At 38.0% G+C, this 144,179-nt stretch overlaps 2 protein-coding genes across 9 annotated transcripts; both read right to left on the bottom strand.

Moving 5' to 3' along the window:
- Window positions 1-739: 739 nt before the first annotated feature.
- On the bottom strand, window positions 740-1,690 carry LOC137009633 (G-protein coupled receptor 183-like). The gene has a single exon (XM_067371993.1). The coding sequence runs from the start codon at window positions 1,688-1,690 to the stop codon at window positions 740-742; it is 951 nt and encodes a 316-aa protein (XP_067228094.1).
- Window positions 1,691-62,649: 60,959 nt separating this feature from the next.
- Window positions 62,650-143,841, bottom strand: gcgra (glucagon receptor a). Of its 8 annotated transcripts, XM_067381397.1 has the most exons (16): window positions 143,574-143,841; window positions 94,930-95,078; window positions 93,510-93,606; window positions 93,216-93,323; window positions 90,968-91,071; window positions 88,139-88,245; window positions 87,815-87,983; window positions 86,289-86,448; window positions 86,090-86,150; window positions 82,384-82,453; window positions 80,730-80,818; window positions 79,494-79,641; window positions 78,169-78,205; window positions 74,938-74,983; window positions 67,463-67,504; window positions 67,191-67,355 (listed from the first exon to the last, which is right to left on the bottom strand). In XM_067381397.1, exons 2-16 carry the CDS (start codon window positions 94,981-94,983, stop codon window positions 67,337-67,339), a joined length of 1,311 nt encoding a protein of 436 aa, XP_067237498.1. In that variant the 5' UTR covers window positions 94,984-95,078; window positions 143,574-143,841; the 3' UTR covers window positions 67,191-67,336. The 8 variants fall into 8 exon arrangements, 7 of the variants coding, with proteins under 7 accessions (XP_067237494.1, XP_067237495.1, XP_067237493.1 ...); XM_067381393.1 differs by lacking the exons at window positions 74,938-74,983; window positions 78,169-78,205 and adding an exon at window positions 118,279-118,425 and having other exon boundaries at window positions 62,650-67,355; XM_067381394.1 differs by lacking the exons at window positions 74,938-74,983; window positions 78,169-78,205 and adding an exon at window positions 118,279-118,414 and having other exon boundaries at window positions 62,650-67,355.
- Between the last annotated feature and the right edge of the window lie 338 nt (window positions 143,842-144,179).

Below are 144,179 nucleotides of genomic sequence, written 5' to 3'. Positions count from 1 at the left end.
TTACAAAATAGTATTTATGATGCATCTCCATAAGTAAAAGAACAACTGAACTAAAGGAAGCTCAGTGGCATTTTTTAAATGTACAGAGCTGATTTTCTACTACATCATGCCTCTTTTAAGCAAAAGTGTAATAATCAGATAATCTGTTGATTCAGACAGCAATGCCATTCTCTCTTCCTTCTGACTGCTGTTGTCTTCTTCCAGCTGGATAATCTGTGAGGAAACCTTGTCTGTTGACCACCTTTCACTCTTTCTCTGCAAACTGTTTTTTCACCCATAGAACCCACTGGCAGTTTAGGCCTGATAACTACTGACACACAACTGAGACAGAAAAGATAGCCATTGGATGCCTCATGTGTCACGGTTACCCAATGGGATCACAGTACTTTAAATTAAGAATAACAGATTTAATAAATAGATTTATTTCAGAGATCTATCACAAACAACTTCTCTGTTTTCTTGTCTGTAACACATGGTGGCGCCACAACTCTTTAAATGAATCTTTGCATGTTTTATTTGTCTCAGGATTTACAACAGATACATTTATGCTTTAACATTTCTAACAAAGCATATATTAAAAATTCATCAACAACATAGCTAGAAAGAGTCTGAAAACATCTAGTAAAATAATGAGATATTTTGAGATATGAATAACTATGGAAATTAAGCTACTAATTTACATTTACTAATCAGTTCCAGTGTATCAGTATAGAACATTTATTTCAGACCATGACAGAAGTCATTCCTTTGGGGACTTGTCTTTTTCCTTGCAGCTTAACTTCTTCACACAAGATTCAGGCAAGAATGGTACTTTCTCTAGGCGGGACAAGTAAGTTAAGGGCTGGATAGTGCTGCTGATGTTTACAAAGGCAAAACATACTGGCTGCACATAGCAAGTGAAGATCTTATGTGGATAATGGTCTTCAAAGGGGAACATGGCAACTGGTGGGAGATAGTTGCTCACGATGATGATCAAGATAGACAGCACCATCTTAAATGCCTTTCTTTTCATTGGATTCATCTCATCTTTACCAGAGCCTCGTGAGCGTTTCAGTGCCCAGAGGATGGCCACGTTACACACAACCATCCAGGTGAAAGCAAACAAGACCTCACCAGTGAAAACCTTCTCAAAGTTGTGAATGCCACCAACGGTTTTGGCTGAAGCATAAGCAAAAGTGAGCAACAGTACCACAATGGTCAGGCCGATCCTGTATTTGATGTCCTTCAGCTGTCCGAATGCGATGGGGAAAAGAACGGCTATAAAGCGATCCAGACAGACGCATGAGAGGAAGAGTGGCCCACTGGTGTCCTTCACGCCATAAGAGAATTTCATAGCCCTATAACCCATAGCACTCCTCCAGTGGTAGAAATTGAGGAAAGCTATGATCGTCATGAATCCAAAGTAGGCATCCATGAAAGCCAGGCAGCCCAGGAAGATGTCAGAAGTTGAAGGCTCCTTACGGGTGTTTATTAGGTTTGCTATGACCAGGATGTTGGCAGGTATTCCTATGATCACGTTGAAGCACTGTATAGCTAGGTCAAAAACGACACCGGCCACCATATCTTCACACCCATCGAACACACTGAAGACGTGTGTCGCATTGACTGAATTGGTCGTCAGGTTAGAGGAGGGCAGGCTGCTTCTGAAGATGTAGCTGAATCTTGTGTCGTGACGTAGTTGACCCTCCATGACTTCTGAGGATCTGAAATGAGACTCTAGAAAGAACAGTAAAAATTATATGTTAATTGAACTTGAAATGGCAAGCTCACAAATTCAGTTTTGAATATAATATCAGACTGACTGAAACTAGAAGGACAGTGTCATTTTTCTGTCAGTGATTTCGATTTTGTGCTATGATACTGCATACAGTGAACTGCACAAACCAAAGCAATTCATGCTCTAATGTTTTTAGCAGGAAAACCCACAATTTCAACCCGCAATTCTTTGCAATTGCAAAGGTAAATAATCAGTGAGCAAGTCACCTGCTGACTTTGCTGGATGGCAAAATAAATATTTTACGATTCCCCAATTTTATTTAAAACTCCAAAATCGTGGCCAAAATCACATTTTTTTTAAATTTGTATTTATTTTTTTTTTTTTAAATCCAGCAACCTTTAGATTCTTCAGCATTAGTAGGATCGTTGTAGAGTGAAAGCTTTTTTGGAAAGCAAAGCATGCATGGGTTAAGTGCAAACTCCAGATCTTGAATAAATTCTTTTTCCAGGACGCTTGGGTGTATTTTCAGCAGGATTCTTTTTTGAGAATGTGCTGTTTGGAGGTGTAGTCAGCAAATCAGACTAAGGCAATGATACATTTTATATGCATTCAGTATGGTATTTTAAAGGCAATCAGTAGACAGTCCTTAGGCCTGGTTTCACAGAGATTAAAGGGGTCATATAATGCCACTTTTACAAGATGTAAAATAAGTCTCTGATGTCCCCAGAGTGTGTATGTGAAGTTTTAGCTCAAAATACCCCACAGATAATTTTTTTTTTTATAGCATGTTAAATTTGTCAATTTTTGAGGGTGAGCAAAAACACTCTGTTTTTGTGTGTCCCTTTAAATGCAAATGAGCTGCTGCTCTCAAGAAGAGGGTGGAGTTTCAAGAGCTCATGTTAGCAGCTCAGATTACCTCACGCAGACTCACATTCCCCCAGTTTCACAGACAAGGCTTAAGCTAGTCCTAGACTGAAATGCATGTTTGAACTGTTTTAATTGAAAGAAACTTGCACTGATATATCTTAAAGGGATAGTTCACCCAAAAATGAAAATTTGATGTTTATCTGCTTACCCCCAGGGCATCCAAGATGTAGGTGACTGTTTCTTCAGTAGAACACAAATGATGATTTTTAACGCTAGCTGTTGCCGTCTGTCAGTCTTACAATGCGAGTGAATGGTAACACAATTGTGGCGACCAGGGCGGGCGAGAGCCGTGAGGGAATGGCGCGAGGCCGGTGGCGCGAGTGTTAATGAGCATTACCTGGGAGGCGCACCGGCCTTGAGTCCCTCAAGGAGTAGCTCGGGGAGCATAAAAGGAGGAACGACTACAGTGAAGGACGAGAGAGGACCAGGCCTGGACTTTACTTTGTTTTATTATGTTTGTGTGGCCGGCAGACGTCCGCGAGGGTCTGTCGGCATTACTTTCGTTTTGTTCTTTGTTTGTTTTGTATTAAAGTTTTGTTGAATGTTCGCCGGTTCCCGCCTCCTTCTTCCCGTATCTACTAACCGTGTTACAACAATTTATAAGAGTTAAAAAAAAACATGCACAGACAAATCCAAATTAAACCCTGCGGCTCATGACAGCACATTGATGTCCTAAGACATGAAATGTTTTTTCTCGTCTGTGCGAGAAAACGAACATTATTTATATAATTTTTTTTACCTCTTAATACACCATTATGTCCAACTGCGATCAGCATTCGCTTAGTAAGGTCTGATCACTCATTGAAGTATATGCGTGAGACATCACTGCCGTTGTCAGAGCACGATCAGACATCACTAACCGAGTGCTGAACGCAGAGTCACCTACATCTTGGATGCGCTGGGGGTAAGCAGATAAGCATCAAATTTTCATTTTTGGGTGAACTATCCCTTTAAAATATGTCAGTGCCATTGTTTTTCCTCAAGATGCACACCAGTAATGTTTTTTCTAGGGTATGTTTATAAAAGCTACTTAAATATCCTAATTGAAATAAGGCTTAATCCTGGCTAAGCCTAAGCCCCGTCTGTGATTCCAGGGCTTAAAATGTCAGAAACTGTTCATCCGTTTATGTTAAAACCGGAGTCAGACAATGATGGAGAGACTCAAGAAGAAGTGACAACATGTAGAATGCAACAGGATGTTTCTGAATGGTTAGTGGACAAATTTATGAGTCCCTTTGCTTTGAACTTTGAGTGTCGTAACTTTGCAGATGTTGTTTATGCTCGAACAGCAACATTACACACTAACTTAAGTTAAAAAAGTGAAATCATAATCTGCCACCCCTTTAAGCCTGGATTATGCCTTAGTTCAATTGGGGCATTTAATATGCCAGTGTAAGATGATTTCATTTAAACAGCTCAAACTTGCATTTTAGTCTGGAACTAGACATAAGCCTTGTCTGTGAAACCAGGAGTTAAAGTTGATTTCACAGTTTTTTTTTTTTTTTCTTTTCACTTCCGCTAATAGTTATAGGACTTATGAAAACATTCCTCTGGTGTGAAAGCCCTATAGTTTGACTCTCAGTAGAAAGATAAGGGCCTTTCACACCGAATAGTTCTAGAAACTCAGTTCTAGAAACTCAGTTCTAGAAACTCTGAACTAGCCACTAGGATAGTTCCCTGAAAACTAATTTATTCCCGGGGCCATGTTCCTGGTTGCATTCACACCGGGAATAGGAACTGTTCTTAACTGTTCCACCGACAGTGGCATCTTTAAGTGTGGTATTTACAGAAACGAAAAAACGGTGGATGAAGGATGCCGTGATCGGAGCTGTGTTTGTTGTGTTGTGGGTTTCGTAATAATGCAGATGGAATATAAATGCATAATTTACACAACTGAAAGAGCAAAAAGTGGGGGTAAGAGACAAAATCTCCATGCCAATTTTCAGTATTACATATCATTGAGGCAGAGAAAAGAACACAACCCTGCAGACAGCAGGTAAATGCTGTTATCAGTGTTTTCCAAGTTCGTGAAGTAAATATGTTTACACAGCTTTTTAAAAATGCCAGTGTTGACCAATCAAGGTATATCTATGACACTGATAGTTCCTATAGTGCTGGTTTAGACCATAGACTGTAAAAAAAATATGGACGTAGCATCCGTGACGTCACCCATAGAGTTCTGAACAGCAGTTTTGAAGCGAAAATGAGGCCGCTGCCATCTTAGCTGCGCGTCACCGCACGTCACTCCCGGATAACTGAAAATGGGCGGGGAGGTGGTTTGAGCTGATGTGATTGGTTGCTGAAACCACGCCCGCCTAGCTCGACGTGACCACGTTAGCAAGCAAAGGAGCTATCTATCTAGATACTATCTAAATTATTAATAAAGATAAGTTTTAACATCAGAAAGTTCTAAAGGTTTACTGTCAATTTACGGTGTTTTTTTAAGATATAGATGCTCCAACACCAGTAATTTGTGTTGGGTGTGCAAATAACAATATGGAACATCAAATGGGACTTCATACCTTTATAATAGAGATCGCGAGATGAATCCAATCTGTGGCACTTGGGTAAAATATAAATGTCCATTGCAAAATAAAAAAAAAAACATTTCACATTTCTTCTGAATGATCTGCTCTCTGTCATCGTTCTTCAAGAAAGGATGCAATCTGAGCAGCGATCGTATCTAACAAACAAATGAGCCTGTGTCCAAAGTATATAGTATATATAAAGTATATTTTTTTCAAAATAGTGCAGCAGTTTTAGTTATAATATCCAAGCAGCGCTTTCAGAGTTGTATATCCTCCTGGTATTGTCATTGTAGTAAATCTCGCAATCAAAACTTTCAGCCAATGCCACGATCCAACAACGTGTGTTCTGTTTCTTCCCCGTGCATGCACACAGACACACATCAGTCTCGAATATTATGCAGCAAGCCATATTTTATATAATTGTATAAAATAATCGAGAAAAAAAGCACAAAAACGGCTGAGATGCCAAATTCAGCGGCAGCTGAGGTAAAGTGACAGCTCACAGACAGCAGTGCAATCTACCTGTCACTCAAGTGGCCACTCCCTTAATTATGCAGAACTTTAAGGTTTAATATAATTGAAAAATATAAATAAAAAAATTCACCCCCCTCAGAGTTGTCATGAAGGGCAAAAATAGCAGTATAGACCAAAACCACAATTTGAACCAACTTGTAAACATGTTTTTTTCTGCTATAAACAGATATATAACATTTTCTGCTATAACATGGGACTCTATGAGATTCTGCTCTCTTTTGGAGCCTGTCCCTAGCGGCCAGTCGATGAATCGCAGTTTAAGTTACTTCCGTATTGGCTTCACAAGAGAAAGGGGGAGGTTGCTGCTTGGTTTAGACCCTACTCTGAAGGAGGAGCTAATGTAGTTCCCCCAAAAGGAGTTCCTAGAACTAAAATCGTTCCTAGTTCCTGTGGTGTGGACACGGCAAAATCCGTGTACTTAAACCAATAGTTTTAGGAACTATGAAAAGGTTCCTCTGGTGCAAAAGCCCCTATAGTTCTTCCTCACTGGAAACTAAATCTTATCAGTAAACTGATGCCATCACTTTCCCCTTGAATGCCCAATACAATAGTTTCTGGTTCTATGTCATGTGATGGAAATAGCAGATATTAAAGGGATACTCCACCGTTTTTTTCATATTAAACTATGTTATTCCCTTAACTAAGACGAGTTGATACATATCTCTCTTGTCTCAGTGCGTGCACTAAATCGCTCTGTCTTGCGGCGAAACTTTGTTAGCACTTAGCTTAGCCCAGTTCATTTAATAGGGGCCAAGCAGAGAAGCTACCAAACACCTCCACGTTTTCCCTATTTAAATACAGTTACTCGAGTAGTGTAACTCGACCTATAGGACGATGACACAAAACAAAACGTTGTGCTTTTCTAAGCGTGTAAAATGGATAACTATATTGTATGGTGGAATACCATAGCAAGTGTTCGGGAGCACTTTGACTTGGCGCAGTAATATCTTCACTCGTGAAAAGTCCCCCGCTCCCTCTCCTCCTATCTCTCATTTCCGTCAATAGAACCAATGTGACTTTTACAGGAGAGGGAGCGGGGGCCGGTGAGAGGACTTTTCACGAGTGAAGATATTAATGAACTGGGCTAAGCTAAGTGCTAACAATGTTTCGCCGCAAGACAGAGCGATTTAGTGCACGCATTGAGATGAGAGAGGTATGTATCAACTCGTCTTAGTTAAGGGAATAACATAGTTTAAAATGAAGAAAAACTGTGGAGTATCCCTTTAAATTTGTAATCCCACAATACCAAAGTCTGCAATTGAAGTCAGAGATTTCAATATACCTTTTCAAATTTTACCAACACTCTTAAATGTCGCCAATGTTCTCATTTGTGTTCCATTTTTGTTTCTCCTAAGGAATTTTAGAGAAACTTTTGAGACCCAAGTAACATATGAGCAATAACTTTATCTTTTTAGTAGCTTCAAGCTACCAAAGTAAGACAGTTTGTGGATCATGTCACATTTTGTGATCTAACAATGCATCAGCTACCACAAACAAGCAGGATAATCTACCCCTGAGGATGTTTTCCTGCTATCCGGCTGCATATCCCCACAGGAGTGCAATCGCTGCACAAACACGAGTGCACAGGAACACATCTGTGTAGAAGCACCTGTCGAGAGGGACTTCCATCAGGGTCTGTACAACACATGAGTCCCGCCCTGTTTCCACAGCATATATAAGGGCACACTTCGCTATGTGCGAGGCACTTGCAATTGTAGCAACATATTCACAATGTCCAACTTATTAAATTATCATATTTTGCACAACAAATGACATTAAAGGAACTTTTAGGACTGATAAACAACATATAAACTTGGGGAGGTCATAAGTGCGGTAACATGCAGTAATATCAGTGTAAACATAGACCAGTTACAAAAGTAAAATCCCTATCATACATGACTACCCCCTCCCAAATCAAAGGAAACTGAGTAAAAAAAAAATCTAAAGTAAGAAAGTAAACATTAAATATCATGTTTTCTATTAGTTTTACAACTCACACCTGTGGGTAGGTTGTGGCAACAGCGCTCTTTGTATTTAACATTAATTTACACAGATTAGGGTAAACTGTAGATGTGTGCTCTGTTTTATAAAAGTATGAAAATCACAGTTGTATGGCACTGAATCGGCACTGTAGTACTTCTTGCATGGCTCGTCTAATCAGAGTTTAGAGTCAGAACTATTCATCTATGAAATTTTATTTGTTAGCTACTACAAAACATGTCAAACATATAACATACAAAAGACTGATGAAGGTCTGTGGTTCATCTGTCCCCTTTATAGTAGAGCTTATGTGAAGCACCTCCCTGTTAGATCTGAAGCTTCATGTGTTCTTGTCATGCTTTTCTCTGTACCAATGCTCCACAGGGGCCTCAAAGGCCCTCGTGGCCCTGAGCATGTCCCTGACCTACTCTCTCTCTCTGCCTTTAGGATAAACTCTCTCCAGTGGGAGCATGTGTGCTGAGAAGGATTAGGAGGATTCCTTGAATTGACTGTTAATCAATTGACTTTTTTTTTTTTTTTTTTTTTTTTTTTTTTTTTTTATAATAATGGGCACTTGATTTGATAAAGTGTGTCCATTTATATATTCAAGTTGGTCAGGTCTGTTTTTGCTTTATTGAGCACAAATGGAAATCTATATCAGTAGTCATCAGTTTTTATGAATCTGATCTACTCATCATAAGATGACAAGTTGATTATTCTGTGTGATTTCAATAAAATTTTAGTTTAATTCTGTGAATTTTGTATTTCACAACTTTGTCTACATAAAGAATAGAAAAATAGGTTGTGGTTTTAACTCTCTACCTTCCTTTAACTTTTTAACAGTAATAGTTTAAAAAAACATTTTTTTCAAACTAGTACAATTTATGCTTTATTAATAATAATAATAATAATAATAATAATAATAATAATAATAATAATAATAATAGTAATAATAGTTAAAAATAAAAGTTGTGTTAAATCAAAATCAATTTCTATCATATTAACACTTTAAATCTTTAAAAAAAAGTACAAAACTTGATTTGGAAAGTACCCAAAACAACAAATGTAAACTAATAATTTAAAGTTTGTTTATAAAATTAGAAGATATTCTAAAGACCTGTTCCTGGAGGGCCACTGTCCATTAGAGTTCAGATCCAACCCCAATTAAACACACTTGAACCACCTAATCAAGATCTTACTAGGCATAATAGAAACTTTCCAGGCAGGTTTGTTGATGCAAGTTAGAGCTAAACTCTGTACAGGAGGTTTGGACACCCTTGTTTTAAAGCAACCAATACAATGGCAAGATCATCCTTTTTTATGTAAAAGGTTAGTGGAATACCAACATTATAAAAAGCATGCAGCAGTACTTATGGCTTTTAATATTTAAAAAAATCATAATTAAAGACAGATAAGACAAGAAATGGCATTCTTCTTACCGGATAGATGATTTTTTTCGTAAAGATGTGGGTCAGATTGTGGAGTCCCCTTTATAAACATCACGAGGCCTTTAGGAATTACAATTGTTGGTAGGAGGGAGGATCTTTTTTGAGATGCTTTCTGGACTCGGTCCCTGATGGTGAATTAGACTGTGTTTTCTAGATTCTTCTGTCCTCACAGGATCAGAGCTGTTTTGGTGGGTGTTTTTTCTTGATAAAAGCTCATAATGAGTTTTATATAATGTTGTGCTTTTGATTATTTTAAATAAGTCAAATGCATTTATTTTTTTATAAAACGAGGCGTTTTGAAAAGATAATTGAGAATGAAGGAAGAATGTATTTCAAATTTAGATTTCGCTTTTACTGTCTATTCTTGAATCATAAAAATAACATCTGCCTGCAAGTGAATCAGCCATTTTTTGCTTCATTCTAAATTGACAAAATGTTTTATTTAACATACACCAACAAACTGAAGATATCTGCAATGATTTCGACATTATAAGTAGCCTACGGTACTTTATCATTTACATTAAACTTACATTAATCTTTAGATTACTATGCTTAGATGTGTCTTTTAATCAAGACAGTGAAAAGACTGCATAAAGTCGGTCAGATCAGAGAGAATAAATGGGTTTGGTGAGGCATGAGACCTTCATCGACTGAGATCCAGCCTGTCGCACAACACCTCTCCCCTGACTCCGACTTACATGCTCCAAAACCCGGTCTGGGGGCGGATTTGCATCTTGGGACTGGTCCTGGTTTTATACCACCGACCCAGAGGCCCTCATGTCAGTCTTTCATTGCAAACAGAGAGCACAGGTGCAGGACTCTGCTGCCGATATGTGCGCTTGCATGACTGCTGTGTGTTATGCACCTATAATCTTATGTATTAATGCAGCGATGCATTTCTCTTTATTTCTCTTATGAAATACAGATGAGTTGGAATTACCCTGGATTCATTTATTAACTGAACATGGTAAGGCAATATTCAGTAGCATTTTTTTGTGGGTAATGGTTGTTAATTAGTGCAGTTTAACAGATGCATTGTAGCATATCCTTTCTCATTTTCTTTTCAATTTCTAAATTCATTTATTTTGGGGAAATGGGAACTTTATCTATTTTCATTAAGTTTTTTTTTTTAATCAAAAATTAGCTTATCCTGTGATATTCCTTATTTTACATCAATGACGTATTATTTGTTCTCAAATTACAGGGATGGAGTTTAGCACACTAAATGATTGGAAAAGTCCTGCATACGTCACCGGAGAGATGAGAGTTGTTTCATTTTATTTAAACATTACAAGGTCAAAAACTTTTTAACGAAGGAAACATACGGGAGGCATATGGATGAGTTGTTTACAATGAGATCCATTACATGCATTTTAAAAAATAAAATTGTGTGAATTTTCTTTTCATTCCAACTTTAACAACCAATAGATAAAATCAAGTCCAGTCTCATATTTATTCTTGTTTGATAAGCTGTTTCACTCACAAAGTATGTTATACTATGCATGTAAAAATGGATGTAACTTCTATTTTATGACACTTCAAACTCAGTGTTAGTTGTAATAAAATGCATTAAAAATCACTGAAATAGGTTTAAAACTTGCCTAAGAAAATAAATTCTTTGACAGATCTCCATTGATTTTTATATAAGATCTACAGTGATTTTATACACAACTGCTGCGTCACCTGATTTCTTTTGGATCAGTGAGGAAAAGTTCTTTGGATGCTGCATTTTGCATATTAATTGCATCTTAATCTCAGTTAACTTCTAGAACAGAAGTGCCATCCAGCAAAGCTTTGCCACAGTTCTATCTCACTAATTGTAATAGAGCTGGACAGGATGGGAGGATTCTTGTCTTTAATGGCAAGAGAGGGCAGTAGTGATCTGTGCTGAGTGATCTGCTAGAGACTGGTCTCCTTTACATGATTAAGTTACACAATTTAAATTTGCAAGCAATATTCATCAACAAACATGACATTCTAATAATAGCTGGTGAGACATAATCAAATAATTGCAAAAGGAAACTATTAGCCATTTTTTCTGATATGTGACAGCTTAAAAGGTTTGGTCAGATCAGATTGTGTTATCAGCTGTTATTTGCACAAGATTTTACTGTGTGTCCGGCCATTTCATCGGAGAGCATCCTTCTTAAAACCATTGTTACGTAAATTGTTGTATTACATTCAGTGCAAGGATGGTTTTTGCGAAAGATTGTGTGAACTCTTGGTTCTATACACCACACTGTCAATATCACAAATGAATGCTCCTTTTTACTTGCGTACATAGGTAAGTGCTATGTGAAAGTGGATAAAGACCTTGGCTTGCTATGTCAGCCAGTAATGGATTGACTCTGTTAGTGGATGATGCTTCAGATGTCTTATTAATCTCTAGCGTCTGAGCTCAGTAAGCCAGAATCCATTAGGGCTTGGAAAACAGGGCATCTATCCATGATTTAACAGTCATGGCCATCACACACTTTCTCACAACACATCTGTATATGTCTAGTTAAGAAAGCCTGCAACCACAGCTTGTTTGACGAAGTGGAAATTTAGTTGCACACAGTCATTGTGCAGTTATGTATTGTGAAATAGCCAACATACAAAACACATTTTCTTAATTATTATTTTATCTGCTTTCCAAGAAAAAAGAAAAATCTGAAAATCACACACCTCAAGTCATGAAACGGAAGTTGTGATCATTTTTTCTTCCCTGTTGTGACACAACTAAGTAAAACGACTCTTCGAACAAGAAAAAAATGCAGGGTGGGACTTGTTGTCCATAGGGCAATTGATTGGATGGTTGTGGTTTGCTATTGGTTGAATTCATGTGAGTGACAGGTTGCCCCGCCCTCGCATTAGTAAACACATCATCAGAGAAGAGATGTCGCTGTAAGAGGGAGGGGAAGTTATTTTGATTAAAGATTATGAGTCACATGATTTTTTAAAAACATGAATTGTTAATTTTGATTTTATGGTGACTTAAGATTTTTCTCTATAAAACAAGGCATACATATTGATTTACTTCTAAAGTCATTTTGAAGTGTGTGCTTGTAGTTCTTGTCAATGCATTTTTAAATACTTTAATAAATTAAAAAATGATCTTTAATGTCAATTTAATTTTAAATATAATTGGTAACACTCAATAATAAGGTCCTATTAGTTAGCATGCTTAAGGCATTAACAAACATTAACAATTATCAGTATTTTTTTCTCAGTATTTAGTAATCTTTGTTAATTTTAGTTAATAAAAATATAACTGTTCATTGTTAATTCATGTTACACTTAAAAGGTATATGTACACTTAAAGGGTTCTCTCAGGCACTTCATAACATTTTAAGGATTCCTATCATGGAATAATTTTATGGATTTATTTTTAATGAATTTAGTTTTAATACATTTTTAATTGTAATTCAGTTTTATGAATTAAACAGCTTGTAACTTAAACCCAGAGTTTCTTTCGGTCTCCTCCCCCCTTTTAAAGTGCAAGTGATGTTTAAATAGTTCATTCATTCATTCACACTGCAAAAATGCTTTTCTTACGGAGGATTTTTTTTGTCCTATTTCAAGTACAAATATCTAAAAATTCTTAAATCAAGATGAAAATTATATATGATATTTAGTCTTGTTTCCTAGGGGGATCTAAATTAAGTGCATTTTTATTTACTTAAAATTATCAATATCTGCCAGTGTGGTAATAAAAATTTTAATTATTTTGTTTCTCAAACATAAATCAAGATTATTTGGAATTTACAGTAGCCCCGTCCACCAATATCACACAAGGTTAAAAAAAACATATTTCATTAATGGTTTCAGTGGTGTAAGCAGTAGCGCGGTGAGCGCACAGAACCAACTTGTGACGCGAATGATTGGGTTCTAATCTGTCCTTCGCCGAGCTCACTCTTTTCCCTTTTCCCATATCATATCGTATATCATATCATATCAGAAAAGAATTTATTTTCAATAAAAATTAAGAAAATATTCTAAAATTGCCTAATGAATGTTTAATAATGATAAAATAATTTACACTCTGTTATTATTGCATCCTGTTAATTTACAAAACATAGGTGCAAATAGTACCTATGTATCTGCCAGTATAAAATATAAATAGCATCTAAGTACCATTTACACTTATTTCATAGAACTGCTACTTTTAGCTTTCATGATAAATAGAACATAATTTGCAAAATAATAAAAAAAAAAAAATGCATTTTTCTTTTTTTTGCAAGTGGGATACATGAAAATGAATATTAGTTCAGTAACTTACTGCTCTGCCAGTTTTCACCTTTGATATTATAGCGGTGATAAGAATTAAACTTGCATTGACTCAGAAGTATGCAGACGTCATTTTGTCACGTGCTGTTGCCACGATAAATCGTAATATCGGAGCTCCATTGATAATGGCTTTTCATAGTCGTGGTGCACGTGCTTAACTCCGAGTCAACCTACTCAGAGTGGATTGAACTAACTCAATTCAACAGTTCTGAAACAGAAAACTCAGAGTTTCCCATTTCAGGGTAAGTCAACTCAGAGTTCAAGTTTCAACCCGGAGTTGGTTGAACGTCCTTATTGAAACGGGCCCCTGGTTAAGTAGCAGAGGGGGTTGTTAATCAGTTTCAGCTGTTTTGGTGATAATGAAATTAACAACAGGTGCACTAGATGGGCAACAATGAGACAACCCCTAAAACAGTAATGGTTTTACAGGTAGAGGCCACTGACATTTTTCTTTTCTGACTGTTTTTCACTAGTTTTGCATTTGGCTAGGGTCAGTGTCACTACTGGTAGCATGAGGCGTTACCTGGACCCTACAGAGGTTGCACAGGCAGTCCAACTCCCCCAGGATGGCACATCAATACGTACCATTGCCAGAAGGTTTGCTGTGTCTCCCAGCACAAGAGCATGGAGGAGATTCCAGGAGACAGGCAGTTACTCTAGGGGAGCTGGACAAGGCCGTAGAAGGTCCTTAATCCATCAGCAGGACCGGTATCTGCTCTTTTGTACAAGGACGTTATGCTGCCTGTAACATCGTTCAGCATGACAGGTTTGGTGGTGGGTCAGTGATGGTCTAGGGAGGCATATCCATGGAGGGATGCACAGACCTCTACAGGCTAGACAATGGCACCCTGACTGCCATTAGGTATCAGGATGAAATCATTGGACCCATTGTCAGACCCTACGCTGGTGCAGTGGGTCCTGGGTTCCTCCTGGTGCACGACAATGCCGGGTCTCATGTGATGAGAGTATGCCAGTGATGTCCTTTTCCAGATCTGGGAGGAAATACCCCAGGACATCATCCGTCATCTCATTAGAAGTCTCATACAAGCATGTGTGGGCGATACAAGCTACTGAGTACCATTTTGAGTTGCTGCAATGAAATTTCAGCAAAATGGACTAGCCTGCTGCATTTTTTTCACTTTGATTTTCGGGGTGTCTTTTGAATTCAGTCCCCTGTAGGTTGATAATTTTCATTTCCATCAAACGATGTGGCATCCTTTCGTTCCTTTCCATCCTTTGTCACCTTGACACAGGCTACTAGCAGAAACATTGATGAATAAACAAGCCTATATGGTTCAGTGAGTATGCATTTGTTTTCCTTTTACTATCCTTTCGTTCCTTACATATTACCCAGTCCATATCAGTATAGATATCCAGCATGAAAATGTTCCCCATTGAGATCTGATGTGTTTTCAAAGTGTTACTTTAATCTATTTGAGCAGTGTACATACGTTTATTATTATTATAAATAACACAAAATCAAACAAAATATTAATAGGTCCGGAGCACTACACGCCTGTCACAATGTGGAAAAAAATCTGATTCATAGCGATTTGCAGAGAGACTGTGGGAAGTTACACGATGAGAGGTACTGTACGCTGTGATGGCTCCGACAGCAGAGACAGCATGGGGAGCTGTAATGATAATCACTTCTCTTTAGTTTCCACAGTAGGCAGTCTCCATATAAACACCATCTTTAAAAACTAGATGGAACCATAACCATGCTGATGATACCACCTCTCAAGAGTGTGAACATTTTATCAGATAATTTAAGTGTGATCATTTAATTTATAATGGTGTTCAATTCTCAGGATAGATAAGGGATGGATAAGCCTTGTTTCCCCATTGTTTATTTATTTATTGTGGAAAGAAATGGTTCAATGAACGAAAAAAACTCAAAGGAGTGGATTGGGGCAGATGTGCGAATGCCCGACCCACCAATACCAGGGGTCATTTATTTTAGGTTTGTTTTGTCAGACCAGGTTGCTTATGAAACCTGGCAACACTGGGCACAGCTCAGGATAGTCACTGGTGAATGGCTTGGGACCCGGCACATTCTTGTGGTGCTAATCAGCGTTGTCAGCACATCCTTTTCCTCCATCTCTAGTGTGATTAAGCCATTTGACCTTTAAAGCTCAGGTGATGTGTGCCCAGAACTGAGTATTCAGATAGCTGTATGCGGATCCAGTACCTCCATGGGGTTACCAGCCAAATGAGATACAGTGATCGAGAAGCTCACGAATAGTTTTCTCTGTAAACCTTTATGGTTTAGGTAAGAAGCTCTCTAGGTTTTAAAACAGACGTCTCAGCTTACGTATGTAACCATGGTTCCCTGAGAACAGGGAACGAGACTCTGCGCTGACTGCACTATGGAGAACGTCCTCCGTGACCCGTGCTCGAAATGCCAAAAATCACCACACTCCAATCCTATTGGCCGGGGACAGCCTATCACGTCAAACGGCGCGAACCGTGACGTATAAAGGGAGCGCCTGGGGAAACAGCCGACATCATCTTGTCTTTGAGCGACTGTAGCAGGCATCCCGCCGCATGGCATGAAAGCGCAGAGTCTCGTTCCCTGTTCTCAGGAAACCATGGTTACATATGTAAACTGAGACGTTCCCTTTCGAAAGGGAACTTTACTCTGCGCTGACTGCGCTATGGGGAACGATATACACATGCCGCCATGCTAGAGGAGAATGCCAGTCCAAATGTCTGGACACACATCCGGCAGTTCCAGGGAAAAACCAGGGGCAGAAATCCAAGGCTGTCAGTGACAGTATTCCCTACGGCCAACAGCCCAGGCTGAGCCTAAAAGAGGCCTTCCGAAAAAAGCCTACCAAGGCTGCTCGAGCATCTGGAACCAACAGCCCGAGAGGGGGTGGTCCCTTTAAGGGAATGTGGCCGAGGAACCAAAGGAACCTCGGCCAGTCACTCGGGGGGAAAAATCCATCCCGCTGCCACCAAGGAGGCCTAGCCAGATCTAGTGAAGCTAAATCTGGCCTAGCCAACCTTGTCTGATATACAGAATCTCCAAGCGCAAACTCCAGAGAGGAGAGCAGGAAAGAGTGACTGCGAAAGGGCAAAACATTTTGTTTCTCCATTGTTTTTAGATCAGTTATGCTGTTCGCAATGCTAGTTCTTTCCTTCACTAAGGGTGCGTTCACACTTGTCATGTTTGGTTCGATTAAAACGAACCCTGGTGCGATTGCTCGGTTAGTGCGGTTCATTTGAACATATGTGAACGCTGCCATCCGAACCCTGGTGTGCACCAAACAAGCGGACCGAGACCGCTGAAAAGATGGGTCTCGGTCCACTTCCAAATGAACTCTGGTGCGGTTCGAAAGATATATGAACGCAACACGGACCAAAGACATGTAACCGAACCAAAAACAGGAAGACGAGACCCTAAAAAGGACAGAATCCTCACGCATGTCGGTTTTTCTTGTCATAGTCGCGGGTTTGCCCATCACAGGCATCCGACACGCGTCTCCATGCAGCAGATCATTTGTGTGTGTGTGACTGATGGATTCCCGCCGCTGTTTTGACTACTTTACACATTTTATAAGCTCTTCACGAGTTCACAGCTGGCCAAAATACCATCACATGCAGGCTACGCAATAAATTAATTATAATTAATTATACTTTTTAAACACAGAGACATATTTGTTCAGAAAAACACAGTTTAATAATAAAAAAAGCAATTTTAAATTTAGTTTTCTCCCCCTGCTGTACCAAACCCGTACCGAACCATGACAAAAATGAGGTACATACCGAAAGCATCATGTTTGTGTACCGTTACACCCCTACTATTCACGCACTTACACTCCATGATGTTTTATCTTCTGCAGAACTGCTGGCTTAGATGAAGAATAAACTAGTCAAGGCCTCAAATGAATTATGCTTCCACACTGCCAGAGAACTGAGTTATCGATCACACAGATGTCCCGATAAATGAGCTAATCATCAAACAATTACTTTAGCAGACACATGGGGTGAGGTAATTAGGTGATTGGAAAAACACTGATTGTGCTCTTAGTATAATTTCAGACATTTAGTGAGATTTACTGAGTGTAATATACAGAGTTTACACTTTTAACCTCTCTGTTTGTTGTCCTTTATCTACAAGAAATAAATAGCACAATGCGGTACACCAGCTTCCAGCAGTGTTGTTTAGGGCTTTTCTCATGATAAAATGTGTTATCAGTGGTGGGGAAAACACATCACAGTCATAATGGAGACCACAAATGGAGTCTTTATCAGTTGAGTTCATCTGACAGCTAATATTCATGGTGCTGGCATCTACTAACAGTCAGTAAATGAAAACAATAGATTGTAAGGAAATAAAGAAGGCTGCGTATAGTGAGTCACAGTATTTTGTTTGTGCACCCTTTCCTACTGTTTTGTTAGTGAAGATACTTACAAAAGATTTCGCAACAAATGCAAATGAAGCTCAGTCAGGAACACACAAACAAAAGATAAATGCTTCAATAGTGTTCTGACAGAAAAATGAATACTAATCATTATCATATACATTCAAATATTTACAGTCTTATTAGTTTTGTTCTATTCTACATAATATGTAGACGCAATTGCTCTTTATAATGAATAAATTACATTTAGGCTTTTATTCATGTCAGTATCAATCAGTGGACATACATATGTAACGGCATACAATAGGGGCAGTAGGCCGCTCAAGTTATCCAACGAAATGACTATAAAGGCACTGGTGCATTACACAGTCTCTATATTTCTTTGAAAGGAGAACAACTCTTAAAGCTATACAACCAATGGACAAACAACAAAATCAAAATATCAACAAGATACAAAAACATACACAGAATACAAACAAAAAATGCAACAATGAGGCGACCATATTGATTAACTTAGGCTGAAAATCTTAGACTGGAAGTAACAGCCTCAGTTAGTTCTAGTACAACCATTCAAACTTGTCACACATCCACACATGCAATGTAATATACAACCATCAAACAAATTAACTGATGGTGTTACCACTGCATCACACCACCATCTTATAACTGAGATACTGTCTCATCTAGAACAAGGCCCACTGAAGCAGCCAAAAACAGACAAATACACTATGCCATACTCAGTAACACTTTATAATGCTATTATAAAAGGTTCAAACATTCACAATAAGCTATACCGTATATGCTCATTTACCTTTTTAGTGTTTAAAAAAACAAACAAATTAAATGAATAAAGCTCTCTACGAACTTGATGTGCAATACAGAGCAATATTGTGAGTTGTATTACTGCATAATACATTTTTAACAAGCAGAATTACACAGTCAAAATACACATAAGTCTCACTTTTAGTTATGTTTTTTAATTATTATAGTATTATAGTATTTTGAAGGACAAAACCATAAACTTTAACTACTGGCTTTACATCATCAAGCCAGCTGTCACTTTACTTTGGTGTGAGGGCCTGTGCGGTTGCATGCTTGACACAGCCCTTATATGACGTAGCCCTGTTACTGATGTGCAATTATTTGACAAATGATTCAGTGGGTAAATGCCGTGCAGTTTTACGTGTTTAAAACAATTGTACTAAAAGTAAATTTGAACGAGCCCACAGTATTTTCAAGTAATGGCTAAATATTTTTATGCAACACATACTGTATTTAATCTCACTGCCATAGACTTGGTCAACAGACTTGATAAAAAGCGTTAATGAAGTACAAAGTTAAAGTAAGTATATGAGTCTCTAGTAAGATATAAGTCTACATTTAAACTGATTTAAAGTATTTTTTTTTATTTTTACATTTGTATTATTAAATATTTGAGAATGCTGAAACCCAATACTTATGTTTAAAGGTGGTCTTGTTAGAAAAATGTACCTGTGGGAACGTTTTCGCGAGTCGCATAATATGTATCAATACGTACATATCACTGCAGTCTCAATGTGAAATGTTCACTGGGTGGCACTAAAAGCATGTTAACTTTTTTGCCGGACCAGATAAATGTGAATATGGTCCAATATGTTTTTATATGAATATCTGCAGTTCTGATTTGAAATTTTGTCCAGTGAGCGGCGCTGAAAGTGTAATGCTCCAATATTTTTTTAAATAACGTACCACCAACACTATACCTAAACCTACCCTAGAGTAAGCAAATGTGACATAAAAAGCATCTGTAATCGTGCCGTTTTACCTTGTTTTGATCGCTCATTCTTGAGGTCTTTTACCATGACTCGTTTTTCTCCAGATTCGTACCCAAGACTTCCTCGTCCTAAGTCAAACTCCATATCAGCTGAGCTACTGAGCAAACTTGTTATCAGAAAAGCAAAACATATGGAGCTGGTTAACCAACGCAGAATCCAAAATATATTCGTTTACAAACCGTGCACTTTGGTAAAACACGTTTTGAAGCAATAACATAATATTTTGCAAGGAGAAGTAAAAACAAGACTTTATTAATCCATAATCTGACCCGTGTGTATGAAAGTGATTAAAAGTGTTTGCTGTTTTACTGCCTCTAGTGTTCATTTCTGTTGGAAACTGCAGTGATATGTACGTATTGGTATGTATTTTTGCGACTTGCTAGTGTTTAGTAGAGCACTAGTGTTCATATAAGGGGTCAAACATTGCAGGTGTCGAAGAGGAGAAGCCTATGTGTTATAGACACCCTGTTTAACATAAGTCAGGTGTGTGTAGGGGAAATCTACCACAACACCTGCTATGCTGCTTGTATGAATAGTGTAAATACTGTATCATGTTAACATAGGTGCTGAAATAAACCATGACTGTTCTTGAATGGCCCAGCCAGAGCCCTGACTTAAACCCAATTGAGCATCTCTGGAGAGACCTAAAAATGGCTGTCCACCAACGTTTACCATCCAACCTGACAGAACTGGAGAGGATCTGCAAGGAGGAATGGCAGAGGATCCCCAAATCCAGGTGTGAAAAACTTGTTGCATCTTTCCCAAAAAGACTCATGGCTGTATTAGATCAAAAGGGTGCTTCTACTAAATACTGAGCAAAGGGTCTGAATACTTAGGACCATGTGATATTTCAGTTTTTCTTTTTTAATAAATCTGCAAAAATGTCAACAATTCTGTGTTTTTCTGTCAATATGGGGTGCTGTGTGTACATTAATGAGGAAAAAAATGAACTTAAATGATTTTAGCAAATGGCTGCAATATAACAAAGAGTGAAAAATTTAAGGGGGTCTGAATACTTTCCGTACCCACTGTACTTACACTACCATACAAAACGTTTACTTAATTAAGATAGAATTTAAAATAATAGTATTATTGTGAAATACTGACCCTCACTTGCACTCACTTGGCCATCACCTGCACATATTTTCCATCAGCACTACAATCTGCAACAGGATAAGGGCATACACCTCACAGTCACTCTTTTCTCTTTTGCTTTGTCCAAAATTGCATCATTAACTGGTTGGATGGTACAGTGGTCACGTGGTATAAGTAGTAGCTCTCTGAAATTAGGTGTGTTCGACTTGAAGCGGTGCTGCGATGGGTGCATGACATCAAAGTACTGCAAAAGCGTTTTGAAATCATACGGATCTGTCTGCTCTCTAATTGCTCTCACAGTACTTTGCAAATGTATTTTTTTTTTTTTTGGAAAGTATAATCGGTAACACTTTACAATAGGGTTTATTAGTTAATTTATTAACTAACATGAACTAACCATGAGCATTACATTTGTTACTGTATTTACTAATCTTCGATGACGTTAGATAATGAAAATACAGTTGTTCATTGTTTGTTCATGTTAGTTCACAGTGCATTAACTAATGTTAACAAGATTTTAATAATGTATTAGCAAATGTTGAAATTAACATTAACAAAGATAAAGAGTAAATGCTGTATAAGTGCGGTTAATGTTAACTAAAGTTAACTAATGAACCTTATTGTAAAGTGTTATTGTATAATCTATCAAATGCACTTACATGTACATCTTCAAAGCTGAAACAACACTAAGTGTTGAAAATGTCCTGCTACAGCTAAAACATACCTATTTCTATTACCCAAATGTTTATGATCTACATACATAATGTAAATAGCCTGTGGGGAAATGATAAGGATGATAATTTTGTAGAAAATGTATTGCGCCAGACCTAAACAATACATAGTAGAGCAAGAGCACATATGTATCAGTCTGCATGTTTAGTCAACCATTATAATATATTTTTATGGCTGAGCATATATTATAATATTCAATAAAAGACCTATCATGTCTATTATGAAAAGAAGAGAGAGCATGACTGAATGGATCATTGTAAAATATTTTTGTTTTCAGGCCTATAGTGTAATTTAATCATTTTCCATGGCAATGGTTAATTTTCTTGGCCTCTAGGTAAAACATCTCACATAAGACAAGAGAAGATTAATTGCATCTGAGTGGCGTTTTTGCCTGCTCGCATGACCGGCTCAGCCTCAGGAGATGGAAGAAAAACAGTGTGAATGTGTGCACGTCTTAGGTTTGGCATGTAGACTAATCATCTCTTCAACTACGATGATGGTGCCATGGCACGCACTGAATAACTCTACTATCCAAATCTCAAATAAATTATTAAATTAATAATAAAATATTATTCTTCACAAGATTCTTCAGGATTAAAAATCTTATTTTCTTATGCTGACAGTTTAGAATGTTGTTGTAAGTTTAGAAACACTGGCATGAATCACTGGATTGCTGTGCAAAACAAATCTCAGTGAAACTGGAGTTCCAGCTTTCCACCCGAATCTCCATGTTGGAAATATGCCTCTACATGATGTTCTTCTTTGATAGCAAGTTGGAAATTCTGACTTATTGACATGAATGGAATGAGGGGAATTCTCTTTTTCAGCAGCAGCTGCTTCTTTGACTTCATTTCCCCAAATTCTTTGCATGAATAAAACAAAAACGTAATGTCTTTTCAGAAGCTTAAAGCTGTGGTCTACAGAGCCGCTAAAGAGACATGCTAGGTTATGGGGAAATATGAGCTGCATTCGCTCGCAAAAGTTTTGCATTCCCCAGAGTAACTTCACTTTTGCTTGCAAACTTTTGTGTTCTTTGCGAGCGAACGAATGCAACACTTTTGCAAGGGAACACAAAGTTTTTAATGGGACTGCAAAACATTTGTGAGAGAACCCAAAAGCAGTGACATATAATTTTGCCTTCCCATATCTCATATTTTTTTGATTACCATGTCCTTTTAGGAACTCCATACTAGTCTATTTGCCTGATACACCAAATAAACTCTCAAAATGTATACGTGAAAAAGGTAATGGTATAAACATAACTGCACTCTATTTTTTTTTTTATGGTAACACTTTAGTTTAGGGTCCAATTCTCACTATTAACTAGTTGCTTATTAGCATGCATATTACTAGAATATTAGATGTTTATTAGTACTTTTAAAGCACATAGTAGGAACTATGCGTGGCATCCTAAAATCTCACTTACAGTTTGGTTTAAAGGTCTGTTGACCCTGCATTTTGACACTTCTGACAAGAAAATTGGCTCATGGTTTATTGTGCTATTCTTATATCCGTTATTGCTATGAAAAGTTTCTGAATTTCAGGTTATTGTTCTGCATATAATGAGTTGACGTTTTCACCAATTCTCTCTTGTTCTCAGTGATAATAAGCAGCTAGAAGACAATAATAATAAAAAAAAAAAAAACAACTTTTAAAATAGAACGTGATTTCCCTGCCTTAATAATGCTTTTCCGGAGCAGCTGAAATTCATTTCATATTCAAAAACATATTCACAGGACTGCATCTAAATAAACATCCAAGTCATTTTCATCTTATTTTGTTGTATTTAATCTTCTGGAGGGCATCATAGCACTCTGGCTCTCTGTTCACATCCAATAATGTTGGTTTTGTCATCAGATATTAAGTGTTAAACAAGTCCTGCTTTATTTACCACCTACACTACTAAGCCGCAATAAAATAGCAACAACGTTTATTCTTTTTCACAAAATGTAATTGTAATGGTTACTCTGCTGATAAAGGCATGAAGACTAAGATGAAAGGTTCCTATGAGTTTAATAATATTCCACAGGGTAAACAGGCAAGGCAAACACAGCCACATGACTTTAAACTGATAAACATAAGAAAAGCAGAAACTTAAGTAGTGCAAGCAAACAAGGTAATAAACCATACACAGCTGATACACATGAACTCATTATGATGGTGACCATGGAGACGGAAAACAGGCGGGAACACAAACAAGGGAATGCAAGTGATGAAACAAACTAAAAGTCCATGAAAACGAAACTAAGAAAAAACATAACTGAACCTAACCCTGACAGTAATAAAGATTAATATTCACACAGTTCTTTGTGCAATACTTTGTGATCTTAAAACCCTTAGTGCATGATTTCTAAACTAATACATTTTCATGTTGGTCTTACATAACCAGCTCCATATGTATTGTTTTATTGATGTAGTAAATAAACAAATTGTTGCTTTGCTCCACTGGTACAGCATTGCACTCCTGTACGAGTTCCGTTAAACATGACGACGAATGACAATAACTTGTAGAAACAAGCTATTTTAATCTCATACTTGCTTTGGGTAACATTTATGGTTAGGTTTAGGGTAGGGTAGTACGTTATTTTCAAACGTGATTGAGTATTAAGCTTTTAGTGCCACTCAGTGAGCCTGGGTTTTTGTTTATTTATATTCTATCTACCCCAGTACAACATTTTACACTGTACAAAGAGTAATTTGTATATTCAGTTGTGGGTGGGTTGGTTATTCTGTGGCACCAATTCAAGTCCCAGCTGAGTCAGGAGGTCTTTCGGTGTGGAGTTTGCATGTTCTCCCTGTGTGCGTGTGGGTTTCCTCCGGGGTGCTGCAGGTTCCCCCACAATCCAAAGACATGCTGCATAGATGAATTTGAGACACTAAATTATGAATGTGAAGTGTGAATATATGAAGTTCGAGTATGTCTATTTGTAGCATTAGCCCTGCAATGTACTGGCCTTTCATCTAGAGTGTTTCACTGCCTCTGTCCTGAGATGCCAGGATAGGCTCCAGCATCCCTGTTACCCTAACAGACTGTCCTCCAAAAAAAGCACCTTATTACAACCTATATTTACGTTTTAAAGTCATGCACCCTCTAGCTGGCTTAAAAATAATGACAGTGTCCTGTTGTCGATAGGGACGCAACTTTAGTAAACACTCCTATGGGTCATATTTCAAGGAAGTGACAAACGGCATATTGGTTAGAGAACATGTTGTACCCTACATACTGTAGGACAAGTAGTTTGCAGGATGGATGGATCTTTTGAGCGGCCTTCTACTTTTTTAACCAATCAGAACCTCTCTGAATTGAATCTCTTTGCAAACTCAGGTTTGCTGACTTTGAGTTTCTTGACACATCTTTGGAGGGTAAGGTTGTGGAGAGAGGGTGTGTGAGTAGCAAAATGACTGAAAAGATGATTACCATTATGTAGATACAGTTACCGGACTGGTTACACTTTATTTCGGTGGTCCACTTTAGACATTCTACTAACTATAAGTAACTTTGCAACTGTAAAAATTGTAAGGGTTAGGTGTTAGGGTCCGGGTTAGTAGAATAAGATTTGTCCCAATTCAGAGGCTGCGTCCTTTGAAGGATGTGGACTTCAAAGGCCATGCCTTCGAAGGCAGCGAAGGTCGTAACGAGCGCTATTAAATAACAGGGTCTAGCCTACGAAGGATTGTTCTTGTTGTCTAGCAACTGTGACAGCTGTCATTGACGAGCGACAGTGATGTTTGCACTGGACATTTAAAAAAAAATTATATTCAAATGTCTTGAAAACAAAACAGGGTTTGAACCAGTCTAAATATGTTCACCATGGTCCATTTCTGTACAAAATATATAAACTATATAACTATATATAAACTAAGATTATAAACTATATAAAATCGCATCTTAGTAAGATATGTCAACATTTGAACCACTTTAAAGTTTTCTTTTTACACTTGTATCATTGGATATTTAAGGGTGCGTTCACACTTGTAGTTCGGTTTGTTTGGTTCATTTGGTCCGGACCAAAGAAGAAAAAAAAAAAAAACATTTAGTCCTGGTCCGGTTAGAGTTCACATTGGCAATTTTATCACAGAACCAAAAGATACCGAACCTTAAGGCATAGGGATACATTCACGACGTGATTGGTCGGATTTTATGACGTATTGCCTATTTTGAGACGGAACTTACCGAACATCCAAAACAGTGCTGTTTGCTGAGATAAATGCGCTCGTTGTGTGTGCGTAGCGGTGCGTAGCCTGCATGTGATGGTATTTTGGCCAACTGTGAACTCGTGAAGAGCTTATAAAATGTGTAGTCAAAACAGCGGCGGAAATCCATCCGTCACACACACACAAATGATCTGCTGCATGGAGACGCGCGTCGGATGCCTGTGATGGGCAAACCCGCGACTATGACAAGAAAAACCGACATGCGTGAGGATTCTGTCCTTTTTAGGGTCTCGTCTTCCTGTTTTTGGTTCGGTTACATGTCTTTGGTCCGTGTTGCGTTCATATATCTTTCGAACCGCACCAGAGTTCATTTGGAAGTGGACCGAGACCCATCTTTTCAGCAGTCTCGGTCCGCTTGTTTGGTGCGCACCAGGGTTCGGATGGCAGCATTCACATATGTTCAAATGAACCGCACTAACCGAGCAATCGCACCAGGGTTCGTTTTAATCGAACCAAACATGACAAGTGTGAACGCACCCTAAATAAGTTGAAACCCAATACTTACATTTAAAAGTGTAATCTGAATTTTCTCTCTAAAAAAATCATGTCATCAACAGTGTGCAATCAGTTTTGGTGTAGGGTAGGTCTCAAAGGATCCATTTCACGAGAAATACAGGATGCATTTTGAGTAGGGGTGTAACGATATGCTCAGGTCACGATACGATACGTATCTCGATACGGAGTTCATGATACGATACGTATCACGATATTTTGAACAAAATGAAACTGAAATTCGAACAAGATTTATTAAAAAAAAACATTAACAAATTTCAATAATTGTCCTTGTTGTACACACAAGATCACATTTCAATTAAATAAATAAATATAAAATTTTAATAAAAACCTTCTGTATTCAAATTAACAGTTGAATAGGGCCGTCTTTCACTAAAAATTTTTTTGTAAAATTTAACATGAACTTAGAATTATGAATAGGGGCCGTTCACATATCGCGTCTAAAAACGCGTGGAAGGCGTGGCCGCACCGCTTCTCCTTCTTTCCAAAGCGATTGGGCTCCCGTGGCGTCGTTCGTTGCTATGCAACCTTGAACTGGGCTCTCCAAGAGGATCAGAGGAACAAGAGGATGTTTCTGCAAAGGATAAATGATTTCTAGTCCTTGCATTAGTTTTACTACGAGATATATTGATGGAGATATAAAAACCACCATGTACAGCTATGATCAGCTGTTCGGCTGAGCTTTTGATGTTTTGTTACGGAAAGGCCATAGCTGATCGGTTGATTCTTGTCACACGACCTGCGGTGCGCTTGCGGCATTCTGAGAAGTTGAGAATTGCATGCGCGTCGTGACCGCGTTGATCCCATTATGAGCGCGCCTGCCGCGCGGCTACATTTGAAAATATTAACTGACTTGCACGCGGAAAAGACGCAATATGTGAACGGCGCCACAGAACTTAAAGCAAAGCATCGCAAGCGTCTTTTGCTTTTCTGTGAGCACAGCTGTTGCTGTGCACTGCGGTGAAAGAAAGCCACGACTTTTCTCACGCGACCATGCAAGAGACTGACATGAGAAACGTTTAAACCTGCTTGCAAGATTCAATGTGTGCCCGATACACTTACTGAACTAGAGAGCTGATTGAGACACACCATCTACGATAAATCGTTACACCCCTAATAATAATTTAAAAATGTGGTAGCATTGGATCTGGACAGGAAGGATAACTCTGGGAGTTGGAAGGGGTGTGTGCGATTCTGCCTTCTCAAATCGCGATACAGGTTCGTGGACCTGCGTATCGCGATTTCGATTTCATATCGCATATATCGTTACAGCCCTAATTTTGAGGCGACATGTGAAGGATCCTTCGAATGGGACAGACTTCGACAGAAGGCCGAATGCGACCTTTGGGATGTAGCTATAATCAGTAGTTGGGTGAGCATAAAAATAAAGTGTTAGCAGATATTAAGCATACGGTCAACTAATACTCTAATGAGAGTTGACATGTAGTTGCAAAGGTCAGTAGAATGTCTAAGTGGACCATCAAAATAAAGTGTTACCCCAGGGCCCAAGGAACACCATTTTGTTCTTCTTGTACACACAAGTTTGACTTTGCTGGTGAGACAAGGGGTTTCAATTGATTGTACTATAAATATACCTTTTGAAAGGTACAACTTCTGGTTAGTCAAACAAAAATCAGGGGATGGATACACAAAGATTTCCATTCTGCATCCCTTGGAGTACAGTTAAATCAATACTTGTAAAATGAAAAGAGGATCACCCTGCTGTGACTTTACTTACTAGCGCGATGTCCTCAACTGAGTGCAAGAAGGAGATTATTGAGGGACGACACCAAGAGACCAATGACATACTTTTACCGGGGAAATTCACAGCTGTATGGAGAGTGGCAAAATAGTCACTATGAAAAAAAATGTGAAAAAATGACATCTTAGTTATACAGTCTGGAGAGGAGGCATGTGGGAGACTCTGAAGACAGTTGAAAGAAGGTTCTATCATCTGATGAGACCAAGGTGTTAAGTGTAAGCCAAATATTGGAAATCATCAGAAACTCACCATCCTGTGAGTTGGGACATTCACTGATGCTCTGCTATAGTGCCCATTGTTTTAATTAAATTCTGTGTAGCTAGTTCTTAAGGCCATATCCACACTAATACGTTTTCGTTTGAAAATGTATATTTTTCTCTCCGTTTTGGCCTTACGTCCACACTGAGATGGCGTTTTAAGTCAACGAAAACATACCTTTTGGAAAACGCTCTCCAAAGCGGATAAATTTGAAAACGCCGTCTTTGCGTCGTAGTGTGGACTGTGAAAACGGATGCTTTTAAATACGATGACGCATTTTTAGTCATGTGATGCAGTCATATGACCAATTCAGCCAAGACACGTCTCCCAGTCTACATTCTCGCTTGCTTTGTCCACTTTATACTCCTGTGTTACTCGCAGCAACAACTCCACTACAATGTCGGTCCATTTAAAAAACTCAGTGCCTTTCCTCGACATTGCCTCAAAGTTTCAAAGAGCCGGAAAGTAAATAAACGCCTAGCGGGAATGATGCAGGTCGAAGCTTTACTCATGCGCAGTAGGGGGATGTAAGCGTTTTCATACGTTTCAGTGTGGATGAGCAACTTTTGGAAAACTTTTGAAAATAATAGTGTGGACGCGGAGCGTTTTTAGACGAAAACTCAGTTTTCAAATATATCCGGATTAGTGTAGACGTAGCCTAAATTACACTGGCACATTAATGTTGGAATTCACATTTTCTTGTTTCATTGTCTTTTTATTTTTTTATGTTGCCTTTCTGATTATTTTCTGCTTGACAATTGAATACAGGCTCCCAGGAATTTAAGCACAATTTGTTGTTTCATTTTAACCACAAATTCCTTATCAAGTAAACCAACATCATAAACTGAGGTGCACAGCTCATTAAAATAGCATGAAGCTGGGAGGGTGAGTGAGCCATGTAGGTTTGGACACACGCTGAGTCTTGCACTGTACCAGCTGGTCAGTGCGAGTAATCTCTATAATTAGATGCGCCAGCAACGCACCAATACTGATAGATTAAGGGGACGCTGTGTGGAATTAACTGTATAAGCCCCAGCATGTTCCTTCACGGCTCTCTCAAACAGTGTATTTTTCTCAGCATTAACAAACCAGTAGACATGAATTACTTTCAAAAACTTTTAATGTTCAGGCAAGTTTATTGTTGCACTTTCATTTAGATAATGGATAAATAATAATGCCCTGTTGCTTAATGCACAAATAATTTAAGTCACATAAAAAAATATAATAGCTCTGGGATGTTTTTCTGTTTGCATAATTAAAGGCACATTGCAAGTCATGTTTCTGATGGATTTACATTCATTAATAATTAATCATTCATTAGATGTTAAATAACTCTTAAAAAGCATTAGACAGTAAAGAAAACATACATAATACATTAAAGTTAACTTAGAATGCATTAGTAGTATATCAGGTCATTAGGAATGTAACACTTGGATCTGATTCCATTGAACTAATGATTCCATTTATGTTTTTTTTTTTTTGTTTGTTTGTTTAATAATTTTGAGCATGAAAAAATGGATGAAGTTTGGAATCCTTTAGGATTTCAACAGATCAACAACAGTACAGTTTCCTGTTCACATTTTCACCTATTTTGCATTCAGCAACTGTGCTGTTTGTCTCATAAACCTATACCTTGGATTTTAGTTTGTCTGTGAATCATGCCATGAGTATGAGACAAGTCTAAAAGGCATCTTTCCACCGCAGCTGTGCAGAAGCAGAATATATCCCACAAAAAGTCTTTTAAGTCACACGATATCTTGACCACAAGTTCAAGGTCACATTTTATGCATATCCATCGGCATTGGCAGAAGAAAGTAGACATTCCAGAAATTATAACCCTAAGGATGACTTGACCTAAACTGATCTAAAGGTCAAGCTGTAATCATATTTAACCCTATCGCTAAAATTGGAGGAAAAATGATTTCTTCAGCCAAATTGTTTCTAGAATTCACTAGTCCTCCAGGGCTAGACCTAACTATTGGCCTGTTGTTATCCCTGGCTTGCACAGGCCCAACAGTGGGAAAAGCAGTGAATGGTATCACTGTCCCATCATTATTTTATTATACGTTCATGTAGTTTAACATGATGAAGTTTTCACAAGATTTAATATAAGTCTCTGGTGTCCACAGAATGTGTCTATTAAGTTACAGCTCAAAATACCCCACAGATAATTTATTATAGCTTGTTAAATTTTCCCAATTTGGGTGTGAGCAAAAACGTCTGTAACGTATGTAACCCTCGTTCCCTGAAGGAGGGAACGGAGACGTACGTCAGTAGTGACCGACGAATTGGGATATCGCTTAGAGAGCCCTATCATCTTCGTGTAAACTAAAACAAGCCAATGGAATTGGCGTGCGATATTTGCATAATGCGCACCGCCCCGACAGGTGTACATAAATAGGAAGCAGATGCAATCGCACTCTGTTTTTCGCTGAGGAGACAACTGGTGTCCGCACTACAGCGAGGGTACAGAAACTGTGGCGACGGGACGTACGTCTCCGTTCCCTCCTTCAGGGAACGAGGGTTACATACGTAACCGAGACGTTCCCTTTCAGTCGGTCACGTTCAACGTACGTCAGTAGTGACCGACGAATTGGGATCCCAACTAAAGCGCCACAGTTACGAAACCCCTTCCAGTGCCCAGCACAAGCTCAGCCGCCCATAGCACCGGCTGGCGGAGAAGGGGGCGAGCTTACACCGAGAGAGTCTACTGCTGTCTAACCAATACCCACTAAGTAAACTAGACACACTGGGGAAGCGAACCCGTGAGGGACGCTGCGGAGACCACTACCTACCCAATGGGGGAGGAGTTTACGTGGGAAATACACACATGGACTGGCCCGGGGGGCAGTAGGCATATGGAGTCCCTGGGATGGCTCCACCTGGTAGGGGGAGACTCATCTGACAGGTGACAGCAGAGCTGGCTCTGCTAAGGGAAAGACACGGACTCGGCCCGTAGGGAGTTTTAAACCGTGGAAAATACACATATGGGACCGCTCACGTAGAGGGGTCACGACATATGGGCCCCAGCCAACAGACAGCGTCAGCGACGGATGTAGGCCTGGCATCAGACACTCCGCAATGTCCGAGCCGAAGGGGGAGGCGGAGGAACTCGACAGGGTTCGCCAAGCGGGGAACACGACTGGAGTGAAAGTATGCACGTATCTGGCCAGTGGCGGGAATGGCATTACAAGCCGACACTTAGAGTGGGTACAACACGTCTACCGACTAGTGGATGCGAGTACACGTGAGGATACCGGCTCTACACGTAGGCTATAAAACCTAGCGAACGTGTTTGGTGTCGCCCAGCCCGCAGCTCTACAGATATCTGTCAGCGAGGCGCCATGAGCCAGCGCCCAGGAAGAGGCCACCCCTCTGGTGGAGTGGGCTCTCAACCCGAGCGGGCAAGGCACGCCCTGGGATTCGTACGCCAAGGCGATGGCATCCACTATCCAGTGGGCCATCCTCTGCTTGGAGACAGCCTTTCCCTTCTGCTGGCCTCCGTAACAGATGAAGAGCTGATCTGAGGTCCTGAAGCTTTGCGTTCTATCCATGTTAACGCGCAGAGCGCGGACGGGACAGAGTAAAGCTAGAGCTGGGTCTGCCTCCTCCGAGGGCAGCGCTTGCAAGTTCACTACCTGATCTCTGAAGGGAGTGGTAGGAACCTTGGGCACGTATCCAGGCCGGGGTCTCAGGATGACGTGAGAATCACCGGGCCCGAATTCTAGGCACGTTTCGTCGACCGAAAATGCATGCAGATCCCCTACCCTCTTCAGGGAAGCCAATGCAACCAGAAGAACCGTCTTAAGAGACATTAGTTTCAGGTCGACTGATTGCAAAGGTTCAAAGGGATGACCCCGGAGAGCTGTGAGAACCAGGGTCAAATCCCAAGAGGGTACGGAGGAAGGGCGAGGAGGATTGAGTCTCCTGGCCCCCCTCAGGAATCTGACGATCAGATCGTGTTTCCCCAGGGACTTACCCTCAACTGCATGGTGATGTGCGGCAATAGCGGCAACATACACTCTGAGGGTGGAGGGAGACAGCCTTCGCTCCAACCCATCTTGCAGAAAGGAAAGCACGGATCCGACCAAACATGATCGGGGGTCCTCTCGGCGAGAGGCGCACCATTCGACGAACAGGTTCCACTTCAACGCATAGAGATTCCTAGTGGAAGGAGCTCTAGCGGAAGTGATGGTGTCTACGACCGCTTGCGGGAGATCACTCAGAACCTCCGCATCCCGTCCAGGGACCACACGTGGAGGTTCCACAGATCGGGACGCGGGTGCCACAGGGTGCCCCGTCTCTGAGTCAGGGGGTCCTTCCTCAGAGGAATCGGCCAGGGAGGTGCTGTCGCGAGGAGAATGAGGTCTGAGAACCAGGTCCGTGTGGGCCAGTACGGAGCTACTAACAGAACCTGCTCCCCGTCCTCCCTGACCTTGCACATGAGTTGTGCGAGAAGGCTCACTGGGGGAAACGCATATTTGCGCAGACCCGGGGGCCAGCTGTGTGCCAGGGCATCCGTGCCGAGCGTGCCGCCGGTCAGGGAATAAAACCACTGGCAGAGAGCAGTTTCCGGGGAGGCAAACAGGACTACCTGGGCCTCGCCGAAACGCTGCCAAATCAGCTGGACCGCCTGGGGGTGACAGCTTGTCGGCTGCACGGTTGAGCACACCTGAGACACGAGTGGCCCGAAGGGACCTCAGATCCTTCTGACTCCACAACAAGAGATGGCGGGCGAGTTGCGACATGCGACGGAAGCGTAGACCACCTTGACGGTTGGTGTACGCAACGGCCGCAGTGCTTTGTGAGCGGACTAGAACGTGCTTGCCTGACAACAGCTTCTTGAAGCGGGCCAGCGCAAGACGAACCGCTAGCAACTCGAGGCAATTGGTATGCCAATGCAGCTGAGGCCCCGTCCAAAGACCTGTCACTGCATGCCCGTTGTACGTGGCCCCCCATCCCGTGGCAGAGACATCTGTGGAGACCACAGCGTGCCTGGACACTCGTTCGAGGGGTACTCCGGTCCACAGGAACGAAGGGTCCAACCACCGGACAAGGGTGCGACGGCAGCTCGGTGTCACGGGGACACGGAGCGTGCCGCACTGCCACGCCCATCTCGGGACCCGGCCGCGGAGCCAGTGTTGAAGCGGTCTCATATGAAGCAGTCCGAGCGGCGTTACCACGGCTGCAGATGCCATATGCCCCAGGAGCCTCTGAAAATCTTTCAGTGGAGCCGCTGTCCTGCGCTTGAGCGAGCTCAGGCAGTTCAACACCGACTGGACGCGCGCCTCGGTGAGACGCGTTGTCCGTGCGACCGAGTCTAGCTCGAGACCGAGACAAGAGATCCTCTGCCCGGGGGCGAGTTTGCTCTTGTCCCAGTTGACCTGAAGACCCAACCGGCTGGGAGCTACAACCATGTCGGGTAGGACTTTGTACTGACATGCCCGACCCTCGAACGCAGACCGACCTAGGAAGGGTCTGTGTCGAGGCATAATCGAGACATGAAAGTACGCGTCCTTCAGGTCTATTGCTGCAAACCAATCCTGGGGACGGTCCAGGATTGGCCGTAGCCCACCGCCCTTTTTCGGTACAATGAAGTAGGGGCTGTAGAACCCCGACCTCATATCGGCTGGAGGGACCGGCTTGATTGTATCCTTCGCCAGGAGGACAGCAATCTCCACCCGGAGAACAGGTGCACTGTCCAACGACACCTGAGTGAAGTGGACGGCCCTGAAGACCGGAGGACGCCGGGCGAACTAAATCGCATAGCCGAGTCTGATAGTACGAATGAGCCAACTGGACAGGCTGGGGAGCGCTATCCACGCTTCCAGACACTGAGCCAGCGGGACCAAAGGCACCACAGACGCACCGGGGGTGGGGCAGCAAGGCAGAGAGGGACCCGACTCGGACGGCTTGGGGGCGGCCCGGAGTGGGGTCGGACTCTGCGAGGCAGCAGTGTGCATGGGAGACCATCACACTGCCACCTGCTGGCGAATGGGGAGGGAGCTGTCAGCAGCGAGGCAGAGCCTGGCACACTGGCAGACACCCCTTGTTGTGACCTGGAGTTTGAGGAAACTGCTCTTTTTGTGGCAAAGTGGGTACCGCTGGACTCCGGAGAGCCAGCGGCGGAAGATGGACAGCCGCCACAAAATCCCCCCCGGCCCTCCTCCGGGGGTGGGAGAGCAGATGGAATACTCTCCCAAAGGGCAGGAACCTTCCGCTCCAGGTCGCCCGTCTCAGGGCCGAGTTTTCCCCGACCGCTTGCCACCTGGCTTGGCAGAGACGGGCTGGGCACCACGTCCGCGACCGGCACCCTGCTGTCTGGCTGGTGTAGGCTGCTGCTTTGCCGACTTAGCAGGGGCGGAGGAAGACGCAGGTGGGCGCCCTCGGCGACGAGCGGGCTGAGGCTGAGCCACGGGCGGCTGGGTGGAGGCAGCAGCGGACCGCCGTGGCATGACATGTCTGATAGCCTCAGCCTGCTTCTGTGCAGCGGAGAACTGTTGGGCACAGCTCTCCACCGCGTCGCCAAAAAGGCCGACCGGAGACACGGGGGAATCCAGGAACCGATGTTTGTCGGTCTCCCTCATGTCTGACAAGGTCAGCCAGAGGTGGCGTTGCTGGACTACCAGAGTAGACATCGCCTGGCCAACAGAACGCGCTGTCACCTTCGTTGCCCGGAGGGCAAGGTCAGTGGCAGCGCGCAGCTCCCCAAGCAGCTGTTGGTCAGGACCTTCCTGGGGCATCTGCGACAGCGCTGATAGACCTGCAAAAGGGCCATCGCGTGCAGGGCAGAGGCAGCCTGCCCACAGGCACTGTAAGCTTTCTCAGTCAGACCGGCTGAGAATTCACAGGCCTGGGACGGGAGACGCGGCTCACCGCGCCAGCCAGCGGCCGTTGGACACAACTGCATCGCAACAGACCACTCGACTGGCGGGATCCTCGCGTATCCCCTGGCTACCCCGCCGTCCAGGGAGGTGAAGGCGGACGAGGGACCAGGCCCTGTACGAGCCCCATACGGAGCTTGCCAAGACCTGGTCACCTCATCGTGTACTTCCGGGAAGAAAGGCATTGGGGCGGGACGCTATTTCTTTACAAAGTGACATCGCCAACTACTGGCCTGGAATGAATAATACAGAGTTTTTAGTCATTTTTGCAGATCCGTGTATAGAAATAAAGGAAAGTGTATATCTTAGGTCAGTATTTTTAGTCCTCTGCATTTAAGTACAAATAATTTTTAAATAATTATTAAAGTTAAAATTATTTTTGGATTAGTGTAGCATGTCACACTGCAGGAGACCAACTTTCCAAAAGCATTTAATGTCTAATTACTCACCTATTTAGAAGGGATGACTTCAGAACAGAAAGATTACATTTTTATGGTTGTACTGTAGAATGATAAAAGTATATTTTTCTTACAAAAAAGGATTTGACCAAGTAGGACACTTTCTTACGCCAACATCTTTTGTTGGCTTTATAACAGCAAATCTTTTCCTATCCTATTCCTAACCCAGAATCATTACTACCCTAATCCTATGCCTCCGAAACATTTTTTGCAGGTGACCAGTAGTACCCTGCATCTATGGACAGTTTAGCCATTTAATCTTTACTGGGAACCCCATGGTTGCATTTCTTCAGCAAGAAGTGTTTTATCAGGAGTGATTGCCATATGAATACCATTGTGCATTTTCAATCTGTTGCGAGCTGAATGCCAAGAGAAGAGAACATTTTCTTCTTGACAGGAGCAGCATTCTGTGTTATTAATATTTAATTTAACCTCACAGTTACATCATAACGATCTCCTGTATGAATGTTTAAATTCTTCATATTGTTACATCACAATTAAATTAAACTTTAACTAAAAAAAAAAAAAAAAAAATGTTAAATTCAAATTGTAAATTGTAACTTTTAGTTGTGTTTCTTTACTAAGTTGTTAAGTTGTTTGAAATGATTAATTTCACAAGTTTCTTTATTTTCTTATGTGAAATAGAAAGATATGTATTTTTTTTTTTTTTGAGATTACCATGTCACTACTAATCAACCAATTGCGTCAAAAAATATTGCATTAATGTGTTACTATTACAGGTTTTTCTCAATCACATTGAGACCTAGTGCAAAAACCAAACATGTCTGTGTAGAATTTATCATGTATATTATTTCATATTAACATAACAAACATGCTCTTTAAATTGGCTCTTAAAGGTGCGATATGTGCGAATTTTGCAGTAAAATATCCAAAAACCACTAGGCCAGTGTTATGTATGTTGTTCAATTGAGTACCTGCAACATCCCAAATGTTTGCAACTATTTGTAAATCATGAGAAAATTGCAATTTTAACCAAGGCGATCTATCTTACTGCAGTGTGAAACAGTGTTTCACAGCAGCCACAGAGCAAACACACAGAGTAACGTCATAAAATCATTTTCAACACATTCAAATGTATCAAATATGATAAACAGAGCTGCATTACCTCATATTCATGACCGGAAAAGCGGAAGCGGTGCCGGCGACTGTGTCATAATAAAAGTTCAGCTGCTTGTGAGGCGTGTGTTGTGCAATCGCTCCAGCGGCCCACAACACTCAGACCTGCTCTGCTTCATACTACAGTAATGGTAATAATCACATCCATAAACATGATTTCTTCCAGAGTCCTCCTTATTCCTTTCCACCGATCGTTGAGGTGGAGACCACATGTCCCAAGATTCCGCGCTCAAACTTGCCGTCATCGAGCTACGCCTTTGTTTTGAATAGGCCTCTAGTGACCTCTAGTGGACAGAAAGTATTACATAGTGCACCTTTAAGTAGCATCAACATGTTTGTTAATAAAGCTTGGAATATTATGTTAAACTATTGTCAGAAAAGCACATACATGAACTTAATCAGGCTTTATAACATTACTATAATTGGTATTAACTCAAAATCTTTCTCGGTTTTTCTTTCTCTGGCATCCGGCAAACCTGTGCCAAATTCAATGAGTGTGTGTGTGTGGATAATTTCGATGAAAGTGAACCCTGCAAATGAGCGGGACTAACACTAGGAAAATATATAATAATGAAATTAAAGTTATGAAGAATATGAAGAATATAAACAATCAAACAGCACAGGAGATCATTATGATGTGGAGTTAAATTAAATCAATGTTTTTCTCAGCTGGGAAAGAATAGTGTGGATTATTTGATCGTGGCTACAGGTGAAATCACAATCTTTTCCCCTAAAATCAATAATTCTAGTGGTTGAGAAACTCTGTCCTTTCCCCAAAACTTGACTGGATGGTAGAAACATCCTAGGACAAACAAGGCTGAAGCTTACCAAAATGCATGTCAAAACAATTTGATTTCATACTGAGTTTGTGTTTGTATGAGTGTGATTGTTTGACTGTGTATGTGCATATATTTATATATTTCTCTGTGTAATGCCTTTTGAATGAGTGTAAAAAATGCCTATGAGATGGAGTCATAGAGCGTGAAAATTATGCTCCGCTTGCCTGAAACTTTTGATTCATTACCCCCTCATGAGGCTGTCACAGTCAGACTCTGAAATGTTATGAGCATCACTCCAGCTGTTCAGATTTGCTGTTAAGTCAGAGATGGAGCTGCCACTCACTGTGATATTCATTAACAAAACTCAAACAACATAGATCTTACAATTAAAACACTTTGGTTTGGAAAATCTCTGTGATTAATATCTGTGACAGTGATTCTCAAAATGAGTTTCAAGTTAGTTATAAATAATCACCACCAAATAAATCACTAAATTTGCAGTATAACCAGAGGTCAAATTGTAAAAAAAATTGAAGGGGGGTGGAGTGGTCATCGGCAAGGGGGCCATCCTAGGTGTATATGACTATTTTCTTTCAGACGTACACAATTGGCGATATATTTAAAAAATATCCTTAGTCCTCCAAGGTTTATAATGGTTGTGAATGGTAGCCCAAATTCTGAAGACAAAAAAAAAAATACATCCATCCATAAAAAAAAATAATTCATACAACTAAAGGCAGTTAATAAAGGCCTTCTGAATTGAATCGATGCATTTGTGTAAGACACGTATCCTTATTTAAAACATAACAGCGACAGCCATCCATATTACTAACTTTATTTCTGTCATTCATTAACAGAAGTTTAATGCTAATGTTTGTTTCATTTGAAGTCAGCGTAATGGCGATTGGTGTTTCCATTAGTCGGGCTCTTATAATATGTTATAATATATACTTTGTATATAATATCTTCTCTGGCTGCTGTGACAGTGTTTGTTTGTTTTTTTTCAGCAAAAAAAGCTGAAATGAGATCAGATGATTTTTAGCTGTTAATGGTTTCAAAGGCATTGTGAAATAGCCTGGATCACTGATTTCATTTGAATATAATAATTGCATTTTTTCATTAATGCATTTAAATTACAATCCCTTTTCTTACTGTAACATGAGACCACAATGTATTTCAGAAATCAGCTAAAAGATTGAAGATAAAAACCACAAGCAGACAATAATAGACGATAGTTAGTGTCCTGCCTCGCAATTCATGGCTCAACTTTTGACAGCAGGTTGTCAAACTGGTCCCTCTCCAGCCTAAAGTATCGCTGCAACCTGCTGTCATCCAGCAGCAGCTCCTGCACCAGCCGGTGATATTCCCAGAGAGCTTGTTTTTTCAGCGGGAATGCAATTCATTTGCTCAAAACAACACAGATTTGACCAGTTGCATTAAGGCTACACTTCAACTAGAACAGTTATAGTAATGTAAGCTGCACATGAATTGATGTTAATGTTAACTAAAGATCAAGGCTAGTAAACATTTCCACATGTTGAAATTACACTAGCACTTAAATATGAAACAAAAGCCACACCACATGAATGGCTTTTAATTTGTTTATTTCGTTAGCAAACATGTAACAGTAATCGTTAGGTTCTTTCCATCAATCAGTTTCTTACTTTCACATTTAAAAGATTTCATGAGGTTAACTTCAACTGCCTTTGAAGCCGTAAACAAAGACAATCAGGTGATTCCACTTTAAATAAAGAAAAGTGATTAACTAATCTCATCTTTGACCAAAAATAGTTGTTTATTGACTTTCATCAATACTTTCTTACCACAGACCAGATTCTGATTTTTAAATATATGGTCGGAGGAAAAAAAATAGATGCACACAGACATCAAGAATCAGCATATGAATCTCAACAACGGTGACAAACTTCATGCCGCAATGAACACTGGTACCATGCGTTTTATGCTATGGTAGCTCCCAACATGCATTGCAGCATGAGGTATGTCACCATTGTTGAGATTCATATGCTGATCTACATTTTTTTTCCTCAATATATTTAGAAATCAATTTCAGAATGTCTGATTTGTGGCAAAAAATATTAATGGTAAAAATCTATTAACATCAAATAACCGTTTTTGTCAGTGATAATATTTTTCAATCTTTTTTCTTGATGATGATGTTGATGAAAGATATATCACTTGATCATGTATGGTTCTGGCTTTCTTTGCAACAAATTATGTGTTTTGGTAAACACTATTGCAAAGACCACAAATTGACATATAAATATATATATATATAATATAAAAAGAGTCAAGCTGCCCAACTAAAGGAATACTGATCACTATGATGGTAATCATTTCAATAAAACATCAACATCTAAATGTCTGTTAACTCTCAAAAGGAACTGTAGACAAATGTCGGTCTGGTTTGTAATAAGAGAGATTTCATTTAAGGCTGTGGCTGGAAGTCAGTTGTAGTTTTTATGTTTCTCTTCCATGCTGTGATTCTGTCCATTATCATCAGGTTATCATTACTCAGTTAATCACTTAAGTATCTAATGAACTCAAACACTGATTCAGTGTTACTTTTAACACTCTGCTGATGGTTCCCATATGAACGCTCAACAGTGTTAAGGGGAGACACTACAGGCAAAAACACTTTTTTCAGGCACCTGTCAATTTTGAGATTTTGCACTTTTTGGCTTTTCATAAGGTTTTTTTTTTTTTTTTTTTTTTTTTTTTTTTCAGACTGGTGGAAAGAAAACATCCAAAATACACTTTTAAGTGTATATTTTCTAGGACTTTAAAATGAGTTTTTTCTCCTGCTCTGAGTCAGAAATCTCCTCTTCAGCAGAACTTACATACACCAAACTTTACAGTTTTATTCCTATCTATATTCTGAAGGTTTTTACAGAGGGATTTGTTGATATATAATTTGCCTGATTTTTATACAACATTTTATTAACATTTTTCTGGTTGTTGATAGTATTTTCTGATTTATGGAGTGATAAAAAAAATATCCAAAATTCCCTCTGTAAAAACCTTTGAATTTAATATGTCCAAAAAATTAAATGAGAATTTTGAACCTGACGTTATCCAATATTCAGATTTTTGTTCTAGAAACTTATGCAAATTATTGCATATTTAATTAGATAATGCCTCATTTGCATATTTAAACATTACATTTTAGAAAACAGAAAATGTTTGCAATTTTTAATGCAGTCAATCATCTGGAGTAGTATGGTGATATTAGATAATTTTTTTACCCTATTCACCTGGGGTGTCTCGCCTTAAACAAAGAGGAATTTACTGTGCGTCCTCTGTGATGTTGAAAATGTTGACTTTTTTTTTTTTTACCAAACATTTGTATAGCATATTTTATGCTTATTAAAACCTGACAAATTAAACACATGCTAAAACCATCAATTTGTTAGTCCAGTGACAAATGAAATTGTTGTCTATGTAGAGTTTTCCAAATTGATTTTGACATTTAAGATCACACTTTATATTAGGTGTTTTAACCACTATGTACTTACATAAAATAAATAAAGAGGAATAAGTTTTAGGTACAATGTGCTTATTGTGTTGATGTTGTATTGCAAATTCTTGTGCTGCTGTTGAGTTGAGATAGAAGTAAAGTTAGGACACGTTTAGTGGTATGGGTAGGTTTAAAGGATTAGTTCACTTTAAAATGAAAATTACCCCAAGATTTACTCACCCTCAAGCCATCCTAGGTGTATATGACTTTCTTCTTTCTGATGAACACAATCAGAGATATATTAATAAATATATTGATGCGTCCAAGCTTTATAATGGCAGTGAACGGGACCAATGAGTATGAAGCTGAAGAAAGTGCCTATATCCATCATAAACGTACTTAGGGTTAGGATGAGGGTTTGATTTAGGGTTAATTGCTTGTAATTTATAGTTATTACTACAATATGTAACATGTGTGACAATGACACTAAAATAAAGTGGGTAACAATTTATTTTAGTGTCCTTGTTACATATGTTACATGTACTTACCATAGTAATTATGCATAATTACATGCAAATAACCCTCAACCAAACCCTAATCCTACTCTAACCCTATAGTAAGTACATGTTGTTAATTAATATTATTCAGTTCTTAAATATGTAATTACACTGTAACAATGACACCTTAAAATAAAGTGTAACCATAAAGTGTTACTGAATTAGGTCATATGTGTAATTATAGATGTAATTACAGAAATTAAGTACAGCTGTAATTACATGCAGGTATTTTTAATACATTGTACAATCATGTATGTACACAATAGGTGCATTATACCAAATGATTAATTCATATGTTAGTACATCATAGTAAAAGACACTGAATATGAAGTGTGTAGACAGTAGATAGCAAAGCAGCTCACTAGATTTTGCTGCTGTTGTTAATCCTTTAGGAAGGTGCATTAATTATTAAAACGTATTTCTGTTTTAAATCACCCAATATGCCATTTTTGTGCATAAACACATCATGAAGTTTATCATGCTGGTCAGGTAATCTATTTTGAATTGATTCAGTATTCAAACAGAATAGGAAGCTATTTTTGGGGATAAGAGCATGTAGTGTATCATGTCTTTAAGGATTATACAGCAATGCTGAGCTCACTGTACCATAAATGTTTGTGCTGTGTACGTGAGACACGAGCGGAAGTGATAAGTGTTGTGGAACAGATGGATTGTGTTTATGCTGTTATATTTGTATCTATGGCAGCTATTGATATGTAGTGGAGTGTCAGAGAGATGCCATTGGAGGGTGGGATGAGGTTTGCACGTCCTCCCCACCCTGAGGGCTGTGAAAGGGCAACAGGACCTTGGCTAAAAAATGTTGAGGAACACAGGAAGGAAGTGTTGAGAGCACAAATGAATGCCTGGGAATCCTCTCTGCATTCTAGCTTTGTTCACAAATCCATTTGTCACCTTTTTTTAAGGTATTATGAGAGGTTCATTGTAAGGCCTGTTTCATACTGCAATCGTAAGAGGTGCCCATATAAAGGAACATCCAAAATTGAAATCCCTGGTTATACTTTGTCCACTTTAGACATTCAACAAACTATAAGTAACTTTGAAAATACATGCCAACTAACTCTCATTAGAGTATTAGCTGACTGTTAGGTGTTAGGGTTTTGGTTAGTAGAATAAGTTGTAGTTGCAAAGTTACTTATAGTCAGAATGTCTGTTGGGGAAGCATCAGAATAAAGTGTCAGACTAATACTCTAATGGCTGGTAATTGACATGTAGTTGCAAACTTAATGATGTTTGGTAAAGTCAACTATTAAAAGAAAGTGTTACATTTCTCTTTGTTTACTCACACAGCAAATCCCCAGAGTTAAATCAACTCTGCTCAGAGTACATATGGTCCCTCTCTAAATAGTGTTAAAGTAACACTGAAGCAGAGTTAAAGTAATGAGATAATTAAGCATTTAATTAAGTAATGATGCACATTAGTGATGAACACCTGCTGTTAACAAGCAGAATCACTGAAGAAAAGAGAAACACAAGAACTACAACTGACAGTCAGCCTTATTAACTGCTTAATTAACTCATTACTTTAACTCTGCTTCAGTGTTATTTTAACACTATTTAGAGAGGGACCATATGTACTCTGAGCAGAGTTGATTTAACTCTGGGGATTTTGCTGTGCACCCTCATATTGTTCCAAACCCATATGACTTACTTTTCCCCATTCAAAAGAAGACATTTTGAACAATGTCCTTGAGCCAGTTGCATAAACCATTATGTTAAGGCAGTGTCTTAAAGGGATAGTTCACCCAAAAATTAAAATGATCCCATAAATTTTCACCCTCAAGCCATCCTAGATTTATATGACTTTCTGCCCAACTAAAGGAATATTGATCACCATAATGGTGACCAAACATTTTCAATAAAACAATGTTAATCCTCAAAAAGAACTGTAGGTGAATGACAGAAATAAAGTCAGTCTGGTTTGTAATAAAAGAGATTGTCTTTTCATTTGATTTCATCTAAGGCTGTGGCTGGAAGTCAATTGTAGTTCTTGTGTTTCTCTTTCTTTCAGTGGTTCTGCTCATTATCATCAGGTGTCTTCAATAATCGAACAGTCACCACACAATCAATCACTTAAAGGGATAGTTCACCCAAAAATGCTTACCCCCAGTGCATCCAAGATGTAGGTGACTTTGTTTCTTCAGTAGAACACAAATGATGATCTTTTACCTCTAAAACACCACTATGTCCAGTTGCATTCAGCATCCGGTTAGTGAGGTCAGAAAACGCGTTCTGATGATGGAATTGATGTGTTGCGCTTATACTTCAATGAGTGTGAGAGATCACTTCCATTGTCAGAGTGCGTTCAGACCTCACTAACCGGATGCAAAGGGCAGCTGGACATAGTGGTGTTTTAGAGGTAAAAAATGATATAAATACTGTTTGGTTTCTCACACAAACCGGTCGTCTCGTGACGACATCAAGGTGTCGTCGCGATCCGCAGGGTTTAATTTGGATTTGTCTGTGCATGTTCTTTTTTTTTACTCTTATAGATGGAGTTGCCATTGACATGCATTATGCGACTGACAGACGGCAACGGCTGGAGTTGAAAATCATCATTTGTGTTCTACTGAAGAAACAAACCTACATCTTGGATGCCTGGGGGGTAAGCAGATAAACATAAAATTAAATTTTTGGGTGAACTATCCCTGTAAGTATCTAATTAACTCTAATATTGCTTCTGTGTTACAATTAACACCCTGCTGGTGGATCCCATATGAACACAGAGCGGTGTTAATTTAACTCTGGGGAATTTACTGTGTATGAATTACTTTTATGATGGATGGATATGCTTTTTTGGGCTTGAAAAATGATACCAATCACTCCCATTATAAAGCTTGAAAGAGTCAGGATATTTTTAAAATACTGACTTTTGGTCAGTTTCTCACACAAAGGGCCTGCATGACAAAGTTTTATCCAGTCACGCTTAGGTAAAATGAATGATGTGGAGAGTTCTGACACATTAATGTTTAGTGCTAAAACTGAATAGGACATTGGAAATGCAATGCACTGATAAGCAGATGGGATATTGTTCAAGAAAATGAACTGACAGAAATATCTGAACTTTTATTCACCCTAAGCCCTGCCCTTCAGCCCCTCTCAAGCCTCTTGAAGTACACGCTTTGGTGACGTAATGCAGAAAAGACAAGCAGCAGTCTGCAGTGGAATCTGCACCAGTGCAGGTTCAGCCAAAGGGCACATGGACACCCTTCTAAATCATAAAATGACAAATGGGATACCCAACAGTTTAATGGAATTTGCATGTTTATAAGCGAAGGCTATGAGACCAGATGTCCACATTAAGTGTGTAATTTTAATGGTGCAGGAAGAATTTTTTCAGTTTAATAGTGGACCGATTAATTTTTACAACTTGAAAAGTTTATACATTAGTGTTACTTTTGACAAATGTTATATATATATATATACACAATTTCTTGGACCAGTTTCTTAATATTTAGGTCACTTTTTGAAAAAAACTCTTCACACAGTGAGCAGAACAGCAATCTATGTGGGCTGAACTATGTATCTATATATTTTCCATTGCTTTCCATTGGAAAAATTGCAAAATATATCTAATTACTACATATTTCAATTCACAATTTTTTTTTTTCCAATTACACTACCAACACCAAAACTGTATGTACCTACAGGCCAATTTGCACATTTGTACGCTTTCCAAAACTGTTAAGTACAACACATAAGACAGAATAATTTGCTACATTTTTACAGTGATACCAAATTCAAATATATTCCAGATCTAAAAAATTAAATACTGTCAGAATAGGTGAGGCACACTCAGAGTGACTCTGGGTGGGCATACAATTCAAAATCCACCGCGGCAGAATTATGGAAACCTCCAGAGCCTCATCAGACCGTCGTGAGACTCTGGGTGGACATAGAATTTAAATTCCACTGCGATGGAGCTGTAATTGAACACCTACAGAAGTTTCATGACCATTTATTCAAAAGGGAAAACTGTAGGAATCATTTTTCTACTGTAATGTAAACATGGATCATGTAACAAATGCAGTGAATTCTAAAAAGAAAAGAAATTTTACAAAAGAAAACGTATACTGCTACCTGTTGTTTTAGTGTTTTTAGGTCATTGTTTTATATTTGTTGGGTGAAAACATTCTATGGAAGCATTACTTGATTTGAGACATTTATGAAGTTTTTTGTTGTTTTAGGGTACGCCAACGATGTACTAAAAACAGATACGTTTTTCCTTTGATTTTTATTGCGTACAGATGATAGCATTGTCAAAACGATCCCTGTTCACATAGATCTGCAAAAATGACAAAAATGATGTACCATTCATTCCAGTAACGTCACTATGTAAAGAAACACTACGGGTATATAGACTGAACACGTAATACACATGCACATGACATCGCGTTTTTCACAAATTCATGTTTTTGTAGTTTACACAAAGACAATAATGGCCCCCAAAATTTTGTGTAAATGAACCTAAAAAGTTTTCCGCTTTTAGTTGAAAATGGTGTAGCTTAAACGCCCCCTTAGTGCAATTTGAATGTGAAATTAACTGTTGTGTCAATCTGAGAGTTGGTCAGGAGAAACGTGTGAAGAGTTTTGAAAATGTGAAGTATTGCGAAATATGTCCTAGCAAATGTAAAACACACACACACACACACAAAGTGGCTGCCATATTGATATCACATGGTCAGAACAAGAAACAAACAGGGGTTTAAGGAATATTCATACTGCTGTGTTCCACATAATGAAAGTAAATGGTGAGTGGTGACCGAGATATGTCAAGCTCCGAAAAGAACAAAAAGCATAAATTTAGGCCATATGACTCATGCACTATATTACAAGTTATACAATTTCTTTGTTACAACTGCTGCTGAAGAAAAGACTGAAATTTATCTTGCATTGAAAATCTTGACATCCAAGGTTAACATTCATTTTCACAGCATGGAAAGGAGCAGATGGACATTCTGTTATAAATATCTCCTTGTGTGTTTCAAGCAGCTTTGGACAATATGAAGGTGAACAAAATGACAACATTTTTGGTCTGAACTATCCCTTTGTTAATGCTTGGTAGATGCAAGGCGTACTGCTGTCCTGGCTGTCTCTTTTTCTCACTCTGTGTTGTGTTGTGTATCTGTTTGTCTGTCACGCTCTCTTTCTCCAGCTGTTGAGTTACTCTTGAGCCTCTGTGTTTCTCCCCTCAGGCTCAACACACTCAGTTGAAGGAGTTGCGCTGTCCAGATGACAAAATGCATCACAATGAAACCATGTAGACTTGTCTTCAGTAACAGATGGAACACAAAAAGAGATAATGAATGCATTTTCAGGCAATGTAATTTCAAAAGCTGATGTGCAATCCCTGCTGTGCTTTTCATTTTACTTATTCTTCTTTGAAGCTATAACACACAGATGCTGTTTGCAAGCATTGACCTGTGTTATCCTGCACATGTTGCACATTGGTTGGACTTTTGTGAACTGACATACTTCACTAGTACTGTAAAATTTTAGGTAACACTTCAATAGTCCACTTTAGACATTCTACAAATCAGTGGCGTGTGGTGTTCTGAAATGAGGAGGCAAAGTCATATATATATATATATATATATATATATATATATATATGTATATATATATATATATATATATATATATATATATATATATATATAAGGACTTTACTGTTAATGTTGTCACATTTTCCTTGTGAAATAAAGTACATCAAAATACGGCATCATTTTTTCATTCAGACCGATTCCAGAACACGCACGGAAATGGGAGGCGGGATTTATCGTTATAAACATTCATATCCCATCCTAACCAATCTTATCCAGTCATACTGCAATGGAGACATTGTCTCCTCTCACATGACGTTCCCCCATTCATTCTTGAATTACCCTCCATCAAACCCAGTGCATACTTTAGGGCAGGGGTGTACAATCCTGCTCCTGGAGGGCCACTGTCCTGCAAAGTTTAACTCCAACCCCAATTAAACACATCTGAACCAGCTAATCAAGGTCTTAATAGGCATACTAGAAACTTCCAGGCAGATGTGTTTAGGTAAGTTGGAGCTAAACTTTGCAGGACAATGGCCCTCCAGGACCAAGTTTGGACACCCCTGTTTTAGGGGGTCTGTTAAAACTTAATGTGCTCAGAGGAGCCAAGAGAGAATCTGAAACTCCCGCTGAAACTCCCGCTGGTGGCGCTGTTGGAGAGAGTTACTATAGAAAGTCAACTAAAAAGTGTACAACAGTTTAATAATACTCGAATGAAAGTTGATGTAGATGTAATACATTTATAGTTAGTAGAATGCCTACAGTAGACCATTTAAAAAAAAATCCATTTAAGGCCTGCTTTCTGCAGCTAATAATAGCACAGCGCTAATTTCACTTGGCAAATAGCACTTCATTTTGCAAAATACACAATTTACATAGAAAAGATGTGTGTTTTAGCTGACAATAATGAAAATGACTTCATTTATAAATTCACAATGCAGCACTGTTTTGGCATATTCAGCTGGAGGGCTTTTTTTTTTTTTTTTTTTGCACCAAAATACTTCATGCCAATATAGCGCAGCTGTTTAGTGAGTGTGGCAAGAAACAAACATATTATTCGCATAGGAAAAGCCTAAGCCTATCATTCATTTTGTCGAAGGAGAGAACTTTGTCATTGTTCTTACAGCCAGTCTCAATAATTAAAAAGAAAGCAAGAAGCTCACAACAAAGACTGCATGTGGTGCACAGTATGTTTTATAACAGATGGTATAAGTTTTAATAAACATACCTAATTTAAGGACAGAATTGTTAGTGTATGGAAATTTGATTCCAATTTATATTTCTAGTCTTTAACTATAGTTAGGTAAAATGCTACTTGTATTCAGGTTGGATACGGGTAAGGTTGGGAACAGGTCTGGTGGTATGGTTAGGTTTAAGGTTTGGTTAAGGTGTAGGATAAACAGTATAATTATAGATGTAATTACATACATTAAATACAGATGTATTAACATGCAGGTATTTAAAAAAAAAAAATGTAAGTACAACATAAAAATATTGTATCAAATGATTAATGTTAGTAAGTAGTAGTTAAAGACAGTTAATATGAAGTGGGTTCACAAATTTCAGTCATCCAAAGTGTTAGATATTATATGAAAAAAAGCTCATTAAAAGTTTTCCAGCCCCTAAAATGAATTTTTGCAACCTTTCTCCTCGTTTCAGCACGTTGCATGCCTTAAAGTTGTCTGAAAATTGTCATACATGTTAATGAAGCTAAACATTAAAAAAATGAGCAAAAGTTTGTTTGATAATATCGCAGGATAAAATAACAGTTTTCAAGACAGGACTGGTCAGAAATGCTTTCGGTTTCAAAAGTGTCTGTTTGAGCAGTACAGACATGTTATCTTTTAGTGTAAGTGTAAAAATGTGCACTTCAATTCTCAATCTTAAAACCTTTTCTTTTCTGTCTATTCCCTTTCTGGTACTCCACTCATACTTACGCAATCTATGACTTGATTTACCACAGCTTTTCAAGAGAAGCTTTGTCTGTGCTTCGTGTTAATGTTAAGCTGCAAGATCTTTGTGCTTGTCATTCGTGAAAACAAAAGGTGGTGTTGCATAATCCCCTTGAAAATGTTTCAGTATGTGTGAAATTTCAGTGAAACCAATGAACCATTTTATGATCCACCATCTCTTCCTGAATAAGGCTGTCAATCAATTAAACATGACTGAATTACTTAACCTGATTGCTATTGCATACACCTAGAAGTGAAATGTTGAAATTTCAGTATAGTGGCCATTAAATGTGTCTATTGTCAGTTTTCTTTCAGGTCCACCCCTGTCTTAGAGAGTCCTGCTGAGGTTAAAGTTTATTAAACATGTTTATAGCTACCTGAATAATAGCACATTTGGCGTAGATATTTGACATTAATCTGTCTACCTTTGTGCCATTGCATATATTTAAAACTTCAGTACTCGGAGACCTTTCAGTGGTCTGGCCAACATGAATCTAGCTGTACTGGACAAAAATATGCACTGTACATCACTGGGTGTAAAATTTAAAGTGACTGAGTTCTTTGCCCTGAGGTAATTGTGCACGCAGGAGATCGGGCAGACGGAGAGAGTGTGAAGCCAAGAGAGACAGAACAACAGAAAGAGAAAGAACGAGAGACGGGGTCCTGCCTCTTTGTCACACAGAGGTAGTACACCACACTGCACAATGACATAACTACACATAAATCAATGCTCCCAGGTTGAGAAAACCAGTTCTAAGAGACGGTTTGCGTGTGTGAAAGCAAGGCCAGTGGATTTATGATGGAAAACACTGTTAGTACTGTAGCATGTCTGTTGCGTAGTGTCTGCAGTGCAGTTGAGCAATGAGTCTTAAAGTTTCATACCATAGTATGTATCCTGTGTTTCATGTTCTGTCACTGAAATGCACACCAGACATGAACTGTTTGGTGTTCCTCTATTCATATTTATAGAAACGTCATCACCATTTACTCATTACTCATTTATCATTTTACCACCCATATTGTTCCAAGTATTATTTTCATTGAAACACATAGTATGTTCTTAGGTTAAGTGGTTTCTCATTTCCATACAACGACAGTGGAAAGGGATGTTGCAGAATACAGCTTGACTCAGTCCTTTTGAAAAAGAGGTACATTTTAGCATACTTTTAAAAAGAATAGAAACCCTCCACCTCCCCAGCTCCACCTGCAGCAATAATCAAGAGCAGCAGCAGTGTAGCAGATCAAGTCGACTAAGACCAAATACATTACCATTGCCATATTCAATAACAAAACTAAGACTATTCAGAGAGTTGTCATGATTGAAATTCCAGACTGTCCTCCAAAAAAAAGCACCTTATTGCGACCTATATTTATGTTTTAAAGTCATGCGCCCTCTAGCCGGCGTAAAAATAATGACAGCTGTGTTACGTCTGTCGTCATGAAATGATGTATGACTGTCATTACCAATCAAAATATGTGTTCATTTAAATGCAATGTGTGGATTTTTACATGGTCCCTTACCCACCACTTGTCCTATTTCCATTTAGCAAAACTCATTTTATTAATGACTACACTCACCCTAACCCTAAACCTGCCCTTAGTGATGTATACTGCATTTAAACTTTGTGAGTGCATGCGTTCCCTAGGATCGAACCTAAGATCGCATGATCACATGATTGCATATTGTTGTATTTTGCAATGCTCTACCAATTGAGCTACATGAAACAACTTTAATAAACGCTCCTATGGGTCGTATTTCAGGGAAGTGACAAACAACCTATATGGGAGTATTGGTTCGAGGACATGTTGTGAAATTTCAGTTATTTGAACCTAAGAGTGTTTTTTTGACCCACTTAATTTGGACTTAAGTACATATTTATATGCAATTTTATAATTACTTGTGTATTGTCTTTGAAATATGGTTAAAGCATAGCACTTATTGATTTTGCCAAGTTAGACGCATTCCTGGGTCAAAATATAATGTTGATCCTGGAACAACATAACTGTTTGAAATTTAGTCCTAACCGTGTGCCTCATAAAATGGTGCATAGAAACATTTCTACATTTGATGATCATTTCTAAAATATGTGATTCATATAATGAACATACACACAGAAAACGAGCATAGCCTACACCTCTCTTTCAGATGTGAAATCTATAAATTATCTTAAAGTTGCAGTTTTAGTTGGTTTTGAATGGTTTTAGTTCTCCACTTTGTAAACACCTAATTAATGTAATTTAGCTACATTTAAAAAAATTGCCAGTCATCATCCAAATTCTTTAATTAGAATTGTGAGAATTGTAAGATAGCTTAGATTTCCAAAAACCTGCAGTACACTGACAAGGAAAAGTGCGTACATCCGCTAAGACCCTGACGTGGCACTTTTCCACATCAAAGACCGTTTTTATAAATATGGATTTTTAGCATAACTTACGCACACTAACACTGTGCAGCTTGTAAGGCCGATTATCAGTGTAAATTGATACTTATGACTGATCACGCTCAAATGCGTCCAGTCAGAGCCAGTTGCGTTCAGTCGGCATACAATCGGTGTTCAAATTCCATGTGTAAGTATGTAAATCTGCTTCAGTCGAAGGAAACAATCGCTGTATGTTGAGCACAGTCTTAGAAAGTTTTAGCTAGTTGTTAAATGTGTGCCCGGATTAACCAGACATGACACGACGCTGCAACACACGATAAAAGTATTTTCCATGTTAATCAGCGTTTTTGTCCTAACCATCCACGATGGCTGGAACAGCAACACAAAGTATGACAATGATGATCTCAGGTACTGTTTATGTGTTTATTTAATGTTAAAAGCGTCTAATGTGAGTTTGAATATCATTCTATGTTCCCAGCTTTGTAGCTGTAATGAAAACAACACTGGCTAATTCACCTCAGATCTTGAAAATAATTAAATGGGCACAAGAACGTTCAAATTGTCAACTCAGTGTTTAGAAACAAGTGTATTCTATGACAAAGATTGGTTCAGTCACTCCATGTACTTTAAATAATGCTTAAATGGTGTAATATTTATGAATTTTACTATGTACTTGCCCGTTTCATTCTGTCCGCTGTGCTCTCTTCTGATTGGCTGTGGTTTTTGATTGATTTTATCGCTTCTCATTTTCGCGTCACGTCTAGTGTGGACAGTCAAATTGCTCATTGCTGGGATCTTATCGCATTGTGTCTGGTTAGGACATGGTATAAGTTTATTTTATACAACACCTTTATGCAAACCCAAGGATGCTTTACAGTCATTAATCCATAAACATCACAGCATAATGTATACAACATTGAGTAGTGAACACAAGAACACAACCAGATCAGGAGACAGGAAAATTAGAAAAACATAAAGTGAAAATATTATCAGGTGGGCTTTGAAATCCTGTAATGATGAGAGGTTACGAATATGCTGAGGAAGAGAAATCCTGAGGGTGGGGGCGGCGATAGCTACAGAAGGACCTACCACCAAACGATGTTAGTTTGTGCCAAAGGACTAGTAATAGGCTAGATTCAGAGGACCGAAGCGCACGAGCAGGAGTCTATGTGTGAATGAGATCTGAGATATAATAAGGGATGAGATCATGGAGGGCTTTGATGAGTATTTTGTACTGAATACGGAAATGAATAGGTAGCCAGTGTAGTCTGCATAAAACTGGAGTAATGCGGCAGAAGATTTCTTGGTTGGTAGGTCCCTAGCTGCTGAGTTCTGAATATAATGAAGCTTATTTAAAGTTGTAGTGGGTAAGCCAAAGAAAAGGGAATTACTGTAGTCTAATCGGGAAGTTATGAAAGGATGGACTAGGGTCTCCGCATCAATGATATTTAAAAATGGATGTAAATTAGCAATATTTCGGCAGATTTGGTGAGTGATGAGATATGAGAAGAGAAAGAGAGGAAAGAATACAAAATTATACTTATGGTTTTTAACAGTAGTAGAATGTTGAACTCGAAAACCAGCAATATCGATGTTGCTAATAAAGAGACGTGATGTACATTTAGGGGGGGGCAATCAAAAGTAGATCTGTTTCATTAGTGTTTAGTTTGAGAAAATTCTTGGACATCTATGCATTTATTTCATCAATGCAGGCTCATATGATATCTGTAGGGAAAGGAACTAATGTGTAGCTATGTGTCATCTGCATAGAAATGAAGGTTAAAGCCATGACGGCGAATAAAGTGACCTAAAGGAAGCATGTAAATGATGAAAAGTAAAGGCCAGAGAACAGATCCCTGAGGAACACCATGCAAGACAGGCATAGTAATGCATTTACAACCAGGAACTAAACCTTGTAAAGCCTTATTTTAGGGTATTTTAACTAGTTGCATATTAGCATGCATATTACTAGAATATTGGCTATTTATCAGTACTTATTAACCCTTAAATGCATACCTCGGGTCTTTAGTGCCCCGGGATGTCATTCACTACCCTCCTCCTCATTCATTTTTTAAAGTTAGACATCAAACTTCTTGGTATTCCTCAACCGATTCATTATAAAGAATATAACAAGAAAAAATCATAAAATTATAAAAGAATGTCTATTTTTGTATTCATTTTTTGTAAAAATTGTATAGGGTCTCAAACGACCCGAAGTTTGTATGAGTGTACATATATTTTTTTCTGCATATCAATAATTGAATCTTAGATGACGGAATAAGTGCAATTCACCTTTATTCCACAAGGTGGCAATGTCTGATACACAATGCTGAAGTGACGACTCATTCAGACAGAAAATGAAATAATAAGAAAAACATGAAATGGCTCAGCGATTTACTGCAGAACAAGTACTGAACGCAATCAAATATGACTGTCACTGTCACTGGATGAATCTGGTGAAGCTGTTAGCGATCAAAGTATTGATTTTGAAGATGTTGAAAATATGCTTTATTTTTTTTGTTACTCTAATATCAGAGGAGTTTTATATTATCGCGACAGGTAGAGATCCTTCCATGTTAGATATAGATCCGGGTCAATAAAGACCCGAATATGTAAGAATGATTGGCGAAACAGTCATGCATTTAAGGGTTAAGATATTAATGTCTTATTCTGCATGACCTTATTCTACATTGTTAATCCTACCCAATACCTAAACTTAACAACTAACTTACTATTATAAAGCAGTAATTTAGGAGTGAACTAACCTACAATGTTTGAATTAATGCTAAAACAACACACAGTGTGTGCGCATAAATAATGCTGTAAGTGGACACAATTAATTGTTATTGAACTACCCACTACATGGTTACTAAATTACAAGTAACTGAGCCTAACAGCTAAAACTGGAACATATTTAAATTTTTAGTGAATTGCCCTGGGTAAATCAGGACATCTGGTCATTCTAGATTTGGATCACAGCAAAGATTTCATTAGCTCAGGCCTATCGTATTGCTCTCATGTTCGCTTGATGAGTTACAATGAGAAATATGTTAATCAGTCATTGCACAAATTATCACTGGAGAGGTAATGAACAATAATGCCTTCAACACACTGCTTACAGCATTATCTCACAATGACAGCAGTCACTGACATTTCTCTAGGGACTGAATATCAGACAAATTTACAATTAATGATCAAACACAACAACAGAACAAACTCAGCCCACTTACTTTATCAGCATAAGTCAAATTAGGCCAGTTTAACTCAGAGAAAGAGGTTTAAGAGCTTTATGTGTAAGAAGTGCCCCATAATCACATCATGAATGAGTCCATTAAGCTCTAATGGAACTGATAACAACCTGAGAGGAAGCAATGGTCCCATTATGAGCAATATTTATAGCAGATATAAAATTGCCCCTCTATCATTGTCATTATGACTTTTGACAATTATGTCTGTACGTCATGAGCATAAAGAAATAAAGGAACGGAAATTGCACTTCACGCCGCCATTTCCAATATTGTTTGATGGAGGGCACGGCCGCTCATATTTATGCTATTTTTACCAGCAGCTACAGATGTAAACAACAGGTCTAAGTAAGTGTTTAAAGCCTGTTCATCAAGGTACAGATAATTGATATTAATCAGCACAAATTACTTAAGTGCATAATATGTGAACAAGACAATTACAGTTAAAGGTAATTCATCCACTTTTGAATGTCTTATTTATACAAGAATTATTTATCAAATTTGAAGGAATGCTTCAAAGGAGCACCAAAAGTGAATTTAACTTTTTGGACACTGGCTTATCCTTAAAGGGTTAGTTCACCCAAAAATGAAAATTCTGTCATTAAATACTCAACCTCATGTCGTTCCACACCCGTAAGACCTTCATTCATCTTCAGAACACAAATTAAGATATTTTCAATAAAATCCGATGGCTCAGTGAGGCCTCCATTGACAGCAAGATAATTAACACATTCAGATGCCCACAAAGGTATTAAAAACATTTTTAAAAAGGTTCATCAACCTTAATGTTATAAAGCGATGAGAATACTTTTTGGGTGCCAAAAAAACAAAATAATGACTTTTAAACAATATCTAGTGATGGGCGATTTCAAAACACTGCTTCAAATCTTTACAAATCTTTTGTTTCGAATCAGTAGTTCGGATCACTTATCAAGCTGCCAAAGTCACGTGAACTACTGAAATTCCAAAACACTTATGATGTAAGAAAGCCTCGTTTACTGAAATCACGTGACTTTGGCGCTCCGAACCACTGATTCGAAACAAAAGATTTGTAAAGCTTCAAAGCAGTTTTGAAATCGGCCATATATAAACTATCCTCATGGACAGTTTCCTCAAAATTATAATCACGATTATTAATCATGTTTATTCTATCAAAAGAGTAATGTAACTATGGCTATTTTGCAAGTTCTTTACCAACCTACACTTCACCCAAAAGGCGGCACAAAGGTGGCACAAAGACTTAAATTTAACCAACTATGATAACTTCGTTAGATGGTAAATCAATACAAAACATGGTTTTGGTGAGCGCTTTGTAATATGTATAGCAACACAATTCGTTTGCAATAAGACAAACCAGATTCAAATTGCCCGGCAAATTCGTAAAGCAAAGAAAAATCATTTCTAGCTAATCAACATTATGAAATCTGGTAAAACCTTTAGGAACTTCAAAAGATAAAACAGCGAAATTCCTAATATTACTTCCAATATTTCCAAATTATGTTCATTTTCATAGAGCGGGCCAATATCGTGATGATTATTTAAAATCAATCGAGAGAAGCAGATATCGTTATCGTGATAAAATACGATTAATCATGCAGCCCTAATTTAATTTAATTTGACTTGACATTTTATATTCAACAGTATTCTTGACATTTATTCAACAGTGCTTTTGATCTGCCTGCATTGACACTGTTCTTTAAAAGGAAAAATTATATACCAATTATCAATGTAAAGCTGCTTTGACACAATCTGCATTGTAAAAAGCGCTATATAAATGAAGGTGACTTGACTTGACTTGACTTGACTTGACATGCGCATTTGAGTGCATTGTCTGTGCATTGCCTGGAATTGACTGTTGACTGCTCTCATTTGTATCTCCACTAAATGGCAACACTCACATTTGGGCCATACACGTTAAAGGCATGTAGATGTCTTCAGGCCAGGACTTTAATAAATCATGTGACGTTTGAGGCAGATCGGACATTGTATACCCGAGTTACAACAACTTCCTGTTTCATGCCAAAAAATCAAATTTTGTCAGGCCACGACACGCCCTTCAACGAAAACTCTAGATCTTCGCAATTTAATGTTGCAAAGGCATTTAGATTAGACTGACCAAATATGATGTTTATCTGATAAAATCTCTAGGAGGAGTTCGTCAAAGTCTGGAAATGGCAAAAACTGCAAAAAATTTTGCTGAGAAATTTTAAAATATCTCACTTCCAGTTGGGTTTGCAGATTTTGCTCCCAGGGACTTTTTTGTAGATATCAAGCTGTTACATCTGTCAACCGAATTCCATACCTGTATGTGAAACACAGCGCAAAGGGCACTTAATTGAAATTTTGTAGGAGGCGCTATAGAGCCATATTGCCGCACCTAATTCTGAAACCCATAACAGATGTAAATTTTCACCGCTTCTGACCAATGTGCAAAGTTTCATGAGTTTTTGAGCATGTTTAGGCCCTCAAAAGTGCAATTCATTTTGGAGAAGAATAATTGACAGAGAAATTACAGTAGGGTATTCATACCATCAGTGCTCAGACCCTAAATACTAAAAAAAAACAAAACAAAAAAAACATGTCATGACCACTATAAATGTTCTTACACACCACTGACATAGTGGTTTCCTCATTTTTATGGTGGTGTGATTAGTTTCTTATGTAATGACATTCAGACTTCATGTAAGCAAATAGTTCACATAAGTGACTGCAATTGACCCTTCGCTAAACCTAAAAGTTTGGACGGGGTGGCGGAATTTTTTCCCTTCCCGAAACCTAAAACCCAAGTGGAGAAATGCCATGTTCTGACAATTTGTGCTACCCTGTCAGATTTTGCTACCTCCCATTGAAACTGACAGCGAAAAATGCTAACGCTACCCATTAGATTGTGCTTCCAGCATGATTTTAATGTGGTTTATGGCTTTATTAACATCTAAACCTACTCCAACCCTTATAATAATGCAAGTACAGTAGTGGTAGCACAATATGATATGGCATTAATCGTTAGAACAAGTATAAATTCATAGCGAAAAATGCTACTTATCAGATTGTGCTTTATTAATGTCTACACCTAAGTTACCCCAACACTAAACCTACCCTTACAATAGTGCAAATACAGTAATTTTGTGTTATTTATCATGACAACAATGATGTAATATTGATGTGCACACATGCAGTAAGCCCGGGTAGGACAGTCTGACGGGTAGGTTAGCTAGCTAGCTAACTCAGCACATCATTGCTTGGAAATAATGACGGTTCTTTGTTCATATGCATATATTTTAATGTAAAATAAGATGATTAAAGGCAAGACGGAGTAGCTTTCGCGCTAAAATATAAGCGGATTTATAATTATTAGGTTATTTTCACAAATTTCACTGAACCTGCTGTGGATGAACAAAGCTGTTCCTCAATTTGTGTGTTTCTCATTTGAATGGTCAGCGTGTGAAGCGGCTGCAGCTCCCGCTGGGAGCTTTAGCTTCAATTTTGATCAAATTATTTTCCAATCAGTTGCATATTATGTCGTGGATATATCCCTCGAATGCATACTGCAGTCCCTTTTGTCTTGCTCTCAGATATTTCACCTGTTCGCCAAAAATGACTAATTATCTCCTTGGAAATGTCTGACACCGGTGCATACATACTGTAAATGACTTGCCAGGCACAAAAGCTTGACAGGCGTAGCAACAGTAACTAAGGAGGGTGGGGCTTAGCGAAGGGTCCATTCTGTTCCAAGTCCCATCTGCCCACAAACACTAGTAGTGCATGATGAATAGTGTGGAAATGATGTAGTGCCTAGTGGACAGGAGCGGTCGATAATGGACCACCTCATTTGGATTACAGCACTCTTGAGTAGCAGTGCAGTTGCCAGGATAGAAGCAAACAAACAGTGCGGTTTTAAAACACAGGAAAAACTAGATGGTTATGAAACAAAATCTTCCCAGCCACGCCACTTCAGACGACTGTGTGTTTCAAGTGTTTCATTGGCCTTGTTAGGCTCTAATAGTGAAACATAAATCACTCTGTGAGGCGGACCGGTGTGGTGATATGATAAATGATGATTCATGCTAGCATTTAAAGCAGCATGTGATAACAATGCCCTTATCAGGTCATATTCCACCATCAGTCTCACACAAGCACAACAGCAGTCCTCCAGAGCATCAACACCTTGACACGTCTGTTTTTCCATGCTGTGCCTCTTTCCCCTGCACAACCAGTCCTTAACCAGGGGACGTGGTATTAAAGCCTCAGAGGTGAGAAGCCTATGGTGAAACGGACAGGTTTGTTTTGTTAAAGGCAGGACAGAAGCTTGGCCTATGGCCTTAAAGAGGATTGAGATAAATAAACGGATTAGAAAATCAAGCACTAATGTACCAAAGGGATTCATGTCCGCTCAACACTCCAGCCCAATCCAAACACAGGATTTGTTTAGGCAGGTTTACAGCACTCACTGTACTGAGAATATTAGTACATGGTGGGCTACGTTTTCTGGGTGTTGATAAATATTTGATTGGGTTGTTGGGTTGGTTGTCTCACTATTCCAAACTCTACACTCCCAAAACACACTACCAACATTCTAGCAACCCTTCATATAGCTACCACTCAGAACACCATAGTAACTGCCTAGCAATTCTGCAACAAGCATCCAGGACACCCTAGCAACTGCCTTCCAACCAAACAGTACACCTTAGCAACCAACAAGATCCCTTTAACATCTGCGCAGCCACTCAGTAAATCAACAATCTAGCAAACCCAGAAATTTCCAACAGCCGCTTAGAACACCTTAACTCTTTCCCTGCCAGCATTTTCTAAAACAGTTTCTAGCCAGCGGCAGCATTTCGTTATTATCATTTTCACAAAACTTTCATGTCCCCCCAGAATATTTTGTATTAATATGTAAACAATCAATATATCAAAAGAAAGAACACAGCCTCTGCTTTTAAACAATCAAACAACATTGTAGGTTCATTTACTCTTTTTTTTTAATCAACACTTGAATGCGGGTATGTTTCGGGTCGGTTTCAGAATGATGATCAAAACATAGATGGAGTAGATCGAGTCCATACACACCCCAAAAGATTCGCAGTCCAATACCTCTTCATGGGTTCGACATTTAGTTAGGCAATTTTGATTTATATGCTGTTGAATGTTTGATGATCATGTTAAGCGTAATTGTACGTAAATGATCTTCTGTCTGCTCCTTCTGGTTTACACAGATCTTCTTCTTCACTTGTTTTTAGATCTGGAGATGCTGTATACTTTCATAAAATGCGTAATAACACCCCCTACCATTTTACAGTAAAAAAAAAAGTGAAATGCCAGAAAAACGAGTCAATGGCAAGGAAAGACTTAAAGGGTTTGTTTACCCAAAAATGAAAATTCTGTCATTTATTACTTACCCTCATGCCGTTCCACACCCGTAAAGACCTTCGTTAATCTTCGGAACACAAATTAAGATATTTTAGATGAAATCCGATGGCTCCGTGAGGCCTTCATTGGGAGCAATGACATTTCCTCTCTCAAGATCCATTAATGTACTAAAAACATATTTAAATCGGTTCATGTGAGTACAGTGGTTCAATATTAATATTATAAGCAACGAGAATATTTTTGGAGGGCCAAAAAAAACCAAAATAACGACTTTAGTGATGGCCGATTTCAAAACACTGCTTCAGGAAGCTTCGGAGCATAAATAAATCAGTGAGTTGAATCTGCTGTTTGGAACGCTAAAGTCACGTGATTTCAGCCATTGGCAGTTTGACATGCGATCTGAATCATGATTCGACACACTGATTAGGTGCGTTCCATTCGACCGTAAGTGGACTGCGAAGTAGACTTCACAGGGTATTTCGCCATCTTAAGTGAGATTCCATTCCGAAGGGAGCGAACATGTTCAGTTCGAAGGGCACTGCGAACGGCATAGGGAATAAGGGAACATCGATACATCACTTCACAGGAAGTAGAGAGGTAAAATTACCCAACTGTCATTGCGTACCGCGTCACCAGTCAGAACTATGGAGCAGAGCCGTTGAAAGAATTATTAAACTTCCTCTCTGATGGAGGAATTTACGTTTGAATTTTGAATATTCATAAATGTTGTTATTATACGAACGAAAGTATGAGGTTATGGCGATGAGTGTTGCATATTTTATTGTATGAATAGGCCTGACAAAGTAAAAGTGTTGAAAAGCTGTCATTTTTTATTTTACTTTATTTACCTCAGAATTGTTTACTATGCAGCTGCGCGTGGAAAAGAAAGCGCACAAGATGAGACCCAGACGGTGGATTAAGAATACATACAGTTAACCAAATGAGAATTTATTTTCATATGGCATGACAGTTACAGCTTCAAATCTGTTAATTAAGTCAATTTTAAATTCGAAAGTAAATTATAATATGTATTTATGTTATATCATAATCTGCGCGACAATGTCGTTGACTTTCTTTGATGACGTTTGCAGGGCGTTCCAAATGAGTGATAATAATTGCCAGCGAAGTCCACTTCAACTGATATACCGTGCTCAGGGAGTAGGGAGCAGTGAACACAGCTGTCGAATGGAACACAGCTATTCATTTATACTCCGATGCTTCATGAAGCAGTGTTTTGAAATCGGCCATCACTAAATAAGTCGTTATTTTGTTTTTTTGCTGCTCCAAAAATATTCTCTTCACTTTATAATATTAATATTGAACCACTGTACTCACATGAACCAATTTAAATATGTTTTTAGTACACTTATGGATCTTGAGAGAGGAAGTGTCCATTGCTCCCTATGGAGTCCTCACTGAGCCATCGGATCTCAACTAAAATATCTTAATTTGTGTTCTGAAGATTAACGAAGGTCTTACGGGTGTGGAACGGCATGAGGGTGAGTAATAAATGACAGAATTTTCATTTTTGGGTGAACTAACCCTTTAACATCCACCTAGCAATGCTTACATCCTTTCAAGCTTGAAATTGTTTTTAGAACTGCCTTATTGTCCAAACTGTACAAAGCTTAAAGGTACAATAAGCAATTTCAGAGAATCATTGTTGAACACTGTTGATATTTGAAATAAACCCAAACAAACACACCCCTCGCTTCATTGCTCCGCCCCCAAAATGCACAAACACGCAATGCAAGAGTGGATGTCTCTGTATCATAACTGAAGCGAAGCAAAATAATGCTTCACAAAAATAAAGCGAAAACGATGAACTAACGTCAAGGAATAACAAAAAATTAACATACAGTACACAAGAGTATATACAAGCAAGAATTTGTTAGTTGCCAGCAGCACACACTTAAAACCAATGTTACTCTCATATGGAGCAGAAACAACTCAACCTTGGCGTCTGATTTCAGGCCTTCCTGCTTAGGTATTTCTAGTGCTGGAAAGCTTTTCTAATATTAACGTGGATCCTAAAGCTGTTGCCTTCTGTTTTTCCAGTGATATTCCTCAGAGCTTTTCTCTTTTGTAATGTCTCTCAGCCATCTCTTTCTACAGTCTTTTTTCAAATCTCACTCTCTCTCCTCCCCCATCATAAGTGGACACACCCCCTACTGCTGATTGGCTGTGTTTTGTGCTACTCTGTCCGATCCACTTTCAACAGCACATCAACCTGATCTCATGAGAGAGCAAGTGTTTTATGAGAGTTTAAGTACAATGTGATTCACATTAAAAATGTAAATTTTTTAGAAATAAAGTAAGCATGAAGGTCCACCCTCTCCCCACCCCATAAATATAACCATCAGGTAAGCATAAACAGATCATACAAAAATGTACGAATGAGATTGTACAAATTTATACAAAGTAGCCGTCAATCCACAAAACATAAAATAGTTTCAAACTGCCATGAGAGTGTGTTTGTACATCTAGTTTTATTTGCAGTGCTAGTAATAACTTGACAGGGCCAATTTGTATTTCCCTTTCAGTGGTGCAATGAAAGGTTGTGTATGTCAGCATACCGTAGGACTGACATACTGGAGCTATTTGGTAACAGTAAAAGACAAACCACACAAACCTTTTTACTTGAATTTATTTATTCACTATCTTCATATCATAATTAATCAAAAAAAAAAAAAAAAAAAAACATTACACAAGCACATATTTTAATCTACAGCATGGCAGGCCTTCTCTGTTTCACTCCCTGTCTGGCCAGCCATACCATCAGCCCACCTACATCGCAAGCAAGCTACACAACACAAAACTTGAGCACCGCCATTTCAATGAGCAAAACTTGCACACTGTTTGTTTGCAGTGTGGACAGTGTCTTTGATCATAATGGGAGCCCAGACAGCAACATAGTGGTACATGAGGATTACACGCGGACCAGATGTGGGCCAGATCTGGGCCAACACTATGTTGCTGTCAGGGAGTGCTCTAAATTTAATATTTTGCATCAGTCATTGCAATGTAGCTGAGGTGTATGCTATGAAACACCAACACTGTGAAAACAACAACAACAACAAAAAAAAAAAACATGGGGAATCCTTACCGAGGAATTCACAATACATTCAACCAAAGACACAGCAGTCAGAGAAAAAGAGCATATTTCAGGGGCAAACAGGATCTCTTAATATATTTTGCAAGATTTTTTTTTGAAATACTGACATCTTTGTTTCTGAATTTTCGCTCAAAATGTTGTTTTTTTTAGCATTTTTGTTACACGTTACATGTACTTATTATAGTAAATTATGCATAGTTACATGCAAATAACTCTAAATCAAACCATATTTCTAACCCCAAACTTATGGTAAGTACATGTTATTAGTATTACTAATTACATTGTAACAAAGACATCTTAAATAAAGTGTAACCCAAAATTCTGTCGTATCCTTTAATGACATTCCAAACTCATATTTTTTTCTTCCATATATCACAAAATAAGACATTATACAGAATGTCTAATCTTCTCTTTTCTATACATGACAATTTATACTCCAAAAAGTAAAAAGCACCTTAAAAAGTAGTTGTGTGCTCTGTTCCTGAAGTTTTGTCATATGATAGTTTTGTGTGAGGGACAAATTTAATATTAATATTCTCTTCTACACTATCTCATGTGACTGAATGTGACCCAAATGGTTCATGTCTATATAAGCTATTCAATATAGCTACTGACTTTTTCAAAATATTTACATTTTTTGATGTCTTCATTACTGTTAATAAGCTTAATAATTGGTTTAATTGATAAAATGCATGTTCTGTTACATAGATTCAGCTTTCAATGTCTTCTGCATCCAAAGCATGGCTCGAGTTCTTCTAGGATACTCTTGGGAAGTTCATTCCTAGATATTCCAAGAGGGTCTTAAGTTTGAATGCAGATAGATGAGCATAACAGGCGCTTTGCTTCCCTTATTGAATACTTTGGCATCACTTCAGTTTGGCTGCAAGAAAACAGAGGCCTTACACTCACATGGAAATAGAATGCAGACCCATGCATGCATGATTTATCGACTTCTGAGATTACTCACACGCTTAGGCAACATTAAATGATGCCAATTTTGAAAAATCTGTTTGAAATATTCAACAGGATTGTTTTGCTTTGGCAGACAACCTCAGGAAAATAAGCTCACAGTCTTTGATCCCTTGTGGCGATAAAGTATTTCCCTTTTTTGGCCAAAGTCCAAATAATTTTGTAATGTTTAGCACTTTGAAAGTACAACTGCAGTTATTACAAATTAGCCACCATGACCTCACCTTTAACACAGAAGGACTTATTTATCTCAGTTTCACTCAAAAGGCAAATTGGTCTTGAGTGTTGCAAAAATGCCAGCAATTCCTCTTCTTAGGTGACTGAACACTAAACCAGGAGCTAAATGTTTCTTTCACTCTCCACAAAGCACACACAAGCACAAAAAACACACCATGTGCACAAATAACAGATACCACAAAACAAAGTCATTACAAATCTCAACAGGCATTTACCAATATCTACAATAATTATAAATTAAAACTGTGCAAATTGCCCCACATAGTATCTGCGATAATCATCGTCATGATCATCATGTGTTTGATGACCTAAAGAAAATATAAATGTGCATCATTATGCACACAAATGCCACAATATGGGGCATCAGCTGCTCATTGTCATTAAAGGTGAAGTATGTCATTTATACAACATTATCGGCACTAAACAGAATTGCAAAAATTTTGAAACAAATTTCAAAGTGTTTATGTTCTCCATTCTCTATGTTCACACCAAGGACATTTCAATATCTAGGGGAAACTCATTTATTAGCATTCTCATTCATCTTAAAGGTGCAAAGTGTACATTTTAGGAGAATCTATTGACAGAAATGCAGTATAATATACATAACTATGTTTTCAGTGGAGTATAAAGACCTTACATAATGAAACGTTATGTTTTTATTACCATAGAATGAGCCATTTCTATCTATATACACCACGGGTCCCATTACATGATAAGCCGTCATTTTGCGCTGACATGCCCTAAATGGACAAACTGCTCTACAGAGCAGGATTGCTTGACTGGCTACTCTCTGCTGTCTCAGATGACGACTTCTTGGTGTTGGCAACCGTAGCTTCTCTATATTGCAATTCACAACCTCACCGCTAGATGCCACTAAAATTTACACACTGCACCTTTAAATGTTTCTCGATAACTACTATCATATTTGCATTAAAAAATTTGGAATTGCCTTCATAATGATGTAGTTACATGATCTACCAGCAGGGGCAAACTGCTGATATTAACCATACAAAACCTGACCCTGTGGTTCAGACAGATAGTCCCACTCCAAACTCAAGCCATTGGTTAAATCAATGTTGTTATGACCCAGTCGAGCCACTCAAACAAACAGTTTTAGTGGTGTTAATGTCAAAGAAATTACACACTTAACATTTAATCTACGCTGCAACCTCATTTCAGTGTCTTGCAGTTGTGTATTTTTATAGCATATCCTATCTTGATCTGAGCATTAAAACGTACTCTGAGTGAGGAATCATTTTGATCGATGTCTTAGGTTGGAATTTGTTCTAAATTTTGTCTTTGCTTTCTGGCTCTCATCCTCTCAGTTCCTCCTACACTTATGGCAACCTATGGCAAAGGATTTGAATGCCTTTTGGGAGATGAGAAGTATGCGAGAGAAGAAGCAGTTGCTAACTAATACTGACTCTTGAACATATCAACATGTTTGGTCGACAGTCATCTCTGACAACTTACACAAGGGAATCAGATCTGGCATACTACTCCATTAAGGCATTGACCCAGACCCTTTGAAGGCTTCTACATATGGCTGCATTTTGCATGCTTGAGTATACCAAGCATGTTTTCTTGAAGGGAGCACATCATTAATAGTGATTAGTAGTACACCTAATGTGTGCTTGATGTCATGTCTGTGACTGATGGATTTATTCTTCACTTACTTTGTATGGTCAAACTTTAGTTGCTTTTCCACTGTTGGCCCAAACTGTTCTAGTTTTTTTTTAACCGTTCCATTCTGTGCCAATCTGGTGAACCAAGCTCAAGCAGAAATATAACTAGAACTGTCCCTTTATGTTCTAAAAATTGTTTGGCCCAACGATGCAAAAGCAGCTTTTGTGTTTTTTTGTTTTAATATTGGGGTCTAAGACGTACAGAAAAAGGCACATGGGCAATACTGGGATTGATCAGCCAATATCTAAACCTTGCCTTGGCAATTGATTTCTAACAAATTCAAAGATGGTTTTAATTAACCTAAACACAAACAGCTTTACTTTTTACATGTACCTAAAAGCATCAATTGATTCCAAAATATATGCAAACAAAAATGCTGGTGTGCTGGTTTCACTAACTTAACCAGCAGAATGTCCTTGACCAATCAGCTTCACCCGATAGACCAATTTTTGACCAATTTTTCCCCCACCAAATTTTAGCATAAACTTGCATGGAAATTTGTGTAGGGTTCCTTCGGTTCAGTCCGAGCTCACACACTCTGTAACACATTAACCAGTTTGGTTAAGTTTTTGACATGTTCAGTTAAGTGTATCTTTTTAATTTTCTGTTAATCCAGACACGTTGGTTGTAGATGTTTTCTTGCTCTAGTTCCTTTTGGACCCTGCAGTGCAGATGGGTTTTCTCTACTAAATCATCAACATCACAGACGACTATACTGTATAACACTAGAGATAAGACTCTGTTCTTCATCAAAGGGTTTGTTAGCATGTACATTTGTGCAAATCTTTATTAACAAATGTCCACCTTCTGCTCGCTCATGTAATGCGAAGGACAGGTGTCCATCATGAGTTGTCTGCTGAGCTTCAGAGAGCGCAGTGCTCTCACAAACTTACACGGGTGCCAGCGACACACATACATACACACACCCCTCGCTCCAGCCAGGGCTGAGGGTTCAGGGCCCTCAGCCAGAGAAGGCGAGAGTGGTCAGGCTAATGGTCTTCGTGAGATACCTGGAGTCTACTTCAGCTCACAGGTTTCTCTCAGCATTGCCCTGTGGAACACTACAACACTTTCCTCTGTCCACCACCACTATGTCCTCTGTTATCGAACTGCACGTGGAGCCATCCTGTGGTGTGGAGGTGAACTGCAGGCATCCCTGCCCAGTACCCATACCATTCTGGTTGTTGGACACCAACATCTGCTTCTCTTCTGGACTGCCGAGCCGGGAGGTAGTAGTAGCGATATCAGGCAGCCGCGGGAGGTTGGAGGAATGAACCAGGATGCTGCCACTCTTCATCTGAAGGGTCTGGCTGTAAGTGTGGCGGTACTCCTCCTCAATGTCCCTCCCAAGCTTCCAGCGTCTCCATTTCTTCAGAATCTCAGACTGAACCTGACCAATCCAGAAGATGCACAGAATGGAAAGGAAACAGATTTGTGAAAATGGAACTACCTTTGCGAGGTTGTGTACATTAAAAAAAAAAAAAAAGTTGAACTCACCTCTTTGTTGACAAAGCAATATAAGATTGCCACCAGCAGCCCCTGTGAACATGTCAGGGCAAGAAAAAAGCAAATCATTTAAAGTCACCATAAACTAAAAACGGACAATTATTGTTTTGTTTTTAATAAAATATTGCAGTGTTTATTAGGGATGCCCTCTAATAGTCAACTAAATGTTAGTCGACTAGAAGAGGCTTAGTCAACCATGGTTTTATTAGTTGGTTAGTCACAGAAGAAGAAAAGAAAACTCCACTGGAAGTGGTGAAGATCGTTAACGACAGGTTCTTGCAATTACAGTATGTCAGGCAGGAAATCTTAACATTCGCCTATCATCCATCGCCCTCAAATATGGCTTATAATTTGAAACATGGCTGCTTTACATGGCTCCTCGCTATAACATTAACCTAGATAAATGTGCACTATTAGGCGCATATTCAAGTGTTGAAGCATGTGGAGTGTGGAAGCTGCGCTTACTGCATGACATAAAGGCGCTGGCGCGATCACTTGCATTTTTTCAACTTAAAATACTCTGTCATTTTTTGTCATACAGATAAGAGTAATACATCATACTTTTATTTGTGTACACTCACAATAACAACAAAACGTTGTGCTTTTGTTAAATAAAGAAAACAAACAGTATGCGCTTTCTGCAGTCTTGGTCTCCCTGAGCAGCAGCGCATCACATAAATGAACCAAAATTCAGCGTATAGGCTACTTGCCTCACAGACATGAGAGATATACGTATCTATAGAAAGCTCGAAATGCTTGCAGCAAGCTTTATGCGTGTGCTTGCGTGTGAGGCATGTATTCCTCCCCCAGAATATCTTTAAGTAATTAAATGTATATATAAATGTGCGATTAGTCGACTAATGTCTTAAATGAATGACTACTAGTAGACTAGAAAAATCTTTAGTCAGGGACAGCCCTAGTGTTTATTATAAATCTTTGCACATATTTTTTTTAATCTCAACCTATCACTTGAGATTGCAGCAATAGCAAGCCACAACTATCCAATAAATTCCTCATGGACAAAATAATATTTTCTAGTTCGAGAAGCATTTCACTCTGAAATGCATAACAAAAGGAAATAAAAGATCATCATTCATTTCACAAGGTGGTACAGTATAAATGCACAACCTGCTGAAAAGACCAGGGGTGTGTTTCCTGTACAATGATGTAACTTGTTGACTAATATAGTACATAGATGCATCATTGGAGTAATTAAGCAGCTAGTCATGATTGTGTCCTAAAAAATGTAGTAACTTTGTAGTACATCTGTCATTTGAACCACATTGGTTCAATAATAAATAGCTTGTTAATGATGTCATGCAGGTGGAGGAGGGATAACTTCTAATTAATTGATTCTTTATTCTTAAAAAAAAAAGCAATATCTATTTAGGTCCATGTCATACTAACAAGAAACTAAGTTCCATTAAGTCCATTAAGTTCCAACCACACTTCCTTGCAAAACTGTTTGCGAATATTCATTAGAACTATAGTTTCATGAATTACAAAATAGTTGGCAAACAATTCTTTTGAGAAATTCACCACAGTATAAACTGATCACCGTTGAATGTTGCGTTTTGAATGCTGGTCCCAATAGGATGTTGGTGTTCCAACCAGTTTTTTTAACTGCCTTTACCAGTGAGACTTTCTTGATCAACCAGCTTCACCAGATATAGGACCATCATCTTTTGTTGGTCAAGAAACAACATCCCTATCGAATTGTCCAAACCCTGACTCTTACCCTACACTTAATCCTAACTTAAACCAGCACTAACCATCATAAACCACCGTGGTTCAGCAATTCCGGCTATTCTTTTCAGAAGGGAATGCCATACAATTTCTGTAGCTCAACTAGTACTGTAAGATTAAAACTGCCAAGTTCATGGGTTTGATTCCCAGGGAACACACACTGCTAAATGTATATACATCATGCTAAACATCATGAAACAAAAACAAAATTCTTTCAGAAATGTATAAAAGTAATAATCAGTCTATTTTGCCAATGAGCTAAAGCTGACAATATGACAGACAGTTTGAGTTCAATTAGTGCAATCCACAGTAAGATATTCAAAAGCCAATAAGCATGAAGTGTCTACAGATGGATACATAACAGTCAAGCTTTATGGCCCCTCTCTCTCTTTCTCTGAATCTCTGAATGAAGTCTCATCAGGGCAATTCCTCCAGGCAGATGATACTAATTCGACACATTGCAGCTGCGCTCCACTTGAGTGTCATTATCAGTTTGTCAAAGGGTGAGTCAGCCAATTTGTTGCGCCTGCTCTCTCAAAGCAATTAGTCCTGACACTGTAAAATAAGCTACAAAATGTCAAATTATTTTTTTTCAAAGCTGCTGCCCAATCAAGGGACATTTGAATGCATTGCTAATTTGCAGCATATGGGGCTTTCAGGGAGATTTTGGCAAGGTGAGGTGATTTCTCTCTTTATCCATGACTGAGTTGCATATCGAGAACATAGCAATGTTTAATTTGTTGTTACACCTGAGCTTTGAGCTTGTTGTCCATATGTTAGTGTAGGTCTGAGTTGTGCTTCATTCAGAATTGAACCGAATTAAGTGTGTCTTAAATTAAAATTCAATTCCTGATTTTGAATTGAGGTGACAAACAAGATACAGAATTGTAATGTGAATAATATATATTAATAATAAACTTATTTATATAAATGCTGTAAGAGTAGCTCTACACTGAGTCGTGAGTTGACGCTATTGGAACACTTTTCGTGAGCTGTTGTCTAAAGGCCAGAACACACCAAGCTGACGCCGACGAAATAGTGGCGACGAAAACAAACTGTGGGGTTGGCTCACGTCGGCAGCGTCAGTGTCCAAAGTTGCTCTGCCACACCAAACCGACGCTAAACAGCCGACGGCCAAGCAGAACGTCATTTCTGCGCCTGCGTGAGATGAAATGCCTTTTTGAAACAGCAGGTGGCGGCTATAGGGTGACGTCACGGAGATGGCAAACGCTTGAAAGTTAAACTCCGTCGGATTGTTGTAATAAATCCCGATTTACATAATCAATTCAGGTATAATCAGAGTTTTTAGAAATGAGTACGACTACAAGACACAAGAATGCTTCTAAAAATGAAAATTCGAGAGAAAGAGACGATAAAAAACGATCACCTAGCCCTAACAGACATGCTAAAGCTAGCCCTCGTGCTCCTGAACTTTCTGAAGTGATGGAAGAACTGAAATCGTTAAGAAAAGAAAATCAAGAGGGGCACAAACAAACGAAAATATCACTGACAAAATTAGAAACCTCGGTTGAGGACTTAAAAGGCCAAATAAATAGTTTGGAGAGCAGAATCGGGGAGACGGAGGAACGGATAAATGTTGCTGAGGAAACTGAAATGAGGCACGAAAGAGCGCTCCGATATCTCCTGGAACGTGAGGCGGATCTTAGGTAGATGCGAAGACCTGCAAAATGGATTATTCCGTCGGAATAATCTGCGAATATATCAAGTTCCCGAGGGCAGCGAAGGAGAAAACAGAATTTGTTATGGAGTTGCTCACTACAGTTCTACAGCTACCTCCGGATATGGATATAAAGATTGAAAGAGCACACAGGGCCCTCGCAGCCAAACCAAAAGACTCTAACGCACCTCCGAGATCGATAATAGTGAGATTCCTATATGCGGTTAAGGACGCAATTTTAAGGCAAGCCTGGTCACAAAAGGAGGTCCTGTATAACACAAAACGGATCTACTTTGATAATGACTACTCGCCTGAGTTGCAGAGGAAAAGAGCACAGGTGCGAGATGTAATGAAACAGCTCAAGATGAAGAAGGTGCGAGCGCAGTGCATCTATCCAGCGCAGATAAGGATCTACTTGGAGACGGGAGTAAAAACTTTTCCTACCCTGATGGATGCTGCACAATCGCTGCGGGACCTGGGAATCAAAGTTCGAGTGGATGAACGGGACCGACAAGTAAGAGAAATATCGAGGGCTAGATGGTCAGTGCAAGGCAAAGGTGGACGAGGAGTGAGCACAGCGTTGTCCGACGCGGATCTTCAAGCATTTCTACAGAAGGAATGATCCGTTTAAAAATATGTAAACAGTACATTTAAACTGGATATTTCTGCTTCAGAATGTGAGTAAACTCTGGTTAAATTATAGAAGAGAGTGACACTCTGTTGAGATCCATACGTTTAAGATTTTTTTTTTTTTTTCTCCCCTCTCATTTATTTTCGGGATAATAAGTGTTTTTTTTCTAAATTGACGGAGACTTGTTGGTATTTTGAATTTTGAGTGGAAATCACTCTTGGAGGCGGCCGTGTTTCAATAACATAATGGCTGCACGCACTCGGTGCACTTTTGGTACCCCAGGGAGTCAGCGTCACAACTCCCTGCCCCTGTTACATCGGGATTTGGCCTGTGAGACGACAGCTTGGCCGAATGGATGTATGGAAATCTTGTTCATGTATATAGTTCACGTTTTTGTTTTTGTATATGTTACATATCTGCCCCTGACAGCTTTCTTTCTTTCTTTCTTTCTTTCTTTCTTTTTTTTTAATTTATTTATTATTTTTTTTTATTATTATATTATTATCACTGGAATATGTTGGTTACTAACACATATAACATCAAACAATGGACAATTTAATTTGTGTCAGTTATAATGTAAAAGGTCTGAGCAGCCCAATTAAAAGAAAGAAAATATTTAATCAGCTTAAAAAAATGCAGTGCTCTATTGCATTGCTTCAAGAGACCCACCTGTCTGATGGGGAACATTTAAAACTAAAAAGGGAATGGGTGGACCAAATTTATAGTTCCTCATACAACAAGGGGAAGAGGAGAGGTGTTGCAATCATGTTTGCCAAGTCAGTATTTTTTAATGTGGAACAAGTATACAAGGATAAAGAGGGGAGATACATCATGGTAGTTGGAACAATTTCAGGCAAAAAAATTACGATTCTTAATCTCTATGCACCTAACGAAGACTATCCACAATTTTTCAAGAATGTTTTCTCTCTGTTGGCACAGAAGGGTGACTGAATGTATTTAATCGGTGGGGACTTTAATTGTGTATTAGATAGTCATGTGGATAGGTTACCAGCAGATAGGGGACCACAGTCAAAAAAAGTAAAAGCTCTTTTAGGAATAATGAGAGAATTGGGTTTAACAGATATTTGGCGACACTTGCATCCAAAAGAGAAGGATTTTACTTTCATGTCACATGTACATGGCAGTTACTCTAGAATAGACCTTTTTTGTACATCTAGAGCAGATTTACACAGTATTACAGAATGTCATATAGATCCCATAACCATATCCGATCATGCTCCAGTTAGGTTAAAACTTCAGTTAGGACAAGGTAAACAATTTAAATACTGGCGATTAAATGTATCAGTGATAAATGACTGTAAGGCCAAAGAAGAAATAAGACAACAATTGACTGAATACTTTTATATTAATGACAATGGACTAGTCACTCCATCTATTTTGTGGGAGGGAGCCAAAGCAGTGATGAGAGGTAAAATAATAGAGATAACATCCAGGAATAAAAAATTGAGATTACCTAAACAAAATGAGATAGAAGATGAAATCAGAAAATTAGAAATAGAACATAAGCAAACAGGTAAAATCAAAACTCTAGAATGTTTAAAACAGGAAAGAAAGAAATTGGATGATTTGCTCACATATAAAGCAGAAGGGGCACTCAGATTTGTAAGTAGAAAATATTATGAGATGAGTAATAAAGCAAGCAGGCTCCTAGCCTTCCAATTACGTAAGGCTCAAGCAAGCAGGGTAGTTCCAAAAATTAAACACCCGGATACATTAATAATGCTAACACAACCAAATGATATAGTTAATGCATTTGAAGATTATTATAAAAAATTATATGAAGGCCAGAAATTAATAAATAAGGAAGAAAAAGTTAAAAGTTTTCTGCGACCAATTGAATTAAATAAAGTAACAGAAGAAGAAGCAAAGGAAATGATATCCCCTATCACAGTAGAAGAAATAAGAGAGATTATTGCAAAATTAAAAAATAATAAATCACCTGGCGTAGATGGATTCCCCGGGGAATTTTATAAGGTATTTGTGAATGAATTGGCTCCTAATTTATGTAAGGTGTTTAACTATGTATTACAAAACGAAGACCCCCCGCACTCATGGTCTGATGCAATTATCACTGTAATTCATAAAACTGGAAAAGACCCTACGCAATGTCTTATAGACCAATAAGTTTGCTTTGTCAGGATATGAAAATTTTAACTTCAATACTAGCAAACAGAATTCAAAAACATATAAAAAAATTGGTTAAACCAGATCAGACTGGATTTATTAATGGACGTTATGGCACAAATAATATAAGAAAAGCTTTAAATCTACAGCAAATTGGAAAAAACAGTAAAACACCCTCAATGCTTCTCAGCTTAGATGCCGAGAAAGCGTTTGACAGAGTGGATTGGGTGTTTCTGGAGCAGACTCTTAATTATATGGGATTTCATGACATTTTTGTTAAATGGGTAAAGACTTTTTACAAAAATCCTAAGTCAAGAGTTCGAGTTAATGGTCATTGCTCAGAGTTTTTTAATTTAGGTAGGGGAACTCGTCAGGGAGATGCAATGTCTCCAGTCTTATTTGCTCTTAGTATTGAGCCACTAGCGGAGTTAATAAGGAGCAACCCTAGAATACAGGGGATAATAGATAAAGGAGGAAAAGTCCATAAGATATTGCTATACGCAGATGATGTATTATTATTTATTGAAAACCCCCTTTCATCAATCCCAGCCCTTTTGGAGTGCCTTAGAGACTATGGCTCAGTTTCCGGATACAAGGTAAATTCTGAGAAATCTGAGGCAATGATGATTTCAGGACATTGGCCCACTCAGTTAGATAATGAGGTATCTTTTCGATGGTCTAGTCAAGGCTTCAGATATTTGGGTGTCATTCTTACACCTATGGCATCACGTTTATATCTAGCTAACTATACACGGCTTTTTGAGATGATAAAAAAGGACTTGGCAGGATGGGCAGTACTACCTCTCTCCATGTTTGGCAGGATAGAAGCAGTGAAAATGAATATATTACCGAGACTTCTGTTCCTATTTCAATCCCTACCAGTTTGGGTTCCGCTCTCAGCATTTAACAAACTGGAAAAAATGATTTCAAAATTTATTTGGCAAAACAAGAGACCAAGAATAAGACTTAAAATAATTATGTCAAATAAAGATAGAGGGGGTTTGAACCTTCCTAATCTTAGATATTATTAATGGGCTGCTCAGCTGAGAGCTATGGCTGCTTGGCTTGGTATTGATAAGGAGGCAGAATGGGTTAATATCGAACAGAATTCACTTCCTGGAGTTTCTCTGACAGTTCTGCCATTTATGGATTTGCAGGCGCAGAAAAAAGTGAAAATAACAAATGTATGGATACAGCATACTGTTAAAGTTTGGTCCACCATACAAAAGAAGTTTAGAGGAATAATAGCCTTATCACGTGCAATACCTATTAAAGGTAACCCAGGTTTTCTTCCTTCTATATGGGATGGTGTCTTTAGTAGATGGGAAGAGAATGGTTTAAAGATAGTTAATCAAATTTTTGATGGTGAAACCATAAGACCCTTTTCTCAATTATGTGATAGGTTTTCGTTGAAATCTAATGATCTCTTTAGATATTTACAATTACAACATTATATCACAAATTATAAACATTGGCATATAATCAAAAGAACTCCAACAAATGTTGAAAAATATTTTATTAATATTATTGAACATGGTTTACCTACTAAAAATCATATTGCACATATTTATAGGAAGTTAATGCAGGACCAATCTGATGACAAATCTCATATCAAAAGAAATTGGGAATTGGAGTTAAATACAGTAATAGAGGATGAGATGTGGATAAATATATGTGCTGGCTGTCATAATGGTATAAGTAGTCAAATGTGGAAGGAGTTTGATTGGAAAATGAAGATGAGATTTTTCAGAGCCCCATTGGTGGTTGCCAAATTTGACGGTACATCGCCATTATCACAGTGTTGGAGAGAATGTGGAATGGTGGGGGACTATGTGCATATATTCTGGGAATGTCCCAAAGTATTATTGTATTGGCAGGGGGTTAAAAGGGAAATTAGTAAAATGTTAGGAAGAGATATACCAATGCTCCCAGTTTCTTTTTTTGCTTGATGGTTTCCCCTTGGATCAGTTCAGTAAATCCCAGTTATTTGCATTACATATATTATTAATGGCAGCCAGGAATATAATAACTGTAAACTGGATGAAGGTGCACGAACCTACTGTGACAGAGTGGACGCAAAGACTGAAACAGATATACATATTTGAGAAAATGACTGCGGACTTGCAGGTAAAATCTGACTTTTTTCAACAGAAGTGGGCACTTATTGAAACGTATTTGCTCGAAGGAAATAGTTCTAACATATATTAATGTATGAACCATGCAGGTAATATACTGAAGGTTATTTACTAAATTGCTGTCAGTTTTTTTTTTTTTTTTTAATTATTATTATTTATTTTTTATCCCTCAATGTTTGTTTATTTATTCATGTATTTGTCAAGTATTGAGTTGTACTCTGGTTTTTTTTTCTTTGATTTTTTTTCTTTGTTTTTTGTTTTTGTTTTTTTTTAAAGTTTAATAAAGACACAGTTCAAAAAAAAAAAAAAAAAAAAAGAAACAGCAGGTGGCAGTAGCTGAGCAGCAAATCAGAATGATCAGATGGCCCGACGAGCTCCAACGGCGATTCAACATTTCGAATCGGCCAAAAAAAGGTAGACGAGGACCAACTTCAGCCGACGGTGCGGAACACACTGAGAAAACTTAGTCGGCCGACGAAGAAAAACTGCCCGACGGTCAAGCGTCGGCTTGGGTGTTCCTGCCTTAAAATGTGTGTTACATGCAAATCTTTACTGATTACCGCAGTTGGGTGACATCACAGGTGTGCTGGGGCAGAGTATATAAGAGCGCCTGGAAAGAATGTCATTAGATTCTTTGTTTTCAGAAAACTGTTTGTTTGTTTGTGCACGTGATCTCTGTGTTGGTGGCTAGGGGTAAAAAAAATAAATAAAAATGTTTAGGAGATGTAATGCTGTGCCCAAGATATATAACTCCGAAAGATGGCCACGATCTGAGTGTTATATGTCTTGGGCGGAGCATGCTCAATCAGCCCTCAAGGGGGCTGGTTGTTCTCGCTATGATCGCTTTACAGTGAGGAAGCTCAACTCCTGCCTGGCTCCTGACTGTGACCATGGGGGTCGCAGATGGAGGTAGCAAATGAACATGAAATGGGTTTAACCCTTTCTCAGGCATTGCCCACTAGTTCTTCAGATCTCAGGCCAGAAATGAAAGCTCCCCCGGTGGCCTCTTCCAATCTGGCAGAGAGCATGTTATTGGCCCGATCTTGTTCTATGAAACTAGATGTGATGGGAGTTGAGTTTTGTGAGTCTGTCTCCTCCCTCACCCCCACAAACGAGGAACTGGTGACCCTTGCCAATTTAAAAATAGATTAGTCAGTAGATAGAGAGGAATCTGCCCCAAGCAGGTTGGATGAGTGATTCTTCGCGGGTCATAATTGTTCCAAAGTGAGCCTTCATTTCATCCCCGATCTCCACACTGAGGTGGCAAGATCGTAGGAGAAACTGTTTTCGGCCCGTGTTCACGCCCTGTTATGAATTGTTAAGCCAACGTTAAGGGGCGTAATGAACACGGATATGCGAGCTACCTCATCCCCACATCCCACATCATCAATGGTCATCCTTCTCCCTCTGGCACTGGGAGTGCAAAGGTGTTAGCTATGTGCTCCCTCTGTGATCACATCTATAGGCTAGACATGTCTTTTGGCTACACATGACCGAAAGATTAGTGTCTCACTTTCTCTGTCATCGAGTTTGCTGGCACGGGGCTGAGAAGTATTTTTCTGCTTCTTGTTGAATCACATTTATATGGAGTAACGGGCTGGCACTTTCCTTGGGGAAGGGGCAGCTATCTGAGTCCCCTCCTAGATCAGGGGCTGCATCAGTCTGTTTCCATGTATGGATGAGCAGAACAGTAAGGAGAATGAGCTTTTGCACTTCTTCATCTCACTGCATTTGTTGCCCCCACAGTCTATACCTGGAGGGGATAAGTGCGGACATAGTGGAGAACTATGTCAGCATGTTTTCCTAATGGTTTGTGAAGAGTATTGGGAAAGAGTATAAAAGTGGGCTCTGTCACAGCTGGCAGCCCACCCTTTGTCGTTTGCTGGAACTGAAGGAATGGGCAACAATAGTTACTTGCATGAGCGAGCAATAGTTACTTGGCAGAGAATGGTAAGAGAGCACTATGGTGCTCCACTCTCTCAGTAGCCCTCAGGTTAATACTAGAGTCAGGCGACTTTACGTCAACTAGCTCTCTAGGTACTGGTAGGTATTGGGTATCAGTCTGGTATTGGGTAGAGCGTTTCTCTAGAGGTTCGGCTTTAAAGTCTTTCGATCCTCAGAAGAAGATGGGCAGTCACACTCCTGTGATGATCTGCGATAGAGAACGAGAGGGGTGGAACTGGATGTGGTGCTCTATCCCAATGCTCTTTTGCCAGATTTCCCCAAAGAGCAATGATATGTGTTTTTTTTAAATAGAGCAGGCATTTGAGAGAATGATGGTGAAGCATCTCCTGGTCCTTAGGATGGGATGCTTAAAGGGTTAGTTCACCCAAAAATGAAAATAATGTCATTTATTACTCACCCTCATGCCGTTCCACACCCGTAAGACCTTTGTTAATCTTTGGAACACAAATTAAGATATTTTTGTTGAAATCCAATGAGTGAGGCCTCCATAGCCAGCAATGACATTTCCTCTCTCAATATCCATTAATGTACTAAAAACATATTTAAATCAGTTCATGTGAGTACAGTGGTTCAATATTATTATTATAAAGCAACAACAATATTTTTGGTGTGCCAAAAAAACAAATTAACAACTTATTTAGTGATGGCCGATTCCAAAACACTGCTTCAGGAAGATTCGGAGCATAAGGAATCAGCGTACTGAATCATGATTCGGATTGCGTGTCAAACAGCCAAACTGTTGAAATCACGTGACTTCGGCACTCCGAACAGCTGATTCGACACGCTGATTCATTATTCTCCAAAGCTTCCTGAAGCAGTGTTTTGAAGTCGTTATTTAGTTTTTTTTGGTTGTCCCTCTAGAACTATGGCTGAGGGTCCGGGTGGCACTCCTCTAATCTGCCCCTCCTCTTTGGTTGACAGACACAATGAGGCTGTGATCTACCTATTCAGTTGTACCCCTGAGTCACGTAGATCATATAATATGGGTGGTATTGAGATGCGGACATTGCCTCAGTCTGTTTGTTCTGGGTCACTAGGTACGCTCTATGGCAATCATTGTTTACAACTTAGCTGTGATTTCACAGCACAGTGGGAAGGCATTTCTTCAGTATGGCATAGTGGGTGTTTTGTTCCTATAGTGTCAACTCATGATGCAGTGTAGAATTCCACTTAGAAAGGGAATGTCTCAGGTTACAACTGTAATCATGGTTCCCTGAGCAGGGGAATGAGACACTGGGGCACACTGCCATACTTTCGGCATGCCTATACGTCCTCCTTCAGACAAATTAAACTGATGAAGTTCTTTCTAGGTGACCTTATATACTCTGCTGGCGTGCCTGTAATGTCACCAAACTGTGGTAGCCAATCAAGATTGGCATGCAACTCGTGCTTCAGACACCAGCTCACGAGGTGCGTTCACATAGCATCAACTCATGATGTAATGTCTTGCTCCGCTTTCCAGATCACCATTGCTACAGTCATAACCTGAGACATTTTTTCTAATACTAATAAGCCTAATATATAATAACAATTTTTTCAGTATGTTTCAGTAGGTTTCATTTTATATATATATATATATATATATATACATATATATTGAAATTAAATTGCTCTGTTGTGTGACTGTGTTGAAATTATTTGAATTGTCTGCAAATTCAAACTGAAAATTCACAAACTGAAAGGAAAACAGTTCTGAAATTAATTGTATTGAGGCTTTCTGACCTGGAAAGAGTTAAAGAAGAGGTCAATGAAGAGCTTTGTGAGGCGCAGGGGTAGAGCACCATGTGAGGTAGACTCATCAGTAACAAACGAAAACAGGACCGAATGGATCCCCAGTAACGGAATCAGGGTGAGGGTGGACTTAGCAAGCCTGAAAATGAGAGAAAAAAGAAAGATATGCAGGTCATCTGGAAACAACCACACAATATTGTGCAAATGCTTAATGGGACAGTTCACTCAAAAATGTAAATTCTGTCATCATTTACTCACCCTCATATTGTTCCAAACCTGTATGACTTACTTTCTGTTGTTTTGAAAAATATACTCAATATTCTATACAACGGTTTTTCCTAACAGGGGTTCATGAGGTAACTGCAGAAGGTCCATGAGTTAGTGAAAAACTAATAATTAAAATTAATGTAAAATTAAAATAAACATTTGAATTATTAGAATCTTTTTTTTTTTTAAAGTACACAGTAGTATGCCTATATTTATAATGAGAGTTAAAACAAAATAATAAGCCTTATATATGTGCAACCCTATATATCAATAATTTGAAAGAAAAAAAAAAAAAAAAAAAAACTTACACAGTGTCTACACCAGACGTGAGCGGCATGACAAATACAGCCCATTATGATCAGTGATGCTGTCTACACTGGATGAGGTGCAGTGAGACACAATAAGATTATGTCAATAATGCCCCGTGTTCGCATCCAGTGAAGACAGCCTCAAGCTGTTGCTGGGCAGTGTGATGCAACATCTGTCGCATCCGCTGTGGACATGATGTTACTAAAAAAGTTTAAATATTTCATCTTTTTACTTGCATGTCATGTTACCATTAACCAACATCAGAGAACTATGAACATATCAATGCGTCCTTAAATTATTGAAATATTAACTTAAAATCTCAAGGGGTACTTCAAGTACTCTATAGCTAAGGGGTTCGGCTATATATATTATATATATATTCCAAGTATAAAAAATTTTTGATGTAATAATTTGCATGGTGCATCAACACTACTTCATAGTTCTAAATGTTATTGGTTTTCAAGTCTCTCATAACCAGTTGAGATGCAAAATGTCTGTAGGCTCTGAATTGAAGGAGATACGAGATTTTCAGCAAATAACTAAAATTTCATTCTGTTTCTCTAAAGCAAAAGGTTTGAAATAAGGGTGAATAAATAATGCCACACATTCCAGTTTTGGGTGAACTAACCCTTTAAACTGTAGGACACCCACCGGAACTTGTAGTCAGAATATCTCATTTGGTGCGCCCTCAGTTTGGACACGAGGATCTTGATGATGTGTATGAATATGAAGAAGTTAATCTGGAAAGAGAAGAACACATCATAATGTCCTGGTTAAGACCATTATATCATATTAGCAGGACAAAACTGACACAACAGTTCCCTCACAGCACAATAAATGACTCAAGACTCAGATAAGGGACTAGGGCGGCAAGGAGTGTGGGGGAAGTCAGTAATGCTTGGCAGAGTCTGGGAACAGTAGTCGAACAGTCCAGCCCTGTGAGAATTCAAACACAGGAATTCCTGCCCACTATAGGAACACTTGAACAGTTACGCAGAAACATTACTGCACATTGCTAAATGCTCATCTGCACTTCATAGCCATTGTAAGCATTATGGATGCTGGGCAATTTTGCACAGTATTGCGCGTTTCAATGCAATCAAGTGGAAATAAGACACTGGAGGAGGGGAGGGCTATATTTTGAAATCATAGCAGTAGACCTTAAAACATATTGCGTGTAGTCGCTTCGTGATTTACCGAGAGTCGACATTATATGGTACTGTGCTTTGTGAATAATGGAAATGACTTCAATTTTGTATGCTGTGTTTAATGCTAAAGCAAATGCAATGTAATGGGGTGTGACGGTGTGAACATAAATGAAACTGCCAGGCATAAAACAGCATAAAACATTTAACCTTCCTGTGTTCTTCATATTCCTTCTGTTATGTCAAATTATTACAGTCAAAGCTGAGTCACAGTAATATCATTATTATGATAATTCTTACTATGAATATGGTATGGGTGTCAGGGTTGGGCAAAATTCAGAATTTAAGAATCGCCTCTTTTCGAATCATAAATGTGAATTTTAATTGAAATAGCTACAGGATTTTGAATCGGAATGACAGAAGAGGAAATTGCATTATTAATATTTCATTAATTTTGTGATTATATTGCTTTTAATATAGACTGATCATGCCTATTTATGGAGCCCCTTAAGGGACATGGTGATGGGAGGAAAAAATATATTTCAAAGCTCACAACTTTTGCATTGCTGTTTGGTCAGCAAGTCTTGCTAAAAAAACAACAGCTAATACTGATGAATTGTGTGTGGTTGTTTTTTTTTTTGTTGTTGTTGTTGTTGTTTAATTGCATTATTTCTGAATCTCCTTCTTTTTAAACACTGGGTCACTGAAGTTGTAAAGACAGTCAATTCTGAGTGAAAAAGAAAATCCAATGACAAAAAATATATGAGAAGCTCAGAATCAATCAATCAATCAATCAATCATCCATGGTTGGTTGGTCGATTTGATTGATTGATTGGGATTGTGACATCAGCAGGTGTAGAGCAATTAGATGTTTTAAATTATTTTAAATGATTACAAAAACATCATTAAAGAGGTGTGTTGCTTATGTTGTGTTTGCAGGTTCTGAACCCATTCCCCTCTCTTTCCTTCTACTTTCCTGTCCATCTCCAGATAATCAAGGCAAAAAATCAATTTTGGATTCATGTTGACTTCAAGGGTTGAAGTAAAGTGGCATTACAGGAGGTGAAGTGTCATTAAAAGTGCTCTGGATGTGGGAGACTCAGGCAGGTAATTACAGCTAAGAGAGGTTGATGAGGGACATGAACGAGTCTCTCACTCACCAATACGGCCAGCAGGATGGGAGAGCGAATGATCCACCAGTACTCCATATGAATATTCTGCATCCAGCATCTGATCAACAACAAGAGATCAAATACATCACTGTAAATGAGCAAATGTGGCCTACTTGTCTTGTCATTTAATAGACTCAACACACACAAAATAGATCACTTATGAACACTTACTGGACTGAAGCACCTTACTGTAGGTTTAGTTAATGTTTTTGTTTTTTTCAAAAAATGTTAAAATATGAGTATCAAATGAATTAATGTGTGTAAATATATGCAAAATTGCATATAAAGACAATGTTATTTCAATTATGTCAGACTTTATAGGGTTGATATAGTCTAAATATATAATATTTTAGGTTATGCTTTATTTTAAAGTGTCAAAACATAATAAATATCTCTTTTAAAACTTAGTCACTATGATAAACCTAGAAGTGTTTATATTTTATACCTAGCAGGGAGATTTTCATAGGGAATTGTGTATATACGTCACTCGCCCATTCATGTCTCATCACATCCGTAAATAGAGAAAAGTTGCTCTGGTTACTTTGATGTGTGTATGGTGTGGGAGCGGCTTATAGGTTAATTGTCACAGCGAGTGAGAAAGGCTCAGCCAGAGCTGAAGCATAACCAAAACAGTGTTCTTCCACAAAGTGCATGCGTTTTGTTTTTAACAGCTATAGGTCCAAAAGTTACATAGTGTACCTTTTAACATGCTTATACTTACATACAAACATGCTTATTATAGGGTTAGTCTTAGGTTTAGTTGCTTAAAATGATTCTTATTTTACTTTTATTGATATATAAGTACAAGTAAAATACCATGTTTAAATATAGCCAGAATTATAGTACATTTAACACCACTGAATAAAATACTGTTCAGAAAGGAGCTTACTGTTTACTACTGTACTTATTTGTGGTCAAATGAATCCATCATGCACATTTTTTTTTTTTTTTTTTTTTTTTTTTTAATTCAGAATGAGAACATCCAGTTAATGTTAATCCATTTTGTATTTTTTACACTCCAGTTTTGTGTGAAAAAAAGAAGTTTTCTTTGGCAGTTCTATTAAATAATGCATAAAGAAAAAGATGTTTACAGTTCTGGCTGATATTACTTCCGGCTGATTCATCAGACTGGAAATGGAAGGTCAAATCAAGTGCATTGCAGTTTTTTTAAGTAGTAGTATTTCAATGCATACTGAAAATGCAGCATTACTCAGTATCTGGAGTGACAGTGTGGAAAATCGCAGCGACATGGTAACAAATAGCATCACGGACAGATAGCATGCTGTCTGATGACAGTGGAGATGATGCGCAGCTTATCAACAGGAAGGAGTGATTCTTTTATCTGCTTAATACAGCTGGATGGATGGGGTGATGAGTGTGAGAGAGTATGAACCTTTCCTCAACCCCTGCAGAGATGACACATTAAAGATATACAAATCACACGACTTATATCAGTCACTGTGCCTTCTGGTGAGGTATAGAATAAATATTAGAAAGTGACTGGACAAAATCCCTTGTGAAAAAGTACACTTTAGCTTACTTATAAAGAGTACATTTTATGGAAAAAATATACATTAAAAGAATAAATTTAAGCCTGAACTGAATGTAATGTTTTGAGAGACTTAACTGAATGTTAAATTAAAATAAAATATATTATATTTTAAGTTTATTAGATGCAATTAGCTGAACTTTAGAGCGTTTTTGGACCTACTTAAGTAGGACTTACAGATCATACAGTAAATTACTATGTTTAAGAACTTACAGTAAATGTATAATTCACTATAACAATGACACCTTAAGATAAAGTGTAACCAAATATACTTTTAAGTACACTACAAGTGCACATTCAATAATAATAACTATTCAAATAGTTTTAGCATGTTAATAAATATGTGACCGTGCTGACAAAATGAGTCGCAATGAGCAAATTTTCACAATCTCTATTAAAAAAACCTCAAAGTAATGTGTGATTTGTTGGAATCTGACAAAAAAATGACAGAGCCACACCTGTTTGAAGTCGATGGAGTCAATTTTGAGAAAAATCGAGTTAAAGTTTTCTGAAGGATCCAAATCGAAACCATCTAATCCCACCTAATTTGGCACATACCTTGTCAAAACCAAATATCTAAAGGAAAATGTATATATTTAACCTTTTTTCAGTATTTCACTTGGAATGCTGTAATTCTGTTTATATGTGTACATCAGGATCGTGCGCTGAGGCATCTTTGTTTGCACGCTTTGGATCTGTCAGTCAGCATGAGTAAGATCAATTCATTTACATCAGCATGAGTTTGAAAATCACATTTCATTGGTTCAGACTCATGTCATCGAGAATTCACTAAATATTCATAAAGTTTGAATTGTGTGCTTTAAAGTGATACAAAACTTGTGCTGAGCGGAAGCGAGCAGAGAAAAACTGCATTTTTCATGGACAAAGGAAAGGTAGTCATCTCAGAAAACATACAAATAAAGATACCTTTAGATGTTTAATTGCTATTTGAAGCATTTGGATTACTAGATGAAGGCTTAATGAACTAATAATGTGAAAACCTCAAATTCGACCAAAATCTACATTTTTGACTTGTTTTGCCTGTAGCTTGAAATGAACCCATCTGCATTCTGACTCATTTTGCTAGCACGGGTCACATATGACAATGTCAGTGTATTTGGACACGGTGTGCTTCATGCTTATTTTACATTTAAGGGACTAAATTTCTCTTGTCATAAGATTTATAACAAGAGTTCTACCAAAGACCCTCTAAGGCAAGTCATTTCAGTTGGCGGCCATCTTTGAAATGCCTCTCGGGCACCCTGACAGCAACATAATGTGGCCCAGATCTGGTACATGTGGATTACACGCGGACCAGATGTGGGCCGGATCTGTTGCTGTCAGGGCAGCTATTTCAGTCAAGTGAAGCTCCTTTCTCTTTGAATGGGAAAACATCAAATTCTCCAAAGCTTACGATTAAATTTCATATTTAAAATCACCAAAGAAATCTGACAACAACTGTCTCATAAATGAAATTTCTTAACTCTCAAATCACGAGCTTCCAGAGATTCTAATGACAGGTGCAGTGATGCAATGACTTTACCAATCGCCAACTGGCTCTCTTATTTAGAAGGCGGGACTTATTCCACTATATTGTGCGTTTCACTTTTTCCCATTTATAGTAATATGAGTGCACCGTCTATGTATCTAAGGTCTTTGGTTGTACTTACAATACATTTTCTGCATAGAAGTGTAACTTATGGGAATTACGTACTGCAGTCGGGTTTTAAAATATAAATCAAATAGATACTACTATACATGTAACCCCAGCATTAAAATAAATGCACATCTTAAAAGCCTTTGCAACAATAACAGAGGCTGAATGAATGATTTACACTATGAGATTTTATAGCGCACTACAAATTTCAAGGCAATGTTGGCTGCTACAGGCAAAGCTCAAAGTGGATGTGCATGTACATAAAAGTGCTCAATACTCGTTTATCATAGGGAAGCTGAATATCTGCAAAGCATCAGAGCGTCTAAGATAAAGGTAGCATGTGTTCACAATTTATGTTTTTGATTTGTTATAAAACAAACGCTACAATGACAGAGTACTGTTGTCTGCCAACTCTCCAACCGCAAAAACACAATGACTGCTTCACGAGCACTGGCTTTCATCAGTCTGCCTGACGCTCCAGAACTTACTCTTCATTCTCGTACAAGTACTTCACAATTACCCACGGCAGCACGAATATCAGAGGGGCACCTGAGGGAGAAAGAGAGAGAGAAAGCTTGTGAGATGAGGCATAAACCATCTGCCGTGCTCTGTTTGGACATGCCATGTATTAGGAAGTGCTTCAACCCTGTTAATGAGTTCACGGCGTAAAAGCTTTGAACCTCTCACCCCAGCCAATGCACAGGTAGATGCCGAAGTAATTTCTCTCTGTCAAGACTGTGACGACCAAAAGGCTGTGCAGGTAGATGCCCTCCACCAGCAGCCAGTAGCTGTTAGCTAGTATGCTGTATTGCATCATCACCACAGCAACTCTGCAGCCGACCGCCGTCTGAAACACACACACATTGACGTGTTTTTGGGTCACTGAAAGTGTTAGGCTAATTTTTAACCTGCCGCCTCTATCCAGTAAACAGCTATTTAACTCATATCTATACAAACATGCATTTCAAGGTATATTCTTGGTCATTTGTAGCTTTTCATGGTCATTTCTGGTCATGGACAGCATATTAGCATTGAAAATTATTTATGCCAAAGAGTTTAAAAGCAGAAATTAGAAGCTGTTTAGTGAAGCAGATTTAATGAAATCTTCTATGTTAAATGTACAGTTTATACTGCATGTTAATAGTAATTATCACAAAATAATAATGAACATTTTACAGCATAAATCTTAGTAGTTAATTTTTAACAAGAATAAAGTTGGATATGCTAAATGTAGTTAATATATTAGTAATATTTATTCATTTAGTTTTAGGGACACTGATTCTAACAAATTGCATTAAATATATCCTTTAAAAGTAGAATGAAAACAAAAACAAACAAAGGGAACAGAAAAGTTCCCATTCACAATATGCTGTCAATGTCCAAATTATTGTAAATAAACCAGAATATTCCTTTAAAATAATTACAGGCACAGGATTATTAACAATGTCCATGAATCTAGAGATAAACACTACCATTCAAAGGTTTGGGTTAGTATTTTTTTAACGAAATTTATACAAGGATGCAATAAATTGGCACTTTCATCCTTCATGACACTTGAATGTTAATTCCAATTAAATGAAAATGTATTTTAGTTTAAATTTATATTAGAGGCTAAACTTTATAGTGCTTTTTTGACCTATTCATTAAAGAATCCTGAAAAAACCCTCATGTCGTTCCACACCCGTAAGACCTTCGTTCATCTTCGGAACACAAATTAAGATATTTTTGATAAAATCCAATGGCTCAGTGAGACCTCCATTGACAGCAAGATAATTTACACTTTCAAATGCCCAGAAAGCTACTAAAGATATATTTAAAACAGTCCATGTGACTACGAAAAAAAAAAAAAAAAAACATTTCAACATTAATGTTATAAATGCACCAAAAAACCCCCGACCAAAATTACAACTTTATTCAACATTATCTAATAATGGGTGATTTCAAAACACATGAAGTTTCGAAGCTTTACGAATCTTTGGATGAAATCAGTGATTCGGAGCGTGAAAGTCACATGATTTTAGTAAACGAGTCTTCGTTACGTCATAAGTGTTTCGAAATTTCAATGGTTCACGTGACTTTGGTAGTTTGATAGAAGCTCCGAACCACTGATTCAAAACATTGAAAACATTGAGAAATCTTAACAACCCAAAACAGTTGAACAGTAGTGTATTATTATTGTTTAATAAAGAAAGAAAGACAGCAGGTTATTAGACCTCGTTTTTAACCAGCCACTCCACCTCCAGTTCAGTGGTGATGTCCTGACCAACATGGAAGGTATCAGGCCTTTCCAACATGGCATCTTTGATGAGGATAGAAGAGGCTCGCAGGATAAAGGAGGCAAACAAGTTCATGTGGATGTTGTTTCTCATGCAGTGCAGCTTCCTGCAGGGATCAAGGGGCAATGAATGAAACGTCAGAAAGCATTACACTGTTTACACTCTTGGATCTGTAGACACATCCACAGATCCAAAAACTGATGCAATAACACGTTTTCAATTTAAAATGTAAGCAGAAGGAATAGATGACTTGAATGTTACCTAAAGGCCACCAGGATGCCCAACGCCAGCACAAGTGCCCCAAGAGACAGAGAATATCCAACGGTGTACATGGTCCGGAACTGACTGAGAATCCGTCCGTACTGCTGCTGCGCACAGATGTACAAATACATCTGATCAGGCAATGACGCAAATGGACAGGTGAATGTGAACTAGATTACATGACAGTATTAGTAATATATTAATAACATACTGTAGTCTCTAAAGCAACTTCTAAAGTAATACTTTGAATGTGCTTTTATATTAGGAACACACAGGTTAAATTCTATGTTGATAAATGTTTTATACAGAATGGCCACATTCACACAGCAGCAGAATACGGTTGTCAGCCCTGTATTTGAGTCCTTAAAGGATTAATTCACTTTCAAATGAAAATTACCCATGATTTACTCACCCTCAAGCTATCCCAGCTGTATATGACTTTCTTCTTTCTGATGAACACAATCAGAGTTAAATATCCTGACGCATCCAAGCTTTATAATGGCAGTGAACGGGACCAATGAGTTTGAAGCTCAAAAAAGTACATCCATCCATCATAAATGTACTCCATGCGGCTCCGGGGGGGTTAAAAGGTTAGTTCACCCAAAAATGAAAATTATGTCATTAATGACTCACCCTCATGTCGTTCCAAACCCGTAAGACCTCCGTTCATCTTCAGAACACAGTTTAAGATATTTTAGATTTAGTCCGAGAGCTTTCTGTCCCTCCATTGAAAGTGTACGGTAGACTGTCCATGTCCAGAAAGGTAATAAAAACATCATCAAAGTAGTCCATGTGACATCAGTGGGTTAGTTAGAATTTGTTGAAGCATCAAAAATACATTTTGGTCCAAAAATAACAAACACTACGACTTTATTCGGCATTGTATTCTCTTCCGGAATCCTTTCCATTGAATTGATTCCATTGAATCCTTTCATCTGTCGGCGTTGGTAATGCACTTTTACGTCACCGTGGTTGTTTTTGGTGATTAGGACATCCGCGACATGCACACTTACGCACCACTTTAAAAAATATAGCAATACCAAAATACAAACAATGTAGAATAGCTTGAATACAGCGTGCGTCTCCCTCAGACTGTAAACGAAGCTCGGACGCACTGGATAACATGTCAGCAGCGTCTTACGTCACCACTGCGGAATCGAGAACCACCCCGGAGCAGAAGGGGGCGGTAATGCACCAATAAGCTGGATGCCAACCGCCGTAAAACAGGAAAGAAGAAGAAGAAGCGGAGTCGTGAACGTGGATTGACAACAGACCCGGAAGAGAATACAATGCTGAATGAAGTTGTAGTTTTTACACCAAAATGTATTTTCGATGCTTCAAAATGTCGCAGATGTCCTAATCGCCAAAAACAACCACGGTGACGTAAAAGTGCATTACCAACGCCGACAGATGAAAAGATTCAATGGAATCAATTCAATGGAAACGATTCTGGTAGAGAAGACAATGCTGAATAAAGTCGTAGTTTTTGTTATTTTTGGACCAAAATGTATTTTCGATGCTTCAACAAATTCTAACTGACCCACTAATGTCACATGGACTACTTTGATGATGTTTTTATTACCTTTCTGGACATGGACAGTATACCGTACATACACTTTCAATGAAGGGACAGAAAGCTCTCGGACTAAATCTAAAATATCTTAAACTGTGTTCCGAAGATGAATGAAGGTCTTACGGGTTTGGAACGACATGAGGGTGAGTCATTAATGACAGAATTTTCATTTTTGGGTGAACTAACCTTTTAAGAAAGACCTTCTGAAGTGAAGCAATGCGTTTGTGAAAGAAAAATATCCATATTTAACAAGTTATAAAATATAATTTCTAGCTTCCGCCAGATAGCCTTCTGTATTCATTTATATGTATTAATGTATTTCAGATTGTGTTCATCAGAAAGAAGAAAGTCGTATACACCTAGGATGGCTTGAGGGTGAGAAAATCATGGGTAATTTACATTTGAAAGTGAACTAATCCTTTAATACAGTTATATTCACACCCATACAATTGATAAATGTAAATTTTTTTTGGACTCACAACCACATTCTCAAAAAAAAAAAAGAAAAAAAAAATGCACTGTGTGAAAGGAACCGGACTGTACAGGTAGTTGTCTGTCATGTCATACAATGGGAGAGAGCCATTCTGCTCTGCACAAACATGTGTCTACCATGTGTTGCTGATTATCCTGTGTGGTTTAGGTAACTTACAGTGACAGAGATATGAGGGTTTTAGATAAAGTCACTGTCCTCCATTAAAGATGCTCCTGGCAAGTTTGTGTGCTATGCGTGACTCAAATTCTCCTCTCTCCACCCAGATATTAAAGCTGAGGTTGGTTATTGAAGATATGATGGATGAACTTGTGGCTGGATTGGACACTTGTCATGTCAAAAGTGATAAGACTTTTCAGTTTTATGGACATTGCCATCTTTGATATTACTTTAGTCACTTATGGTTACTGGTAAGAGAATACAGACAGTTCAATTGTGGTCTGTTACAGTTTGACACGTATCACATAATGATAATAAAAAAGAAGACACTTCATTAAGTCTAAAATCCATTACATGACATTTTAGCTCAAACTTTTGCCCTGATTTGCAGTCGGGGTGAATTGACACATTGCAGCCAGTCTGCAGATTTTGACAGAATTCACAGAACACGTCTTTGAGCCGGCTTTTGAGGGAATCTCTTTTCAGATTTTAAAAGTTGTTTCGTTTTTTTTTCCACCTTTAGAGGTGCAGAAATGAACACAATTGATCTTAAAATGTTTAAGATTGTATAGATATTTTTAACAACAATCACCTATTTCTCACATACCACGTTGATTTGTGTGGGGTCATGTGACTGACATTCGCTGGCATTCTTCTGCTTGCTGTACTGTCCATCTGCATCACACTCCAGATACACGAGCCCATGTCGAACTGACACACAAACACATACACAGATGGAGTGGTCACACAGGGTGCATAAGAGAGTGTTATGTGAGCACAAGAGAATACTGCATATGGAGATAAATGTGTCAAATTAGTGGAAGAATATGAGCTAAGCTAAAAGAAGTGCATTATTTAAACTGCAGCCACATATAATACATTTTTTCATACTATTATTGATATGAATTTACTCATACATAAATTTAGTGAAACCTGTCAATACATGTCCTGCTAATATTTCACCCCAAAATAAAAAACAATATTTTGCATAAAGAAAATGAAACCTTTTTTAAGACCATTAAGATTGCAATTCGCTATAAAGGACGTTTTACTTAAATTCTTATTACTGTAATAATATAATAATATTATATATATATATATATATATATATTTTTTTTTTTTTTTAAGAAAAAAAATCAGTACAAAATACTGCCATTATGTATGCATAATATTGTTAGGGTGACATCTACAAACCCGATTACAAAAAAGTTGGGACACTGTACAAATTGTGAATAAAAACAGAATGCAATGATGTGGAAGTTTCAAATTTCAATATTTTATTCAGAATACAACATAGATGACATATCAGATGTTTAAACTGAGAAAATGTATCATTTTAAGAGAAAAATAAGTTGATTTTAAATTTCATGGCATCAACACATCTCAAAAAAGTTTGGACAAGGCCATGTTTACCACTGTGTGGCATCCCCTCCTTTTTATAACAGTCTGCAAACGTCTGGGGACTGAGGAGACAAGTTACTCAAGTTTAGGAATAGGAATGTTGTCCCATTCTTGTCTAATACAGGCTTCTAGTTGCTCAACTGTCTTAGGTCTTCTTTGTCGCATCTTCCTCTTTATGATGCAACAAATGTTTTCTATGGGTGAAAGATCTGGACTGCAGGCAGGCCATTTCAGTACCCGGATCCTTCTTCTACGCAGCCATGATGTTGTAATTGATGCAGTATGTGGTCTGGCATTGTCATGTTGGAAAATGCAAGGTCTTCCCTGAAAGAGACGACGTCTGGATGGGAGCATATGTTGTTCTAGAACTTGGATCTACCTTTCAGCATTGATGGTGCCTTTCCAGATGTGTAAGCTGCCCATGCCACACGCACTCATGCAACCCCATACCATCAGAGATGCAGGCTTCTGAACTCAGCGCTGATAACAACTTGGGTTGTCCTTGTCCTCTTTAGTCTGGATGACATGGCGTCCCAGTTTTCCAAAAAGAACTTCAAATTTTGATTCGTCTGACCACAGAACAGTTTTCCACTTTGCCACAGTCCATTTTAAATGAGCCTTGGCCCAGAGAAAATGCCTGCGCTTCTGGATCATGTTTAGATATGGATTCTTCTTTGACCTATAGAGTTTTAGCCGGCAGCGACGAATGGTACGGTGGATTGTGTTCACCGATAATGTTTTCTGGAAGTATTCCTGAGCCCATGTTGTGATTTCCATTACAGTAGCATTCCTGTATGTGTTGGAGTGCCATCTAAGGGCCCGAAGATCACGGGCATCCAGTATGGTTTTCCGGCCTTGACCCTTACGCACAGAGATTGTTCCAGATTCTCTGAATCTTTGGATGATATTATGCACTGTAGATTGTGATAACTTCCAACTCTTTGCAATTTTTCTCTGAGAAACTCCTTTCTGATATTGCTCCACTATTTTTTGCCGCAGCATTGGGGGAATTGGTGATCCTCTGCCCATCTTGACTTCTGAGAGACACTGCCACTCTGAGAGGCTCTTTTTATACCCAAACATGTTGCCAATTAACCTAATAAGTTGCAAATTGGTCCTCCAGCTGTTCCTTATATGTACATTTAACTTTTCCAGCCTCTTATTGCTACCTGTCCCAATGTTTTTGGAATGTGTAGCACTCATGAAATCCAAAATGAGCCAATATTTGGCAAGACATTTCAAAATGTCTCACTTTCAACATTTGATATGTTATCTATATTCTATTGTGAATAAAATATAAGTTTATGAGATTTGTAAATTATTGAATTCCTTTTTTATTCACAATTTGTACAGTGTCCCAACTTTTTTGGAATCAGGTTTGTACTGTATAGTCTTAAAATATCTTTCTTTCATTTGATTTTGGTGTGAAACATGACCTAGAAATGTTACAATACCTTCCTTGTGCCAGGGCAGGTACCAGGGACAGGCCACACTCACTGTAGTGTTGGGCAGAGCATCCGGCCAGCAGGCATACTTATCAAACGTTCGATTGCACACCACACCTGGAAAACAACCGTTAATGTTAAAGTCTCCTAGTCTTTGCTTGCTGTGCTGGACAGGATCTGTATGTGACATGACCCCTAATCTGAGGGCTCAGCACTGTTTTCTAACACACATCCCACTTTCATCATCGCTGTTGATATGATCTATGAACTTATACGTCAACTGTGTCTCAAGCCATGCCTCACCTGTCATCGGCGGTTCTCTGCTGATATTTCGAAAACATTCATCTCGGTACATCATCCATCTTGCCATCAACGTTTTGAGGGATACAGCAGATGCCACCTGTAAGATCCGATTAGTGAGACCGCATGGAAAGGTTAACATTTTGTCATTATTTGCATTCACTCTCATGTCACTTAAAATAATATTACAAATATAATTTTTTTTTTAATAAACACACAAAAGAAGTTAGCTAGCAGAATGTCAAGGCTGCACTTTGCTATTCAGTGAAAGTAGATGGTGACTAAAAGGCCCTATGTAAGTATCATAACAGCAGTCAGACCACCATGCAACAGCTTTGGATAACATGAGTTAGTGACTGTATGAGAACATAGTTCAGTTCGGGTCTTGGACTCAAGTGAACGCTCCCATTTCAATCAACAAAGCTTTTGTGTTGTGTCACTCACTCTGAGTTTAGGTGGTGTGTTAAAAAAATAGCCATAAAACACTTTGACTGCAGAACTTCTGCAAGCTGGGATTCATTAATGAACAACTGTGATGTTATTATATTTTTTTCTCACACGAATATGCTGAACTAATGCCTAATCTAATCTTCAGTGAGTTGCATAACACTCTTAGCCAACTCAAAAAAGACCTGAGAGGTGCATGTAGCATATTTGTCCTCTGCTCACTGTTTGCTGATAATACTTAAATTATAATCTTTTAAAATTGGCACTTTTTAAGTTGAAAATTTGTGGAGGGGAGTTGGACATAGTGGTGTTTTAGAGCTAAAAAATTATATATAAATACTGTTCGGTTTCTCGCACAACCTGATCATTTTGTGTCTTAGGACATCAATGTGTCGTCACGAGCTGCAGGGTTTAATTTGGATTTGTCTGTGTATGTTTTTTTTTTACTCTTATAGACGAAGTTCCCATTGACATGCATTATACGACTGACAGACCACAATGGTTGGAGTTAAAAATCATCATTTGTGTTCAACTGAAGAAACAAAGTCACCTACATCTTGGATGACCTGGGGGTAAGCAGATAAACATCAAATTTTCATTTTTGGGTGAACTATCCCTTTAAAAAAGGCCTAGTCAAGCTCCAGTCTGGGTGACCAGATGTCCAGATAAAATCAGGACAGTCCCTATTATATGAGCCATGCCCCACGTCCTGATGGAGTTACAGGGTGACATTTGTCCCGATAATTAGTTTTTGTATAAATAACTGCTTTAAACGGATATATGCAACAGTAGGTATTATATAAAGAAGTACAACCACTGCTTCCTCTTCAGAATACTGAGAGCTACGGTACATAACAAACATGCAGCGAGCATGTGTGTAACAAATGCGCAAATGACGGAACAATATTTTCACGGTCATCTAGTCACTTTAAAAGACAGTGAGAGAAAAAAGAGAGGAAGGGGAATAATTTCTGACCTGGATGCAGGAGGAGAAACTGAGTAGGGTCAGAAGGAGGAATACTTGTGACATCCCTTAGTCCTGCTGCTGCTGGCACTGGGAGGGGAGCCGAGGGTCCAAAGGGATATGCTCACCTCATAGGAAGGCTTCAGCTGTCACCACACAACCTAAACCACAGACGGAGACAGACAGAGGGTCAATGAGATCAACACATTTTCAAACAGCAAACAATGATCTGCCATATACAATATACATTTTTTTTATATCATAGTATTTTGAAAAATTGTACTGTTCAAAAGTGAAAAATAAGGTTACATTTACACGACAACCATGTACTAAAAATGGAAAAGGTTTTCCTTTGCATTTTTGCAAACAGATGACATTGTCAAAATGATCACCGTTCACATGGATCAGCAAAAAATTACTAAAAACGCTGGTATTATGCATGCCAGGCCAGTAGTTGGCGATGTCACTTTGTAAAGAAACACTATAGACTGAGTACATACTCATGCGCATGATGTTAGAGTTTTCACAAATTTGTTTTTTTTGTAATTTAAATTTGCGATTTTGTAATTGTAATTTGCATTTTCAGGCCACCAAAATCATGTAAACGAACAACTAAAATTCATAAAAAGTTTTCAGTTTTTAGTTAATACATTTTTTAAATGTAATTTATTCCTGCGATGTAAAATTGAATTTTCAGCATCATTACTCCAGTCTTCAGTGTCACATGATCCTTCAGAAATCATTCTAATATGATGATTTGATGATCAAATATAATTTTCTTATTAATAACAGTTGAAAACAGTTGTCCCATTTCATTTTTGGGTGGAAAGTGATATTCTTTTTTCAGGATTCTTTAATGAATTGAACATTTATTTAATGAACATTACGAAAATGAAACAAAACAGCAGATTTACAGTTGTGACATTTACAAACTTTGTCACAGACTTGAATCGCAGACTTATCCACATACTTTTGTTTGTAAATCAAGTATATATATTATATATATATATATATATATATATATATATATATATATATATATATATATACACACACACACACACACACACACACACACACACACACACACACACACACACACACACACACACACTAAATAATATTACTAAAAATAGGCATTACTGCAGGTAATACATAAAACATTTTTTTGGCTGAATTTTAAGTGATGAATATATGCAGTTAACAATATAAAGTTCTCAACATTTTGCTCATTTTCCCCATCCCTACTTCCAAAACATTACTGGGAACCAGAATTGATGTTGGCTCTGCTGATTAAAGCTGCAAACATCATGTTGAGTAATAATGCGAGCAGTGTGGGCCTCATTGGCTCCCTAAACTTATTTCACTGTTTGCTAAATGTGAGCAATCAGGATAGCATACAAGAACAAAGAATGTTTGCAGTGCAATTAAGACATGGACTACTGATCTACAGTATAAAAACAACAGGCTCATTATCCCACTCTGGACAGATCTAGAGTGCAAAAGCCTCTGGGCAAAGGAAGGGCACAGACTGTTGACCATGTCGCTGTCTTTGCTCCGAGCGCTTGCTTGCGTGATGAAGCAGATAGTTGAGGACAGGATACACTAACCCTTACACTGCATTCAGCTCAATTACTTCCGTGGTTTAAAAAGAGGTGATGTTAGGAGAGAACATGATGGTAACAGATATGATGACAGTACAGATATAGACTTTAGTAGGCTGCCTACATAGGCCACAAATTAAAGGGATAGTTCACTCAAAAATGTAAATTCTGTCATCATTTACTTATCCTCATGTTGTTCCTGTACAACTTTTTTTCTACTGTGGAACATAAAAAAATGGGCTTATATATTTGTAACCAAACAGTTTTGGCAACCATTGACTTTATATGGACCGGTTTGGAGTGACATGAGGGTGAGTAAATGATGTCAGAATTTTTCTTTTTGGGTGAACTAACCTTTTAATGCATCAAAGGCAAGATAACTTAAATAGGATGCAATCCCAGAATACACTGCAATGAGCTCATTTTATAAAATGGGATACATTCAAAATAACTACTACTCCTAGTATTTCTGCAGTACCTTTATAGGAAAGAAGTAGTAAGATTAGTGTGCTAGTATGCTATTCTGAATCCATGGTGTACATACAAAGACAACACAGTCTAATTACAATATGACAGTTTTACTGAATATTCACGTGAATTTTCATCTAAATTAGAGTATAAGACTCTTAGTTTAGCAACATGCTAACAGCAAACTACTGAAATCAGACGGGTTTTCACATACTACTTGTGACACAAAGAGTTGCTGCGTACATGCAGGTTCTGTTTCAAGTAGGATGCTGACTATGTAGTAAACAGCAAGGTAGATCACTATGTTGGCATCCCAAAGTGCAGTAACAGTTACTCACCTGGTTATTGATCCACATCCCACCCCACTTCAGCCGTAGTAGGAGAACAGAACGAAATCTGAAACGTTTCTGCAAAAAACACCTTTACCATGGAAACATTTTTGGCTAAAACGTTTCAAATTCCATTCTGTTCCAGTCTCTGAGTAGGTTGGGGCAGGCATGTCACTTATTTCAACCTTATTGTTGTGAATATACAAAAATAACAAACAGCAAAACCAGCCACCAGCCATTAATTTGACATTATTACAAAAAATTTAAAATTGCATTCCATTACTATCGCATTACACCCTCTGGAAATACACAATTTAAACTCTGTTAACTCTTGCTCACAGAATGTTCTGAGTCAGTTTATTATACGTGTATGTGTATTTCCATAGGGCTGGAATACTGGCATGAGGACGGGACAACCTGTCACTCACATGAGATCGACCAATAGCAAACCACAACCATCCACCCATCTAATCAATTCCCCATGGATCAAACAAGTCGTGCCCATCATTTTTTTTTTTTTCTTGTTTGAGAAGCTGTTTCTCTTGTATATATACATCACAATAGGGAAGATACCACATTATCGCAATTTCATGTTGACTTCAGAATGGTGATCTAATGACTGACACTTTTGCAGAGGTTTCAGACTTTACTGTATGCATTCATGGTAACCATGCTACTACAGATTCACTATCATTGATTAATTTCACAGTAAGTAGGAAATGTTTTGGTTATAAATAACAGCAGTTAAGACAGTTCACGCAGGGGTGCAGAAAAATTAGAGTGACACATTCCCAGAAGCATCTCACCCGCACATCCCACCCACTGCTGGACGTGCAGGAAGGTCGGTCAGTGAAATAAGCTTCCACAACATGGCACAGGGCAGAAACAATTAGAGAGGATTCTGCTTATACAATCTTTATCTGAATGCTATTTTTGATGATGAGCATACAGAGCAAGGATCAAAAGACTGAATCAGTGTGAAATTAGTTTCTGGTCTTCCATTAAAAATATCTGAACATTCTTAAAACAAGATGAATGTACTTGAATTGTGTAAAATCTATTTTCTTTTGGCAGTTAAGATAATAGTGACTTTGACAGTGAGTCACCATGGTGCACCTGATTTCTCATTCAGGGCTCTGGATGAGGACAAACTATCGATAGCAGCATTGGAGGGCGGGCTTATGACTTCCAACATTGAGGACTTGGCTGGACTCCCAGCATCAGATGCTGTAATTCAGGTCTGATTCAAGTCAGAGTCTGATGCAGAGGTGGCAGCCAAGCTTGCCAGGGCTGCCGTGAACATGGAGCTGGACTGGAATCCTCCACCCTGTCCCAAGAGTTCATGGCTGGATGATTGGTTTCTGGGCTCTGAACGCGACTTACAGCCATGCACAGACTCAATGCCTCTCTTACTGGAAGTGCATGAAGAGCTGACAAAGTCATGGAGGGCACCTTTCACCGTTCGGTCCTGCTTCACAAACTCTTCCATCCTCACTACCCTCAACGGTGGGATGGCCAGGATGTATATGGACGTTCCACAGGTGGAGTGTGCTGTTGCAGTGCATTTATGCCCGCAAAATGTAAGCACTTGGCAGAATCGTCCCAGACTCCCATCCAGGGCCTCGTCTCTAATGGCGAAGGCTTACAGTACTGATGGACAGGTCACCTCTGCCCTGCATGCCATGTGCCATGCCCATTCTGCAGGTCCATCAGGCCAAAGCTCTAAAAATGCTGCAGATGGGTAGTTGAAGGAAGTCGAAAATGTCAACCTTCTTGACTGACTTTCCCAGCAGTTCTCGGCAGAACCAGAAGCCAGACGCAGACAGAGGTAATTAAACACATCCTTCCTCGGTATGACTCCACCGCCACCTTCAGTTCAACAAGGTTATTGTCTGCTTGTCGTCGAGGATGTCTGCTTGGAAGGCGACACAGCACGCTCATCAGGAGAGTGCTATAAATCTCCAATAAGGCTTGAAAGCATCCCTGAGACAGGCGACACAGAGGTGAGAGGAGCTGCTCTTTCCCAGGAAGTGGTGATCACACCACTCCTTTTTCTAGTGGAAGGTTGGATGGAGAATCTATTTTGTTCTGCCACTCACCCAAGTGGCACCCACATTTTCAAAAGAACAACTTCCTCATTCTCTGGGTCACATAGTTTGCAGCACAGACATGATAGACTACATGTTCGGACACGACTCACACAAAGCTCCACAAAGGACAGTGAATTTAGAGGATGCGCAGCTTCCTCAACCGTCACAGGCCGGTTTCAGTTGGGGCTTACAGAGCAAGATTGGTGTTTCAGTTCAGCCACAGGCTCGGGACATGGCTTTTCGACTTGGTGGCCAATGCTCTGCTTCGCCGTCCAACCGCAAGTTTCCACTACCCCTTTTAAGGACCAAGTGGAGAGCTTGCAAGTGCTGCCTTAGGATGAGGCAGATCCAGTCTTGTCATTGCTGTGTCCAGTACACATTCTGTGTGTTTACTTGGACCGCATGCAGAGCTTCAGAAGCTTTGAGCAGCTCTTTGTCTGTTTTGGGGGACAGCAGAAGGGAAGGCTGTCTCCAAACAAAGGATGGCCTATTGGAATGTGGATGCTATCGCCTTGGCATACCAGGCCTAAGGTGTGCTGTGCCCTTTAGGAGTGCATGCACACTCCACAAGAAGTGTTGTATCCTCCTCAAACAGAAATCTGTAGAGCAGTAGGCTGACACCCAATACCTTTGCAGGACTTTATAATCTCCGGGTTGGGCCAGTTTTGTCTTATGTGCTATTAGGTACAAACAGGTAAGTTCCGGACAACGGCTGTGTACTGCTTGCACAAAGTGCCTTTCCCCTCCCTGAGGTGATAATGTAGGCTTTTTTATCCCCGTGACTTCCTGGATCAGCAAACAGTGTAGTGAGTTTTCCCTCAACACCCTCAGCAGTCCACTTCGGCAGAGGAATTCAATGCCAGGCCTAGTACTCATGATGCAAGCCCTTTTTCATGTCAGCCTGTATACTTGGGCTAAGTGCGCCATATGTAGTGATTCCCTGATCGTAATCCCATATGATGTACTGTCCATGATATAATTTCCTTAACAGTAAATCCGCATCTTCCCTTAGGCAGTGCACCGTCTCTGCCACAAGTCACTGCGTTTGTAGTAGTTCCTCCCTTTTTATGTAGAACATACCGCAGGGACCTCTTTCCATGTGTGGTACTTCCCGATTGGTAAGTCCATGTGATGTATTCTCCACATATTAACCTCCCCTAGGGCAGGATGTGGTCTCAATAGTGTTCTTTCTCCTATCTAGGTTTGTTCTTTGATTTTTCTTGAAGTATATCAGGGCCTTTAGAATCACAAAACTTTCTGCAAAACTCCTGACCAATGGGAAGAAGAACAACAACAACAACACAGTCTGCTGAGTCATCTTTTACTGTACTTTTATCTTCCACATGAATTTACATTCGGAGAAAGCCAAAGCCTGTCTCAAACCCACAAACTTTTTTTTAAATTCTGAGGGATGAGCAGTTTTTTCACCATATTCTAAATTTAAATTATTTCAGTGAATTTCAGAAAATGTGTTCATTTAAATTCTGCAATTGTTCCATTATACTGGTCATTACACACCAAGCTCTCTTCCAAACTACAGCCTCCAATAGATCACAGAAATGCATTATGTGCACTCTACCCTAAATCTAAAGATCTTGTCATCCTGCAGAAATCCATCAGAATGATTAGTTAGGCAGTGTGAGCCTCTGTCAAAACTCTCCTGGTGAGAGGAGGACGACTGTTAAACCCCCACACACAGACAGGGAATTATTGTATAGACAGTTAGTCATCCTATATATATATATATATATATCTAATTGAAAAATCATGGTTTCAAATTCAAATTCAAATCAAATTTTTGCTACTATGTTTCAGAACTCAAAACTTCCTTGTTAGTCCAAAAACAGTTTTTACTGAAACCAAGCTGGAAAAACAACTTTTTTATTTTATTTTTTCACATTATAATGTAACACCTACTTCTACCTCAGTTCCTTTTTAGCCCTGCCCAACGATTCACGCATGTTATGTAGTAAATACAAGAGAGACACAAACACAGGACTCCAGCAACAAAACGATAGAGATGCCTCTGAGGATTACAAGACGTTTTAAAGTGGCAAGTTGTGGAAAAACAATGTCTTTGCATGGCCTTCCTTGTGATGCTAATTAGGGCTGGGCGATATATCGCATGCAATTGTCACGCGCATTTCGTTAGTAAAGCCGGTTCCCTGATTACTGCTAAATATCGCGTTCATTATCGAAGGCGATTCATCTGCGATAATGAATGCGATATTGCGTAGCTTATCAGTGATCTACGGCTCTGTCTATTAAATGGCGCTCCATTTGAAAGCAGGTGATGGCGATTTAGCGGTAATCAGGGAACCGGCTTTACTGACGAAATGCGCGTGACAATTGCATGTGATATATCGCCCAGCCCTAATGCTAATGTTAAGAAAGCTTTATTTTTAACAAAGTTCCAGATTGAGTCATTAAAACACTGTTAGCATATTCTGCGCCTGCATACAGGAGACCGCTGTCTATTTTTCATTACTGTATATTCGTATATATATATATTCGTAATTCAGAAAGGGAGACCAGCACTGCAGGCTGTAGATACACAAACTGTAAACAAAGCAGCGCATGCCGTTTTGAATATCATGCTGATCACTTACTATATTCCACTCGGCTCATGTTAATATTAAACATTCGCCCAGGAACACTCAATTACATGATGTAAAATTATAACAGCCTTCTGTTTGTACCGCCTTGACTTGTTTGATTACTGTTTTGCTATTAGTCTCGCACTTTGACTGAACAGCCAATTAGAATTCACTCTCTAGCCCGACACCAATTCTATATGCTGAATCGGCCCAAAAAAACCCCAGTGCTGAAAACGGTCCAAAGTTGCACGGCAGCTGATCATCGGCTTGGTGTGTCCTGGGCTTTACACAGTCCCTCCAGAAAAACGCGATTATGTGATCGCCTGATTTCATGCATAATCAGCCAAAGTCCGCATATTTATGCGGGGGTCGCATTTTTTCAAATACGCCGCACTTTCGCCGCATAAATTGCCGATTTCAGCAAGCAAAATATATGCGGGGCTAGCATGATTTCATAATCCCTGCATTTTCGTTGCAAAAAAGACACATATATCTTAGCAGAAAGTTGAAAAATGTTGCGTTTACTTCACACTAGTAAAGCGCCATTATTTTCCCCCTATTGCCATGGGAACCTTGTGAAGTGACGTAATTACGCGACGTGAACATCATCTGCAAACCATGAAACTATGAAGCACACAAATCATTCTCATTTGCCAATAAAAATAAGCGCAAAAGACCGCGCAAAGCAGTTTCCCGGTGTGTTACATGACAGTGGGGGCAAATTATTTTCAGTGTTGACGCTGGAAAATCACTTTCACTTTGCCACCGCCAAGGATGGTTAAAGCAGCAGCGGAAGCAGGCAGGAAGAAGCACACATTTTAAAAAATATTTTATTTATTCATTTTTATAGAAGTTGTTGGATATTAATAATAATACGTTTATTCTATATAGCGCATTTCTACAAACTCATATTCCTTTTGTAAAGCTACAGAACTTATGTTAACTTATTCAACTCAATGTTAAGTTTGAGCCATGTGTTACTTAAGGTCTGAAATAAAACAGAATGAGAACTTAAATATTCTGTGATTTAGTATGCTTGCTTATCATAGGAAGTAATAGGAAATTACTCTTTACATTAAATTAGTAGCCTAGTGAGAACAGGGTGTTGGGGGAATCACTTTATTTTTTTCTGTTTTTCATCAAACCGCAGTTTTTGCAAGTTCCCGCAATTTCATCGCATAAAATTGCAAAAATATCCCGCATATTCCATCGCATTTTTTAACAAAACGTGCCGCATAATCAAGCATTTTAGCCCGCAACAATCACAAAAAAATCCCGCGTTTTTCTGGAGGGACTGTTTACAGATGTATTTTTTATTGTTTTGATGTAAGCCATTCAGTGTAATCCTGAATAAAAGCTTCAGTGAGTGAGATCTTGTAGTTTTGTCATCAACTAACATTCATGAATAATTTAGTTTACACAAAAACACAGGAAATTATCCTGTTTACTATAACTAAGGTAACTGTTACCTAATCATAGCAGTGGGCGTTTACTTCATAATCTTGAATGGAGAGTATTTGAAAGCGAGGGTCAAAATCAAGATATAAAATAGCTTTTTATGTAAAAATCTTGATAACATTATAAGTGGATCTCAGAGAACGTTATAAGTTGTTTTTTTTATTTTTTTTATTAATGCAGTTCATGATCACTTTAAACCTGCTTCGTTCAGTTTGGCTGAAAAACACTTCCCATAGAGGGCTGTGAAAGACTATCGCAACCTCCGGTAAGTTAACTTTAAAGTATTTGATCCACAATTCTGTCAATAATTGCCCACTGTCTGTCTGACCAACATGTAAAGCAGCAAACCACAGCTCCATTTTGTTTCATGCTGTTTAAGCAAATTTAAAATCAGGCAGTGGGTCAGGAAAGTCTATGTACACCAGAGGCACTTTTAAAATTCATTCCCCACACTATTGCCTCAGACAGCACTAATACAGAGTGACAGTTTCAACACCTGAGACCTCGCCTCACGCACACGCTGCAATGCTGTTAGGAGTTTGTTGCAGATGGGGAATATTGCCTAGGAATAGCACTTGAGTCCTATTAGGCTAATCTTGCTTAACAAGACTGGGGGAAAAAAATGACAAAGGGATATCTTCAAGCCTACCTAAAGCTGCAACTTTAGCCAACTCTTATATCACATCTTTTAGCCAATTTCTGGCAACAAGCTAAAAAAGTAATGAGGACACATTAGCTAATTTGATGAGGTCAAGCTTAAAATTGGTTGTGAAAATTGCAAAATAATGACTAGTGGCTCAGAGGCCGTAGGTAATGAGATATTGTATAAAGACAAAACACACAATTAGCCGCATGTGAGCTGTATGCATGCGGCCTCAGGGCTTTCTTTCTCCCTCAGCTGCTCTTACAATCTGTCAGAGTATAAATCTCTCTCTTGATGCATTTAAATCTATATATATCAGGGATGGGGAAAACTCGGTCCTGGAAGGCCACTGCCCTGCATAATTTAACTTCAAGCCTGATAAAACTCACCTGCCTGTAGTTTTCTAGTAATCCTGAAGGCATTGATTAGCTGGTTCAGGTGTGTTTAATTAGGGTTGGAGCTAAACCAAAGAGCTTAGGGCTACGTTTACACATGGGCGGCTATTTTCATAAATGGACATTTCAACCTCTCCGGTTTCAAAAATAACATTGTGCACACATGTCAGTTTTCAGAAAAGTTTTCATTTACACGTACCCGTGTATGTATGACGTCAAGAGTGTAACGAGCAGTTCAAGCCCACGTAAGCCAATCAGAATCCCGAAAAAAAATCCCGAATTCCTCTTGAAGTGATTCGAAGTTGTTGCAAAATTGCTGATTTCCGAGCACTCATTCATCTCTGCTCCTCAACATAATGGAGCAGCTGTATTTGCAAATGCAAACACACGAGAAGAGTTTGCACCAACATAAATGCGACTGCTACTCTAAACACTTCCATGATCACATGTAAACATAGGTCGCACTTTTGACATAGGTGCGAGCTCTGGCGCAGACTGTGACGTTGGCTGCCTAAACACCCGTTTGTCTCAGTTTACATGCAAACGTGCAAACGAAGATTTTCTAAATCTCCACTCTGTCCGGAGTTTTTAAAAAGACTCGTTTTCAGAGGCGAATTCTCCATTTGCGTGTAAACGAAGGGCACAAACGAAAGGAAATGTCTCAGTTTTTCAAAATAACCATGTACGTGTAAACGGGGCCTAGAACCCAAGAGGCGACACTTTGACACTTTTTGGGTAACAGCCACTAGATGGCGCTCTGGTAGCGCAGCCGCCATTATGGGGTGAAAATACTAACTGGACCATAGAATCCTTCACATCTTACGCACCACAAATTGGCAAATTTCACTGCCAAATCAGAAGCTCAAAAGAACATTTATCAAATTAAATCATAAGTAAATTTTATGGCACCTACAGTAAATGTTGTATTGTCTTATATATGTTTTATTTTACCAGTTGTGGAATCCAACCATTCACCCATCTGAGGTAACGTAGTTAGCCTACTTTATTGAGTACTTCCATTGTATGCAACTTTACACATTTATTAATAGTAAATTAATAATTAATAAATTTAAGATCATCATGTTTGCAGCAAACCATTTCAGACCTAGTGGAGTAATAGTAATAATAGTATCTAGGTCTGAATTGAAATAGGCTATTGTACGTTTTAATGGATCACGCTACAAACATAATGATCTTATAATACATGATGCATTGTTGTCATCATTCAGGTTGGATTTCAGCTTTAATATACTTTTTTTCTTTTTTTTTAACAAAGCAGCTGATATTGCCATAGAAACTAGTGGACTGCCGAGTCACTTTCACCACAAAATGGTGGAAACGCAGGGCTGCTGCTGGGCGCCAGTGTTCCAATGGAACGTTCTATTGAGTGTCGCTTCTTGTTAGTGTATATTCTTTGGCGAAACTCTGTAGGGCAGTGGCCCTCCAGGACTGAGTTTGCCCATCATTGATACATATTGTTGGCTAACATGAATGACGTAAGATAATTATTTGGTAGTAGTAGCTATTCAAGCAAATGTACCACTAGTTGTGAAATAATAATGTATGATATACATTATACATTGATAATGTGATATATACAGTGGCCCAGTAGTGCACAACACAGCGAAATTAAAAAAGCAAACATAAGTTCACAACACAACGAAATTGAGCCACAACACAACGGAAACAAGCCACAACACAACGAAATAAACCCACAACACAACGAAATAAACCCACAACACAACGGAATAAAGCCACAACACAACAGAATAAAGCCACAACACAACGAAATAAAGCCACAACACAACGGAATAAAGCCACAACACAACGAAATAAAGCCACAACACAACGAAATAAAGCCACAACACAACGGAATAAAGCCACAACACAACGGAATAAAGCCACAACACAACGAAATAAAGCCACAACACAACGAAATAAAGCCACAACACAACAGAATAAAGCCACAACACAACGGAATAAAGCCACAACACAACGAAATAAAGCCACAACACAACAGAATAAAGCCACAACACAACGAAATAAAGCCACAACACAACGGAATAAAGCCACAACACAACGGAATAAAGCCACAACACAACGAAATAAAGCCACAACACAACGGAATAAAGCCACAACACAACGAAATAAAGCCACAACACAACAGAATAAAGCCACAACACAACGGAATAAAGCCACAACACAACGGAATAAAGCCACAACACAACGGAATAAAGCCACAACACAACGAAATAAACCCGCAACACAACGGAATAAAGCCACAACACAACAGAATAAAGCCACAACACAACGAAATAAAGCCACAACACAACAGAATAAAGCCACAACACAACGGAATAAAGCCACAACACAACGAAATAAAGCCACAACACAACAGAATAAAGCCACAACACAACGAAATAAAGCCACAACACAACGGAATAAAGCCACAACACAACGAAATAAAGCCACAACACAACGAAATAAACCCACAACACAACGGAATAAAGCCACAACACAACAGAATAAAGCCACAACACAACGAAATAAAGCCACAACACAACGGAATAAAGCCACAACACAACGGAATAAAGCCACAACACAACGAAATAAAGCCAGAACACAACGAAATAAAGCCACAACACAACGGAATAAAGCCACAACACAACGGAATAAAGCCACAACACAACGAAATAAAGCCACAACACAACGAAATAAAGCCACAACACAACGGAATAAAGCCACAACACAACGAAATAAAGCCACGACACAACGAAATAAAGCCACGACACAACGGAATAAAGCCACAACACAATGGAATAAAGCCACAACACAACGAAATAAAGCCACAACACAACGAAATAAAGCCACAACACAACGGAATAAAGCCACAACCCAAGGGAATAAAGCCACAACACAACGAAATAAAGCCACAACACAACGAAATAAAGCCACAACACAATGGAATAAAGCCACAACACAACGAAATAAAGCCACAACACAACAGAATAAAGCCACAACACAACGGAATAAAGCCACAACACAACGAAATAAAGCCACAACACAACGGAATAAAGCCACAACACAATGAAATAAAGCCACAACACAACGAAATAAAGCCACAACACAACGAAATAAAGCCACAACACAATGGAATAAAGCCACAACACAACGAAATAAAGCCACAACACAACGAAATAAAGCCACAACACAACGAAATAAAGCCACAACACAACAGAATAAAGCCACAACACAACGAAATTAAGTATGTAAACGTTGTATATCGACAGGAAATATTAATTCAAAATCACTTGAGTGCACAATAGCTTCATATTTATACTTGTGAATGATTTCACGTGCTACCATGGATGAAGGGAACGTCTGACAATTCCACCAAGTGGTTAAAACGTATAATTTATATTCATTACAATGACTTTGTTTAACATTTAAAAACAGACATGTTCAGATTCCAAAGCTTGTTACTTCCTGTTGGTAAGACTGACAAGCTTTGTAACTTGAACATGTCTGTTTTTAAATGTTAAATGTAATTATAATGAATACAAATTATACGTTTTAACTACTTGGTGGAATTGTCAGACGTTCCCTTCATCATTCGCCATGGTAGCGCATCAAATCATTGACAAGTATAAATATGAAGCTATTGTGCAAGTGATTTTGAATTAATATTTCATGTCGATGTACAGTGGTTATATAATAGTTATATAATAAACTAATCGTGGTACTAACTCTATAAAACATTGGCAAGGAATACTAACAATACCGAGCTCTGAGAGCCCCCTAGTGGTCGGGAGCATTTCTGTTGTGTTGTGGCTTTATTCCGTTGTGTTGTGAACTTATGTTTGCTTTTTTAATTTCGTTATGTTGTGCACTACTGGGCCACCGTAGATATATATCACATTATTTTCCAAATGTATATATATATATATATATATATATATACACACACACACACACACACATATCAAAAGAACAGCATTCATTTGAAATAGAATTATTTTACAAAATAAAATTGTCTTTACTGTCACTTTTGGTCAATTTAATGCATCCTTGCTGAATAAAAGTATTAATTTCCTAAAATAAAAACTTTGAACGGTACTGTATAATACTAGTAATAGTTCGTTTTAAATATTAACAATAATTAAGTAACAATTGTCACTGTTTAAATTCACTACTGAATGTAATTACAGAGCAGACTGCGAATACCTCTTAACAAACAAAGCAGCAACGCATTGAGCATTCACTCATAATTTAGAAGTGCCACACAACAACCATTGACTATTTGTATTTAAGAGCTCACTTTTATTCTGGTATTTTGCAAAACAGGAACACTAACTGTCATGAAAGAGAAAACAAACCTCTCTGACTAAAGTGCACAATGCAGGGCTGCTATCTTGCCCCTCTGAAGAGCGCAGGGAGAATTTAGTGGATATGCGGGCAGCGTGTAATTACAGCCATCCCATTGTCGTGTGGTCTGGGCAAAGTGACCCAAACCTGAGCGGATCCAATCAGTGAAACATTTAATACAACAGCGATGGTCAAACGGACTTAGATATGAAATATATACACAGACAAATACACAGTAAGCTTTTGAGGCTGGTGAATATCTATCTGAAGTTTCCATAGACTTTAGAGCAAAACGATGACATGACTATATGTTACTACATACTGCAATCTGCTCACAAACAAACTGTGCATTGCATTTTTATGAGAAGTTTTTTAAAGGTCAACATAAAACCCATTTTAGTAATTTCTGAGCGAAACAGAAAACTCAACAAGACAAAATGTAGGATAGGACATTATAATCTATCAGAAACTGATTGGATTGTGAACAAAACGTGATACATGTTGTACCAAAAAAGCATTTGTGATGTCAGCAAGTCAGAAAGTCATTTCATAGGTGAAATTATTACATTTTAATAAAAGATTAAGAAGACATACAAGCAGAAAAATAAGAAAACATAAGGTTTATGTTGTAAATGTATAAGTACAGTAGGTCAAGTTCAATAAGTATATTAGCATGTAGACATTAGCAGGCAGCGAGACAGTGTAACCCCAAAATACTGTCCCACAATGCCTTTTTACCCCATTAAACTGGGATAAGAGGGGTAAGTGCAGTTCCAAGAGCGTCTGTTCCCCACTGGGACGTGACAGTTAGGAGCCCATGATCTGATTAGGAGATCACAAAGGCTTCAAAGATACCAGTGTCATGAACCAGCATGTTGGCACGGTTGTATGCCAGTAAGGAACGCGGTAGGAAATGTCTGAGAGTGCCAGTGCTGCACAGCCCTGTCACATCACACACCACATGCTGTCACTTCATCGAAGTTCAGATTAATGTCACTGCTTCTGTGCCTGTGTCAGCAGCAATACTCTCTGACTACCGCTGACTCCATCTACAGCTGTACTAGGTCATTTCCATCAACACCATGTCTGCTGTCTACACAGGCAGCATCCTATGTCAAGTAGCTGGTTAGAAAATACTCTGTAGGAAGCAACTCTGTGTGTTACAAAAATATTGCTTGATTTCACATCGATATTGACTAAAAAAGTCATTTGTTTCGAATCAGCTGGTTCACTGCACCAAAATCACATGATTTCAGTAAACGGGGCTTTGCTACATTGTAAGTGTTTTGAAACTTCAATAATTCACTTGACTTTGGCAGTTTGATACGTGCTCCGAACCACTGAATCGAAACAAAATATTTGTTAAGCTTGCTACTGTATGTGGATGCTATGTGTTATGTGGATGATACCAAAATGTACCTTCCTGTGAAGTCAGGGCACTTTAAATTCTTTCTTTGATTGTCTGTAGGATGTTAAAAGTTTGTGGTTAAACTTTTTTTTTTTAAACAATGAAATGAGAATTAGACAGAGATGTTTTGGACAAAACGAATGCTTACATGGTGTTTTAGACAAACTTGTGGCCAAAAGAAGTTATTTTACTTTTGCAACAGCCTTTGCTTCAGCAGTGTGGTTATGATGTTTAAATGGTTCCTATGTAGGCAGCACACTAGGTTTTTGGAACAGAGTCTTGATATATGATCTTCATCCATCCCCTTTCTTCCACTACCTCATGCTGTCTTTACAGATATCTGAGTTTGTAGTGGACAAGCAGGCACATGATTGCTTCATGTTGAAACAACTTCAGCTGTGAAAAGCATGCCTTGTTTAGAATACTGTAAAAAAGTAAATGTTTATATGATTCATCTCTTATGTTAGCTTGAGCATCAATTGCGAACGTTTTTGCAAAAGACGTCAATATTGTAATACGCCTACACAACTGCTTTCGCTTGAAAACAGCTCAGCAGTTGTGTAGGTGGACTTCAATTTCTGCTGTAAAAATAAAGGGGTTTCCAAAACCACTAGCGCTAAGTATTAAACTCATCCTGGAGCGATTGTGCTACAAACATGAATGATGCCTCAAATCATGCAGGTTGTTGAGAAAAGGTGTGCTGTAACTTTTATAAACATTTTTGATCATCATTCATATTTCTTTTTACTTTTTTACAAAATCACCTTAGTGTGATAAAACCTCCATAAACACCCTATCATTATAGAGCAAGTTTTGCACCAGCAAATGTCACTCATATCACTTTATAAAATATAAAAATATAGTTTTTCCTGTATGATGAACCTCCAAGGAACGTTGTTGTAAAGAAAAGGAATTAGTCAGGAATGATTGTAGGCTCTTGTGAAAAAAAGTACACTTTAATTGACTTTTAAAAATAGTAGACTCAGGTACTTTATATAGCTGTTCACAAGGATAATGACTTGAGGAAATCTTCCTAGGTTTTCAATCACTGTACCTGAACAACAACCAATTTACTGGCTGAGTGAACTTGCTTATAGATGCAAGCAGTCTGTGTTTATGTGTGGCTCAGGTTTTCAGTATACAATGGAAGGACTAGGACAAGGATTGTAAAACTTAACACCACCTACATTTTTTGGAGCAGCCAGAGGTACCCATAAGGAAAACAGCTTAATAAACATAAAAATAATATCTTAATGAAAATGTAAAAAGGGTTACTTTTAGAAGTATGGGATAAAATATATATTACTAGCTTAGTATAAAACAATAGAGGTCAATGTAAAGTCCTCACCATGATAGACAAACAAATTGTGTGTGTGTGTGTGTGTGTGTGTTTGTTAGGGTTAAATGACTGGGTTACTAATGTGAATGGTGTGTTGGCCTTAGCCTCAAAACACCTACCTATAAGGCATCATTGTTGTATATCCTAAAATAGTAATATCAACACTTTAATCCACATCGACAGCCCTGTCAACTCACTGACAACACGCATTGTCTGAATACCATCTGAAGGCATGGCATGGAGGCATGATTTAGAGGGCAGAGGAAACACCATTAAAAATCCCATGAAACTACTTGTGTTAAAATGAGTCATCAATATTTCACACGATGTGCAAACTGAATTAATAGCTGCTTTTCCATCATCTTGCCAAAAGGTTTTCATTGTGGAACCATGCCGTTTCATGCCAATTTGGGTCAGCTGTTCTTTTTTCACTACACTGCTGCCAGATGTACACACCGAAAAGTAAAAGTTGCCAGACTAAAGTTTATTGGCATAACATGATATTAGAAACATATGGATGAGCTAGCATTATTTACCTCACTGAAGAATAGGTGTGTAGAAAAAAGCATTAAAAATTCAGTGTAAAGACTTCAGGCCCTAGTATCAAGGTATAAAGTTGTAATTGAGTGTAAATACATTTATGCCCCCTCTGAACAGCATTAAACAGTCTAAATGCCATTTTTGAAGCGCTTCTGTGCCACCTTTGCCAAATTTGGTGCCACTACTACAAAGCCATTAAAGCAGTTACAGCGTAGTTGAGTACAATTAGTAAACTGTGTTGAGAAATATGGACTTGGAATGGTTTGTACCAACCCAATCTGGTGATTTGGTGCCAAATTCATATGTATTCGGTCATATGAAAACATCCAATTTTTAGAAAAAAAAAGAAAGAAAAAAAGCACATTGTACAAAAAAGTGTGAACAAAATTGTATGAATTCTTCGTCGACAATGTGACAAAATTATTAGCAAGCTAGACTGTAGGTGACTAAACTATACTCTATACTACTCTATACTCTAGACTATACTCATAAATAACAGCCAGTCATCTAAAGGGGTTCACACACCAGACGATATATATATATATATATATATATATATATATATATATATATATATATATATATATATATATATATATATATATATATATAAAATGAAAGTTATGCATGATAAACACAATATTTGAAAATAAATAAATAAATAAGTAAATAAATAAATAAAATTGCCAAATAGCTCATGACTCATCTTCCCCCAGGTAGTCTCTTGAGTCAGTTGGGCTCCATGTGCAACTGATATCATGTCAGGGAAGGGCCAAGTTTTAATGTTGTGTTTACAAACAGTCACTGAAAATTTCTGCATAGTGCATCTTTAAAAGGCCTATGGCTAAATGCATGAATCTATATTTAGTTAGACAATATGATTTTTTTTTTTTTTTAATTTATTCTTCAACTTCCATGGGCGTCTGATGGTAAACATGCCCATACTCATATTTTGAAATACATAGTGAGGTGTTTGTTTTTGTTTTTTTTTCCAGTGCTGTACATTCAAAAATAGGTGTATTTTAATATATAGTACATTTTAGATATTTCATATTTAGTTCAATGAAGAAAAGGTTTTTACACACTTGTATGGTCAAAATTATGTATGTATAAAATTATCTTTAATTCTAACAAAGCAATACTTTTTGTGCATGTGTCATTCAAGCCTAAATTAACAAGAGCAAACCACCCATACCTAACACAGACACAGTTAATACATTTTTAGAGACCCTTACCCTGGTGTTTACGAGTGTCTGGATGACGACCAGGACAGCTGAATGCCTGACACTCACCTCTGCAATGTGTCACCCTTCAACAACTACACAACAATAGTGTTTCATAAATCATTAGTGGCAAACAGAGAACTGGCGTTTGAACCTGCCATGCATTCATATATCCATATTCATGCCTTGTACTTTGATTTACTAAGCGAATAAATGTTTGAATACTGAGTTCATTTCTGGGATATCCTCTGATTATTCAATTGCATCACATCAGAGATTAATTTCAAGTAATTAAGATCAGCACATTCATTAAATTCACAAGAAAACTGATCATAACTGACCATATAAACTGCCTTAATATACTTGACTTGGCTTTTCTTCTGATGAACAACAAAAAAAAAAGTTTTAAAATGAGAGTCAATGGGGTCTAATGTTGTTTTGGCCTCGATTCACTTTTATTATATGGACAAAAACAGTCGAAACATTCTTTAAAACTTCTTTTGTGTTCATAACAATAACATGAAAAAATGCTGCAATACAAAGTGCCAAAGTTGTCCAGAAAGTACAAAAGGCTTTGCATCAGACAATGTAGCTGCATGTAATAAATGGTTTTATATAAAGGTATGTTCTTAAGATTTGGAAAAGCTCTGTCATTTGTCTGCAAGAATCCATTAACAGCCCATTTGCCGTGATTTTCTGGGATTTCTGTCTGCCTGCAGATTGTTCCAAGGATTTTTACTTTTCACATGATCCCATATGCTGAACATCTGGAGGTATAAAGTATTTTTCTGAAGCTTTAAATTGAATTCATATTGTTCATTAGAAATATTCTATAGGCATTAAGTTAAAAAATAAGCCTTTGATATTATGATGAATCTCTGTGACTTGTTGTTTTGCAGGATACACAGACACAGGCGAAACGTCAAAGCATCTTGTTGAGAAACAGAATTAGTTCTGCCATAATTCTGTGTGCAAATAGTGCTGATAATATGTAATGTGCTTGCTAATGCCCTGAATGAATGCTATATGATAAAGAGAACATGGATTATTCCATATTTCTATATTTTCAACGATGTAATTGCATTAGGCAGACACACACAGGGTTTGCATAAGGCTGTATTTAGCCCAAGTCATCAATATTTAACATAGCCTCCATTAGCCTCACTTAACAGTCTCTGGTGATTTTTGTGCACAATTAAGTAAAATATGGATGCATGAAATGTGAATTAAAGAGTCCGACAAAGAGCGAGGAGAACAGATGGGAAAAGAGAGAGTGAAAGGATATTGTATTAGTGTCAATTTATATAGAGAGGTACTTTACTGAGAATTTGTGATGTGACAGTTAACTCCCAGTTCATCATAAGACATGACGAATGGTGTGAAAATGGCACATTTAATTAACATTAACACTACTTAGAGGAAGCAGCAAACTTAAAGCCACAAGAAGTTGTTGCTAGTTTTTAAGGGCACATCATAGTCACAATAAGGTTCTGAGTGGAAGAAAGTTCTCTACGAGCTCGCTTAACAATATCCTCCCAAAAAAGCACAAAGGAGCGCACAGTTACACTCAACACTCAGAGCGAGCAGGGCTGGATTTACTCAAAGATTACAGATCCCTTGTCAAATGCCAGGAAGATTTTCCAGAACCACAGGAAAGGGTAGAATATTGAGTCATCTTTACAGAGGTAGGAAGGCATCAAGGCACGTCCGAATCCAATGATCGTGTCACATCCTGTCTACTGAGACACCTTCAGTTGATTGATTTGTGAAGGCAGCATAGATTTATCTTTTGCTCCCTATATAACCCACAATTCTATGTGAGCTTGTTTCTGCCACAGAATAAAATAAATAAATAAAAAGATAATTGCAACTTTTTATCTCACAATTCTGACCTATAAACTCACAATTCTAAGAAAAAAATCTTTTTTCCCTCAGAACAGGACTTTATAACTCGCAATTGCAAGTTTTTTTCTCACAATTCTAACTTTATTTCTCAGAATTGCGAGTTTATATCTTGCACTTCACGCAATTATGACTTTATAACTTGCAACTTACATCTGAGGAAAAAAGTCAGAATTCCAAGCTGTAAACTCGCAATTGTCAGAATTGAGATAAAAAGTCACAATTACCTTTTATTAAATTTTTTATTCATTGGTGGAAAGAAGCTTCCATTCAATCCTGTTTGATTCTGTGACAGTTTAACCAAATAAATAAATAAATAAATAAATTAAGTAATAAATAAAATGGCATCTAGAGGTTGCAGTTGGTGGTCAGTTTAATGTATGTTTAAATGCATAAATATATGATTTTGACCAACAATTTTCCACTTTTAATTTGTTGGTCAGGACTGCCTCTTGACCAAATGTCTTGTGGTTTGAGCACCTTGTCAGCAGTGTTGGGGAAAGTTACTTTTAAAAGTAATGCATTACAATATTGGGTTACTCCCTGAAAAGTAACTAATTGCATTACTTAGTTACTTTTTATGAAAAGTAATACATTACGTTACTTTTGCATTACTTTTTTCCCACCTGGGCTGGGTTTGCTTGTTTGTTTTTTAAAAACAACAAAAAAGTTTTATTTTTGGCAAATGTAAAGGCCCTTTCACACCAGAAGTTAAAAGAAAACACTTCAGGCTGAAGGAAATGCATATTTACCCCTGTACAGTAGAGGGCGCAGCTAAAACAAACCTTTCAGCTGTGCTGCTATTAATTTTTCTTATTAGTATGGTTGAATTAGATCATTGAAGGTCAGCAGCAAATACATTGGTTCATAAAGTGAGATTAAATACATAAAGTATATTTATGTAATTTAATATAGTTAATTATTACAGGTTTGCATACAATTCTGATATTCCATTTCACTGTTTTTATTAATTTTGAGGAATATTGAATATTTTTGCGCATGTCAGATGAGTAAATGGATGTTCACAGTTAGCCTAGAACTACAATAACCATCATGTTCACACACCGCACACACAACACCTCTGCACTTTATTTGTCTCAGCATGGGGACAGGGGAGCTGTCAGTCAATAAATGTGAAAAAATTAACATGTTACTTATTTGAAAAAGTAATCTGATTACATAACTCAAGTTACTTTAATGCGTTACCCCAACACTGCTTTTCAGCATTGATTTGTGTATAGTATGTGAGCTGCTACAACAAGACAACGACAGATGACACAAAACCTGGCGCCACACTGAATCACACAGTCCTGAAGTGTGAGCTTGTCTTAAGCTTTTAGAGGCAGCCAAGATTTCAACTTCAGAGAGACTTCTTGGCTTTGGGTACACAGTTTGCATCCTGTTCTGATTTGTCAAATCTGATCTTCTACATTTTCATCTGACTTGTGTTTCTATTTTTTTTTTTTTTTTTTTTTTTGCAATGTAGCTCCCAAAAGTTGTTTCTCAACCTACTACTAAGCAGTTGGAATACTTTATGACTATAAATAACCAAACTCAGACTTATAAATAAAGTTTGTATTATGTATTTATACACTATCATTCAAAAGTTTATAGAAGCAAAAGAAGCAAAAATGTGCAGAATGGCAATAGGATGGCAGTAGTAGTAACAGCTTAGAGGAATAAGCTGCAATGTGTTTGTGTGTGTGTGTGTGTTTCTCCAGTGGTCTAAAAAAAAATCATTCCCCTCTGGTCTCCTTGGATTTAGTGACTTTAATTCAGTCGTGCCCTGGACAGAGTGCCAGAAAAAAGCCTTCGGCAGTTGATCTGGTAATGAAAACAGGGAACAAGACCTGCAGCCCCGACGGCTCTTGTGACCTTTTGAGCTCAGCTCAGACTCCCAGGCGCTCTCGTTTCTTCCCTAAACTTGAGTCGTTCTTCACCTGCTGATTACTCATCACAAAACCTCAAATGACTCGGACACATGCTGTTGAACATACATAAGAAACAAATTGATCCAGAGAGCACCTTTTTACAACTGCATCTCTGGTCAGCTAGCGCTCCCATCCAGGTCACTTTGACATTGTATGCATGTTGGGACTTTTACTACACTTAAATTGACAAGAAATAAGGGACGACAGGGTGTTTTATCCCAGTGATCCACTATAGAGACAAAAACAACAGATTATCAAGCACACAGCATGTTATCTAAAGGTTTTTTCTGTATCCAGCAGAGAAATCTGCATGGCTGTGGATTGTAAGGATGAACTCAGATATCCTCTGGGGTTACCAACAGGAGAAGCTTCAAAAACATATTGCACAAGCTTATGGTCTTATAAGAACAGATGGGCTGCACTGCTAAAGGTAAACCATGGGGATGTTAGAATAGTCTATATTACAAAGGTCCAGGGCTTGTGAGGATAAAGTGTAAGACCTTTCTGAATTCATCTAGCCTCAGTTGCTCTTTTCCCCACAGTGGCATGTTGAACTAGATTTGCATTTCATGAGGGGAATACTGTACCAGTGCATGCAAGGTGTTAAAGATTTAGGTATAGGTTTTAAACAAATCATTCTTGTTCACTTTCAGGTCTCTCTCTTTCGACGTGCCTGACTGCTTTGGTGGCCTATTCCAGCAAATAGGTACAGGGCTAAATTTAATTGCAAAAGTTTATGGAGCTGTTCAGAACAAATCCTATCCTGAATGTTTGAGGAATATTAATATGGCACTGCTCTGCAAACACTATAAAGAAATTCATAGGATGCTTTGACAGAGTGTCGTTCTCTTTTAACTCTTTTAACTTTAGTTTGAGAAGATTATCATGATGGACAAAAGGTGTGAGAATCATAAACTTTTGTTGGTCACAGAGCTTATTTTATGTGATAATCCAAATATCTTATTGGGTTTTTGCCTTTGCTGCTGAGAATATAAAAATAATCTTTTGTAAAAGAAAAGTTAAAGGGTTAGTTCACCCAAAAATGAACATGTTGTCATTAATTACTCACCCTTATGCCGTTCCACACCCTTAAGACCTTTGATAATCTTCGGAACACAAATTAAGATATTTTAGTTGAAATCCGATGGCTCAGTGAGGACTCCATATCAAATCCTACAATCCAGTGACATTTCCTCTCTCAAGATCTATAAAGGTACTAAAAACATATTCAAATTAGTTCATGTGAATACAGTGGTTCAATATTAATATTATAAAGGATTTCAACCAAAATATCTTAATTTGTGTTCTGAAGATTAACGAAGGTCTTACAGTTGTGGAACGGCATGAGGGTGAGTAATAAATGACAGAATTTTCATTTTTGGGTGAACTAACCCTTTAAAGGTGAAAACAGGTAGTCTCACCTCAAACTCACACTATTGGTTGAGCCCGATGTTCAATCAAACAAATAAAGTAATGTTTTTATAGAGAAAGTCAGTATTTATACTTTTCAGAAAAAAATCTGAATGGAATATTTACAGTATACTGATACAGTATTTTAACATTAAAAAATGACACACTTCAGCTTTAATTTTCACAGAGAAACAGCAACACAGAATGGGGTAAGAGTATCACAGTACTAAAGCACTATCAAATCATCCTAATCACTCCAGGAATGTGCCAGGACGAGAGGATTTGGACACCAAATGCACAATGATTGTGACAGAAGGGATGTGTGCTACCCTACCATTTACTGGGTAGACTATCAGATAAAAGAGATTAAAATGCACAGGGTACAGTGTTTCACTTCCCCCAATTTTTTATTGAACAGTGCTTCAAAATTAAACAGTGGCTTCCAAAATGAAGTGGCCTGCAAATACCCCCAAAAATAAGCTCAAGTGTTGGGGGTAACGCATTACAAGTAACGTTGATTAATCAATCAGATTACTTTTTTCAAGTAACTACTAAAGTAATGCATTACTTTTAAAATATCTAGTTACTTTTTCAAATAAGTAACACAAGTTACTTTGTTTTCCCATTGACTGACACTTCAACTGTCCCCTGTACTAATTAACCGTATTAAATTACACAAATATACTTTATGTATTTAATCTCACTTTATTAACAAAAGTCCTTGCTCTTGACCTGATCTAATTCAACCATACTAATAAGCAAAAATTACTTTAGATTAGATTTAGAAATAAGAGTGATGAACTTCATTCAGTTCAAACATGGTCAACATAGCAGTGCTCTGAGAATAATGTTCTTTGATTTATCCAGTGCCTTCAGCCAGCATTACTGGAAAGAAAGCTAGAAGTAATGCAGGTTGATACCTCTTGCATCACTTGGGCTGTCACAGGCTGTTAAGTTTGGATGCAGTTTTGCTTGGATTATTTTATTATTACGTTTGGGATCTGAACCTGGGTCCCTGCATTTGGCAGAGGCATTGTCCAAAATCTGTCCAAAATCGCATACTGTTTAGTAGGTACTACATTTAGTTTGAAACTTACTCTCCCGGTGGCCTCATGGGATAAAGTGTACATCAGATACACAATTCAGAATCTCTAAGTAAAAGTAGTAGGTTATCCGGGTACTTTTTGATTATGAATACTATGAATTTGGACATCTTTTTTCATCTACTAGAATGAAAGCAGGCATATTCAGATGCAGCACTAGTGTTTTTAATGTTCACATTTATCCAGTATGTGCATTCCCTGGGAAACATAGTGTTCCCATTAATAGTGCCTTGCTCTTGTTTATTTCCTCTGTCTGTATGTAGAGAGCAAAACATCACTGTTATTGAACAGCAAAGCTCCCGAGCTGCAAGCAGCCTGTGTCTGTGTCAGATGACACATCATTTTTTTAAACAGTGCTTGTTTTAAACAAAATACCATAGTAATCCCATGTTCCAGTGTCTGATGATACTGGTCTTCATCAAACATGGTGTGACTTGCCCAGACTGTGACTGTGAGTATGAACAAAATCCCTTTAAGGAAAGTCAGTTCCCTGCAGCTATTTTCCATCTAGGCTATAGACAGGTACAGCTCTTGAATGTGAAAAGAGCAAAATCTCCAAAATTGTTTGCAAAGACTGTTAAAACAAATCTATACACAATATGGTAGCAAGAGTCTAATTAGTTGTTATTAAAATGATGTGGCCATGCAAAACAACAGGCCTCATTTTCATTGTGCAAAGTACAAAAAAGTTTTCATCTCTTTCAATGAGATTGACCAATATGTGTTTATTAATACATTGAAATCACTGCATGCAGTTAAGAAAGGTTTGGAAATCATCAGTGAATAAAGCTAAGTCTTTTATACTTGCACTATACTGGATGTCAGGAATAAGAAATAGCTTTTTACTATATATAGCTTTTACACTCCATATACATTATTTATGGAATAATGTAAGATCATGATCAAGGGTTGAGAGCAGGATCTTCTGGAATGACAAGGACCCAAAGAAATCGCCCTAAATGACCAGTGGAACGAGAAACAGAAAAAAATGATGTTGACTATAGCGGTTAAGAGAAATAAGAAAAGTAGACAAGCAGTGTACTTTAAATCTTTAAAGGTTTTTTTTTTTTTTTAAAAAAGCTACTTGCTGATTATATAATATCACTGAATCATGAGTGTATTTAAAAACAAAGTACATTTTCTTTAAAAAAAAAAAAAAGAGTAGAGTTTTTTTTTAGTCTTTTTTTTAAAGTACACTTTTTACTAATGTCAAATTGAAAGTATTACTTTAAAGTACCTTTTTATTCAGTGTTTTAATAATCTTTTGGCATGCTTTACAGTTATTTTGATGTTTTGACCAACATACTAAAGCACATGTAACGTACTTGATTATATTTTAACTGTAGTGTTATTCTGTATTACATTTAAAGTTCGTTAATTTTAAATGTGCCAAATTGCAACATCATTATAAATGTGTAAATACAAATTACATGCATTTAAATATGACATATGCTTTTCAGTTGTCAACAGAAATGACATTACAATATAATTTAGCTTACCAAAAATGCTTGTCAGTACATTTTAACCTAATTTAAATAGAAGTAATTATGAAATTACACATATATATATATATATATATATGTGTGTGTGTGTGTGTGTGTGTGTGTGTACTTAACTCTTACTTTAGTGTTTCAAAAAAGCACTCTAAAGTTCAGCAGCTAATTGCATTTAATATAAATTTTAACTATAATATATTCTAAAATTAATCGTTCAATTTGTTCAATTGTCGTTCAATTGTCTGAAAACATGATCATTTAAAGTATATATTTCTGTAGTTAGTATGCTAAAGTGTACTTCATTTTTTACAAAGGTATAATACTGAAAAAAAGTGGTAACCTAAAAATGGTAATTTATATATGTTAATTTAAAGCAACAAAACAATTTTTAATAAGATAAATCAGGTAGAAATCACACTTTAAGGCAACAATTGCAGGTTACCCTTGTACACTTCAATGTGAGTCTATGTTTTGTCCACCAGATCATAACTGTAATAGCACACCCCTAATCAACAACCTTTTACTAGGCTAAAGGTTCTGTATAAGCACTCCTTGTGATCCAGAAGTCTATGTAAATCACCCTGCATTCTGACATGTAAAGAGGAGTTTTCAGGGCTTTAATCTCTCTGACATGCCCAGTGCTCCTGTAGCATCGACTGGAAATTCCCATATGGATCTCTCAGTTCCACTTCTGTGGAATAATACAATTGCTTTCTGTTTTGTTTCATTTGGTATTTTCTTTGTAAGTGGTTTCTCCTCTTCTGTCTTTCTCATTTTGTGTTTCCCTGAATCACACTTCTACTCTATTAGAGACATGCTCCCATATGCCCTGCCAGATGCTCTCACATACACTTATGTAAACCACGTCGAATTGCCTGGGGACTCTTGAACTTCCATTCTTATTTTGGGCAGTGAGGAAGGTCCCATTTGTTCCCAAATGTTTTGGAGAGAAGCATAGTTTAGGGTGACACTGCATCTTGTCTCTCCAATGAAGTTTTCAGAAGCTGGCATACAAGCGCCTCAGAACATAAATAATGGATTTATCAAGTTAAGCAGCCAGCTATTCAGCTGTACATACCAAGCAATGTTATCTTCCCAGTAACCATATAATGTATCTCCCCTTAGCACGAACCAGTGCTGAAAGCGATTCTGAATGGAATTTTCCTTTAGTAAAGGTAGAGGACTATGGCAGAGCAACTCATTCCTCCTTTAAACTAATGTTTCTTGAGGGGTTGTGACCAAAAAATGGAGGTATTTTCTGAGAAGGTCACGCAATGCAAGGAAAAACAATGCTAAATTCAAATAACTAGATACATCTAAGGATATAATCATGCATATGACTCATCATATCTGTTGTACTTTATTGGGACTATACAGAATCACTCCACCACTGAAGTCATCAAGTATTTCTTATTCAGTGCACCTAAATCTGTGTGCGCCTTGAAAGTCTGAGCTTGAATAATTTAATAAATAAATGGTGATAAGATCTTAAAAAAAGGGAGTGTCAGATCAGGTTAGATTCTTACCCGCTTAGCTTCCAATGATTGTTTATTTACTATCCCACTTGGTTATATACAAGAACGCTAGAAATGTGTGCCTCCAGCTCACTGGTAAAGCATGATAGCAACACCAATGTCACAAGTTCAACTCCATGGGAACGCACTACCGTTAAAATGTTTGGCATTTATTTGATCAAAAATTCTGTAAAAACAGTAATACTGTGAAATATTACTACCATTTAAAATTACTTTTTCTATTGTGATATATCTTCAAATGTAATTTATTCCATTACTGATGGCAAAGCTGAATTTTCAGCATCATTACAGCCTATTTTTCTTAACATGTATTTTTTGAAATGTATAATTACTTTCATCCTCTTGGCATGACGTTGCTTGTGAGGATAGCTTCAGCTTCTCAAAGACAACTGCGATTACATTTCACTGCAACAAGAAAGATTGCTGATGGCAAAACTAATGCCAAGGTGAGCCGACCATCCCTCACACGGATGGATGAGCACATTTCCGCTAGGGGCGACAGTCCAAAGATGGCCAGTTTGACATGAAATGTAAACGGTGTAAGCTAGTGTGAGCGACAGTGAAAGGTGGTTGCATTCATTCATGCCAATTAGCTGGGATGCATTCCAGAGCAAGTCTGGAAAAATATGACAGAGCTAGAGACACACAGAGTAAGAATGAGAGAAGGCAGAAAGGACAGGTGAATGCAATCAACCATAACAAAGTTCTTCACTCATTTTTTTCAGAAACCTCAGAAATGTGTGGTAAACAGATAGAAGGTATGGGAAATGCTGCACTTATTTTAAGCAAACAAGGCTGTTTGAAATGGTAATTTTCAACACAAAACGTGCAACATTTTTGCAAAACTCCAAAAACATACGTATGTATATACACCCATCAGCCATGTTATAAGGTATACCTTGCTAGCACTGGGTTGGACCCCCTTTTGCCTTCAGAACTGCCTTAATTCTTAGTGGCATAGATTCAACGAGGTGCTAGAAACACTCCTCAGAGTTTTTGGCCCTTATTGACATGATAGCATCACCCAGTTGATGCAGATTTGTCAGTTGCACATCCATGATACTCATATCCCATTCCACCACATCCCAAACGAGATCTGGCAACTGTAGAGGCCCTTTGAGTATAGTGAAATAGTGAAACCAGTTTGAAATGATTTGAGCTTACGCGATCCTGCTGTAAGTAGTCATCAGAAGATGGGTACACTGTGGTCATAAAGGGATGGACATTGTCAGCAACAAAACTCAGGTAGGCTGTGGCATTTAAACAATGCTTAATTGGTACTAAAGGGCCCAAAATGTGCCAAGAAAATATCCCCCACACCATTACACCACCAGCTTGAACAGTTCATGGATACATGCTTTCAGACCCTACCATCTGAATGTCGCAGTAAAAATCAAGTGGCGTCAGACCAGGTAACTTTTTTCCAATCTTCTGTTGTCCAATTTTGCCGATTGTAGCCTCAGTTTTCTGTTCTTGGCAGAAGTGGCACACGGTTTAGTCTTGTGCTGCTGTAGCCTATCTGCTTCAAGGTTCAACGTTCAGAGATGCTCTTCTGCAGATGTAACACTATCTTATATGTGATACTATTACCTTTCTATCAGCTCAAACCAGTCTGGCTACTATCATCAAGGCATTTTTGTCCACAGAGGATCATTTGAACATCATTTGAACATCTTGCTCTCAAACTTTGTTAATAAAACATCATTTCTTAGTAAACCCTAAAAATAGTTTTCCGTGAAAATCCCAGTAGATTGTCAGTTTCTGAAATACTCAGACCAGTCCGTCTGGCACCAACAACCATGCCATGTTCAAAGCCACTTAAATCATGTTTCTTCCACATTCTGATGCTCAGTTTGAACTTCAGCAAAATCACCTTGACTAGGGGTGCCCAATCCTGTTCTTGGAGATCTGCCTACCAGCTGAGTTCAGATCCAACCCTGATCCAACACACCTGTCTGTAATTATCAAGTGCTCCTGAGGATATTAATTAGCTGGTTCAGTGTTTGTGTCACACTGGCTCTTTGGGTCTGACTCGGCTATGCCATTCAGTTCACCAGACGTCCACGCATGTTCAATGGCATCCTTTTCAGTGGCAGGCAAAGACACCCCTGTCCTGCATATAGAAACTGCAGTCCTTTTGGCGAAAAATGCAACAAAGCCTATCCCTCCAGCCGAGACGAAGAAGGGATTTTACAGCTTTTATTTCATCATACCAAAGAAAGGCATGGGTTACGGCAAATCTTAGACCTATAAGTTTTGAAACTGGCCCTGCACAAGCTCCTGTTTAAGATGTTGACGCAGAGGAGCATTTTTGACATGCGTTCAGGATTGGTTTGCAGCAATAGACATGAAGGATGCATACTTCCATGTCTCGATTTTACCTCAACACAGACCATTTCTTTGGTTTGCTTCCAGGGATCCCCTAGAATTAGTGTCCAAGCATGTTGTTGTCACAAAATAGGTGTCGAAGTCAGGCTGGGGGCTTTATGCAAAAGGGATGTAGCAGGACCTTGACTACGTTGGCAAATCAATTACCTTGAGTTGCTAGTGGTACTGCTGTCCCTGTGGAGGTTTTGGTCGTCGATCCAGGGCAAGCATGTGTTGCTCTGGAAGGATAACATGGTGACGACTGCATACAATAATTGTCAGGGTGGTTTACCTTCATGTCGCATGTCATGTCACCTGACTGAAGTTGCTGGGGGCCACTTACATCCCAGCCAAGCTCAACCATGCAGCACATGCACTGTCACGACAAGTGTCAGTCCAGGGAAAATGAAGGCAGACCTATCCTTAACATTGCTGTGTCCAGTACGTGCCCTATGGGTCTTTGTTTGTATATATATATATATATATATATATATATATTGAATAGAATATCAACACTCTGTACGAATTCTGTCATATCTGCTCTGGTTTATTTGTGTTCACATATCTTCACTGAACAGCATCCATCAGGGCTCTTAATCCAAAAGTGCACATATTTGTCAGAATATTGATTTATTCTTACATGTTTGCAAAATATTTTGTCATACAGGATACCATTTCTATTCATCTTCCAGTGAATTATGCGATCTGAAGAGCTGAATATAACTATAAGTTATTATCTCAGTGCTTTCTGTCAATCATCTTGACCATATTCCTTGCCCTCCTGCATGATGCTGTCCTGTGAGGACTCATGAAATGTCCTTATATTTCATGTTTATGTCATAATATCAGTGTAATACTTATGTTATTATATAAATTTGTCACAAAAACGCACGCGCGCACACACACACACACACACACACACACACACACACACACACCAAAAGAAGAAGAGGAAGAAGAAGAAAAAAATAAATTAACCTTTCCTCTCATTTTCTTTTTTTCCCTAAGCCACCACCCAAGCCATCAGATTTAAGATCCAGGTCACGGCAGCACATAATATCATGGTGTTGCTCTCAAGTGATGTGTGTGTCAAGACACGGTTCTGCTTTACAGTGTGCACTGAGCAAAACTGTGCCTTATTCATGTGTGATATTTATTCTTTTCATTTCAGTTCACAAAACCTGCAGCTTTAAAACCCTTATGCAATAAACTAACATTTGGTTTGCCATCTTATGGTTAATTTTAAAAATGTAACCTATTTCAGTGCATTCAGAGAGGCTAGACTGTAGGAACTGCATGTCTAAGAAATACTGTTTATTAAACTTGCTCCTGAGTGAAAGCTTAAATCTTTTTTGACAGGATTTAAATTTTCATTCAATAAATTTGCACCTAGTTGGATTATCCAAATGTTTGTTCCACCCAAATAATTCAACAAAGAATGATAACTGTACCAAAATAGCCTTGGCCTTGATCTTTTGACATACATATAAGAGTACAATTAAAACATTCTGCAAGTTTCAAAGCTTAAAGGCACAATGCGTAAGATTTTTGGATTCAAATATCCAAAAAACACTAGAACAGTGTTATATATTTTGTTGACTTGTGTACTTACATTATCCCAAATGTTTCCAAGAATGCTTAAATCTAGAGAAAGTTTAAATCCAGAGTTTTTGACACAAAGTTTTAACCAGGACACAGACCATGTCCATGCATCACCTATCACATGGGCAAATACATTTACATATGACTGCCTCCAGAGCAAGACATAGACAATTAGTTATACATCATCACACCATAGGCTTCGCCCCCTGAAATTCGTCACTTAATGGCTGACATTTGCTTACACTGGATGTAAGTATTCTGTGGTGTCAAAGGCAGTGTTGGGCACATTACATTAAAAAAAGTAATTAGTTATAGTTACTAGTTACTTCTCACAAATAGTAACTGAGTTAGTAACTGAGTTACATCATTATAAAAGTAACTAATTACTAGGGAAAGTAACTATTACTTTAAAAAAAAAAAAAATCAAATATGTCAATTAACTTGGATGCCCCCAATATTAAATATGTCCAAAAATAAATTATAATTTATTGATTTTGTCCACCTCACTAATTTTGTTTTGTAGAAAGCCTTTCTTTAAAGTGAATTTTATTTTGTAAAATTGTATCTTAATTTTAATCAATGTTTCATCAACCAATTGCCAGGATTTAATAAATAAGAAGCAAATATAGCAGAAAATATAATCATGATAATATAATCATGGCGCCGGCGCGATCACTAGCACGTGAACTGGAGCGCGTCTTATAGGCTAAATGAACTGAAACTCAGCGTGTAGGCTGCTTGCCTCACATACATGAGAAATATATCTATAGAAAGCTTGAAATGTCTACTTTAAAACTAATTAATTCAAAACGAAAAGAAATAGGCTACTCTCTGATTATGTAATCTGAATGAAATGTGCATGCTCTCTCTAAGCGCGTCCACGGAGATGATGATAGTCAGCAATGTCAACTTCATCTTTGCAGCCGACACAGATTAATTAACAATTAAAATGTCTCCTTACTGTTTTTGTCACATTCATAATCATTACTTTTGCCGGTTCTTTATGGTAGGCTTTATGCGTGTGCTTGAATGATATATAGCCAACGTAAATGCTCATTATTATTCTCTCCAGTATTTAAGAAATCAAATTAATATAAATGTGATTAGTCAACTAATGGCTTACCTGAACAACTACTAGTCCAACACACACATTAGAGAAAAAAACCTTTGCAGGTCCTATGGCTGACAGAGAGCCTCAGATGAAAACCGCTTCAGTTAGCTCAATTATAGTAACACAGCATTTTTATTTTTTATTTTTTTTGTCAGTAATGGTGTTGTAAGGGGGGAAAAAGTAATTAGTTTGATTACTCTTTACTAAAAAAAGTCACGCCGTTTATTTATAATGCCGTTATTGCCATCACGGTCAAAGGCAAACAAAACCCATTATAATCACTGATGCTGTCTACACTAGATACTGTATACAGATGCTCATTCAGTTTCTGACATCACGCACTTGAGTCTGTCGACAACAGGACAAATAGAAGAGTAAAGTAATGTTTGCTTTGACATGTCCAGTTTAAAGGATCACCTCAAAGACAAATTACTTATTTGACAATGAGAATGAATAGAGGGTCTTGTGCTTCTTTCGTGTCACATTTCAAACATGTTTGGTGTAGGTGTGGAACTCTTTGTTCTTAATGTGAACTAGTATAGCAGAGGGCACACTCTTTACATAAAGTGTGTGTTTGAGTCCAGTAGATCAGGGCTCAGCCATCAGCATGTAGGGCATAGATCAAGGTCAGGTCTTCCTGTTTGTTTACACAATAACACAGAACACGCTAAACACATCACGGACATCAGGAGCCCACTCCGATGACGCAAGTCACCATGATGTTTTTCAGCCTCTTGCTGAGTGCCACTCATGGAAGTCCAATTTAACTGAATAAATGCCACGCGCGCTGACAGAAACACTTCAGTCTGTGCAAGAGCTCCGGTGCATTGACAGGTTCTCACACAATTAAACGCACATGTAATTAATTGCAGCCAAAGATGGGATGACTGTTATTCATCAAGCTGTTCATGAATAATAGGTTCAATTATGAAAAAAAAAAGAAAAAAGAAAAAAAAGGCATACGATTTATCAAGTATTTTGGCATTTTGGAAAAGTGCCATAGTGCAGAGTACATGCACTCACTACAGTACCATGGCTCCAACATGTTCAGTAAATTTAGTTTTAAGCATTTTATTAAAAACAATAATGATAATAAATTGTCAGGATAAACTAAAAAGGATGCTCAAAGTAATAGTTTACCCAAAATTAAATAATGACTTAAATCTCAGCCTGGAATAAATCCATATGGAATAATTTCACAATAATATAATGGTTGTTTTTGTTCTTTTTGGAGCTCGATAGCCTGCCTTTCCTATGAACTATTTTTTTATGTAAAGAGCTGCATGAAGGTTCATCAAAACATCTTGTGTTCCACAGAAAGAATGCTCCCACTTTATATTAAGTGCATACAATGCACTTACTGTATACATCCATGATTTTACATTGTCCTTATATAAAAAAAAAAAAAAAAAAATACCTCCATGTAATTACAGCTGTAATTAATTTCTGTAATTACATCTATAATTGCAATATTGACTTTTCCCTTACACCTTAACCCACCCTTAAACCTACCCATGCCACCAAACCTGTCCTATCCTTACCAGTATCTCACCTCAATAGCAGCACAAGTGTTTTGCAATACAACATCAACACAATAAGCACAAAGTTAAAGACACCTAACATAAAGTGTGACCTAAAAATAAAAGCATACAGGTTTGGAATCATTGAGTCTTAAAGTCTATCTCAGAGCAAATCATCAGCTGTATCATATGGTTCAGTCACTCTCTAAAGGTAAGATATGATTATAATTAAACAACACTTGCCCTTTAACACCCTTTGTAAACACTTGCTTGGTACTTCCGCCTACGTCATGTGTGACCTTTCCAACGTGATTACATAAAATCGCAGAGCAGTGCAAGACAAGCATTTGTGGTTAAAAGTATATCATTTTTATTTCTTTAGAGAATGGCAGATCGTTTCACTAAATAAGACCCTTATTCCTCTTTGAAGCTGCATTTTGGACCTTCAACCTGTTGTACCCCAGTGAAGTCCACTATATGGAAAAATATCCTGGAATGTTTTCCTCAAAAACCTTAATTTCTTTTTAAGACATAAACATCTTGGATGACATGGGGGTGAGTAAATCATCAGGAAATCTTAATTCTGAAGTGAACGAATCCTTTAATGACTGCATCTTAAATGAAAATCATTTCCCAGACAGCAACATAGTGTATCCCAGATCCGGCACACATCTGGTACATGTGGATTACACGCGGAACAGATGCGGGGCCGGATCTGAGCCGACACTATGTTGCTGTCAGGGTTATATGAACAACTTTACAGATGAACAAATCCTTATTTAGTTTATGAATATTTCATTTACAGAATTGTTGGTTGATTCTTTTGTATTTATGATCAATGAGTTTGATAAAGTTGCCTCATTCACTTTATTTGTAATGATAACATTTTATTCTATTCTGTTTGGCTACAGAAAGGATTACATAATTTTACAAGACTACTTTAACATCTTAAAATTAATCAATTGTATGAAATTATTTAACCATGAAATAAATTACCATAAAATACACCATAAATGCATAAATTGATCACAAAAGTAATCCATTTTATTGTTATGCTTTAATCATATGATTGCATTTTGTGAGGAACTCAATCAAATTCAACAATCTTCGTCTCCATCTTTGGTAGCAACAATAATCGTCAAAACTGTGGTCAGACAAATCAAAATTTGAAGTTCTTTTTGGAAAACTGGGATGCCATGTCATCCGGAATAAAGAGGACAAGGACAACCCAAGTTGTTATCACCATTCAGTTCAGAAGCCTGCATCTCTGATGGTATGGGGTTGCATGAGTGCGTGTGGCATGGGCAGCTTACACATCTGGAAAGGCACCATCAATGCTGAAAGGTATATCCAAGTTCTAGAACAACATATGCTCCCATCCAGACGTCGTCTCTTTCTCTCAACAATAATTGTCAAAACTGACCGCCTCAAGAAGCATTGGTTTCACTGTAGGTATATCAGTGCTAAATTTCTTCATCCCTAACTACAACATGCCATATTTTACAGGGATTAGTTCACCCAAAAACTTAAAATTCTGTCATCATTTATTAACCCTATGTTGTTCCAAACCTGTATGAATTTCTTTGTTCTGTCGAACACAAAGGAAGATATTTGGAAGAATGTCAGTAACCAAACATATCTCGCCCCCATTGACTATCATAGTATTTATTTTTCCTACTTTGGTAGTTTGGTGAGATCATTTTGTTGCTGACATTTTTATAAATATATTCCAGGTTTGGAACTACTTGAGCATAAGTAAAGGATGGCAGAATTTTCATTTTTGGGTGAACTATCCCTTTAAATGATTTATGTGGAGTGAATCCGGATAAGATATTCAGCCATTAACAACTTTTTACTCTGTAGCTCACACTGTATGCCACCAGAGAGTACTTTGAATGCAACACATTGTCGTTTGAACAATTTTGGTACTGCTTTTTTCTGATATGGAAACATTTATGCATTTATGCAACATTTTTTTTTTTTTTTTTTTTTGCAGTTTTTGAGATTTCTGGATTTTCCTGTTTACGGAGGCATGGTGAATTGACTTTCTTCGAAACCAGTGGTTCTTCATGAACAAACCATGCCAGGAAAAGCTGGGGTCATGAATATTAGTTAGGTTATGTGATGTTTACACTGATTTGCTGAACAGCAGACGTTGTTGCGTGAGTGTGCAAGCCAAAGAGGGATTACTTTGTACCGATGACACATTCATTCAGCAGATCACAAAACTCGCAAAACGCCCGAGTTGATAAAACTTCTGTACAAAAGTAATATCACACTTGCAATGATGACGCTGTTCTGGATGTCATCATGGTTGTGATTATCTGCAGCCGAATCAGTGTCATACTGATATTCAACACAACTTAATGACTGAATGTGATATTGCTGGTGATAAAACTAATACACTGACAGAGTTTGTTTTGTAGTAAGGACTGGAAAGTTTCAATCTCTGGTTACAGAAGTTCGCATTGGTTGTACAACATAAGGCATGAGTTTATTGATGCAACAACAATAAATGTGTTGAAAATGTTAGCAGCAATGATGACAGATGTTATGTGTCCTGAGGACAGATGAGAGAGTAACTGCTGTCAATGTACTCCTGTAGAGCCTAAAATATGTGACGCTGTAGGACTGTCATAAGTTATTGCGTCCAGCGGATCTGTCTCATCATGCCCATTTGCGTTAGCATGAAAGGGATGGTTAAACAGGTTTAGATTCATACAAAACCCATTCCAAAAAAGTTGGGACGCTGTACAAATTGTGAATAAAAAAGGAATGCAATAATTTACAAATCTCATAAACTTTTATTTTATTCACAATAGAATATAGAAAACATATCAAATGTTGAAAGTGAGACATTTTGGATTTCATGAGAGCTACACATTCCAAAAAAGTTGGGACAGGTAGCAATAAGAGGCCGGAAAAGTTAAATGTACATATAAGGAACAGCTGGAGGACCAATCTGCAACTTTTTAGGGTCAATTGGCAACATGATTGGTATAAAAAGAGCCTCTCAGAGTGGCAGTGTCTCTCAGAAGTCAAGATGGGCAGAAGATCACCAGTTCCCCCAATGCTGCGGTGAAAAATAGTGGAGCAATATCAGAAAGGAGTTTCTCAGAGAAAAATTGCAAAGAGATTGAAGTTATCATCATCTACAGTGCATAATATCATCCAAAGATTCAGAGAATCTGGAACAATCTCTGTGCGTAAGGGTCAAGGCCGGAAAACCATACTGGATGCCCCGTGATCTTCGGGCCCTTAGACGGCACTGCATCACATACAGGAATGCTACTGTAATGGAAATCACAACATGGGCTCAGGAATACTATAGGAAAAACTCTATAGGTCAAAAAAGAAGCCATATCTAAATATGATCCAGAAGCGCAGGCGTTATTTATTTATTCTTGGAGATTTTTATTTTATTTATAGGAAATTGAACTGAGAGATCAGGATGTGACCCAGGTAAGACTCAAACCTTGTCAGCCAACACTTCCTGAGTCTCTATGCAAAGCTCTGATGAAAGCAATTGTGAGTAACTTTTCCATGCTCTTTACTGTATGAATGTGGATATTTTTTTAATAAAAAAATACACTTTCTTGTATGATAATGGGCTTTCAGCTGTTTTCCTTAAAGTACCCCTTTTATGCTATTTTAAAGTTTCTTCATTTTGTTTTGGAGGTCTCCTACAATAGTTATATGTGCATCCATCACTCGATATTTGAATTTCAGCTCTGGATCTTCCTCAGTACAACACATTGATATAAACAGTATTGATGCCAACAGTTTTACTGTAGCAATTCAAGCCTCATTTGAGTCCTCATTCCTTGGAAGTGTATCAGAGTGAATTTGCTTTCACAGTGCAGAAAACAGCATCTTCTCGACATGTTGTCAACACAAACCGAAGTCTTCCAGGCCTCAGCTACAACTACAGTGTTTGAGGGACAAAGCAGACGTTGTTTGTGGGCAGCCAATGAAGACCACAGGCTGGCATTATGCAAATGTGTTACCACATAGGTTCCTACCTACGTAGGTTTGCGCAGAAAATAAGACTGGAATTACTGATGACTAATTTCAGGCAGTTCAGAATCAGTTATTACTTTTGGAAGAAATAATTCAATTTATCCTGCACTTTGATCTTTGAAACTTTGCAGACATTTTCCATTCATATCTATATTACACACTACATTAAAGGTAATATCTGTAAAAGCATAGTAGTGGCACTTCAAACTCGCACCATCACATACATAATGAGCCTCCATCTCTATGTGAAACTGTCACAAAACTTAAAGACACAGTGATTTTTTTACTTAAATGTTTAGATTTTCCATACATGCATTTGCCACATGGAATCCTGGAAAACAATCCTTAAAGGATTAGTTCACTTTCAAATGAAATTTAGCCCAAGCTTTACTCACCCTCAAGCCATCCTAGGTGTATATGACTTTCTTCTTTCTGATGAACATAATCGCAGAAATATTAATAAATATACTGACGCAGCCAAGCTTTATGATGGCAGTGAACGGGACCAATGACTATGAGCTAAAAAAATATATATCTCCATCCACATCCATCCATCATAAGCGTAATCGCCACATGAGTCTGGGGGGTAAATAAAGGCCTTCTGAAGCGAAGCAGTGCATTTGTGTAAAAAAATATCCATATTTAAACTAGTTATGAAGTCAAATATCTAGCTTCCGTCAGACCGCCTTCTGTAGTTCTCTCCTCTTCCTGATGCGACGCCAGTTTACACTTTCTTCGTATTCTTCGTGACTAGAATACAGAAGGCGGTATGGCGGAAGCTAGATTTTTTACTTCATAACTTGTTAAATATGTATATTTTTTTTACACAAACGCATTTGCTTCAGAAGGTCTTTATTAACCCTCCGGAGCCATGTGGAGCACACATTTATGATAGATGGATGTGGATGGAGACACGTTCTTCAGCTCATACCATACCCGTTCAATGCCATTATAAAGCTTGGATGTGTCAGGATATGTATTAACCCTTTAAAACCGGATGTTTCGTCGGCGACACGTCCAGCCAAGCTGTATTCATGTTACCGTAACTATTGAACCATTTGCGCCTTCATAATAATTCAAATTGCTACAGACAGTAGACAACAAGGGCTTTTCGGCAATATAAGGGTTATTACGGTAATTTGGACGATGCTTTCCATCAGCAAATGGCAGCTGCTTTTGGGGAGAGCGGGTGGAAGGAGGATTTGAATGGAGAGATATGGAGCACGGCAATTTATGAAGTTTTGGATCGCATAAATAATAAAAGAAACAAACAAAAACATGAAGGAAGGAGTACACGGTCAATTGTGATGATTTTTTTATAAGACTTGGGAGGATGCTAAGTGAGACTAAGTTTTTTTCTAAATAAAAATCAGAAAATGTATTATTATAATTTTTTTTTATTTTCGACTATTTAAATTCTATTTACAAACTCACCATATACATTAATGGTCAATAACTGTAATTTATTGAAAGCCAGTTGTTTTCTGAAAAAAATGACACCTTGCACTTGAAGATGGCGCATTGATAGAGAATTTTATAATAAAAAAAAAAAACATAATATGTGAAAATGGGCTATTTTAGCTTTAGGTTCTAAAGGGTTAATATCTCAGATTATGTTCATCAGAAAGAAGAAAGTATATATAAAATATACACCTAGGATGGCTTGAGGGTGAGAAATCTTGGGCTAATTTTCATTTGAAAGTGAACTAATCCTTTAATTTGCCAAGTCAATAGAGGCAGAATATAAAACAACATACAACTGCATAGTATTATCGGTAAACCTTTAGAATACTGATCCTTCATTAATGAATAACTATACAGGAATAGATGAATAATGCACTATTAACACTCTAGTAACTACTGTTAACTAACACGAAACTCTGATTAATGAGTTAGTAAGTAATAGTGCTCAGTTGTAGGTGGTAGTTCACTATTAGCTAATCAGTAACTACTGTTTTTTCATTCCTCCCAGAGAACTACTAAGAACTACTATATACCTGTTCGTAATTAATGTGAATAATGCATAATGTATAATTAATTCTAAAGTAAAGATCATGGTAACCCACAAGTAATTACTTAAGTGTTACCAAAGATATCATAAGGAATTACTGTACAAAAACATCAAAAGTTTACAATGACTACAGTAGTTACTAGAGAGTTATCATGCTGTTCACTTTAGAATACTGATCCAAATAATTAGTAATTCCTTCTTAAGTATTTGGTAATACTTCACTCATTACTAGTGCATTACCATGACCTTTACTTTAGAATTAATTATACATTATGCATCATTCATGTTAATTATGAGCCTGTATATAGTTCTTAATAGTTGTCTGGTAAGTATAAAAAACAGTAGTTACTGATTAGTTAATAGTGAACTACCACCTTCAACTGAGTTTTTTGTTAGTTAATAGTAGTTACTAGAGTGTTAATAATGCATTATTCATTTGTGTAGTTATTCATTAATGAAGGATCAGTATTCTAAAGTATTACCATATTATTATTATTAGATCTAAAATCCAACTCCACATAACTGTACATTGAACATCAAACAAGTTTTGTTAAGCCGTGATAGTGTCATCACACTGCATACTCGCTTCAGTTTGGATGGATGAATCACTTGTTGCTGGACACTTGTCGCATCACGCCTGGTAAGACCGATTAAGCTACAGATGACAGAGGCAGATTGCGTTAACGTCATGAGTGTCTGTTCCTCCACAGGACAAATGACAGCGGTAATGTGATTTCACAGGGAGATAAAGAGCATGTGTGTTTGAGAACGTTTTATTAAATGAGCGCTGACCAGCATCCAGCTTTATGCACAGTGTTTCATGTACTTGGACAGATTTAATAAACTCAGAGCTGATCCGTTTAACACACCACAAGAAGGAAAGCAGGAATGATTGGCAATAAAATTTGAGCTGGTTAAAAACAGAGTAGTCAATGCTAATTCAGTAAGCGAAGGATTATTGTTTCCTACAGCTCTCAGGCACTGTTTGTACTTGTTGAACACCTGTAAGTGCACATACAGCACACATGAACACTGGGATACAAGAGGTTGTAATTATCTCGGGTTATGTGTGCTGCAGCACGTGTGATCACTGAACTTGTAATGAAACTCTAGGTGAACTTGTGGACCCCTGTGTAACCCCTATGCTGTAGATCTCATAGGACAACTGGTGCTAACAACCTCACGCAACACCGTGTTACACCTAATTCCAATTGAGTGATCAAACTGTTTTAACAGCAGTGGGGTCCACCCTAGTTAGTAACGTTTGTCTCAGTGCCAAAAACATACTTCATGCAAAATGACAAAGCCCTTTTCTATCTGGCAAGCTTGAATCTGATTGTTTTTACAATAAGCCTGGGTAGAAAATCTGAGACTAAATTAAGTACTGAGTCATGCCTAAATTTGGCGCAGTCTCTTCTCTTTTAGGCTTTGGTGCTCAGACAAACAGAAACTATTAATATGGCTTTTCTTTTTTTTTTTTGCATTTTACTTATTCCATTTGGTTTCAAGAGCTCATGATGAACTCATGATAATCAGTACTATGGCAACTGTAAAATGTAAATCTGCTATATAAAGCAGATACTGACTACACAGCCTGGTCTCATTGTTAATCCCCAGGTATTAATACTTAACATTTTCAGCCGCAAAAAATAAATTTTGTACATTTGGATAGATGCTTACAATATGAACGTATTGACAACATTTAAATGTAAACATTATTTCGTATTTACAGCTAAAGTATTAGTATTAAAGTATTAAAGTATTACAACTAAAATATTTACAAATCTTTTAAATCATAAGGATATATTTGTATAATTGGGTTAACCTTAAAGGCCGTTGCACACTGAGTCTGAAATTGTGTTTTTAAGTATTTGTGATACTAAAAATTTGTCACGCACAGACAGATTGCACACTGAGTCTGATGCGTATTAATGAATCCATTATGAAAATATTCGCAAAACGAGAACTTCTTAAACAGAGAAAAAGAAGGAAAATATTGGGTCCATCCAATCTCGAGTTTGTGTAGAGAGGAAGAAGAGTTCCACCTCATTAAGGAGCGTGATTATCCCAAGCGTTTCAAAGTTTACAGGAGGTCGGTGGCTCAGTTTGACGCTTCGCTAGCGATACTGGCACAATCTTCGCTTGTATGGAGCATTCGCTTGTATGGTGGCTCTGAATTGTCAAACCGTTTCTCAAAACGCATGCCAAGGATGCGAAAAACACAGAAAAACGAACCTGATCCATTTTTTTTTAATAATGGGCGAAAGTTTCGGAGGCAGTGTGTAAACGTGATTGATACAATGTGAGGTCGTATATATTTTTTAACGTGCGAAAATTTCGGACTCGAATTTCAGACTCAAGCCGCCTTTCCACTGCACACGACAGTCCAATGGCTGTCGTTTGTCGTGTGTAGTGGAAAGGTGGCTTTAAAGACCCTTTTTACCTTTTTATAGATAAATTGTAGATCCCTCAACCCTACCCCCAAACCCAAACATAACCATTTTATAAAGAATATAAAAAATATATAAAAAAAATTTATGCCACAATTTTTATTAATGCCACAATTTTAATATTGATAAATAAGGATTCACACAGCTATTTGTTAATACATACATAATTTATGTTTTAGTTCTAGATAAAAAAGCTTTGGATAAAAGCGACTGTCAAATGAAAAAATGCTGTCAATACATCAGTATTGTATGTTTCAGTGTGTATGAAAACGTAAGTAAATGTATGTGTGGTAGAAACACACTTTATGTAAACATACATGAATACTCATGAGATCATGTTGGACTACACTGTCTGAACAAACAGATACGGTTATTGTGTACAGTCATTCGAACTCGCAACTGGGTGAAATCTGAAGTGAACTCCACTATGACATTTTTCTTTGCCTCAAATACTCCCCTCTGTCTGTTTGACAAACTGTAATAGGAAAACGAGCAGTGTCTGGACAGAATGCATGGCACAGAGGATAAAATCTTCCTGTCTATCTTCCCCTTTGCTGTGTTACCTGATTTGGTCCTATGATTCACAGAGGAAAATATATTTTTAAAATATCCTCTTTGCTGCCTTAAATGGGAGAACTAAAAATATCCTATTAGGCATAGACTGGTAGCAATGAGAAAACTGCCTTCAGAAAAGTGAAAAACAACAATAAACATCACAGGTTCAATGTGATTCTTCCCACCTCACAGTGTGATATATCAGCCTAAAGCCGGGTGCACACTGTATGATTTATAATAGTCCTTTACGACTGTTGTTTGTCAGACTGTACTATCCCTGTTGTAAGCCATGTCACACTTGTCATTAATGTCAGACTGTACTTACAGCAGACAAGATGTATTAAAAATGGACGCACACAAGACTCTGAGTTTTACATCAGCAATTTATGAAACTTTCAGAGATGTGAGCTGCATATAAATGCACAATAGAAATGATGGCTAAAACAAATCAAAATCAAATCTCTAGCATTAATTATGAGCATGGCTTCACTTGAAAAGAAAACTGAAGAAAAAAACAAAAAACAAAGACAGTGTGTGTGGTTTGTTGTTTTCTCACTAAATCCGTTATCAGGTTCGGCACTCTCATTGGTTTTTGATTTGATGGTTGTCATAAGAGAAGCCACACTGCAGGACTGTTTGTCAAATTTTCTGACACTGACATTTTGATTGCAATGTCATCAATCTGCTATCAGTGAACATGTCAAGTCAAGTCAAGTCAAATGTATTTATATAGCGCTTTTACAACTGGTAATTGTTTCAAAGCAGCTTTACATATTAGAAGCACATGTCAAACTAGACTTCAGATTTTGACCTATAGGATCTGACGAATCTTTAGGATTCACAAAATTTGTCTCAGACAGCCAAATTGTGGCCAAAATCTTACAATGTGAGTCTGGCTTAAAGCATCTCTACTCCAGGAATAGAGGTACCAATATTGATTAAAACATGAACTATTCTCATAGGTCCCACAAGTATGTGGTTTCCACAATTTACATCCATACCTTCAGACTCGTTGTGAACAAAACCTATAATAAATGAATAGGCTAAATTAATAAATTATTTATTCTCTCATGTCAATGCACTAACTCTTAATTTCTTACTTAAAAGTCTGAAAAAAAAGATGAATAATGCACAAGAAAAATCACTTTATAGTGTGAGCTCTGAATAAGCATTTCATTGATTAGACAAGCTTACACTTTCTACATTACTGAAATTCATAATTTATTTATTTTGGCCAGGGGAGTTATTAGACATGAATTACATCTGGGGTTTAGTACATTAATGCAAAGCAACCTACAAACATAAATAATTTGATTGCACTTCATCGTAATGGTTCAAGGGAAACACCAAAAGCCGAACATTCCCTAGTAGGATGAAGATCACAACCAAAATGAACAGTGCAGCACCAACCAATTATGTGCACAACAATTGTGTTTTGTCTCCTGCTGCTGTCTGTAGAATTCGGATGCACTGATGCCATCGCATCACATCACATGTTAGTCAGCATTCTGAGCAGATTCAAAGTTTTTGCATTCCATACTCTTTTGTAGATAGAACCTTTTTGTTTTCTAAAAAAGTGCCAAAAATGTAAAACAACATTTGTTCATTCTTATCAATGTACAAAACATTTCTTCACTCAATTAGGCAAAGCCAAGAACTTAAAAATGACTCCCATGCCAATGAAAAGGATGGCACCATCAGGGTATTTGAAAAAATGTATGGCTGTTGTCTCTTGAGGTTTCCATATAAAGAACAACCGAAAAGGTCCCCAGTTACAAATGTCATCATCATTATGGAGATTCAGCCTTCATGTTCAGCAACAACAAGTAAAGCATATGCGAGATATAACTTGTCCTGAAGGTCTATATGATAAGCAAAATTCATGAGAGACGAGGACTGTTGAGGTCTGGTTCTCAGTGAGAAGAAAAAATGAGAGTGAAATAACACAGAATCGTTGTCACATACGCTCACTATCCCAGCATGTAAATTTAAATAAGATGTAAATTGCTCAAGATTATTCAAGTGTAGCATGCCTTGAGGTTTATACCCTATGAACCGAAAGACCTTTTCTGTAGAACTTAATTGCTTGTTATGAAATACTATCTTGTCTTGTAACAGCTTCTGTGTGATGCTGTAGCCGGTAGAAAAACCTGTAAAAGTCTAAGTGCATCAAATGGTTAATGGCCACTTCAGGTCTCCTCAAGCACTAAAACAGTCTGGATGGGTTTATGTTTGCATTGCAAACATAGTAAACATGTGTACACTCCTCATAGTTAATTCAGATTTTTTTTTTTTTTTTTTTAGGTACCAGGAAAAAGCAGATGTTGAGACCAGATATGACATAGAAGCAACCAGTGTTGCCAGCTTAACTGGTTATCTGCTTAAATAGGCTGGTTTTGAACAAGGAAGTATATAATATCTGGAGAGAGCTATCCATTATCATTTTCATTCATTTCAATGGCAGTTGCTTGGCTGGCGCATGCAGCCCAGGAAGAACTCAACCTGGATGCTTCCGTCTTTTCTTCATGTGCATTCAGTTCGAGAAAGAGCCATAGGTTTTTTTTTTTTTTTTTGGTCCATAGTGTATTTTCACAGGCCTTTCAGTCATATTTTGTGTTCTGCATGACAATGTTTGGTCTTAGTGGAATAGATCTGCTACACTGCTGCTGGTGTTGCAGAGCAAATATGAGACTTCTTACTGCCAATACATACACGACACACTGATGCTGCTGCTGTACAATATAGCATACATGAATTACCCATATAATAGATCTATACAGGTGGAGCTGGGGAAGGTGGAGGGTTTCTGAAAGCGCGCTGCAACTGCTACAGCAAATGCTGACCAAGTATTTGAAGGTTGAGCAGTGAGCTCATTGGCTACTGATACAGCAGGAACCAATCAGCTGTGCTCTATAGAGAATAATGTGATTGCAAGCAGTTAAAGGGGCTCTGTGTAGGAATGACACCCAGTGTTCAAAATAGGTACTGCAGTCCAAATTCAAAATATTGTTTTGCCCGCCCCCTCGTTAAAAGATGCAGGTTGCCAGCAACAAGAGGAAGTGCAATTGACAATGAAAGCTGAGGAGACTTAAACATTGAAACTTATGAGTTGATTAACCCTCTGGAGTCTGAGGCTGATTTGGGGCTTGGAGAAGTTTTGACATGCCCTGACATTTGTGCTTTTTTCAGTTGTTCATAAACATATTAATGGAAAAAGTGTCATTACACTGTATTCAGCACAAACTAGGCTACAATAATATATGTGGAACATGTATGCACATGTTTGTGTTTTTGAAGGAATAATGTTTATGCATGGTTATTGAAAAAACAAAAAACTTAAGTCACTGAAATAAGGCCAAACAAATATAGTAAATCTGTGTTTACAAGACTTCTGGGTATTGGAGGTTGTAAACTAGAGTTTTTGCTTCAAAATTATGTAAAACGTATGCTGCCTACTCCTTCATATAAAACAATATATTGATTTAGTTTTTGTAAGACACCTTTTGCCAAGAAACACAGTACGCGTGGAGGTGTGAATCACCACTGAATAATGGGCCATTCTCACCTGAGAAGACAAAATAATTGGATAATAATGAGCTGAAATGACTTGCATATTAATGAGGTATTTCAGTCAGGTAGGCTGTGAAAAAAACCTTCTGTGATGTCTCAAGCTCATCATGATATATGAAACATACAGAAAAATATTATTACAATATAAAGTAATGGTTTTATATTATACTTTAAAATATAATGTATTTCTGTGATGCAAAGAGTCTGAATATAGGCTTTTAGTTTAAAAGCATGCAGCAATATTGGATTCTGATATGCTTATGTCAATTTTTCTATACAGAGGAGTTATATTTATTTATTTTATGTATCTATCAGCCTGTGCCATCTAGAATTTCATGACTGAACTATGTATTTTTGGGTGAAATGTTACTGTAAAGAGGTCGCACATTGAACAAGAAACACTAGCCACATTGTGTCACGCAGGTAGGACAAAGTGCAGGTATCACACATAGAATGTGTTGTTCTGTTTTGGTGAGCTCAAGTTCAAAACAGTGAATCTACTCACTATACAGGAAAAAGTTACATACAAACATTTTTGCATTTCAAGCACGAATAAGTTTCCAGGTTGAAATATTCATATGGATGAAAGATAAACACTTCTAGACAGTTTGTGTTGAATATTGCTTCACTTAATGACAGAAAAGAACACAGAACAAATACCAACATAACACAACCACAACTGTGAAAACTCACGTAGTGACAGACAGCCTACCGTTTCCGGTGCTGTGCCGAATTCCTGCCAAATTATTACCCCCCTTGAAGTTACCTGACTGCCTAATCCTGAGATAGAATAAAGGTTACAAAGAGCAAGCATATTCGAGTTTAAACCAAGTTTATATATCGCTACATTTAAAAACTAAGTGGTTCCTCAGTTATTACAGCTCGCGCTTCGCGTCTTTGGTGATTATTTCGCTTATTTCGCCTATGAACGGTGAAAGAAAGGAAGGCTCTGGAAACACTATTACTCTAATTTTACAATGAACATTAAAATACAATTAAATGGCCAACTTAATTTTGGACAGATAAAATGTCATTAACTGGTCCTGTGCGCGTGATTCAATTCAAACTGTGGAAGATAATATTGTTTAATCTAAAGTAAACTGGCTATCTTCTTAAGCAACTTTAAAATTAAATTGAATGACTTTCATTACACATATGCAGAATACAAAATAGACGTGTAAAAGTTTCTCTTTGTGTTCACATGCTACGCATACAAAAATACATAGGCTAATCATTCAGTAAATATTGTATAGTTTTCTCTGGGTATATGTAACGTACTGTTTTGTCCTATCACAGTCTCCTGCATTGATAAGAATGAGGTTAAGCAATCAGACAACTTGTTTTTAAGAGTTGTCTTTCGCAAGAGTAACCTACATAAACCGATAGATTTTACTTTAGGTGTTACTTATTTTTCTCCACACACACACAAAAAAACAGTTTGATAGGTTAAAACATGCGCATTGATATTAGGAGCCTTAGAATAAATGTCGCTTTAATTGAACTTCAATTTTGCTCTGAAACACAAAGAAAAAGAAGCAACTTCTTGTGCAGTTTACCTATCTAGAGCAAACTACTCGTAAAGGTCACAGTTGAGGAATAAATGTGTGTGTTTACCTTTAGCTCGTTTAATTCCGCGAAAGTCCCCAATCTGCGTTCCACACGCGGGCATCTTCAGAGGAACAAAACTGAATCCCAGTGCAGGATTAAACACGTAATCCAATCCTGAATGGATTGATGCAAGAGGAGTCCTTCAGAGAATATCAATCTGCTCTTTCGGTGTGACTGGTCTGTGGTGACACACATACACACACGCGCGAGTTCCAGCGCGCGGACAGAGTGAAGCGCTCAAAGTGAAGCTGCGGAGCGCGCGTCTGCATCGTCAGCCTGACGTCAACAGTCAGCCCGGCGACCACTGCTAACTGAATTATACATTTAACTAAAGGACGGCACGAATTATGCAGTCAACACAATGAGACTAATGTGAGACAATTTAATGTAGAAAATAACGTCCAACGTCTGCAAATATGATACTGAATGTGACACTTTTATTCATATTACCTCTGCCAAGTAACATGTTTACTACACACTGGGGACCAATTTTCACTTGGACATTGCTAGCAACTTTCAGAAACAATTATAGCCTAAAGAAATGGCATGTAACAAATGTGAAATTTTAAAGTAGAAAAACTGAAATAATATTTTCGTATAAAATACTCCAAT

The sequence above is a fragment of the Chanodichthys erythropterus genome, chromosome 3, assembly GCF_024489055.1.
Source record: "Chanodichthys erythropterus isolate Z2021 chromosome 3, ASM2448905v1, whole genome shotgun sequence".
NCBI lineage: Eukaryota > Metazoa > Chordata > Actinopteri > Cypriniformes > Xenocyprididae > Chanodichthys > Chanodichthys erythropterus.
Note: the sequence above shows the minus strand (reverse complement) of the source record. Positions and strands in the feature narration are given on the sequence as shown.

Bases quoted from the DNA above. Each gene is read 5' to 3' on its own strand.
- LOC137009633 (XM_067371993.1), bottom strand. From the start codon at position 1,690: ATGGAGGGTCAACTACGTCACGACACAAGATTCAGCTACATCTTCAGA.
- gcgra (XM_067381393.1), bottom strand. From the start codon at position 94,983: ATGTCACAAGTATTCCTCCTTCTGACCCTACTCAGTTTCTCCTCCTGC. The intron at 93,607-94,929 runs GTCAGAAATTAT...CGGATCTTACAG, and splicing joins GTTTCTCCTCCTGCATCCAG to GTGGCATCTGCTGTATCCCT. The intron at 87,984-88,138 runs GTAACATTCAAG...TGATCCCTGCAG, and splicing joins GGCATCCTGGTGGCCTTTAG to GAAGCTGCACTGCATGAGAA.